Raw genomic sequence first — 119,642 nt, forward strand, 5'->3', positions numbered from 1 at the left:
AACTACCCTAAAGTTAATACTGAACAATTTGGAACTGAGAACTATTTCGCTAGGTTTTATTTATTTCTCTCTCTTTAGTCTTCCCATGATTCCTGTTTCTCTGGGCCTATCTCTTCCTATATTCTTTCACCTTAGTAACCAAGTTTCCTCTTGTTGTTCTCTATTCTTCTATTCTCAGGGGCCTATTCTTCCAATTTCTATACTACAATTGGAAAAGTTGGTTTTACTCCCTACTTGTCCTACATCAATCAGTTAATGAGGCACTTACTTCATGCCACCCAAGAGAAACATGCTCTCCACCAGAGAGTCCAGAGCCTGCAAAATCGAGGGTGAAAACTGTAATGTTTGAAGGTAATAAGATGATAGCAGCTTCACTGGCATCAGCCCTGCATCCACTGCGAAAGATCAAGATATACTACTGCCATCAGTAAAGAAAAACTTGGGTTATAAAAGCCTTAAATTTAAGAGCCAACCAAGACAAAAAGAGAAACGCCATGTAGTTTGACATCATCCAATGGTTAGAATTAGATAGTAACTCTGTAGTTGATATTCCACTAGTCCTGAGCGATTAGCAAGAAGAGCTACAGTGAACTGCTAAAGGTTTAGATCAAATCGTCAATTGAAATTAAGACTACGATAATGTTACTGGTGTAGGTGATGACAATTAATTATTTAAATAGTAGGCCTGTAACCAAAGGAAATATAAGACATAGCCAACAAATTCCACCATTTTGTGAGAGCTAATGAAATTTTATAACTAGTACACCAGTACAAACCCCATATCTCACATCCGTACAGCAGTATTTAGATTTTTAGTATATGTTTATGCCACTAACTTAACACAACGTAGCTAACACTTTGATTATAGGCTATGGTTTCCAGTACAACCAATCAAATGTGTCAATTCACCTGTTTCCATGGCAGTATATTACACAAGGCAAAGCCTTTTCTTCAGGACTTACAAGGGGCAGATAGTGGCTACACTGAAGAATATCTCCTCGACCATTTTTAACCTGCAGAATATTTAAAGCATGTATATGTAAGGCAGGAAAATCAATTAGAACTCTAAATTTCCATACAAGTATGAAGTAGTTAACATGTGCTAGATGATGTACATGATGGAACGGTCAAACTGAAGAGGAGGGCAGTTTTTATGAACTAGGGTTTCCAACTGAGAAGTTATGTGTCAAGACACCAGTAATTGATAGTACAAACAAATTCAGTACAATTGTTTATGCAACAAGAAGATCACTAGATTATCCAATGCTCCATGGAAGAAAATGTGAATCTCTACCAAGTCACAACAACACTTGCCTCGTCATACCAACTCACCTTCATTTCTTAATATTATTGTTTGTCCCCTATGCCTAATTAGTACCAGTTGAAACATGTTCCTTCATGCCTCTTTAGCACTAAATGAGACGTATAAGTTCATGCTTGAAATGGGGTATATAGCTGACAAGTAGATTATTGAGGTTGTCTTTCCCCACACTAGGAATCATGTCTGCAATCCAAGCAGGATCCTGATCTTGCAGCAGTTCGATTCAGTGCTACAAAAATGCACAAGCGTGTATTACAGTTTCTCCACCAATATATAGGCACACACCTACTTAGGATTTCTGATAAGCAAATCTTTGAAGGAAATGTGAGTTCCTCAATATGCTAAATGATTGAGTATAACTTAGATGAACTGACCTGCACCTTTCTGGTAAGGAGGACTAAGATACTAAAGGTTCTAATTTCCAAAGTAAACATTATAGAGGCACTAGTTAATTTGTTACGGCTTCATGCCTCACCAAATCACAAACTGCTATAAGAAAACAGGGTTCTAGGATTTCGATCAAACATAGAAATAGCAAAATTCATTGCACAATTAACTGAAAGAAGTACATTGTCATCAATTTTTCTATTTTCTGTAGTTATAGACAAGAAAATAGCAATAAGTGCTATTGCTAGAGAGCATAATATTTACTAAGTTTTTTCTATTCATTTTTTTATATATATACATCTCAATCCATTATACTTAGCTGTTTATAACCACAAAAGCAGTGATCATTAAATTTTCTAGAGCAAGTTTATCAACCAAGTCTAGTAAATACAAATAACTAAAAAATGAGAAGGCAAATAAATCCAGAAACATTCTTCCATCCATATATAATTGTAAAGCTCACCTCTATATCCTTCCTTTGATACCATTTCCCTTTCAGCATGAACTCCTGATCTAAAAGATCATTGTTAGGACTGTATTCAGCTCTGCATTCCAAAAGAGAATTACTCATGATCTTGTGGCGAGTGAAGTATGAATTTTATTGAATAATAGGACCCCATATACACAAGTTTTATGAAAGATAAAAAGAAAACATTATTAATTACTCGAGAGAGGTATATTACTAATATATCATTTACCCTACTTACTACACAAATACACTTCCCAACAGATCTCTTAATTCATGAACACATACTTCAAATACTAAAATTGAATGCCTATCCAATAGATAAATGAAATAATGGAAGCCTGGTCAATTCAGAATCATAACTTCCTTAGATACCCATCATGCTGTCTAAGAAGTTAGAGTGTCATGACAGGTGCAAATCTAAAATATTGCAATCCGTGATGCATAATGGATTAGCTATAGATACCTAAATAGATTAGAGTATGGTTTTATTAAATATAAAGCTACTGCATTATTTAGAAGTCTATTATTTTAGTTTTAGTAAGTTAAGATTTTAAATTTATTAGTCTTTATTTTTTTGAAATAAAAAGTGGTTAGTATGTATTAACACAGTACCAAGAGAGTATCATTCATATACAAAAGATTTACAATTGTGTTAAAGTATCAATGACATTTCCAAAATCCTCATCCCCCCTAATGGGACGACCCAACAAAATGGATCCAAAATAATAAAATTATCTATCTCTAATCCTATGTGTCTCATTGTCATTGCCCTCAAGAGCCCTACGATTCCTTCTATAGTATTCAAAAAATTGTTAATAGAATCAACTTTACAAACTTTCTTTTACTACAAACCCCGTCACAAGCCCAAATCTCATCTTTTATAGTACCTGCCATCACCCAATTAATCTCTATGAGACCATAGATCATTGTACATAATTCATATGCCATAGGGCACCAAAGAAGGATATGGTTATAGGATTTCATTGCTTTCTTGCATAAATAACACCCATTAACCATGATTTTGCCTCTTGTCATCAACTTGTCGATCATCAAAATGCATTGTCGGCTTGTTTCCCAGGCAAAGAAAGCAATTCTTGGAGGCACCTTCACTTTCAAATCTGATAAGCCGGGAAATTGGGCACTCTATCAATCTCACATTTCATCAAGTAATTACAGTAAGACTTAAACAGTGAATTCATCATTTTGTTTAAGCTTCCACACAACCTGATCCCTGTTAGTATTGACTTGTTTCATGGCTCGTAGCTGCAGCAATTCTTCATACTCACCCACTTCCCAATCGTTCAAATTTCTGGTCACATTTATAATCCATTCCCTAATACCAATATAATCTCTATAAGCATCTTCAATAACCATGTTTTTCGATTGTGCAATGGCAAATATCCTCAGGAACTGCCTTTTGAGACACCTCCCCCTCCACCCACTCATCAAGCCAAAATCGGATTCTATTGTCTCTGCCTAACCTCCAATTAATGCACCTGAGGAATCTAAGCCAGTCCATCTGAATCTTATTATTTCTAATAGTATTAGTAATATTATTTCTAATCTTATTAGAACTAGTGTTTCCTATCTTGTTAGGAATAGTATTTCTAATTTGATTAGTGTTAGCATTTGTTAGTTAATCGTACTAAGGAAAGACTAATTTGGCACTCTATAAATACCATCATAATCTCCTTAAGATTATTATTCACAAATTCAAGAACATACTGTAAAAGTTTCTCAATACTTACTTCTGTGATTCAATTAAATTGGATGAATGATACCTAAGAACCATAGGCATAATATCTAGGTTTTTTATCTCTAAATCCTTAAGCAGGCAAATTAAACCCAACTTGTCCTACATCAATGAGTATCAATCAAAGAAATGGACCAAATAAATATCCTGCTAAGTTTATTCACAAGATTATGAGTCAATATTCATCCAGTAGATAGATGGATAAATGAAATAATGAAAATTCTAGTCGATTCAGATCATAAATTCCTTTTATTTTTCGAGACAAAGAATCATAACTTTCTTAGATGCCCACCATACTATCTAAGAAGTTAGGGTGGCATGACAGGTGCAAATCTTGAACGCTGCAATGAGAATCAGTCAAAGAACGGGATCAAACAAGCATCCCTTACTTAAAATTTAAGTGTACACCTCAGAGCATTTTTTCTATCTTAAAAATCTAAAACATTGCAATGAGCATCAGTCAAAGAAGTGGATCAGATAAGCATCCCTTGCTTAACACTTACGTATATACCTCAGAGCATTTTTTCTATCTTAAGAATTCAAAATAAATGCTTCAAGCATTTTTAGTTGCATCTTATCACTCTTATGTTATCAATAATAGATTATCATTCCATCCAACCTCCTCTGTTGCTTCGGGATAGCCTAGGATGACTTTTCTGGTCTCTTTGGCTAAAAGACATTGGGTCATTGTCTATTATAGTTTTCTGTTATCTTTTTTCTTTTATATTGCAGGATTCTTATTTCTTTTCTTCTCTTCTCTTTCTAATAATATTTCCTTGTTAACAAGAAATATAAATAAATAACAGATCTACTAGAGCTAACAGCTTATCATAATTATTAAGTATTATCCACATATGTAACAAGAAGCAAGAGACTTTCCTGAATTACAAACTTACAGATTCCTAAAAGGAACAACAGAATATCTAAAGTACAGATATATGCTTAAATTTTGAAATGGGTTTCTAAAGTTAATGTTCATGAATATAATATTCCAATAATAATTACATCATATAGGTCAACTCTAGAAATTCCCATCCAAGTACTAAATGGAAGTTCATTTCTTTTTTTGTTTTCTGAAGAACTCAGAATATCCACTTCTGATGCTGTTAAATCAACAAAAATCTAATAAAAATAAAAAAGGAACTCAATTCGTGTACTTGGTTTATCACATCAGATGTACCAAGAGAACAATAAATTAGATCGAGGAAAAAGTAGAACAATTGGATTTGGACCTAATCCTGATAATGTTGTCAACCCCAAAAAAAATCGTACAGTAAGGTCAATCTGGAACCATCAAGAGAAACACAGGGAAAAAAAATTTAGAACCAATATAACCTTCATCAAATCGCAGTCAATCCTGAAATTTCACAGATGTAATCGAATTTTAACTTAATGAAGATTGCAGAGATCTAATAGTTACCATGACTTGATCCTAGAAACTCCCCACCCAAAACTAGAAAACAATCTCTTGTTTGTTTTATAAGGAAGCTGATCCAAGCAAACCCCAAATTCAAAATCTTAAATCTAATTCTCAATCTTTTACTTTTCCACATCAATAACTGTATATAAAAAAGAAAAAGCTTAGGCAGATTAATTGAAGTAAATGAGTAAGAGAAGGCTAGCTTCATTTTTTAAATAAAAAACTAGGATTCAAATTAATCAAATCACAGTTTCTTTTTTAAACTTTTCCTCAACCAAACATAACAAATTAAAAACCTAGTTTAGTTCAAGTGAAACTCGCAAGGAAAAAGAAGAGGAAACTAAAACCTGCAGAGCATGCAATATTTCTTCATTTGTTATAAATAAACTCAAAATTACGTTACCTGGGTGGCCGTATGATAAAGTTTACAAGCTGCTCCATTGATTCCTACAATAAAGATGGTCGCCCTTGTATTTCTGATTTCTCTGAGCTGTTTCTTGGGTTCTTTATCAAATATAGTACAATAACAGACTGTTTTTCGGGAATTTAAGAATAGAGGAAGAAAAATCAGCAGAGAAGAAAGGAAAGGAAAAGAAGAAGAAAGGAGAGTTACAACGGTAGACGAGAAGAAGAAAGTAATTTTCAGAGGAAGAGGGAGGAGGGGGAGAACGTGGAGGAAGAAGGAAAGAACCGGCCTTTTGTATCGTTGTCGCAGTTGTTTTATTTTTTTTGTTTTTCTCGTCGCTGTTTTTTTCGCATTTGTGTTTTTCTTTTCTGGCAAAAATATAAAATCATTTTTATATATTCTTAAAATTTTAATTACAATTTTACCCTTCTATTTAGCTTAATAATTTCAGGTTGATCTAACCTTTTTTTTTTAACTGTAATTCTTTAATAAATTATATAGGAAACTTTATTTTTAATTATAATCATAGTTTAATTAATGGAATATTATTATTTTCTTATTTATTATTATAAAAACTATTTTTCATCTTGCTTACCTGTTATAATTTTAATAAAATTTTAATTTCAAACCAAACTAGATTCATACTAATTATATAATTATCAGAATTAATGTTGATTTTAATAATATATATATACATATATATTTGTAGGATAACTCAAGTATTAATTTCAGAAAATCATTGACCGGTTATATTTAAATTTTGAAAAAAATTTATATACTTACTTTTTAAGTTTTATTATTATATGTAAAATCATTAACTTTTTAGGCTATTATCTTGTATTCTTAATTTTAATTTTTTATTAAAAAAATTAATTTAAAAGTTATGATAAATATAAATGTTAATTTTATGATAAAAAAATTAAATTAAAAAATAATGAACTATCATAGAAAGTTACATAAGTTAAATTAAAGTATGTCCAATTAAAAGAATAAAATTTCACTTTATTATTTATAATAATAAATTTTAATTATTTAATTTTTTATATTCTATTTAAAAATTATAAATTCTAATTTCATTAAAAATAATAAAGTTAATAGCCATCAATACATAATATTTAATTTAATTTATTAATTTGTTAAAAGAATTATGATTATTAAATTAAATTTTAATTTTAATAAAATTTTTATTTAAAATAATTATAATACATTAAAAATTTTAACTAATCTTTTATTTATTAAAAGAAATCTCCACTTTGTTGTTTTTTATTGTTACCTGTCATGCCCCCTTCACACGTGTGAGATAACCTCTGAGCACCTGCATCATGCTTGAGTAAAATACTTCGACAGGCCTTTTTCAATGATCATAAGCTGGGGCCCATCTTGGATAATTTTTGCTTTTTTAAAAAAAAAATTTTGTCCACGATGGAAATTAAAAAATCTGCAATTCAAACAGTATTTCCAGCGTAAATATTAAATTTAAATAATTAAAATAAAAAGTATAACATATTACCAACTATATTTATTAAAAGTAATTAATATATTAATAATTTTAATTTACTAACTTAATATTTTAATTTCAGTCCTGAATAATTCCTATAATTATCATTAAACGGTAAATTGAGCTATACTTTTTATATTTTAATGCATTATAATAAATAATTTATTTAAATAATAATTATAACTCGAAATAAATACTTCTTTTATAAAATTTTGTTTGTAATAATAGACATAATAATTATATTATAAATCAAATATTTCATGAATTTGGAGTTTTTCTTTTAAAGAAAATTTTTACTTGATTTATTTAAAAAAGTAAAGTGCAATTATGTTATTATTAACCAAAAGTTTTCCGTGATTGAGCCATTAATTTACAATGGTAAATTAGTAGGTTAATATTTTTAATAATTTTCAAATAATTGAAGTCATTAATTTACCATGGTAAATAGTGGTATTTAGCAAATTTTAAAGAAAAATAAAATTTATTAAATAGATATATTACTGTATTCTTTTTATAGGATCGTGAATCGTCACATAAAATATTATAAATTATAAAATAATTATTTTATATATAAAAATGAATATTATGATATTTTTATACTTCCTCTTATTTAAAAATAAAATAATAAACATTTAATTAAATAATATAAATTTACCATGATTTCAAATTATCTTCTTTTGTTTTTAATATTTAGCATTATAAATTTATAAAAAAATCTTTTAAATATTTTAAAAGGATGTGGTGGGTTATCAACTTTAAATGAATTAATGATGTGAAGTATTACCCAACTTTACCAAGAGATTCCTCATGTAAAAACATCTTCCAACACCATTGCTCATCATTATTCACTTTGTCTCTAGGATAATGGGCAAAATACTATATTCTTCATTTTTTAAAAATATATATGTATGAAATAAAACAAATCTAAAAATTCAATCTGAATAAAAATTAACATACTTAGATTAAATTAAAAAAAAAAAAATTATATCGAAAGCATACTCGAATTCATAATGAAAGAAAACTGTATGTTATGCGTAGATCTTTTAAATTAACAAGTAATTATTTAGAATTCTCTCACTCTCTCTATTTCTCGTAATATGATATTATAGTATAAAAATTTTACGTATAATTTAGGAAACATAACACATATTTATAAACAAACATGTTTGTCTTTTTTTTTTAATTTATAATTTGACGCATCAAAAAATTATGAATTATAGATATGATCTATACACATAAAAAACCTCACACTTTAATTTGATATATTAAAATTTAATATATTTTTAACCGTATCAAATTATTTTTAAATGAAACTCAATTAATTTGATAGTTTTTTATGCACAATAATTTTAAAAACCCACAATTAGCTAAATAATGATATTAAAATTTATTAATTTTGCGGAAGCAATTTAGAATTTTGGGTTATATTTTTTACGCAGTTTAATTGAAATGTCAAATAGGGTTACGAGAATATTCCTTTAAAAAAAATTAAAATAACAGAAATAGAAATATAACTAAATTCCTATAGGGTCAACCTCTGCAGGACAACTCTGATGGGATGCAGGCGGCAACCTTGAGTCACTAACTTTCTTATTGTTTAAGATCCAGATCTTGATATTCTTAATATGAAATTGTTAAATAAAGGGGATGAGTTACACTAACTCAGTAAGAATGTCAACATTTCGCAACCGATACGGAAAATCAAAGGTTAGTAAAAATAATAAAATAACTAATGGAGCCATTTTTTCTTTTAGGTAAATTCATTTGATAAAAAATATATAAGTTTCGTGCTCACCTTTTAAGTTCTCAAATTCGACTTATGAAGACAATAATCAAACTAACAATTCATGATACATTCTAAGGAAGAATAATAGACAACCTTACATTTTTATCTACCTACTTACTGATACCTCTAAGGGTCCATAGGGGTTATCTCTATACGTGGACCTAACATTCAATTTATTAATTAATGAGTCGTCCCCATATCCCATCCGGTAATGAGCGCCAAATATACCACTGCCTCAATAACCCATCCAATATGAGGGTGAACAAATATTACCCAACCCCTTCCGATATGGGACTTCTAAGTCTCGTTTAATTGAAGTAATGTCAACATACAAGGTCCGTACACTATTTTTCATGATATCTGATAAACCTTTTATACACATGTTTACATCATCAATCAGCCACCAATTACACACAATCATCTCATTCCATATTTATAGAACAATAGAGTAGTAATTACACAGACAATATAAATAAATAAATTAAAAACTGAAGGAGATATAATCAAGGCATTTATTCCAAACCAATCAACAGATAGAGATAAAAACAGTTGAGTAACCTAATGAACAAGATAACAATTAAAACTAATAAATTAAAGTACACAAAGTAATGATAAACAAATACAATAGTATAACAATAAATGAGTCACACAGATAAGCTAGGGCAATTATACACTGACCAGTTATCAGCTCCACTGATGACCTGTGTTTAATTAATCAGATATTTCTAATATTTAAAAATTACACTGTTATTATTTATTAAACTTTAATTAATCATAACGGGAGAAAAGAGTGAGAGATTCTTACCCCGAGTCGGTGTTCGAAACACCACCTTTTCCACTGTACTTCCCGGTGGTTCCCAGATTTATTGAGTTTTTTCTGTTAAAACTAAAAATACATGTCATGTATTTCAAAATACCCCAAAATTCCAAAAATAAGGGTTTTTAAATTTTTTCAGCCGGTTTAGGGTTCCAACACGATGACACCGCCGTGCTCCAGCACCAGCTCCGCTGCCTACAGCGACATCTCCTCTTAATCTGGCCGGTTTTGGCCAATTCCATGAAAAAATCTGTAAAAACAAGATTAGGCGGCCTCTGTTAGCCAAAAAAAGGAAAAAACCGAAACATCACCAACTGGGGAGTTTTTCGGTGCGGCAGCTCCGTCGTTCCTCTCTCACGGTTGGGAATTTTCTTCGATTGACCTACACCATAAAAGGATTAGGGACACAACAGTCAAAAGATTGAAGAGAACAGGAAACGAGATCAGGCTCATTGGAGCAATTTTTTAGTCGCGGCTGCAACGACTTGGCCGAGCTCTACTCTCGATTTTTACCTTTTTTATTTTATTTTTAGCGCCGATATGGGTGTGGAGAGGCTTGAAATTAAATTCCAAAATGAAAGGGGAAAAAACTTACCTCCTTAGTGTCGGTGACCGCTCCGGTACGGCGACAATAACAGTCGGCTTTCCTTCCAGCTGCCCTTCTTCTTCTTCTCCGGTGAGGTCAAGTGCAGCTAGGGTTAGGGTTTTTGGGAAGAGATGTTTAAATACCCTCTCTACATCGATCTAGATCGTCCATGCAGAGACACGCGACTCACTCCCAGCCGTTGGATTATTTTTATTTGGGAAATTAATCTGAACCACACAATCATATTAAATCTAGTCGTTCAATCATGCCTGAAGAGAAAATGGATATGGGTCATCCGTGCACATGAGATGAGATCTGGGCCGTTGGATCTACTATCACGTAGATCATTCACGTGGCTTCCCATGTGGACGCGTGTTTGCCACCGGTGCACGGCGACCAGCTGTGTTGTTGACGTGGCAATCCACGTGGCCAAATTTTATTATTTTCATTTTTACCCTAGTTTTTCATATTTTTTTTCAAATAAATCATCTCTTATTTCCATTTTGGCCTTGATTTTTTAAAAATATTTTTAAATACATTCAAAATAAATTTTATTCAAAAATTCAATTAAAAATTAAAATTAAAATTTTCTAATTTATATTATTATTATGATTTAATTATCTCGGGCTTAAATTTCGGGTCAAAGTGTTATAAATCTCTTCCTCTTAAGAAAATTTGGTCTCTTAAATTTGTTATTCTCTCACTAGTCAAATAATTGAGGGGACTGGGTCTTAAAGTCTAATTCTAGCTCCCAAGTGGTCTCGTCCTTTAAGTGATTCTTCTATTAGACCTTAACGACGGGAATTTCTCTATTCCAAAGCACTCTGTTCTTCCGGTCCAAAATATCAACTGGTACCTCCTCGTAGTATAGATACTCATAAAGTGGAAATGACTCATAAGATAAGACATGTGAGGGGTCCGAGTTGTACTTGTGTAACATATACACATGAAATATATTATGAACTTTAGATAGTTTTGGAGATAGAGTTAGTCTATAGGTGAATGTTCCAATCATGTCCAAAATCTTAAACAGTCCGATGAACTGGGGATTTAACTTCCCCTCTTTTCAAACCTGCTGATACTCTTAAAGGGGATGATCTTAAGGAATACTCGATCGCCATTCTCAAATTCTAAATCTCTCTTTCAGATGTCTGCATAACTTTTCTGTCTACTCTGTGTTGTTTGGATATTCTTTCTGATTTTAACTGTAGCAGCTCCGGAAATTTAAAATGGAAATTATATTATGTGTTCAGCCTGACTAGATATCCTGGGAGATGGTGGACGGACCGGGTCCGTAGGGAACCCTGCCGGGATTGTGGTCTCCCATACCGGACGAGGTATGGAGATCTTATGTGTTTTGGCGCCCATACCGGACGGGGTATGGGGACGGCCCGTTTCACCCTCATACCGGACGGGGTATTGAGGTTTATGGTTTTGGCGCCCATATCGAACGGGGTATGGGGACGACTCGTTTCACCCTCATACCAGACGGGGTATTGAGGTTTATGATTTTGGCGCCCATACCGGACGGGGTATGGGGACGGCCCTGGAATCTGATGACGAATGTTAAAGGTTAACGGGTAGTGGGACCCCTATGGACCCCCACGGATACTAGTAGGCTGGTAAATGAGGAAAAGATATGTTGTATAATGATTGAATTACAAAAGGCATGATAAGTGTTATGTTTTACAGTTTATATGATTCCATGATTATGATAATGTTATTACTTTCGTATATTGTTTTATAAATTCCACCGAGGTAAGTGGATGGTAAAGGTTTTATTATTAATAAAAGGATTTGTCGTAAATCATGCTCCATTGGTCTTTTGTGTTTTCTACCCACCTTTACCTCCGTGACGGTGAGATATCGTGATGTCCTTACTGGGCTAGTGTAGCTTATTCCTTATTTAATCATTTCAGATCAGGAAGACATGGTTCCCGAACCCGTTCCGCAGGAGGACGACGAAGGGGATGCCTAGAGACTCCATAGTCATACTCATAGCTTTACTTTCGAGTTTCTTTTTTTTGTTAGTTTAATCTTTTATATTTTGAGCACGTTTTTGGTTTTCGTGTAAGGGATGTTATTCAAATTTTAACTTCGCTTCCGCATTTGATATTTATAATATAAATTCCATTTTAAATTCTGGGACTGCTACAGTTGGTATCAGAGCCGCATTTCCTCGGACCCATCCCTTACACAATAGTGCCTTAGAGAAATACTCACCGATATATCGTTACTCAATCATTCCTTGTGAATGCAGGTACACGGGAATGAGGAGAGGAAGGCCCCCACTAAACCGAGTGGCCCCAGATAATTCACTTCGGGAGGATTTAGATAGACTATTCGAGATGATGGAGGCTCTCGCAGCTGCCCAGCGAAGGCAAGAGGAGAGAAGGGAGTTACCGGGACCTCCTCCGCTGGCGCAGGTTGAGCCCCCGCTACAGCAGGCTGATCCCGAGCCACCCCGGCAAGAGCCTGTTCCTCCACGGTACCACCCGGCACCACAGCCGCGGTACGATCCGGTACCACAACCACAGTACCAACAGGTGCCGCCCCAGCACATTCCAGTGCCCCTACCACATCAGCAGGCGCCACCACAGGGTCCCCCAGTTCACCCTCAGCCGGCCCCAGTTCCTCTACCTCGGGACCCCGCTTCCTCCTTGATTGACCCCGACTTCATGGAGAGGTACAGGAGACTGAACCCTTCTACTTTTTCAGGGGGATCCTCTTTCGAAGAGGCCCAATACTGGCTGGCAGAGACTGAGAGAGCTTTTGAGACCTTGGGAGTAGTTCCTGAGCAGAGGGCTGCCATTGCCTCCTACATGCTGGTAGGGGAAGCAGTACGCTGGTGGGAGCTCAAGCGGGCCACCCTGCCTGTACCAGTTACTTGGGAGCAGTTCCTAGCGGCCTTCCATGCAGAGTATCTCCCTAAACACATCCAATATTTAAAGGAAATGGAATTTGCTCAATTGGTCCAGGGAAACATGACAGTGTCGGAGTATGCCCGCAAGTTCCTGGAGCTGGGCCGACATGCCCCGGAGACATTGTTGGATGAGGGCCGAAAGGCCAGGAAATTCCAGTGGGGTCTCCGCCCGGCGATCAGACATCACTTATTGGTGATGGAGCTCGAGACATATTCGGCAATCCTGGCAAAGGCGCAGATCATAGAAATGAGCTTCAACACCCGCCCTCAGCTAGCGGGAAGTTCCCGACCCTCAGCCCCGCTCCGCAGGCCAGCTCCTACCATGACTGTCCAACCCAGTAAGAGGCCCAGACCTGCCGTCCAGGCCCCTCCTCAGGCTATGGGGGCAGCACGTGGGAAGATCTGCCAGTACTGCGGCAGGGATCATGGGGACCGACCCTGCTACCGCCTCAACAACACCTGTCGCATATACGGCAGTGCCCAGCACTATGCGAGGGAGTGCCCTAGGAACCAGAATCAAGGGAGGCCTCCAATCCAGGGCAGAGTTTACAACCTTACCCAGAAGGATGCCGACGCAGACCCGGACGTGGTACACGGTATGTATACTATCTCTGGCCACATTGCTCATGTTTTGTTTGATACTGGTGCATCACATTCTTTTATTTCACATGTTCTTGCTTCCAAAATTTGTGTATCACCCAATAGACTTAATTCATTATTGCTTGTATCTACCGCTGGGGGGGAGACATTGCTAGGAGAGGTTGTCTATAGGGCATGTGCCGTGGAGATAGCAGATAGGAAATTGAGGGTAGACCTGATAGGGTTAGACACAGGGGATTTTGATGTAATCCTAGGAATGGATTGGCTAGCGGCGTATCACGCCACCATAGACTGCTTTAACAAAAAGATTGTATTTAATCCTCCCAACGAGGAGCCATTTACAAGTTAATAAAATTATTCGGTACTGATTTCCCCTAATGGCAAATTCTTTTCTTCTTAATTCCCAATGCCTTAATATTGTATTTTCTCTAACTAGGTAAACCCAAGAAAGAAGTTTGTATCCAAGAGATTCCAGTAGTCCGAGACTTTCCAGACGTATTTCCGGATGAACTGCCCGGTCTACCAGGGGACAGAGAGGTCGAGTTCACCATAGACTTACAGCCAGGAACCCAGTCCATCTCGGTAGCTCCTTACCGAATGAGCCGCATTGAGATGGAAGAGCTAAGGAAACAAATCACTGAGCTACAAAACAGTGGCTTCATTAGACACAGCATTTCCCCATGGGGTGTCGGGGTTACTTTTGCAAAGAAAGGGGATGGAACGTTGAGACTGTGCATTGATTATAGAATGATAAACAAGGTAACAATTAAGAACAAATACCCTCTTCCCCGGATTGATGACCTTTTCGAGTTGCAGGGTGCACAAGTCTTCTCCAAAATAGATCTACGATCAGGTTACCATCAGGTAAAAGTGAGAGCCGAAGACATCCCCAAGACGGCATTCCGAACCAGGTACGGACACTATGAGTTCCTGGTTATGCCGTTTGGGCTAACCAACGCCCCGGCCATCTTTATGGATCTAATGAACAGAATCTTCAGAGAATTCTTGGATCAATTTGTCATCGTGTTCATCGATGATATCTTAGTCTACTCAAAAAGTAGGGAAGAACATGCTCATCATCTTGCCCAAGTCCTGCAGGTACTCAGGGAAAAGAAGTTGTATGCGAAGTTGAGCAAGTGTGGATTTTGGCTCGAACAAACCGCCTTCCTAGGGCATGTTTTATCGAAGGAAGGGGTGTCGTGTAGCAGCTCCGAAAATTTATAATGGAATGTATATTAAAAATATCAAATGCGGAAGCGAAGTCAAAATTTGAATAACATCCCTTACACCAAAACTAAAAACGTGCTCACAAAATTTAAAGGATCAAACTACCTAAGGGAGAAAACTCAAAAGTAAAAACTACGAATGTGACTATGGAGTCTTTAGGCGTCCCCTTCGTCGTCCTCCTGCGGAACCGGCTCGGGAACGATGTCCTCTTGATATGAAATGATTAAATAAGGAATGAGCTACACTAGCGCAGTAAAGACATCACGATATCTCACCGTCACAGAGGTAAAGGTGGGTAGAAAACACAAAAAGACCAATGGAGCATAATTTACAACAAATCCTTTTATCGATAATAAAACCTTTACCATTCACTTACCTCGGTGGAATTTATAAAATAATATACGAAAGCAATAACATCATCATCATCATGAAAACATATATATGAACTGTATAACATAATACCTATCACACTTTTCGTAATTCAATCGTTACTCAACATATTTTCCTAATTCACCAGCCCACTAGTATCCATGGGGATCCATAGGGGTCCCGCTACCCGTTAATCCGTAACACTTGAAATCATATTCCAGGGCCGTCCCCATACCCCGTCCGGTATGGGCGCCAAAACACATAAGATCTCCATACCCCGTCCGGTATGGGAGACCACAATCCCGGTAGGGTTCCCTACGGACCCGGTCCGTCCACCATCTCCCAGGATATCTAGTCAGGCTGAACACATTATACAATTTCCATTCACATAATCTTTCATTCTCCTTTTCCCTCAGTCAGCATTATCAATCACATACAAACAAGCAAAACGATAATTTACGCCAAACAGACAACATATAGCATCAACATCCCGGTCATTCAATCCATAATCAATAAAACAGTAAAACATGCACACGAAACTATAAAATGAAAACATCGAACCTCATGCTGCATTTAAAACTGTAAAACAGGCCAAATAACAGTTAACCGACAAATACACTAGACTTGGGCTCCATTAGCGACCTTAAGCAATTTCACACATTCGTTGATTCATAAAATACCGTTTTATCATTTATTGAACTTTAAAACCGTGATAGGAAATAAGGTGAGGGGTCCTTACTCGTTTCGGGGTCCAAACACGGCTTCACAGTGAGCTTGCAGGCTGTCCCTAATTTTTCCTGAATTTTCCTCGGGGAACTGAAACGCACTACTGGTACCTGCACCTGTTCCAAAAAAATCCCAAATTAGGCCCAGGGCCCCTTTCGGCCCAAATCGCAACTCCGGACCGAGAAGAAAAAAAAAAGCCACGTCGGCAGCCACGTCAGCAGGCCCGGTCAGCAGTCCCGGCCAACCGGGACCTGCCACGTGGCAAAACCACGTCGTTCTAAAAAGGGCCACGTTGGCGATCCGCGTGGGCGCGATCGGACGGCCCAGATCAAGCGTGCGATCGGACGGTCCAGATTCAATCAAAAACGGACGGCCCAGATTAAAACAAAATGGACGGCTGAGATCAAAAGGCAAAGGGTTATAAATAGAACCCCCACACCAGACCACAAACCCTAGCCGCCTGCCGCTTGCCAGAGAAGACGAACCAGAAGCCGGCCGCCGCCACCCGCCGCCGCACCGGGGAAATTTTTGACCGTCGATCGAGGTAAATTTCATACCCCCGACTCGTTTTTCCACGCTAATTCCTCCTGTGGTCAAATTGGAGCCAAAATCCCGGCCAAACGGCCGGAATACACGGCCGAAGCCCAGCAGCGCTGCCGCGCCCCTTCTCGGTTTTTACCTCTGATGAGGCCCTTCCCGGCCTCCGTTTGATGCAATTTTTATATCACCGTGATCACCATTCTTTTCTCTACAGGTTGACTGGAGCCGAATCACCAAAACACGAACCTCGCCGGAGAGCCGCCGCACCCGAGAGCGCCGCTGCCGGTAAGCTCCGTTTTTCTGTGATTTTTTTGGCCCCCCGAGGGCCCTAGGGTTGTTTTCTCGTAGGGACCGATGCGAGTGTGGCCGAATTCGGCCGGAAACGGTTGAAAACAGCCAACCCGAGGCAAATCGTCGCCGCCAGCGGCGGTGCTGTCGCCGGAGCACGGCGGAGCCGCCGTGCCGGAGTTGCGATATTGGCCGAAAGGGGCCCTGGGCCTAATTTGGGATTTTTTGGAACACGTGCAGGTACCAGTAGTGCGTTTCAGTTCCCCGGAAAAAATTCAGGAAAATTAGGGACAGCCTGCAAGCGCACTGTAAAGCCGTGTTCGGACCCCGAAACGTGTAAGGACCCCTCACCCTATTTCCTATCACGGTTTTAAAGTTCAATAAATGATAAAACGGTATTTCATGAATCAACGAATATGTGAAATTGCTTAAGGTCGCTAATGGAGCCCGAGTCTAGTGTGTTTGTCGGTTAACTGTTATTTGGCCTGTTTTACAGTTTTAAATGCAGCATGAGGTTCGATGTTTTCATTTTATAGTTTCGTTTGCATATTTTACTGTTTTATTGATTATGGATTGAATGACCAGGATATTGATGCTGTATGTTGTCTGTTTGGTATAAATTATCGTTTTGCTTGTTTGTATGTGATTGATAATGCTGACTGAGGGAAAAGAAGAATGAAAGATTATGTAAATAGAAATTGTATAATGTGTTCAGCCTGACTAGATATCCTGGGAGATGGTGGATGGACCGGGTCCGTAGGGAACCCTACCGGGATTGTGGTCTCCCATACCGGACGGGGTATGGAGATCTTATGTGTTTTGGCGCCCATACCGGACGGGGTATGGGGACGGCCCGTTTCACCCTCATACCGGACGGGGTATTGAGGTTTATGGTTTTGGCTTCCATACCGGACGGGGTATGGGGATGGCCCGTTTCACCCTCATACCGGACGGGGTATTGAGGTTTATGATTTTGGCGCCCATACCGGACGGGGTATGGGGACGGCCCTGGAATCTGATGACGAATGTTAAAGGTTAACGGGTAGCGGGACCCCTATGGACCCCCACGGATACTAGTAGGCTGGTAAATGAGGAAAAGATATGTTGTATAATGATTGAATTACAAAAGGCGTGATAAGTGTTATGTTTTACAGTTTATATGATTCCATGATTATGATAATGTTATTGCTTTCGTATATTGTTTTATAAATTCCACCGAGGTAAGTGGATGGTAAAAGTTTTATTATTAATAAAAGGATTTGTCGTAAATCATGCTCCATTGGTCTTTTGTGTTTTCTACCCACCTTTACCTCCGTGACGGTGAGATATCGTGATGTCCTTACTGGGCTAGTGTAGCTTATTCCTTATTTAATCATTTTAGATCAGGAAGACATGGTTCCCGAGCCCGTTCCGCAGGAGGACGACGAAGGGGATGCCTAGAGACTCCATAGTCATACTCATAGCTTTACTTTCGAGTTTCTTTTTTTTGTTAGTTTAATCTTTTATATTTTGAGCACGTTTTTGGTTTTCGTGTAAGGGATGTTATTCAAATTTTAACTTCGCTTCGGCATTTGATATTTATAATATAAATTCCATTTTAAATTCCGGGGCTGCTACATTAACTATCTTAATTGTGGTCTCATCTATAAGGTCTGGGCCAATCAATTTCCTATACCCACATCTTTCCAACAGAATGACGATCTATAGGGTCAGTCATACAATGTCTCATATGAAGTTTTGTCGATACTTGCTTGATAATTATTATTATAGGTAAACTCTATCAAGGGTACGTGATCGTCCTAATACCCTTCAAAGTCTAGAACACAAACTCTGAGCATATCCTCAAGTGTACGAATAGTTCGTTCTGATAATCCATTTGTTTAAGGGTAAAATATTACGCTAAGAGATAGTTTTGTTCCCATTGCTCACTGAAAATTTGACCAAAATCGAGAGGTGAACCTAGGGTCCCTGCATGATATCACTGTCATCAAAACTCTATGTAACCTGACTATCTCCCGAATATAGATTCTGTCTAGCTTGTGTAAGGGGTCGATCATTCTGATGGCCAAGAAATAAGAGGATTTGGTGAGTCGGTCAATAATTACCCAAATTGCATTATGTCTCGAGTGCGCCCTAGACAACCTTGTCACAAAATTAATAGTGATATGTTCCTTTTTCAACTCCAAGACAGGTAATGGCTAAAGTAGCCCACTTGAGCGTTGATGTTCTACCTTGATCTAGTGATATACAAGGCACTTGGAAACGAAATCGATAATTTCTCTTTTCATCATATTCCACCAGAATTGGGGTCGCATGCTTTGATATATCTTAGTACTTTCGGGATGCATGGTAAACTTTAAACTGTGAGCCTCTGTCATGATATCTCTTTTCAGGTCACTGTCATTTCAAATACATATCCTATATTAGAATCTGAACAACTCATCGGCAGATATTTGGAATTTTGAATTTAAACCATGTTCTATATCATTTATGAGAGTTGCTAGAGTGGGATCAATCAGTTGAACTTCCTTTATTCTCTGAATCAATTAGGGTTAAACAACTAGAGACATGTGGCCTTTTTCAAATCCCATAGTTGTATCTGTTGTGCAGTCTTTATTACCCTACATTCAGAAACCATTATGTGAGCCAAAATACTTGTACTTTTCTTACTGAGAGCGTCAGCTACCACATTATCTTTACCTGGGTGATACAAAATTTTACAATCGTAGTCCTTGAAGAGCTTTATCCAACATCTCTAATGTATGTTGAGATCCTTTTGAGTGAATATATATTTTAAACTCTTATGGTTGGTATAAATCTCAAATATTTCCCCATACAGGTAGTGTTGTCAGATCTTCAAGATGTGGATAATGACGGCAAGTTCTAAGTCTTGGGTGAGATAATTCTTTTTATGAGTTTTCAACTATCTAGACCCATAGACTATGACATTTTCGTGCTACATCAGAACGTACCACAATCTTTGGTAGGACGCATTACTGTATACTGTATATCCATCTATCTCACTCAGCAAAGCTAAAACTAGTGCGGTAGTTAATCACTTCTTGAGTTTTGTAAATCTCCTTTCACGTTCATCATTTCACTTAAACTTAATATTTTTCTTCATAAGTCAGGTCAAGGGTGCAGCGAGGCTTTAAAACCTTTTTATACACCTGCAGTAATAACTTGTCAAGCCCAAAAAGCTTCGAATTTTCTTAACCGAAGTTAATTTCTTACAACCCATCACTGCCTCAACCTTTTCAGGATTCAGTAATACTTCATCTTTTGATATTATGTGCCCTAGGAAGGTAGTCTGCTCAAGCCAAAATCCACATTTACTCAGTTTTGCATATAGTTTCTTTTTCCTAATAACCTATAAAACCTGAGTTAGATACTAAGCGTGTTCATCTCTACTCTGTGAATAGAAAAGAATATCATCAATAAACATTATGACAAACTGATCTAAAAATTACTTTAAGACTCTATTCATCAAGTCCATAAAAATAGCAAGTGTATTGGTTAGTCTGAATAGCATAACCAGGAATTCATAGTGCTTATACCGAGTTCTGAAAGCCATCTGGGGGATGTCTTCTACTCTAATATTTACTTGATGGTAGCTCGAATGCAAGTCAATCTTGGAGAAAACCTGAGCACTGTGTAACTAATCGAAAAGATTATCAATCTTGGGGAGGGAGTACTTGTTCTTGATTGTGACTCTATTCAATCTCTTGTAGTCAACACACAACCTTAAGGACCCATTACATTTCTTTGCGAACATGACTCCAGCACCCCAAGAAAATATACTATGTCAGATGAACCCATCATCCTACAATTCCTTGATCTCTTTTCTCAATTCTTTCATCTCAACATGACTTATTCGGTAAGGGACAATTGAAATGGGTTGGATATCAGGTTAAAGATCTATGGTGATTGTGACTCTATTCATAAATTTAACTTCTTTATCCATCAATAGTTCCGGTAGTCCATCAGGGAATACCTCTAAAAAATCTCGAACCACGAGAATCTCTTGAATGCAAAACGTTCGAAAAATCTCGGATCACATGAATCTCTTGAATATAAATTTTTTTTAGACTTGTCTAACGTAGAAAAGAATAATTGAGTTAAAACATCAGATAAACAATGCAGTTACCATGAGGGAATAATATCTAAAACTTTTATTAATTTGTGAAGAACTTTTCGTTAGGAATGTTGAATACAAGTTTCTTATAAAAATAATTTACGGTGGCGTGACATACTGCTAACCAGTTCATTCGCAAAATTATAATCAAAATTCTCCGTGTCTAATGCTATCAGATTTAGACTCAATTTTTTACTTGCTATTTCTACGATACAAGCTTTGTATATAACATTCCCTAATAGTATTTAATTCTCAAGTATAGACACAAACAACACAAATCAAGATTTTCAGGTAACACATTTAATTTTTTCGTAAAAGCATGTGAAACAAAAGAATGTTAAGTACTAGTATCAATTAAAATATGTGCAAAACGATTACAAATAGTGTACATATTCTGTATCATATCTAAGTTGGCTTCAGCATCCTGCTGGGTGAGAGTATAGACTCTGTCCTGAACTGGAGGTTTAGCCTGATTCTAATTTCACGGATACTTTCTCGCATAGTACTGGGCACTTTTGCATATACAACATGTGTTGTTGAGGCGATAACATGGCTGGTCTCCATGGTCTTTGCCACAGTACTGCCAAGTCCTGTTGCATCCTGTTGTCGGGGCTTGAGGAGAGTTTGATTCGTGGGCCTAGGTCTCTTGTTCTGCTGATTCGGTGTAGTAGGTGTTGGTCTGCGATGTGGAACCAAGGGCTTGAAATTACCTACTACTGGAGAAAAGATGTAGAGATTCCTTTCTATTAGTTGTATCTTGGCCAAAACTGTCGAGTATGTGCTCAGCTCGAATACATACAGTTGCTGTCTAATCTCATGACGATGACCCCGCTCAAATTTTCTTATCTTTTTGCCTTTGTCCATCATGCTCTTAGGAGAGTATCGGCTTGACTCCATAAATTTTTGTGCATACTTGAATACTGTCATATCACCTTGGACTAGGTGTGCAAACTCCATCTCCTTCAAATGCCAAAAATGTTCTAACAGGTACTCTGCATTGAAAGCTGACAAAAACTGTTCCCAAGTAACTGAAATGGGTAAGGTGGTCTGCTTCAGTTGCCACCAATGCCCTGCCTCACCCACGAACATATAAGTGAGAAGTATGATCTTCTGTTCGGTAACCACCCCAAGAGTTACGAATATCTTCTTTGTTTTTGCTAACCAGTACTCAGCTTCTTCAAAAGTGGATGCCCTTGCAAAAGTGAATGTCCTTTTAAGAAAATAATCAAGAAACAATACCCAAACTACTTTTGCAGTAGTCTTTTTTACCTTTTGTACATTTTAATATAGTTTGGATCCATCCCTTGTGGAGTTGGGTCTTGTTGAAGAGGAACTAGATTATGTTGGGGAGGGATCAAGTGACTCTATGACGGCACCTAATTATATGGTGGGGGCACCATATTGTACTATGGCAGTGCCGAATAATGGTGAAGGAGCAGGGTTATACCGATGTGGCATTGGATATTTTCGTTGTAGGGGTGGCTCATACTGTGGCAATGGTGTAGGGTCAGGTAACTCCATCCTCTCTTCCCTACCTTACTGGACAGAGATGAGTCTTTCCAGTATCTCGAAGAACCGATCGACATCCTCTCGAAGTAACCCATCCTGGGCTACTCTGTTCAATGGGGGCATTCCTCTCCTCATGTCTTTGTACCTGCATTTCACAATGAAGAGTTGAGTATCAGGTTGTATTGAATGATTCTAACATTTATACAAGGAATAGTTCCAAGAAATATGGCTCTTATACCAATTGTAAAAACCCACAATTAGCTAAATAATGGTATTAAAATTTATTAATTTTGTGGAAGCAATTTAAAATTTGGAGTTACATTCTTTGCACAGTTTAATTAAAATATTAAATAGAGATAGGTGAATATCTTTTTAAGAAAATTAAAATAATAGAAATAGAAATGTAACTAAATTTTTATAGGGTTAACCTCCGCAGGACAACTCTAATGGGATGCAGGAGGCAACTTTAAGTCACTAACTTTCTTCCTGTTCAAGATCTAGATCTTGCTCTTTGTGATATGAAATGTTTAAATAAAGGGGATGAGCTACAATAGCTCAGTAAGAATGTCAACACTTAACAATCGATACGAAAAATCAAAGGTTGGTAAAAATCATAAAATAACCAATAAAGCTATTTTTCCTTTTATGTAAATTCATTTAATAAAAAAAACATAAGTTTTGTGCTCACCTTTTAAGTTTTTAAATTCAACTTGTGAAGACAATAATTAAGATTCATGATGCATTCCAAGGAATAATAATAATCAACCTTATCTTTTTACCTACGTACCAGTACTTTTGGGAGTCCATAGGGGCTCTCTCTATACGTGGACCCAACATCTAATTTATTTATTAATCGATCGTCTCTATACTTTATTCGGTAATGGGCGCTAAACGTATCACCGTCTCAATATTTTGTCTAATATAAAGGTGAACAAATACTTCCTAACCCCTTTCGGTATAGGACTTCCTAAACCTGTTCGACTAAGGTAATGTCTATGGTAGGGTTCGCCTTATATACCGGGTCCGTACACCCTTTTTCATGATACCCGGTAAGCTTTTTATATACATGTTCACATTATAAATCAGCCACCAATTACACACAACCATCTCATTCTATATTTACATAATAATAGAGCAGTAATTACACAGACAATATAAATAAATAGATTAACAACTAATGGAGACATAATCAATACATTTATTGTAAACCAATCACTAGATGAGGATAAAAACAGTTGAGTAGCCTAATGAACAAGGAAGCAATTAAAACTAATAAATTAAAGTCTACGAAGTAACGATAAACAAGTAAAATAGTATGGCAATAAATGGGCACATAAATAAGCTAAGGCAATTATACACTAACCAGTTACCAATATCACTGGTGACTTGTATTTAATTAATCAGAGATTTTTAATATTTATAAATTACATCGTTATTATTTATTAAACTTTAATTATTAGTAATGAGAGAAAAGGGTGAGGTATTCTTACTCCAAGTCGGTATTCGAAATACTATCTTTTTCACTGCACTTCTCAGTGGTTCTCGAATTTCTTGGACTTTTTATGCGAAAATCAAAAATATATGTCACGTATTCCGATATACCCCAAAAAGGCCAAAATAAAGGTTTTTAAATTTTTATGGCCAATTTAGGGTTCGGGCACGGCGCACCGCCGTGCTCCAGCGCCGACTCCACTGCCTACGACGATGTCTCCTCTCGGTCTAACTGGTTTCGATAGGTTTCATGCGAAAACATACAAAGAATGAGGTTAGGCGGCCTTTGTTGGCTGGAAAAGGAAAAATCGAAGCATTATCGACGAGGGGGTTTTCTGGTGCAGCGACTCCGCCGTTCATCTCTCGTGGCTAGGAATTTTCTTCAGTCGACCTGCACCAGAAAAAGATTAGGGACACAATGGTCGAAAGATTAAAGGGAATGGAAAATGGGATCAGGCTCATTAAAGTGATTTTTAGGTTGCGACCGCAGCAGCTCAACCAAGCTCCGCTATCAGTTTCAGGCTTCTATTTTGGCTTTTTGGCACCAATATGGATGTAGGGAGGCTTAAAATCAAATTTCGAAACGAAAGAAGGAAAAAACTTACCTCCCCAGTGTCAACGGCGACTTTGGTGCGACGGCGACAACTGTCGACTTTTCTTCTAGCCGCCCTTCTTTTTCTTCTCAGGCGAGGTCAAGTGCGGTTAAGGTTAGAGTTTTTGCGGAGAGATGCTTAAATACCCTCTTTGCGTCGATATGGGCCATCCGTGTAGGAACACGTGGCCCACTCCCAACCATTGGATCGTTCTTATTTGGAGAATTAATCTAGACTGCACGATCAGATTAAATCTAGTTGTTCGATTACACTTGAAGAAACGGATCTGAGCCGTTCGTGCTCGTGGGAGGAGATCTGGGTCGTTGGATCTGCTGGCATGCGGATCGCCCATCTAGCTTCCCGTATGGACACGTGTCTGCATTTTTACCACACGGCGCACGACGACTGGCCGCGCTACTGACGTGGTGGTCCTTGGGCCCAATTTTGTTATTTTCACATTTTCTTCAGTTTTTCAGATTTTTTTTCAAATAAGTTCTCTCTTATTTCTACTTTGACTCTAATTTTTAAAAATATTTTCAAATACATTCAAAACAAAATTTTCTTCAAAAATTCAATTAAAAATTAAAATTAAAATTTTCTAATTTATAATGATTTAATTATTCCGAACCTAAATTTCATATTCGAGTGTTACAATAATTTATACATATAAGTTTACATTGTAAATTAAAACCCGACAATATATATATAACTCTATAATTATTCTAAAATTTTAAAATATAATATTCTATTCATATCATAAGTACTTATGAAAATAACTCAGGACATGTAATATGGATAATATGTTAACAAAATTATATTTTCATTTTTTTTTTTTGAAAAATATAAAGTCTAATAATGTAATACTCGAGTTCGGAATTTGGTCTGGGATTAATTTTAACATAAAAAAATGTATAAAAAACTTATTTTTGAAATTAATAAATTTTAATTTAATGTGAAATTATAAAAAAAAAGTTGAAAATGAAATTGAAAACAATTTTTGGAAAAAAAAATGTGAAAATTTGGGTTCAGAGAGTGTTTTTAAAAGAAAAATCATAAATTGGGGGTCAGAAAGCAATTAAAGAAAATTTTGTCACATAGAACCACCCAGTCAGCAGTCTCGACGAATCGGAATGCGCCGCATGACAAGGCACGCTGACTCGGTGCCATGCGGGAGGCCACGCTGGCAATCCACGTGCCCACGATCGGACGACTCGGAAGCATTCTCGTACGTGTGGACGGTCCAGATCCATTTCCTCCTCAGGCGCGATCGGACAGTTGCGATTAAATGTGATAAATGGTCCAGATTCATTCTGTCTTTAAACACGATCGGACGGTCAAGATCAAATCCCAATGAATGGTCCAAATTTATTTTTTTAAACACAATTGGACGATCGAGATCAAACACGATGAACGGTCAAGATTAACGCGATACGGGTATAAATATTTCGCATCACACTGAACCCAAACCCTAGCCGCCAGCTTCCCGTCGGAGAAGAAGAACCAATAGCCAGAGAAAGGAGCCGATCGTTGCTCGCCGCCGTGCTAGAGCCACCTCTGACCGATAAAAAAGATAAAAATTATCCTATCCGCTCGAATTTGATTCTGAGCACCCCATGTAACACCCATTAATTTTATCATTTTTATTATTATTATTATTAATTTTTAATTTATTTTATTTAGTTTATTTTGTAATTATTGAATTTTAATTGATTTATTTAATTTAATTTAATTTAATTTAATAAAAATAAAAATAATAATAATGATAAAATTGGGTAAAAATATTAATTGGATTTAATTGAAATTGATTTTGAGAAAAAGGGGTGAAAATTTGGATTCTGGGGTATTTTTGAAAAGAAAATCGGAAATCGGGGGTCAAAACGTAATTTAAAAAAGTTGTGCCCCGTCAGCACCACGTCAGCAGCCACATCAGCGGCCCAGTCAGCAGCCCTGGCCAACCAGGACCTGCCGCGTGGCAAGGCCACGCCGACCCGAGAACGGACCACGTGGGCGATCTGCGTGCGCGCGATCGGACAGCCCAGATGCGTCCCTGCACGCACGGACGGTCCAGATGCACGCGCACGGACGGCCCAGATTCAATCAAGTACGGACGGCTCAGATTTAATCGCGATGGACGGTCCAGATTTAACCCAAATTAAATCGCGATCGAATGGGCTAGATTAAATCAAGATGGACGGTTGTGATTAAAAGGCAAAGGGTATAAATAAACCCCCCACACCTGACCACAAAAACCCTAGCCGCCAGCCCTCGCCGGAGAAGACAAACCAGACGACGAAGGAGCCGACCGCCGCCACCCGCCGCCGCATCGGGGAGTTTTTCGACCGCCGATCGAGGTAAATTTCATACCTCCTGCTCGTTTTTCAATGCTGAGTTCCCCTGTGGCCAAATCGGAGCCAAACTCCCGGTCAAACGGCTGAAAAATACGCCCGAAACCCAGCGGCGCCGCCGCGCCCCTCCTCGATTTTTGCCTCCAATGAGGCCCTTCCCGGCCTCCGTTTGATACAATTTTTATATCACCGTGGTCACCATTCTTTTCTCTACAGGTTGATCGGAGCCAAATCACCAAAACACGAACCTCGTTGATGAACCGCCGCACCCGAGAGCACCGCCGCTAGTAAACATCGGTTTTTCGTAATTTTTTTGGCCCCCCGAGGATCCTAGGGTTGTTTTATCGCAGGGACCGATACAAGTGTGGTCGAATTTGGCCGAAAACGGCCAACCTGATGCGAATTGCCGCCGTGCCAGAATTGCGATATTGGCCGAAAAGGGCCCTGTGTCTAATTTGGGATTTTTTGGTTCACGTTTAGGTACTAGTAGTGCATTTCAGTTCCCCGGGAAAAATTAAGGACAGCCTGTAGGCGCACTGTAGAGCCGTATTCAGACCCCGAAACAAGTAAGGACCCCTCACCCTATTTCCTATCACGGTATTAAAGTTCAATAAATGATAAAACGGTATTTCATGAATCAATAAATGTGTGAAATTGTTTAAGGTCGCTAATGGAGCCCGAGTCTGGTGTGTTTGTCGGTCAGCTGTTGTTTGGCCTATTTTATAGTTTTAAATGCAGTATGAGGTCTGATATTTTCATTTCATAGTTTCGTATGCATATATCATTGTTTTATTGATTATGGGTTGAATGACTGAGAACCCGATGTTGTATGTTGTCTTGTTTGGCATAAATTACTAGTTTGCTTGTTTGTGTGTGATTTGATGATGCTGACTGAGAAAAAAGGGGAATAAAAAGTTATGTAAATTGATAATTGTATAATGTGGTCAGCCTGACTAGATATCCTGGGAAATGGTGAACGGACCGGGTCCGTAAGGAACCCTACCGGGATTGTGGTCTCTCATACTGGACGGGGTATGGAGACCTTATGTGTTTTGGCGCCCATACCGGATGGGGTATGGGGACGGCCCGTTTCACCCTCATACTGGACGGGGTATTGAGGTTTATAGTTTTGGCGCCCATACCGGACGGGATATGGAGACAGCCCTGAAATCTGATTACAATGGTTAAGGGTTCACGGGTAGCGGGACCCCTATGGACCCCCATGGATACTAGTAGGCTGGTAAATAAGGAAAAATATGTTGTGTAATGATTGAAATGCAAAAAGCGTGATAAGTATTATGTTATACAGTTCATATGATTTCATGATGATGATAATGTTATTGCTTTCGTATGTTGTTTTATGAACTTCACCGAGGTAAGTGGATAGTAAAGGATTTTATTATTGATAAAAAAATTTGTTGTAAATTATGCTTCATTGGTCTTTTTATGTTTTCTACCCACCTTTACCTCTGTGACGGTGAGATAGTGTGATGTCTTTACTGGGCTGGTGTAGCTCATTCCTTATTTAATCATTTCAGATCAGGAAGACATTGTTCCCGAGCCCGTTCCGCAGGAAGACGGCGAAGGGGACGCCTGAAGACTCCGTAGTTATATTTATAGCTTTTATTTTCGAGTTTCTCTTTTAGTTAGTTTGTTCTTTTATACTTTGAGCACGTTTTTTTGGTTTTAGTGTAAGGGATGTTAATCAAATTTTTTATTACGCTTCCGCATTTGACATTTTTAATACACATATTTCATTTTAAAATTTCGGGGCCGTTACACCCCATGACTAAATCGGAGCAAAAGGAATGGCGGGTGAGCCAAAAACTGCAGGCAAAGTCCGGCGGTACCTCCGCAGGTAAAACCCGCAACCACCTCCGATGAGCTCATTCCTGTTTCCCATTTCGTGCGATTTTTCCACAGTTGTGTTTACCATTCTGTTTTCTATAGGTTGACTAAAGAAAAACGTCCAGCTGCAAAGGTGAGTCGGCGGAGCCGCCGCACCGAAAAATTTCACCAACAGTAGATTTTTATTTTTTGACTTTTTTTCGATCAACCGAAGCCCCCTAACGTGTTTTCTCGCAGGGATGAGTATAAAACCGACTAAAATCGGTCAAAAATTGCTAGGCTGAGGCAAATGACCGTCGCGAACGGCGGTGTTGTTGCCGAGTACGGTGGTGCTGCCGTACTAGAATCCCAAAATTGGCCAGAAAAAGATTTTTAACACCGATTTTGAATTTTTTTTGGTATTTTAGGAACGTGAAGCGTGTTTTAATCTCTGCAGAAAAATTCAGAAAATCCAGGGATCGCCAGTAGGCACAGTAGAAAGTTCAGTATTTCGGACACCAATTCGAGTAAGAATTACTCACCTTATTCTCTGTTATGGAATTGAAGCTTAATAATCGATAATATGATATTTTGTGTAATTTAAAAAACTTTGAGAATAATTACAGGTTACTAATGGAGACTGAACCGTTTAATTATTTATTTATTCTGTTTAACTCATTATTGAATTTATAATTTTAAATACATTATGATATACTGGAATGATTGAATGATTTAGTTGTGCTTCCTTGATATATATATTGCTAGTCTTGCGTGATTTATGGTTGATTTGTGAAATTAAAAATTAATATGCAAATAGAAAATTATTTGGTCATGTGAATTAATGAATGGTAGTCTTATTAGATATCCTGTAAGATGGTGGATAGACCAAGTACATAAGGAACCTTATCGTGAACGTTGCCTCATAGCAGACATGGTATCAAGGAATTGTATTTTTGGCGCTCATACCAAATGGGGTATGGGGATGACCCGATTCACCCTCATACCGGACGGGGTATTGAGGGATGATATTTTTGGCACTTATACCGGATGGAGTATGGGGACGGCCGGAGTTCACCGTAGTGGGACATCAGTATGGGTCCCAGAGATACCAGTAGGCAAATAAAAAGAAAAAATTGTTGTTTTTGGTCACTTGAATATAAGATTTGAATGTTAATTGAGTTATTATCTCTATAGGTTGATTTTGAAAATCTCGTAACGGTAAATATATACAATAAATAGTTTTTCTTATGATAAATGAATTTATTTAAATCAAGAGCTCCATTCTCGTAACTATATTAGTCATTCTAAATTATTATGTAAGGAATGTAAACTCGAAACTCTATTATTTCACTTCCATATTTAATTTATAATTTTATTCCCTTTTAAGTTCTGGGTCTTTACAAATAAAATTTGTTCAAGAAATATAATAGTTTAGAGATAGTTAATTAAAGTTCAATAAGCGAGCTAAAATAACTTAACATAAATCATATAAAGAATTAATTGGAAGACAATTTATATTTGGATCATTCCTAATTTTATCATAAATATTATAAATTTTAATATAATATTTATTTAAATTTTGACAAAGTAAATGTCTTCCCTTTTGTCTTCTCTTGATATCTTAATTATTCCAAATTTGCATGCTACGAAAGAGTTGGTAACAAAATTGATAATTGTTTTTGTTTTGGTCTTACTATGCACATTCAAGTATTGTAATAATTAATTTGATTAATATATATATATATACTGATAATTTATAATATTAGATGATAGATTAAATTATTTAATTATTTGTTTTTAAAATGAATAATATTTATTTATTTGATTTTTGACTCTTTATTGTTTTCTTTTTAGTCTATTTTCAAATTAAATTATTTGAAATGAATAATATTTAATTGTTTCATTTTGGTCAAACCGACGGTTCTTCTGTTTTAATTATAGACAATACATACAATATATATATACACATTAAAGATTGGTGCAGAGTGATAAAATTATGCTAATACATACAACATAGATGTGCGGATTTTAGCCCAATATTATGGAACCCAATACCCCAGTTTAGCTCACAATTGAGTACACAACAGTAATGTAATTGTTTTGTAATAAAAAAATTATATTTTATTAATAAAATAATAAATAAATATAAATTTTGCAAATTTGAATCCTTAGTTGTAAATAATAAATATAAATTCTGCATAAAATATTTAAATGTAAAAATAAAATAATACAAACTATATATTTAAAAAAATTGATATGAACTCATGTAATTTTTATTTAAGAAATCAACTATATTAAATAGAAAAAAAGGATATACAAACGTTATAAAAATTAAATAACTGTTAACCCACTAATAAAATTATTAACCTATTAACTCATAATTATTAAAATTAAATAAAAGAATTGATATAAACTCAACTGGTTTTTACTAATAAAATCATTAAAATTAAATTTAAAAAATAATAAACAAAAGTTATAAAAATTAAATAACTATCAACCCATTAAAAAAATTACTAACTCATTAACTAGTAATTATTAAAATTAAGAAACAAATACTCTATTGTTAATATACTACTATTTTATAATTAACTCATTATTATTTTATTACTGTTTAAATTAAATCACTATTAATTTAAGCAGTCACTAATTCATTCGTGACTAATAATTCTTAAAAATATATAATACTTAATTTGGTGAAATAGGTATGGAAGGGTGAGATCTTTCTCCTACTATGCCTCACCATATTTTTACCCAGTTGTACTTTACCGCCCATATTTTTTTACCCTTACCTCACAGACCAATATGGAATAATCAGATTTTACCATCCCTATGTTTACATTGCCATCTCCTTCAAAAATCCGTCAAAAAGAACCATTATCTAAAAGTTGATCAAATGGACAACTTGAATAACAAAGAGAGAATGAGTCCTTTCTCTGTCAGAGGTTCCTTCCCTTAGAAAAGTGAGGATAAATTTATACCGGCCAAACACTCTCCATTCTCATTAGTTACATTATATAACTCACAACCAAACAAGAGAGATCTACGCAGCTAACCAATATCATAACTATCATACAAGTCGTCTTTAAGTTGTACGTAGTAGCCAAACATTAATATATATTATTATCTTAATTATTTAAAGGTTGTGTAATGTGTAACACATATTAATTACTAGTTGATATATGAAAAAGTTAAATTAAAGTTTGAAAATAAATTTGAAGCTAGTTGGTATTATATCAAAAGCCAACAACTTTTACTTGATCAATGAAACATATGTTTATTTAGGATAAAATTATATTATGATATATGTATATATGTAACATAATTAATTAAAATTGTATATTTTTTATTCAAAATTTATATTTATTTTAATGGCTGTTAACATGAACAGAATCATGACTACTAAAGAAACCCATGCACAGCTGAAGTGTTTATATAGTCTTTTACACCTCCGTGATAAAAGAAAAATATAAATGAATGTATTTTGTTGAGAGTACAGGGATCATTCTGCAAAATTTCTCCAAACTTCATTTTCTTCTAATCTTCTTGATGAAATCATTATGTTCTTTTTTGTAACAGTTGACAATAAATTAATATACATTGTGAAATTCAAGGCATTTGATTAGCATGGGAATCTATGATTATTATTATCATAATTACTATTTTAATACAAATAAGTATATGCAGTAAGTTCCCACCACCTTTGAAAAGGTGAAAGAAAGAGTTTGAGGAAAGAGAAAAGACATGGAACCTTATCTGAAATTTTTAATACAATCCAAGCTTCTCTCTTTTTTGTGGCAGTCAAGAGACCAATCACTATTTTCCTCCACATAACATACCCCTATCTCCTTAGGAAAAGCCACTCGACTTCAACACTTTCTTCCTCTTCCCACACCCTCCATTGTTTTATATACCATTCGTAGAAAGTCACTCATTTGGGTCTCCTCCCACCTCTTCTTTCTTTTCCATTTTCCAGGGAGCTTCATCAAAACCCAGATTCTGGTTTGCTGCTCTCGGCCCATTTTCAGGTAGGTTATTTGGTTCAATCTTGGTTGTCAACACTCTTGTCAATGTCTGGCTGAAGAGTGTTGTAGGTTACAACTGGAATCTAACAGGTTGTTTGCTCATATATTAATTATGGAACTAGAGATCTTTCTTTTGTGTATTGTGTAATGACTACCCAGTTGGATGTGTTGGTAATTTGTCTCTGCAGACTGTGTAAGTTCAGTGTTTTAACATTTTACTTCACTGCGTTTGGACTCTAGGAGCTTTGGATCATTTAAGAATTTTATATACCGTTGTCGTGTTTATCTTAAAAAAAAAAACATTGTCCTGTGTACCATTTGCTTCAGAAACACTCACTTTGATATCTCCGTCCATCCTTCTCTTTCTTATCTGCCCTTCTTCTTCTTCTTCTTCTTCAAATTTCAGGGAGCTACCTCAAGACCCACATCTTGATTTTCTGCTCTCAAGCCATTTTTAGCTATGCTCTTTGGTTTAAATCTTACTGGTCAACCTTCTGGTTCTTGTCTTACTAGCTGTCTTATCTTAAATCCAGAGAAAACCCATTATACCAGTGTTGCAAGTGTCAGTCAGTGCATGAGATCATGGAACAGTTCAGTGTCAACGTCTGACTGAACAGTGTTGGGGATTACAACTGGAATCTCTTGTTGTGCGTGTAAATCACCCTTTATTACCATATATACGTATAATATATACATATATGCCATTTGCTCCACAACACTCACTTTGGTCTCTCCCTTCCTCCTTCTTCGTCAATTTTCATGCAGCTCTGTCAAGACCCAGATTCTAGTTTGCTGCTCTAAGCCATTTCGGGCAGGTTCTTTACTTCTCTGGTTCAAATCTTTAATGGTCAACCCTCTGGTTCTTGTCTTATTAGCAGGCTTGTATTAAGGTACAAATAAAATTAAACTCCAGTGTCAGCTTATGCATGAAATCAGGTAACGGTCAGTGCCAATTTCTGGCTGGACAGTGTTGTGGGTTACAACTGGAATCTAATGCATTGGTTGGCTCAAATATGACATATGATAGTAGAGATATTTTGTTGTGTTTTGTAAATGAAAATACCCAGTTGTCTTGGAACTTTGTCTCTGCTGAGCAATTATGAAAATTGAGTTCTTCTGAGATTTGTTTAGTGTATTAATTTGACCGGTGAGTAAACTAATATATTTGCAGTTTTACATATTACATACCTGTAATCTACCATAGAGTCTACTTTCAAGGATTCAGGTTTACCTTTGCTCCTCTATGAAATTTAATTATATCGAGATTTGGATTTGAGGGAGAAAATTATATTATAATCTTGGTAATTCTTTGCAGTGAATCCGAATACATCAGTTCAGTGAAGTATTCCTTGGCTGAAATATGTAAATTCTGCGTGTTTCTTTTCTTTTTGGCATCTTTATTTGCTTTGTTTCTTTCTCTATTTAAGTTTGAGGGCATTCGAGTCATTTCAAGAATCGCATTTCATGTGTCTTTTGTCTGATAGATTTCCCTCTTGCTTGCTTGTAGGAACAATAACTTTTCTTGTTTTATGTACATTTTAATTCTGTACAAGTTAATCTTAAGTTTATTGCTGTGTTTGCTGATTTTTCCAGTAAGGGTAAGTGAAAATGGCGCAGATTTTGGCACCCTCTGCCCAATGGCAGATGAGAATGCCAAAGAACACGGCGCTTGCAAGTCCCTTGACATCAAAGATGTGGGGTTCTCTTTTGTCGAAACCAAACAAGCAAGGAACAGTTAAAACTTCTGCCAAGTTTAAAGTGTTTGCCCTCAAGTCTGAAAACAGCACTGTCAATAGGATAGAGGATCTGCTCAACCTAGACATTGCTCCCTACACCGATAAAATCATTGCTGAATATATCTGGTATGTCAATCTTAGCTGAAGTATGTTTCTTTGCACATAAGACTACCATCTTTGATTGAGAGCTGCAACAATCAGGATTTGATCTTTCGTTTCTTGATTCAATTGACACAGGATCGGTGGTTCTGGAATTGATTTGCGTAGCAAGTCAAGGGTAACTAATCTTTATAAGATGCTATAAACAAATCATGCAACTTTCATTTCTAACCATATAAGTCTAAACTTCCTTTTTGCTGGAAATGCTGTGTGTGTAAATTTCAGACAATTGCAAAGCCTGTTGAGCATCCATCTGAGCTTCCCAAATGGAATTATGACGGATCAAGCACTGGACAAGCACCTGGTGAAGATAGTGAAGTCATTTTATAGTAAGAGAGTGAATACAATAATGCTTTTATGCATCTCTATTTGTTATGAAACTTATGCTCTTGATAATGATTCTTTAACCAGCCCTCAAGCAATATTTAAGGACCCTTTCCGTGGCGGTAACAATATCTTGGTGAGTTATTTAACAATTGACTGGGTGATGGAAATTGGTCATAATAGTTAATTATATACCTGATTGATGTTCTCTATGTTTAACAAAGGTAATTTGTGATGCATACACCCCACAAGGAGAACCCATCCCTACAAACAAACGTCATAGGGCTGCTGAGATATTCAGTTACCAGAAAGTGATAGATGAAGTGCCATGGTATGTTTTCACCATGTTATGTTTATTGATTGAGAAAAACCATTTGAACTTTAGCTCATCGTGAGTGTTACTGCCTACGGTAGGTATGGAATTGAGCAGGAATACACCTTACTTCAACAGAATGTAAAATGGCCTCTGGGTTGGCCGGTTGGAGGCTATCCTGGTCCACAGGTAATAATTTGGTTTGCAATCATCTAATGATCTTTATATTGAGTAGTGCGACTACGGAAAGATTTGTGTCATTATTAGGTACTATGGAAATACAAGTAAGTTGGAAACCCGCACAAACAACTACTGTGGAAACTCATATTTAGGAACAGAATGTGTGCCAATTACATTAATAGGATCTTTTAACTCACTTATGCCCTGGATTATCTAATAATTTCTTAGAAGATTTAATGTATAAGTAGTATTATCTGGAGGCATGTAAATGTATTAATTCTCTACATTTACTTAGGGTCCATACTATTGTGGAGCTGGAGCTGAGAAATCATTTGGTCGTGACATCTCAGATGCACATTACAAGGCTTGCTTATATGCTGGCGTTAACATTAGTGGCACCAATGGTGAAGTTATGCCAGGGCAGGTATGCCTCCTATCATTACCCTTTTTATCTTTTTTTCGAGAATACTTTAATGACTACATTCATAGTTTAGTCATTTTATTTATTTCTGCACATGGTTTGCAGTGGGAGTATCAAGTAGGTCCAAGTGTGGGCATTGAAGCTGGTGATCATATCTGGTGTTCACGATACATTCTTGAGGTAACTTTTAACTTTTCAGTGTGTTTGAGTACCCTTTGATTATTTCTTCTAGGAATAAGTCAAATGCCGACGACTGATCTTCATCTGTAAACATTTTATATCCACAAATGAAGCTTTTAGTTGATCCCTAAGAAAATGCTTTAATTTTCCAAATTAGCTTCCAGAAGGGTTTCTTTCACTCACTGCAGCTATATAACTTTTTGAGTGCACCACAGAACTTTTTCCATCCAAATCATAGACTTGATGTTGTGAAATACTTGATTGTGCTTGATTATCCTTAAAGCTTAGGTTCATAGTAAACGATTTAAATCTATTATTTATATATTATCTAGTCCTCTCACACACAAGCTTGGTGGCTAAAAGTGTTGCTTTCTGCTGAAATATAATTAACAAATATTATACAGCAGTCTCTATTCGAACTCTAGACTTCTGGTTTTGGTACCTATGAGATGATTAATTGCATCCAATTACTTCAGAAATGGTACAACACATTTATACATTAACAGACATTATTTAGAATTCTAGTGTTAAATCAAGGAGAATATTTTTTTCTTGGATTTGTAGCACGGTTGCATCCAACATTCGTAATTGTAGAAGCCCTAATCAAAGAATCAAATGTCAACTGAGAGCATGGTATATATTTCTGAAAATTTGAACAGATTAAATTTACTTGTTGATCCTTTTCCTTTTCTAGAGAATCACCGAACAGGCTGGCGTTGTTCTTTCCCTTGATCCTAAACCAATAGAGGTAAACTTAAATATTTTGACAATGAGTTCTTAGTCAAAAAGTTTGGTTAAATGATCCTCACGTTCCTCATACTTACAGGGTGACTGGAATGGTGCTGGCTGCCACACCAATTACAGGTAATCTTGTCATTGTTCAGTTCTCAGTAATATAAATTTATGTTTACATTGGGAGAACATGCTAATATTACAAAGATATGACCCAAATCTTTATAAATGATGATAACTAAATACTGTTTATATGCAGTACAAAGAGCATGAGGGAAGACGGAGGCTATGAAGTAATAAAGAAGGCAATCTTGAACCTTTCCCTTCGCCATAAAGACCATATTAGTGCTTATGGTGAAGGAAATGAAAGAAGGTTGACGGGAAAGCACGAGACAGCCAGCATCGACACATTTTCTTGGGTACACTACTGAATACTAGAATAACTTCAAGGAAAGAAAAGAAAATATTAGTGCTGTTGTAGTTCCTCATGCAATTTCTCAAATTTCAACTTGCAGGGAGTTGCCAATCGTGGGTGCTCAATTCGTGTGGGGCGTGACACCGAGGCGAAAGGAAAAGGTATACTACTTTTAATATCATTAGAAACATAATTTCTTTTTGCAGGGTGCCATAATCCAAAAGGAGGGAAGAAAAAAGAATGAAATTGTAGATGTGCCATAAATCTAGTTGTTGATTAAAAAAGGTTTTCCCTCGGTTACAGTTTAAGGCAACTTTTATAAATAAGGAGAGATATTTTCCTTCCAACTGATATACTTTTTATAAGACAAGACTATTGACGAGACAATATCTCACTTGGACTCGAAGAAACTTTGGCCATATCTCTAGTGGTTGGCTACATTACTGAAAGCAGATTGTATTGGGTTCCATTTTTCTGATGATCCTCATGGTTGCAAAGATAATTGTCTTACGAACTCCATATTGATCTTGGAATTAACGTATCCAGAACTTTTGATGAAGGGGTATTCTTGGAACAAAAGCTGTATTACACGAATACTTTCATGAATTACATAGTGGATAACTTAATGCACTGCATTCTCTCATTCCTAATCTTCCTGCCTTCCATTCCTTACCTTTTTGTTATTTGAACTCTGTATTTGCCCTATAACCTTGAATACTAACCTTGTTTTTGACATTATATCTTCTATTAGGTTATTTGGAAGACAGACGCCCTGCTTCGAATATGGACCCATATGTTGTGACCTCATTACTGGCAGAAACCACCATATTGTGGGAGCCTACTCTTGAGGCTGAAGCTCTAGCTGCTCAGAAGCTTGCATTGAAGGTTTAAGCACCGAAAGAGCAAAATAAATTAGATTTTTTTTCCAGTTTCTTTTGGCATTCCTGGGCGAGATCCCTGTAAATAAAGGGTCCTAAATTGAGTAGCCTATGCATGTGAAATGGTTTTTTAGCCGTTGGCATCCTCTGTTGGAACCAAACGATTCCCAAGTTAGTTTTGGGTTTCTGGGTGTTCGCTTCATTGATCTTCTGCAACTTTTTATGCCCTCCAAATCCATTTTGGCAATTTATGATAATCTTGTTTGGACACTTCTACATTTTCATTCTCATTTCGTCAAATTTGTTCTCATTGGCCAAAAATGAGATTCAGTGTCCACGAAATGTTATTGATGATTCTGAGGCTGATAGAAGAGAAATAAAACCTATTAAAGGCAATTCAGAAAAAGTAGAAGATAACTTTATTCTTTCTTTTGTTTGGTGAGGAGGAAAAGCTTCTCCAGCTGTAAAGTGGTCCAGAGGAAAATAAAAACAAATTACTGCCTGCATATATGAAATTTCTCTTATATTCCAAACCTGTGAGTGAAGCAAGTCATTTCTTTGAACTCAAGACAAGCCAACTCTAAAATTAAACATACAGAAAACCAGCCTTGTTAATAGCACCTTCTATAACGATGATTCTTTATATAAGAGTTTTGGCCTAAGCTTGACAAGCAGGGAAGAAGATTCAAACTGCAAAAAGCCATGGCATCTTCAGGATCCAAATCAGTAGCATTCTTCCTCTTGTTCCTCAATCTTGGCTTGTATTTCATCATAACAATAATTGCAGCATGGGCTATCAATCATGGGATCATGAAGGCTCGTGAATCAGGTATTTATCGATGTATACCATTTGATCATTATACAAAGGTTAGTGATTGCTGCTCTGTGAGGTTTAACTAAATAAGTCCATTGGTAGTTTATGAAATTTTGGTATATCGGATTAGGTTTAAACGAGGGAAAAACTTTTATAAATAAATTCGAATATGCATTTTTTATGAATATATAATTTTTTAAAATTTTGATATTTCAGAGTTATAAATTAAATGACAAAAAAATATATTAATCTATAATAATAAGAATCTCTTTATCTGGAACTATGTAAATTCTTTATGTTTTTAACATTTCAGCTTTGATGCTCTTGCTTTTCTATATGGCACAATAATATTGTTTCAAGTGTATTTATATATATGTGGAAATCCATTGCAGCATCTGTACTGTCGCCTCCAGCCCACCTATTCCCTATATATTTCCCAATGGGAAGCATGGCAACAGGCTTCTTTGTCGTATTTGCCCTGATTGCTGGTGTTGTGGGCATGGGCACCTCCGTCACTGGTCTTAAAAACATTCTTCAATGGACTGCTCCTAACTTGCATTCAGCAGCTGCCTCTTCTATGGGCACCTGGGCTCTCACTCTCCTAGCCATGGGGTACTACTCAACATACATAATACATACATGCATGCATGCATATATATGTATGACAGACTGTTAAACCAAAAGCTAATGAACATGGTGGTGGCTTTCATTAATTCAATTAGTTTCTTATTGCTTTTCCAATATTTTGTATTGCAGGTTGGCATGTAAAGAGATTAATCTTGGGTTAAGAGATGCCAACTTGGTAAGTTGTTTCCTTGTTAAATTAACTCTCACACTATTAATAGCTTATTAGAGATTTGAATTGATTAATATAATTTATAAAGTAAGATTTTTATTATATTATTTATGAAAATATAATTTTGTATTAATATATACTATTATATAATTTATTATTACATTTTTAATGAAATATTTTTTAAAAAAATAAAATACGAATAAATTAATATTTCGGTCAAACTTAACTAAAATATTTACATTATATCGGAATAACATTGTGATTGAAATAATAATGATGATATGCAGCGAACTTTGGAAGTGATAACAATAATAGCGAGCACAACACAATTAATTTGCACAGGTGCTATTCATGTTGGAGTTGAAGAGGTTATTTCAGGACAGAGAAATCTTGAGAGAACAAGAGTTTGAGATTTCGGAATTGCATAACTCACATTAAATTCGTTTACGAGAATCATGACGATTAAAATTTTCATCCTCGTAATCAATATTGTAAGTTTAGGTGTATAATTTAATTTCATTATTTAAATTTTAATTTAAATTTGTACGATGAAAAAGTTATTAATTTATTACATATATTGTACAAATGTGAAGCTTGTAATAGTGTAAAGTATATTCATGTTGATTGTAATTCTATAAATGCTTGGTGATGATTTATTTTAATTTTTTTTTGGGATGATTAGTGAGTTAATTATGTGATTTTTTAACCATAATTAACTTTTTTGGCCGTAATTAGTGAAATATATCATTTCATTTAGCATAATCAATTATAATTATGTTGGAATATCCATCTAAAAATATCTTCCTTAACATTGTTTAGAATAAATAAATTAAAATTTATTTATAAATTAAGAATTTTAATATTTAATATATAAGAGGTTACAATTAATTTTACACTTTTTTATAAATTTTTTTTGCTATTTTACAAAAAATTTCTGTTCATGGACTCTTTTAAAAATAATAATTATAATTAAAAGAGTAAGCTTTATAAGAACAATAAAAATAAAACTCAAATAATTAGGTTAGTATAGAAAAATGACCTTATTAAAATATTAATAATTTAAAAAGGAAAAATTAAAAATAAAATAAACAAAAATAAAAAAAGTCCCCCGTCGTTGTGTTCTTTCGTCAACTCAAAACATGAACTGCACGCACCGTACGGTCCCAACGGTCACATTTCCTTCGCTGTTCAGACCCGCCCTCAAAACCCTAATTTCCCCATTTTCAGCGCCAATTTTCGCCCCGAATGTCGCAAAACCTAAAACTTTTATTCTCAAGAGGATTTGTGATGTTAGAGCTTCTGTCGAAAAGAATGATGGAACCAGAAACTGGGCCTCCCAGTTGCCAACCAGGGGTATCGCTGCTGATAAAGTGTTTAGGTTGATTTCGAGTGCCACCGCTAGTCCCATTGGCCAGTTCATATCATCACCCACTACGTTTTTGCATTCCGTTGATCCCAGAATCAAATTGGTATAAGGAAAAAGAAAATTGCAGTTTGTAGTTTGCTTTTGCTTCTGCTTAATTATTTTGTTTTGATGGAATTTTGATGAATTACTGAGTTCAATTTCTGGTGAAATGGAACTGGGAGCAGCGGTAGCGAGATTTTCACTTTACAGGATTGCAGCTCTTTGAATTCTGGCGGTGATTGTGGAAAGATAAATAGATGTGGCTCATATTTAAATGCAATTCAATCTGCAAAATCAAATTAACTTAATTTGACCAAACAGTTTACAAAATGAATTCTGCTTCTTTCTCCCTTTTGAATTAGAAATTGAATTTTGAATATTTCTTTCACTTGGGTGAGTTCTGGTAAACACTGTGGTAGCTTGTATAACTGGAATGAGACTTAAATTAGCTATGACACATTAACCTTCAATTATAATGGTTAAAGTGTTGCACTTTCCTTTGTTTATATTTGCTAACTTTTCCCTATTCGTCTGCTTAAGCTGCAAAAGAGACAGCTAGAAACCGAAAGTAGTGAATGATTTCAATTTTAGTTCAAGGCACTTAGCCAGTTGGTTAGCTTAGGTTGTCTAGATGTTGTTGTAAACTTCTGTTGTTTTTTCCCATGAGCTAACTGTGAGTAATGATGTTTTATTATTGAACTCTTTTGCTCCAATTTTAGGTCAATTCTATTTTTTATGCAGGTATGGCTTTTGGCTTTAGTTGTTCTACCTGCAAGATCACACATAGTAATGCGTTTTGGATTGGTAATATGCACAGGTCTTCTGTCAATGTGGATTCTCCCAAAACACGTGTGGATGGTTAGTACTAATAAAAGTCCAATAACTGATAATATTATGGTCAATTTATAGGTATCCTCTTCCAATTATGTGGCAGATTTATCTGAACTTTTGCTTGTTAATTTGGATACAGAGAGTAACACGATAATGTAGCTTAAGAGGAAAAAAATTATAATAATAAAACACCATTTAGTTATTTGAATGCAAATTTCTTGAGAAGCTTAGAAATATAGCTACCTTGTATCATTCTGCTGTATGTTTCTGTTTCAGTAAATGTTTTTCACAACAATATATAAGTAGTATTTTCATTCTAAGTGGTGAAAAGTAGCTGTCTCTGTGTTATCCCTGTTAGAATATAAAACAAATATAAGGATAAAGCTGGGGCCCTTTTTATCATCTTGTGCTTTTAGGATAATTAGTCATCTAATTTAATTATTTCACATAAGCTTAAAACCAAAGATTATAGGTTTAAGCATTGGGAAACTCACCCTGATTTGTGATTACTCATTTGTTATCCACAATTGGCCCTTCATACAAAGTCCGATATCATATTGTGTTCAGCTTTCACCTGTTTGGATTTGTATTCATGTTCTTGTTTGAAGATGTGTATCTTGTTTCCACATGAAGGAGCATGTCATAATATGAATAAATAATAAAATTGGCCTTTCTATCATTTAATTGTTTAGGAGAATTAGTTAATCAACCTTCCAATTGGTTGTTTTATAAAGTGTCTATTTGGTAAGCTTCTAATTTATGTTATGGCAAACTTTTTTATTTTTTGACAATTAAAAAAGAAATACTGTCTAATGGTAATTGAGTTTGAGGGAGATTTTCACAACCACTTGTTGAATTCTGAATAAACATTTTAGGATCAATTGGGAAGAGTATCATTGCTTTCTGGAATTCTTTTCATAACACTGGGGCTAAGCTCGGATGGTGTATCCCCACTTACTCAGTTGCGAACTCCGCCACCTGCAATCACGAACTTGCCTGATCTCCCTATGTCTATGGAGGGCTATTCATATTTAATCATGAACCTGGGACCACTACAGTTTACAAGGAAGGGCTTGTCCGTTGCAAGCACAGCTGCATGCTTAACCTTCACTGTAAGTTGTGTCTCCTTACCTGGTATCCCCTTGTTCCTTTTTTCAAAGTGGATTCATTAAAGGAATGTATTAGGGCTTTATTTTTCAATGTGGAATCTTATGCCATAAATCTTACATGACAAACGTGCACAATCACATTTTTAGCCACAGGGACGTAGAACAAGGGCGTGTTATGTTTTGGGCTGTAACATCATATGTGTAAAACTAATATAACTGCAAAGTAGGCTAGCATTTTTGAGAACAAAAAAAAAACTTGATTAGTCTGACACTTGGGCTTCCATTTTTATGAAAGATCTTCCAAAGTGCTAGCCTCTGCCTGGCAACCACTACCCCAGAACAACTTGCGCTTGCTTTGCGGTGGTTTCTTCTTCCCCTGACGCATATCCGTGTACCAGTGGCTGAAATCATCCTCACCCTCATGCTTTCATTGAGATTTATCAATCTTGTCTTTGATGAGGTAACTAGTCCCAAGTTGATTGTGTAGATAATATATTCCATCAGAAAAGAAAATTATATTTCCAATGATGTTTGAGTTCTTACAATGGTTAGTTGTTTACTAAAGCCTTTGCTAGTAGCATTGGGAGTCTTGAATGCACATGTTATGTTGATAGGTTCGCAGTGTGGCATTGGGGATTGTATCTCGTAGGATAGATTGGAAGCAGTTGACGATATTGGAGACAATTGATAGTAAGAATATAGCCCTAGCCTATCGGATATGATTAAAATTTCCTATTTATCTAATAACTGTCTATTTAATATTAGTGACTTTTTTGGTACTTGACATTGTAGTTTTTGCTTCCTATATACGAAGGATCTTCAAAAATATTTTTGTCCATGCAGAACAAATATCCCAGGTTTATTCCTTTCCTTTTCTTTATGTTTCACTATGTGGGTATTTAATTTGCCATCAATTCTGTTGTTTTTGTCTCTATAGGTAAAATACTCTTTGCCTTATGTGCAAAGTCTCCCTGTTGTGCATTCATTACATCCATTGTTTAGGCCAGTGGCTGCTTTTTGTCTCTTTGTGCTGCAATTTATGAGGAATTTATGGTTATTTGGCAAGTTTAAGCACTATAATGACTAATAGGTAAATTACTCGAACATGTTTACTGAGAAAATTGGATACTGGTTGCATGGAAGAGACTTTAGGAAAACAAGGTACCCATAAGAACAATCTAAGAACAGTGTCCTTAGAAAAAAAAAACAGAATACAGTGAAAGAAGTATCTGCAACCATATCAGAAATTTTCTAAAATAATTACTTTTTTCTAATGGAATGAGTGAACATCTGTATTAGGTGAGCCATATAAGAATGAAGAAAAATATATTGGATCGCCAGATTATCATATTTAGTTAGTAATATTTTGTTCATATAATTGAATGGAAATCTAATGTCCACTTACTAAAAGGCCTGGCAATTTCAGAAACTGTGGCTTGGTGCAAAAAATAGATTGCCGAGTGTTGATATCAAAGTTGTAAACATATGCACAGAAGTAATTTAAATTCACAGACAGGCCATTTGGAACATAACTTTCATTTTTGTCATCCTAGTGTGATTATTAAAAATCTGCGATTATTTCTGTTTTTAATACATGGTTTTTGCAGGCAATGATTGTTAGAGGTTTTAGAGGGGACAGCAACACACATGAAATCTACTTCTTATCAGATTCATCAATTAAGATGGCAGATTTTTTCTCCCTATTGTGTCTGATCGGTCTTGTAGGTGCTGCCTTTTTGTCGGATTACCTCCTCATCTGATTTCTCTAGAGAGCTTCATCGTGGAACTCACTTTCTGAGAATGTGATTGGTATCGTGAAAATTCTAATGATTCATCAATACAGCTTATTCTGCACCAACATTCTGAAGAAAATGCAGTTAGTCATATTTTTCATTTAATTCTCATGGAGAAGCCGGTAAGAATCTAGGAAAAGTTGACTGAGTGGAATCTTGAGGTACTTTCAAGTTTTTTTCAGTTGGTAGTTAGGTTGAAGGTTGAGGACCGTGGAGGGCACCCATTCTTACTATCTCCATCTTAAGTAAGCACATCAGGCATGTTGTAGAAGACAAATTCTTCAAGGAAGACAGACAATGTGGAGTTATTATCAAAGAATTGATGAAAGAAAATCCTCAGACATGCTGGTTGATTGTGAAATATTATATTGTAATGTATTATAGCATGTATGTTTATCACATGTTTTGATCTAGTCTTTAAATCAACATCTGATATGTGAATTGGAAGTTTCATTTTTTAATTGACAATTGAATTGTACGGTTCAGAATACATTTCTTGAATCAAAGTTTAGAATTTACGTTTATAAATAAAGTAGTGTTATAATTTTCAATTAGTTTCTTCTAATTACAAATTATTCTGTCTGATTTTTTTTGACAGCTCAGTGCTATGATTTTTATTATTTCTTGTTCTGCACATAAAATTATTAGCTTTTCAGACTATTATTTCATATTTCTTTTCTATAATTTTAATTTTTTTAACTTCAAAATGTAAATATTTTCTTCAAAACTAATAGATTTGAGCAAAACGGTGAAAAATTAAATCATTGAGGTATGAAAAACTAAAAGTATTAAACTGTTATTACGTTGAAGCTCAAGAGTCGAGACTATAGCCACTGTGAGAATTTGGTTTAGTTTATTTTTCTGTCAAACCAGCTTATAAAATAAGCCAACAGATATTTGCTTAGTTACAAAATGATTTTGTTTGTGATTTATAAATTCAAAATAAATGTTAAAAGAATTTGGGACAAACTATCAAATTAATATTTAAAGTTCATCATTTGTTATAATTTTGTCATCTAATATATTTTTTTTTTTACTATAAATTGGTCTTCAATATTTTTTTGTTTATTTCAAATTCTTAGTTTTTTTTTCTTCTATTTTTATTAGTTAGATCATGTTTGAACAATCTAAAAAGGAACTCAAAATAACAACTTTAACTAACGAATTAAATCAATAAATTAATAATAATATTAGTTCTATTTTTATTGTTATTAATTTATTATTAGTTAAAATTATTTTTTGGGTTATTTTTGAAGCATATAAACATAATAGTTACTTCTAGTTACTTCTCCATTTGCTTAATCTCTGATGGTATCAAGCGGAGTTCAAGTCCTTTCAAATTTGAAGACAAATAGTTAAAAGTTGATGATTTTTGCATGGAGAGTGGTAAATTGGAATGAAGATAGATGTTAAAACTAGCTTCAAACTCAGCACAGAAGCTGAAAATATTAAAAGATGAAATCAAGAATTGGTGCAAAGAGGAAGAAAAAAAGTTTTGACTTATATACATTTTCTTTATTCCACAAGATTGAGACTATTGATAAGAGGGAGGGTGATGAGACTATGTCCAATGAAGATATGGTTCGTAAAGAGGTTTTAAAGCTTGAATTAGCTACCAGAATACAAATGGATGAGACTTCTTAGAGGCATAAATGAAGAGCCTATTAGATTAAGGAGGGGGATAAAAACTGATGTGATCCTAAATAGCTCAAAAATTAGTTCTAACGATATAATCCTGCATCAAAAAAGAACCCCATGAAAATTTGGACTTCCACAGAATAGTTACCACCAAGTCCACCACAACACATAGCCTTACCCATATAGCACATTAAGTGTGCACATGTCAGTGCGAACCCACGCGTGGGAAAAGGTAGCATCCTTTTCCCGTAAGGATTCTTGAAGGTCTTGTCTTAAATAGGCAATCAGTTCAAGAACCGTTTTGTTTTCTAAATAGGATCGACTCAAATGAGAAAGTAAGTTTTAGTGTAACGACCCTGAAAATTTAAAAAGGAAATGTATATAAAGAATATAAGTGCGGAAGCGAAATAAAACGTTCTGGTTAATATCCCTTACACAATAACTTAAACGTACGAACAATACTGAAAATAAGTCATCTTAAAGGAAAATACTGTAAATGAAAGACTATAAACGAAACTAATAAACATCAAGGTATCTACTCGCTATCTTCTTATAGATCGGGCTCGGGAACCAAGTCCTCCTGATCTGAAATGGTTAAGTAAGGAATGAGCTACACTATCCCAGTAAAAACGTCACACTATGTCACTGTCATAGAAGTAAAGGTTGTTAGAAAATTAAAAACAACCAATGGAACACAAGTTTGAAGTAAATTTATTTATCAATAATCAAACCATTTACCGTCCACTTACCTCAGTGGGATTTATAAAAAAAGATCCATGGAAATAATAACATCATAGATATCATAAGTTCATACATAATCTGTAACATGGTACATGTCATACTTTTATATTTCAATCATCAAACAACAGTTACCCCCTTTTTATCAGCCTACCAGTATCCATGGGATCAATAGGGGTCCCCGCTACACGTGAACCATTCCTTTAACAAATTTAATTTTCATGGCCGTTCCCATACCCCGTCCAGTATGGGCACCAAATAATAAAACCTCAATACCCCGTCTGGTATGAGGGTGAAGCGGGTCGTCCCCATACCCCGTCTAGTATGAGCGCCAAAACATTAAAAGTCTCCATACCCCGTCTGGTATGAGACAACGTTTCCGGTAGGGTTCCCTATGAACCCGGTTCGTCCACCATCTCCCAGTATATCTAGTGAGGCTGTCAACTTATCCATTTATCAATTCACATACCTTTTCTATTTTTTCCTTAATTTTTCATTTCTCACATAAACATGAATACTTAAACAAGTAACGAGCATCCAACAAGGCAAACATATCATCGAATTCACAAAATCAAGCCATAATGAAGTAGACAGTGATTCATGCATTCAAAACTATAAAATAAATAAATCAGATACCATATTGCATTTAAACTGTAAAATAATAAAATAGGAACTGACAGAGAAATATGTCCGCTTCAGGCTCCATTAGCAACTGTAATAATTATGTATATCTATTTAATTCATACAAATACATTTTTATCATTTATTAGACTTTAACCTCGTGATATGAAATAGGGTAAGGGAGTCCTTACCTGATTCGAAGTCGAAAACTGAATTTTTTTCACTGCGCCTACAAGTAGTTCCTGGGTTCCCTGAATTTTTTCTCGAAAACTGAAACGCGCTTACGGTACCTACACATATCCCAAATAACTCAAAAATCAGACCCGAGGCCTATTCGGCAAATTTTAGAATTCCGGCACGGCGGTCCGCAGTGCTCCGGTGAAGGTGCCGCCGCATGCGTCGGCGATCTGCCTCGGGTTGGCTGTTTTCTGCCGAATTCGGCCAAACTTGCATTGGTTCCTGTGAGAAAACACTCCTAGGGCCCTCGGTGAGCCCAAAAAATGCCGAAAATCGTAACTTACCGGCAGCAGGGCTCTCTGGTGCGGGGCTCCTCCAGCTCGAGTCGCGATTTAGTGTTTTGCTCCAGTCAACCTGTAGAGGAATGAATAGTGGTCACAATGGTGTAAAAATTACATCGAATGGGAATCGAGAATGGCCTCATCGGAGACAAAAATTGAGAAAACCCGCAGTGGCACCACTGGGTTTCGGCGGCGTTTTCTGACCAATTAGCCAGTTTTTTGGCTTTGATTTGGCCACAGGTGGGTTTAGAATCGAATTCTGAGCCAAAGGGAGAATTTTTACCTTGTTTGGCGGCCGAAAAGTACTCTGGTGCGGCGGCGGGTGGCGGCAATCGGCTCCCCGGCGGCTGGGCTGTCTTCTCCGGTGACGACTCTGGTGGCTAGGGTTAGGGTTTGGATGTGCATGAGATTATTTATAACCTTTCGCTTTTAATATGAGCTGTCTATCGTGATTTAATCTAAACCGTCCGATCGTGATTAAAAAAGAAATGAATCTGTACCGTTCACCGCGATGCAATCTGGGCCGTCCATGCGTGCTTTTGATCTGGGCCGTCCGTGCGCGCGGGAACGGATCTCAGCCGTTCGATCACGTGCACGCGGATCGCCCACGTGGCTCCCTTCCGCGTGGCTTCCCGCATCAGTGTCTCTGCCACGCAGTGCGTTCTGGTTGGTCAGAGCTGCTGATCGAGCAGCTGACGTGGTATAATTTTTTTAAATTATATTTTGACCCTCGGTTTTCAAATTTTCTTTCAAAAATACCCTTAGAACCCAAATTTTCACCCATTTTTCTCAAAATTGCTTTCAATTAAATCCCTAAAATAATTTTACCCCTTTTTATTATTATTATTATTATTATTTCTATTTAATTAAATTAAACTAAATTAAAACCATATAAAAATTCATATATTCATATAAAAATTACAAAAAATCAAAATAAAATAATACTAATAATAATACTAATAACTGGGGGTGTTACATTTAGTTTCTTAAACAAAAACACATAGAAAAGAAAAGTAACTTCATTCTTGACTACTTTCCTAAATGGAAGTATTCCATAAAATGGGTCAAGTTTGTTCAATCAAAAAAGTTTAAGGCCCAAGAGGTGACCCATGGACTTAGATATCCAAGACAAGTAGAAAAGCCCGTTTTTGCCCAACTCGAGAAGGCCTTAAGGCCTTATGGTGCAGAAGACATTCGGCCAAGGCAGGACACCCGCACGTGCAGCCCATGCGCATGTGCAAGATGCATAGCATGTGCACCAGTATGCACCCAAGAACGTGCACGCACGCATGCTGTACGCTTGCTTGCACAGCAGGTCGGGCATCCAGCTCGTGCCCAGCGAAAGGCCCATACACACGGACACCCAATCTGCTCACGGACAGGCCCAACAGGCCAGTATATGTAGACCACATACAGGCCCAATCCACGTTGGTAGCCCAACTGCGCAACTCATGCAACCCACACGCGTGACCCGTATGTCCACTTAGGGCCGACCAACTCGTGTGGCCCATGAGTGATCCACGTTGCCCAGCAGCACAACCCACGTGCCCCGTCTAAGACAACCCACACGTCTGTCCTAGCCGACCCGCATGCCCAATCCTTCTTGTCCACGAAGTAGAAGTTGAGTATCCATATTTTTGGACTCTTTTTTTTTACTAAAATACCATGTGTTTTTATCCTAAACTTCATGGGGTAAATTCTTACTTTTTTAACATTATTTTTATTGATATCTTAATACAAAATCTATCCCCTATGATTATTTAATTAATTGTTTGAATTTTAGATTGTGATATATTAATATTTTATTATTTTTTCTAGGATAGAATTTTTCAAAGTATTTGTATTTGTTTAGAACTATCTCAGGAAAAGTTTACGTAAAGGACTTTAACCATAGGTTGTAAACACATTTGAGAAAAATAAAATTTAACCTTTTTGCTTTCTTCAATAATTAACTTTGCTAATTTTTTTAATATCTTCAAATTCTTCAGAAGCCAAGGAGTTTTTAGAAATCTTGTTGAGTCAAGGAGCGAGAATTAACTTATCGGGTAAGTTCGTGGTATTTTTTCTTTTTTTATTTTAATTTTTTAGTTCTTGTTTATGCATGTCTTTGTTCTTAGTTCTCCTATTTAGTGGATATTAATTATTAGTTCTTCTGTTGTAAATATGAGCTCTATTCGGGTAATTGTTTGTTTGGCTGCTAGTTTAGATGTTGACCTTAAGTAGTTAGATGTGAAGACAACATTTGTTCATAGTAACTTGGAGGAAGAAATATAGATGGATCAACTAGAGGGATTTGAGGTCAAAGAGAAAGAACACATGGTTTGCATATTTCAAAAAGAGTTTATATGGGATGAAACAGTCTCTAAGACAGTGGTACAAGAAATTTGATTCTTTCATGGTCACCCATGGTTACATCAAAATAGATGCAGATCATTGTGTGTACTTCGGGATATTCTCAGATGGTAAGTTTGTCATTCTGTTGCTTTATGTAGATGATATGTTGATAGTACGACAAAATACTACAGAGATTAGTAATTTAAAAAATAAATTGTTTGGTTCTTTTGATATGAAAGATTTGGGACCAGCACGACAGATTTTGGGTATGCAGATTTCTCGCGACAGGAAAGCTAAAAAGTTATAGTTGTTATAAGAGACGTATGTTGAGTAAGTTCTACACATCAAATGAAGAATGTTAAGCTAGTTAGCACACCGCTTGCTAATTACTTCATACTTAGTAAGAAATTATGTCCTTCTACTCAAAAAAAAAAAGAAAAAATGGCAGTTGTTCCTTACTTCTTTACAATTAGGAGTCTGACATATGCTATGATTTGCACCCGACCATATTTTGCTCATTTTGTTGGTTTAGTAAGTGGATTTCTTTCTAATCATGGTAAGAGGCATTATGAAGCAATAAAATAGATTTTCATATATTTGAGAGATAATTCTAAGATGGGTTTATGTTTTGGAGGCACATAACTAATTTTAGAGGGATATATATATATATATATATATGCAAATATAGCATGGACTTTGATAACAGGAAGTCTACTTCAGGGTACGTGTTTACTTTTATAGAAGGAGCTATATTATGACAGTCTAAATTGCAAAAATGTGTTACTTTATTCACAACTGAGGTAGAATATATAACTTTGACTAAAATAGGTAAAGAAATGCTCTGTATGAAAAGATTTTTTGAAGAGTTATATTTGAAGCAAGGTGCATATATGATAAATTGTGATAGTCAAAGTACTCTAAATTTGAGTAAGAATATCACATATTATTATAAAACTAAACATACTGATATGAGAAACCATTGGATACGAGATGTGATAAATTACAAAGAGATGCTATTGAAAAAGATTCACACTAATAAAAAGCCAGCTAACATGTTGAGCAAGATAGTGACTCGTGACAAGCATCAATCTTGCACCAAGAATGTGGGACTGGTTGGAAATTGAGCAATGTATGGCGGACATCTCCTCACTGACTAGAGGGAGAGATTTTTTATTTTTGTGTCCAGCCCACAAGAGCAAATTAATTAAAAAGAACGAAAAAATAAAAGAAAAATTAAGAATGCAGTTTCCTCTTTTATATATATATACTGCACGAAAGTCGAAAAAGGAAATAAAGCATAAAAACAACCTGAAAATTAAGAAAAGAAAAGAAAAACTTCTTTGTTCTCTCTCACTCTCACATTGAGAAGGGGAGAAAGACTAGAAAAGCATGCAATTTTCATAATATTATTTTGTTTTTTTTTTTTCACATAGAAACCGAGGAAAAAGGAAAAAAAAATTATTTGTTGTATTTTTTGTGGATGGCTTTCGAAGCAAAACAAAAAAAGAAGAGTTAGTTTCTTTTCTGCAAAGATTAAGACAGACATGGAAAATTGTTGAAAGATTGATAAATTTCCTTTGGTATTTTTGAATCAATTTTTGGAGAATATCTCTAATTATCTTGGTGTGATCATTCAAGAGAATTAAGTTTGGTTAGAGAAGAATTTGTGTATTTTTCCATAATATTGTACACTTAATTTCTGTGATAGTGAATTTGATTTAGAATTTATCCCATGATTTTTTTTCTCTACTAGAGGGTTTTTCATATAAATCATGTATCCTTTTATTTTTGTCATTATTTATTTGTCTGTATTGGATTGATTTACTAATTGATTGGTTTGGAAGTATTAAATTAAGATTTTTTGAATTAATTCTAAGATTATCTTAATTTATATAAGTAAATTAAAATATTTGAAAGACCCAATAGAATCATGTGCACATCATCCCGCTTACCATCTTTTGGGTAATTTGGAAGGAGAAAAGTAGAAGAGCTTTTGAGGGGATTGTTGATGAAGGAGATTTTGAAAGAATTAAAAATAGATAGTTCCAGACTTTCGCCTTTTTAATTCTAACATCCTCTTTATTTTATGAAGAATTTTGGAAATCTTATAGATATTTTATTAGAGTTGTAAATAATTATATACAAGTTGACATTTTCTTGGTACCTATTAATACAATTATATTTTGTTGAATTTTTTCTAACGTGTGAACTTAACGTGGATCTTGGTATGCGTATTAGGCTATCAATTTAAAGAGTTCATTTAAAAGTGATCAAATATAGTTAAATAATATTGAGTTTTAATATATTGAGTTTAAGTATGAGCTTGTAATATGCAGATACTATTTTTGTAATATTCTTATTTTATAGTGAACGAAATGAGAATTGTAAAAGTTTGTCGATATAAAATACGGTTATAGTCCCCGAATTACAAGATTGTCATTTTATTTTTCTGAAATTATGTCACTAGAAAAAAAAAACTAATTTCAAGGCGTTGTGTTAATTCAGAAGATCTTATCGCCGGATGTGAACAAATTTTCTACGATGTATGCTTCTGCTTATATTTCTCGTTAATTCAATACGAGATTGTATGTTTAATTTTTATAGATCTACGAATCTAAAAAGAATTTTAAATTTCAACAATTGATATAAGAGTCATTTCTCGTATTGAATTTTTTAGAAAGTTTTTTTTTGTTATGTAATTTTGAATTTTAGATTTAGAATTTTAGATTTTGTATTTTATTTTTGTTTAGTTGAATTCAGATATATATATATATATGCAAATATATACATGTAAATATGTATATATATAAGGATTAGGAATATATATATATGAATATCATAAATATATATGCAGAAAATTGAGAAATATATATGTATATATATCCAGAAGTTTAGTATTATATATGTATATATTAAGGATATATATATGTATATATATATATGAAGCGAAAAAAACAAGAAGGAAGAGCAGCAGTCGACCACCACTACATGAGGAATAAAGTTTAGCGATTACGCAACCATTCGGCAGCCGAAACGGCTGGAAATTTCCAACCGTTACTATAGCAATTAGGAATGTAGCAATTATGTAACATTTGAAGATTAAAAAAAAGGGGTGAGGGGAGAAAAAAAGGAAACCCTAAGAGAGAGAGAGAGAGCTTACCGAAGGGTAAAGAGGAAGGCAGAGAAAGACGAGCACGCGAGGAAAACAGTAACTGGATCAACACCGCAGTTGTGAGTAAGAGAGAGATAAGAGAGTGCGTTAAGGAAAGAGAAGGGGGAAAGGTCGATCGTGAGACAGTAGAGAAGAGGAAATTCAAAATTTAAGGGATACAGAGGGGAGGTTGACATTCGTTTCCACGGCGGTAGAGCTAACGGGGAAATCTTGCGTGAAATGGGGAAGAAAAACACTGACTGACTCAACGACGTCACTGTAAACAAAAGTAAGGAAGATTCTGAACTTCAAACTCTGTATGGCACTGAACCTTAGTTCCTACATTTCTGGTTATAGAAGATTTAAAGAATTATTGAGTGATAGAAGATTTAAAGAATTATTGAGTAAGGAGTGGAGAGGAGATTTGAGATAGATATATGTTTGGAGAGAGATAACAAATAGAGAAAAGAAAAAATACATGTTAAATCATAGGGCTAAACAATTAACCAAGCAGACACACGTGCAAAGTTACATAGGAGAGAGTCTTAGCGGGAAGTAATGTTGCACATGTTGTATTAGAGTTAAAATATGCTAGGGAATGCATTTTATTAAGGATTAGTTGGAATGATGGATGAGCAAAAGGAAATCTGGTTGTAACTGAGAGGTGAAGTTAAAATGGATAAATAATTATAAAATAGGAAGAGTTGAGGGGAACAAATCGTGAGGGAGAAGGGGAAAAGATGACGGTGATGAGAATGTTAGTTTGTGTTCTGGTTTGTTAGTGTTAGTTAAATGGTGTGTGTGGCCGTTCATTGACTGGTACTTACATGTTCTAATGTGTGTGTAGCCATTCATTGGCTGGTGGTTACCTGTTTTGGTGTGCTGATATTAGTGAAGTGGCGTGTGTGTGTGTGTGTGGCCATTCAATGTCTGGCATTTGCATGGATTATTGTATGTTCTGGTGTATTGGTATTGGTAATATGGCATGTGTGTATGTGTGGCGATGGTGTGGGTGTGTGGCCGAGTGAGGGCCGGTGTGGCGATGGTGTGGGGTGTGTGGTCGAGTGAGGGTCGGTGTGGTAATGGTGTGTGTGTGCATGGCCAACTAAGGGCCAGTGTGGCGATGTTGTGGGTGTGTGGCCGAGTGAGGGCCGATTATGGCAATGGTATGTGTGCATGGCCGAGTGAGGGCTAGTGTTGCAATGGTGTAGGTGTGTGATGGAGTGAGGGCCGATGTGGCAATGGTGTGTGTGCGTGGTCGAGTGAGGGCTAGTGTGGCGATGGTGTGGGTGTGTGGTCGAGTGAGGGCCGATGAGGCAATGACATATGTGCATGGCCGAGTGAGGGCCGGTGTGGCGATGGTGCGGGTGTGTGGCCAAGTGAGGGCCGATGTGGCGATGGTGTGTGTGCATGGCTGAGTGAGGGCCGGTGTGGCAATGGCTTGGGTGTGTGGCCGAGTGAGGGCCGATGTGGCGATGGTGGGTGTGTGTGGTCGAGTGAGGGTCGGTGTGGCAATGTTGTGTGTGTGTGGTCGAGTGAGGGCCGGTGTGGCGATGGTGTGTGTGTGGGGCCGGGTGGGGGCCAGTGTGGCGATTGTGTGTGTGTGGGGCTGGGTGGGGGTCGGTGTGGTGTTGGTGTGTGTCTGGCCGAGTCATGGTCGGTATATGCATGTATAATGTGTTTAAATTTTTTAGGGGTTGTGGTATCATGATCTCCTGTTGTTATGTTGCTAGTATGTGTTGGTCAGAGTTTATAACTGCTAAGGATATGATTGATCTGCTGTGTTTGCGTGATTACTCACGTGTGTGGGAACAACACTGAAGAAGATCTAGTAATAATTTTGGATAGGAGGAGAATTAAATACACACTAAAGTGTGCTGGTCATCAGGTGATGTGCCTAAAGAAAGTGTGGGGTGTGGGAAAGGAATGGCTATATAGGTATAGGAAGTTGGATGGGTAATAGTGGGAGGTTAAATATGAGTGCAGGCTTAAAAAATAAAGTGGGGGTTGGGGACTTTTGTGGGAAACATTTGAGAATGAGTTGTAGGCGTACCCCCATTTGTTAAATAATACGGTGCGGGGGTACTGGTTAGAAATGCAAATGTTTTTCCATACTTTATTTTAAGTTCTGAATTCACTTCACTGAGCTAAATTATGCTCATTACCTGTCATTCTCATATGTAGTGGAACAAGAAATGGAGCTAGGATGGTCGGCGATTTTGCAACACTTAGAGGAAGCGAGTTAATCAAACTATATATACACATCTCGATTTATACTTGTAAAGTTACTAGATGGTCTCACTTATCATCCTTGTATTGATGGTTGTAAAGTGCGATGTCTTAAATTTTGATTTTGACGAATTGGATGAACTGAATATATAGTGGGCATATGAATTCATAAAATATTTGTTTAGAGTTCAAGTTTTCGTTAGGAAAGAGTGACAAGTTGATTTAACACCCTAAAAAGTTTAGGGGTGTTACACGTTACAGGCTGCATGGGGAAGAATGAGAGAAAAAAAAAGGGTTTTAGACTTTTTGGATTTTTTATTTTTGAGTTTTAAAATTAATTTATGTGGGCTTAGTCCACAAGAAGAGAAGAAAAGGAAGAAAAGAAATAAAAAGAAGAAAATTAAGAAAAAGGGAGAGGCCCATTCGATTGGGCCAAATCCTAGACCAGTTTAAGCTGGGCCAACCCAGCCTGGACCAAACCCAGACTGGACCCCATGGGTGTTGACCCGACTCGGTCAACTAGTTGATTGGTCAACAATCAATGGTTGACCAATCAACGATCAATGCTGACTTTGACCGGTCAACACTCAGCTTTTGACCACAAAAAAAAAATTAAGGGAATTTTTTGGTTGATTTTTTTTAATTCAGTTTTAATTTTGAATTTTAATATTAGTATGTGCATATACATATTGAAATAAATTAATTTACACAACATATCATCAAAATGATATCTTTTGTGGATAATTTATTTATTTCATAATGTAAACAATTATATGAATGTAATTTATGTGAATGTTAATCAGCCCAAATGAATGTTAATATTTAACATTATTGTATTCTATTTTTGTGGTAATGAATATATGACTGTTATTCAGTATAACATGTGAACTTTAAATCAACCTAGTTGAAGGTTTATTATTTGATGTGTTTCTACTATTTGTATTTAATTACTATTACAATGTATCACTTATAAGTTAATATTTCATCCAAAGATAGAGTGTTAATAGAGTGTTCGGTATCTTGAGATGAGAATATACTTTTATTTAAAATTCATTATTAAATTTTATGAGTTACAGTTTTATGTAAGTATTAATTAATTTATTTTTTTGTATGTTCTCTGTTCAGCTTCTTTTTCTACTGGAAGTATCACCGCAAATATTAATTCTATCCTAATATTGAACGACACAAATTTTAAGCAATAGAAGAAGAATGTTCGACTTGTGCTTGGAGTTATGAATCTGGATTGGGCCTTATAGGTTGATTAACCTGATCCAATTACTCCTGATAGTACCCTTGAGAAAAAGAAAGAGTTTGAAAGATGGGATTGTTCAAACCGTATGAATATGTTGGTTATGGAACAAGTCATTCTAGAAGTTTTTTAGGGCACTATGTCCGATGAGATCACAACAGCTAGAGATTTCCTTTACTCTCTAGAACAGCGTTTTGCCAAAAGTGATAAGCCCAAGATATGTACACTTTAGTCGACTCTTATTTCTTTGAGGTATAAGAGAAATAGAAACATCAAAGAGCACATAATGGAGATGTCACATGTGCATGCAAAACTCAAGGCACTAAGAGTAGAATTATCAAAAGAAGTACTTGTGTATTTTATTTTGATTTCTCTTTCACCAAAGTTCAATTATTTTAAGGTGACATACAACTGTCAGAAAGAATCCTATAATCTGAATGAACTCATTTCATATTGTGTTCAGGAGGAGGAAAGAGTCAAGTCTGATAAGACAGAGAGTGCTCATTTCGTAGTGATCTTAAAGGATAAAGAGAATAAGGAAAAAAAACAGGTAAATCTGTTGCAGCTCCAGTACAACAGAAGAAGCAACATAAGGTTCAAACTGAAAACGTTTGTTTCTTCTGTATAACTCCGAGATACCAGAAAAAGTAATGTGTTAACTATCATGCATGACACGTAAAGAAATGTATGCTTTTTAATTTTGTTTGTTCTTAGGTTAATTTAACTTTTATACCTACACACACCTTATGGATAGATTCTGGTGGCACAACTCACATCAATGTGTCTATGCATGGTTGCCTCCATTGCCGCAAACCAAGTGATAATGCCAGATTTATTTATATGGGCGATGGTAAACCAGTCGAGGTGGAAGTAATTGGTAAATTTAGATTGTTATCAAGTACTAAATTTTATTTAGATTTAGAAAATACTTTTATTATACCATCGTTTAGATGGAATGTAATTTTTGTTTCGTATTGAATAAATTTGGCTATTCATGGTTATTTAGAAATGAAAAATTTAGTCTTTTTTCTTAATTCAAATCTGGTTGGTTCTGGTTCTTTATCAGCGCATAATAATATTTATTTATTTGATACAATTACTTGTTATAATAAATCATTACATATTAGTACAAGAGGTATAAAGAGAAAATTAACTAAGGAGAATTTTGCTTCTTTATGGCACAAGAGATTAGGTCACATCTCTCAAATGAGAATTAAGAGACTTATGTCAGAAAGAATTTTAGATCCCCTTGATTCTTTAGATTTTAACATATGTGTCCATTGTATCAAGAAAAAACAGATAAACATTAAGAGATTAGGTGCCAACAGGGCTATAGACATATTAGAACTCATTATACAGATATTCGTGAACCGTTCTCTATAACTTCTTATAATTGTCAATAATATTTCATAACATTCATAGATGATTATTCAAGATATAGCTATCTACATCTTATTCATGAGAAGTCTCAGTCCCTAAATGTGTTAAAGAGTTTTAAAGTAGAAGTTGAGAATCAACTCAACAAAAAAAATTAAGACGGTTAGATCTAACCGCAGTGGTGAATATTATGATAGATCTAACTGATCAAATGAACAACATCTAAGGTCGTTTGCTCGATTCCTAGAGGAATACGGTATCGTCTCACAGTTCACCATGTCAGGTTCTCCTAGCATGAATGCTGTTGCTGAAAGGCAAAATAGAACACTTAAGGATATAGTGATGAGTATGATTAGTTATTCTACCTTACCTGAATCACTCTAGAAAGAAGCATTAAAGATCGCAACATATTTACTCAATAGAGTTCCAACTAAAGTAATTACAAGGACCTTTATTAGTTTTGGATGAGTAAGAAGTCTAATTTAAGACATTTGCATATTTGGGAATATCCAGCTGAGCCTAGGTCTTATAGGCCACAAGAAAAGAAACTGGACTTTAGGACTGTTAGTTACTATTTTGTTAGTTATTCTGAGTGATCCAAGGATTACAAGTTTTATGATCCCACTACTAAGATAATTTTTTAGACGAAAAATGACAAATTTTTTGAAGATGTTGAGTTTGTGGGGGGAGATTGAGTTCGTGACCTTATTTTTGAAGATGAATGGGTCGATATTCCTATTCCCTCAGTTGCTCTTGACAATGATCATGATCAAGTTCTTATATCTAACATTGTTCAAGAAGCAATTCCAAATCAAAACAATGTCATAGTATCTCCTGCTCTTGTTCAGGAAAGTGTTCCTGAAGTACAAATTTCACACCTTCAAGAACTTATATCATTAAGGAGAGATCCACTAGAGAAAAGAGAAGTGTAATTCCATATGATTATTTTGTATATCTCCAAGAATATGAGTTTGACATTGGCACGGTGGAAGATGACCATATCAACTTCCGTCAAGTCATGAAAAGTTCTAACTCTCAAAAGTGGATTGATGCCATGAATGAAGAGATAAAGTCTATAAAGGACAATGACGTTTGGGATCTTGTCTCATTGCCTAAAAATGCAAAACCTATTAATTGTAAATGAATATTTAAGACCAAGAGGGATTCGAAATGTAATGTGGATGGATACAAGGCTCGTTTTGTCATTAAGGGCTTTACACAAAAAGAAGGCATCGATTATAAAAAGATTTTATATCCAGTTTCATCGAAAGACTTTTTCAAGACTATAATGATTTAGTGGTACAGTTTGATCTTGATTTATATTATATGGATGTTAAGACAACGTTCTCAATAGTGACATTAATGAGACGATTTATATAGTACAACCAAAAAATTTTGTATCCGGAGATGCACAGCAAATGATTTGCATACTAAAAAAATTCATCTATGGACTTGAGCAAACTTCACGTTAATGGTATCATAAATTTTATCAAGTTGTTATCTCATTTGATTTTGAGATGATTTAGTGAAAAATTGTGTATACCACAAGTTCAATGGGAGTAAGTATATTTTTTGGATTTTATATGTCGATTACATACTATTTACCAGCAGTGATATAAGATTATTGCACGAAACCAAGAGATTTTTTATAAAGAAATTTGAGATAAAAGATCTTGGGGATGTCTCTTTTGTATTAGAAATCTAGATACACCGGGATCAGTCTCGGAATATTCTTGAATTATCACAAAAGAGATATATTAAAAAAATTCTTAAAATGTTTAACATGCAAGATTGTAAACCAGGTGACTTTCCTGTGTCTAAAGAAAATAAGTTTACTCTAAGTCAATGCCTCAAGAATGATTTATAGACTGCAGATATGCAAAAGATTTCTTGTGCTTCTACTATAGTGAGTCTTATGTATGCATAGATTTGTACACATTCAAATATTGTGTACATTATTGGGATATTAGGTAGATATTTAAGAAATTCAAATATGGATCATTGGAAAGCAGCCAAACGTCTTATGCAATATCTACAGAAAAAAAAAAGGTTATATGCTCACATACAAGAGGTTTGATCACTTGGAGATCATTAGTTATTCTAATTCTGATTTTGTCTGATGTCAAGACAGTAAAAAATCTATATCATTCTATATTTACTTGCTTGCTGGGAGAGCTATTTCCTGGAAGAGTGCTCAACAAATTCTTGTAGTCTCTTCTACTATGGCAGCAAAGTTTGTAACTTATTATGAGACATCCAATCATGAAATATGGCTATAGAATTTTATCACTGGGCTGTGTTTTGTTGATGACATAGAAAGATCGTTAAAATTATTTTATGATAATAAATCTACAGTTATGTGTTCCAGCAACAACAGGAGTTTGACAAAGTTAAAGCATATAGATATCAAGTTTTTTATTGTTAAATAAAGAGTTCAAAGTATGTAGATATCAATAGAGCACATTGAAACAAACTCCATGATTGTAGATTTGTTTACTAAGGGATTACCACCTAAGGTCTTTCATGAGCACACTACTCATATGAGTGTTGTATCTTTAGATGATGTGTAGTTTTAGTGGGAGTCTTGTACCATAATTGCATTTATTTTGTAAGACATATCATAAATTTTGTATTTTTAGTTTGACTTATGTATATATGGTTTCATTTTAGTTTTTTGTATTTATGTTTATATATATTATTATCTCTGAATTTTTTTATAGTTGATTTTACTAAGGTTAAGACATGACCAGTTAGAAATAGACATACTTAGATCACATAACATACAATTTTCATGTTGCACATCCATACTTGATCCATATTGTTCGGTTATACTGATATACGTGACTATTGATGAGTTTAGATATGTTAGCTGTAGTGAATGCCGCTTTGATCCTATGTCTTTATGATTGATTGACAGGATTATTTGGTAATGCATTCAAGTATTGATAGCACAGTTCTGAGTACTCCTACAGTTATTTAAAACATAGTTAAGGTGTCACGTAAATTCTAAGTGGAAGATTGTTAGATTTTTTCTAATGTGTGGGCTTAATATAGACCTCGGTATGCATATTAAGCTATTAATTTAATTAATTCATTTAGAAGTGATCAAATATGGTTAAACAATATTGGGTCTTAATAAATCAGGTTTAAGTATGAGTTTGTAATGTGCAGATACCATTTTTTTAATATTCTCATTTTATGATAAACAAAATAGAAATTATAAAAATTTGTTGATATAAAAGGCAGTTATGGTCCCTGAATCACAAGGTTGTTATTTTATTTTTCTAAAATCTCGTCACTAGAAAAAAAAAAAATTAGTTTCAAGGTACTGTGTTGATGCATAAGATCCTATTACCGGATGCAAACAAATTTTCTACAATGAATTTTTGTGCACTTCCGCTTATATTTCTCATTAATTCAGTATAAGATTGTTTGTTTAATTTTTACAGATCTAGGGATCTAAAAAGAATTTTTATTTCAATATATTTTTTCTTTAAAAAGGTATAGTTTAATAATTTGAACTTTTTTTAATCAGGAAATGAAAAAATAAATAAATGCTTAAAAGAAATAAATTACGGATCAAATTGTAAATAAAAATATTAAAAAATTAAATTGTTACAAATTTTAAAAATTAATATAATAATTTATCCAAAAATCTATTAATTCTTTCTTTTACTTATGAGGCTATAAAAAAAGTAAGTTTTTTTTTATGGGTACTAGTGATTTTAAGTTTCGAATTTACCAAGACCATTAAGCTAAATTTTATATTTTGTAATAAGGATATTTTGCTCAAAATAAAAAAAAAAAGTTTTTTCTTAAGTAATTTGCATAAGTAGAAAAAAATAAGCACTTTACTGATTGTTGAACCTCTAAAAATCGGTTTTTAATCTCTTTTTCATACTCCCATTATTTTTAATTAGTTTGTTCTTAGTTTCTTATTTTATTATTTAAGTTATTATAATTTAAGAAAATTACTAAAACTTCTTATCTGTCGTATAAAAATATTTAATATTTTATTTAAAATATTTCAAAATTTTTTATAAAATTAATTAAAATATCTAAAAAAATTAAATTTAACGAATAAAAATTTAATTAAAAAACTAAATAATTAAGAAGGCGATGCATGACTCTAGCGTGCCATGAGGTGTTACTAGGCCACATGTGTGTAACATACTTTCATTTTAATTTTCAAAATATCAACTTTGAGACATTATATCTTTGTGTAAAGATTTTTAATCGAGATAATTTTGGTGTCTACAAAAATATCTTTCATAGAGCTTTTAATAAATAATTAGTTTGTTAATTTTAATTACATATACATAGAGTTATTGGCCATGAAACTTACGGATTTAATTATGAAAGGAAAATTAGAAAAATAAAATCTAAAAAATAATTATGCAATTTCAATAAATATGAATTTTATAGAATATACTATATTTTAGAATTATTTAAAATATATTTCTATAAATTAAAAAATCGGGGAGTAAATATACACCGTCCGATGAATCGCTCCTATCGATGGTCAGTTTTTCGCAACTGAAAGCCGACAATTACTTCAAAGAGAAAAAACCAGAACGGCCGCAAGATATAAGAGAAGAAGAAGAAGAAAAAGCGTACGTCTTTTTCATCTGCTCACAGGAGAAACTTAAGAAAATGGAGGTTACGAGGAGAGAACGAAGAAGACGAGACCACCCACCTGGAGAAGAAGAAGAAGGAGCAGTTGAGTTGCCCGATCTTCCTCCTGAAATCATCGCCGATATACTCTCCAGATTACCCGTCAAATCCCTCTACAAATTCAGATGCGTTTCCAAGGAATGGCGCTCTCTAGTATCAGATCCCCAATTCGTGAAATCACACCTCGATCGAGCTCTTCAAGATTGTGAAATTTACTCCCAAAGACTCAAGCTGATCGTATCGTCTCGTAATCTCTTCTCGGTCGGAGGTGAATTATTGGAAGAATATTCAGATGGTGGTTCTGATGACTTAGTGGCTAAGGAGCTCGATTATCCTTTGAAAGATAAACCTAATTACTGGGTTGAGCTACTGAGGAGGTATGTTAAGGATGACAGCTGTGAAAATGCGAGAAATTGGGTTGAGATTTTGGGTTCTTGTAATGGATTGGTTTGTATTTCTCCGGATGAAGGTACTCTTTTCTTGTTTAATCCTTGTACAAGAGAATCTAAAAGAATCCCACACCCACCGTCCTGTCAAGGCCCTGGAGTAACTTCTTTCGGTGGTCTAGATAGTCTTAGTGTTTATGGGTTTGGTTTTGATTCTATGAATGATGATTATAAAGTAATACAACTTGCATGTCCTGCTGTTGCTTCTGTTTATTCACTAAAGACTGATTCTTGGAGGAGGACTATGGATTTTCCTCACGAGTATAATTTCTCTGAATCAGGAACTTTTCTCAATGGTGCAATCCATTGGGTGGTTAAACGAGAAAATGGGGAAAAGTGCCAGTGTTTAATTGCTACTTTTGATTTGGGGAAGGAGGTGTTTTGGGATATGCCAGGACCAGATCTTTTGGATTCTTGCAAACACTTGTTTATGGACTTTGTTGTGGGGGTTCTTGATGAATCTTTGTGCGTCCTCCATAGTTGCAGTCAGATGCATGATGACTTTTGGTTGATGCGAGAGTACGGCGTTGGTGAATCTTGGGCTAGGTTGAGAATCACCATATCGTATCTTTGCATAAAGCCTCTGTGTTTTTCAAAGAATGGAGAAGCGGTGATGGATATAGATGGAAGACTTGTTTTGTATAATTTTGGAGATCACACATGCAAGGATTTAGTAGTCCATGGACTTCCAGAAGGGGATGAAATCGAAGCAGATACTTATATTGAGAGCCTCGTTTCGCCTAACGGTTATGGTAGGAATGAGGCTCTGGTGCAACACCAAGCCTAATGAAATAAGGAATGAGGATGGTTAGGAGCATATAAACCTTATTGTGCGTGTTTGATCTTTCTTTAAGAGACTAGGAATGCATATCGAATTCTTGCTTTGACTTAACAAAGGAGATAATTTGTCTATGGTGGCTATAGATGTTCTTGAAACTATCTTCCGTGTTTGTGCTAATTTTTAGTGGAGATCTTTTGTTTATGATGATTATGAGATGATGCCTAAATGTGGGTGGTGAATCTTAGACCAATATAGAAACCCATCTTCCTTTTGACATGTTTCCAGAGCTGAGCTGCTATATTTGGTGATGAACAGGAAAAGGCTCTCTGGTTCTTAGCATATGAAATTCCTTTCGGCTTTGGATTCCAGGTTTGGAATTCCGTCATGGGTCTTGAGCGTAGAATGAATGAAAATCCAGTGTTGATGTGAGAATCACAAGACATACAGCTTCATGTTTGCCTAACAGTAAGTGAGGAGGTGGAACTCAAATTCTGCATCAGAGGATTGAAGATGAAATGAAGAAAAAGAAGGTAGGATGATGATGACTTTGATAACTTTATTTTACTTTCCTACTCCGAAAAAAAAAAAAAAAACTTTATTGCACTTTCTTCACTCTTTTGTTCACTCATAGGTCCAAGATTTTGTTTCTTGAAGTCTACCAAGGTCTCCATTACAGGTTTCGGTAACTAAAGAATTTGGCCGAGGAGAGTGTTTAACTCATTCAGCCATTGGTGAATTTCGGTTAGATGGTAGAGTTAGTTCTGCACAACACAAAAGAAATCCAGATCTAAGTCGAAGCTGGTAATACATTGGACTCAAATTACAGCAAATGTGTCGGATTGATTGCCTTCAATGTTCTTCATCAAGTTTCCAAGAATGTACAAGTTGTCAGCCTGTCACCAATTAGGTCTTTTCGTTTCTTAATCCATCCTTAGTCCTGCTGTGTGCCTGTTTGTGCAAGTTGTAAAACTGTAACTTTCTCTCTGGGTTCACTCTCTTCTTGCATGTATATGGTTTTCTCTTTCAATTTCAGCAGTTAAACAACTCATACCATCAAGCTTCTTGGAAGAAAGATTTGGGAATATATCTTTTATTCATTAATCTGAAGAACCAAAAGGAATTCAAACAAAGGACTAAATAAATAAATTCCAACTAGCAGAAAGTTAAACACTAACTAATTAAATCATTTATCTTGATGTAGTGTTGAGGAATAACTATATATGTATTTATACATATGGGTCTAGTCTAGGCAGAAAGTGGTCCAGGTCCTAACAGAAAATAACAGAAGACGGAGACGACGAGAGCGACCAAAGCGTCGCCGGCGGATATCGTAGCAGACGCGCCATTGTAATCCCAACCACCAACACCACCATAAACCGGCGGCGCGTTTTCATGATGCGCTCTGCAACCACTCACGTACACCGAGATCATCAGCTGGCTCATCATTATTATCACCATCGCTCCCGCAACTTTCATCACTCCCGAGATCCTAGACATGATGATGACCGAATACTGCAACAAAAATTACATATATATATATATATACACATACCCATTAGGATATATTCATATATTAAAGATAACTCGAATGCTCATACATGTATATATGCATATAGGGTACCTTTTTTGAAAATCAAAACAAAACGAGTGCAATTATAAGCTTCAATGGTGACGAAGGTCATATATTGCTAATATATAGACAGGTGGAGGAGAGTGTACTTAAGAAATAATCTCCATTAATGTTCATGCATGAGAACTATTATTTACTAGGAATTTTTTAATTGATTTAATTAATTAGAATAATTAATCTTATCATCATGATATACATATATATGTAAGCATGCATGACTTTTATGTAATTACTTGTAAATCCTTGATTAACTTTCTTTTATTTTCTCAACATACATGAAGAAAAGAGAATATAGTTCAGCTAAGTTCAAAGATCAATCAATATTGAAACACAAATCTTGAATACTGAAAATTAAGGGCTCGTGCAGAACTATGTAAATAAATATTTGTACACACACACACATATATGTATGTATGTATATAATAGTAAAGAGAAGAGGAGTAATTGATGTGACCTATTTCCCTGATCTTCTTCCTCTCTGTAAGTAGGAAGTATATATGTACAGCAAATTAAGTTAAAACGATATTGAAAGCCCTTGGATGTCATATATAGAGGAGAGAAAATAATCGAAAGGGGAAAATAATTTAAACAAAAAAGTAGGAGTCAAACTAGAAAGGAAAATGATCCTAACTTCTAATTAGTATTAGATTCGGGTAAAATAGGAAGGGCAGGAAAATATTTTGAGAGATTTTTGTTATAATTAATTTCACTAATCAATCCCGATTAAGGAAAATATAATATGACCAAACACAGATTTGGAAACCACGTGGGTCTTTGGAGGAGAATAATTGTTTGAACTTCAATTTTTGACTTAATTAAATATATGAAATATAAAATTGAAAGTTTGCACTTCAATTTCTAATGTTTGAACAAACATAATAATTTAATTTAAGATAACATGTAAGAACATATAAAATAAAATAAAATTAAAAAAAAATGCATTAGATCTTGAAAGAACAACATAAATAAATAAATAAATAAAGAATCTTGATCCAAACTAAAGAGTATGTGGTTCTTTAATTTTATTTAAAATACCACTCTTTATAATTGAATTTTCAATGAAGTTCATAAATTAAATTTATTTGTACTATAAACGTAGTCTAAAAATATATTTTAAAAATATAATTCATTAATTCTAAATAAAATTTTAAAATCCAACATTTATGTAATTTATTAGCAATTTGCGGGTGTAACACCTAGTAAAAACATTGTATTATTCCACTATTGATTTTTAACTCGCTAAAGACTTAAATTATACATCACTTTAGTTTAACACATGACTATTTCGGGCAATGACATTAATTTAGTATCACATTTTATGATAATATAGTACGAATTTCATTCCATAGTCAACTCAAATATTTGCCAACTTAATGATAAAAATGTTACCCTGAATGTTTGAATTGATGCGAGTTATAAAATGCAGCATTGAAAATAAGAAAGCTCAAATAGACCCAAGGATGAGGATATGTTTGGAAAGGGACGACAAGCATCTTGCGGCATTAATTACAGAGAAAGAGGATGACAATGGTGTTCATGTTTTTTTGAAAAAATTAATTTTCTATAATAAATATAACTCATGTGGTATTATGATTTTTAATAGTTTGATAACAAATCTCACAATAAATGTTATTAATGACCTTAAATTTTTATCATACTTTCAATAAAAATATAAAATCATACATGAATATTCACATCATATAAAATAATTTATCCATATTTCTCAGCAGACACACACCTAGCATAGCAGTACTCTCTCTATCACCTCCCTCCCTCAACCAATTGAGACACGACCAAACATTCTCTCCAGATTATAACCCTACCAATGGAGACAGAATCAAACACCCAGATTATAACCCTCATACCTGTCAAAGTCCACTTGGGCTTTTATCATAATGTCTGCTAATGGTTGTACTAAGCTGACTGAAGCTTTAACCCACGATGGTCATGCCCTAATCTCCTTTCAGAAAGACTCTCAGATCCTACTCCTGCCACTTTCTTGCTCTTCTATTTATTTAAACTTGAAGATACGCAGCATTAAATAGTGAATGAAGCTGTAGCTCAAGTGTCACGAAATATGTTGACTGACCTTACGAGTCCGATGTCCCATATTTGCTGCTCAAAAAGTCTCATGCTATTTCCGTTGAGCTTGAGTGAGAAAGTGAGACAAGTTCTCTACTCCTCCGCGGTAATCTAAAACAAACTACAAAATTTGCATGAGCCAGTTCCTCAGTCCATTATGACCACAATACAAGCAAAGCAAAATAATATTCAAACTTCACAACTTGAATGCAGGCAAAATATTATTAGCAAAGCAAGTCAATGGTCTTCAGTTACATAACTAAGACCCTTACAAAGCCTTAACTACACAGGAACTTTAAACTACAAAACTAACCCCTATTAAGATATCTGACCTTCCTTTCTGGCATTTATCTCTGCCAACAAAGTTTTTTCCCACCCTCCCGCATAATCTCATAGGCAAGCTTGTATTTTTCTAGAGATGATGCCCCAGACTCTATATATTTACAGGCTGCTTCTCTTAAACTCCAAACCATCAAAGCCTTGAGTTCTTGAGAACTTACCCCTGATTCAATATCGCGTACAAAACCAAATTCAGCATTTTTTGTCCATCGATGCAAGACATAACGTGATGGAAGTTCCCTTATATCCAACAGGTTGAACACTTTCAAGACATGTCTGCATAGTACGCCTTCAAATTCAAACATCTGACAGCTGCAACTGACATTGAGGTTGGATGCACTGAAGGTAACAGCATGTTTCTCATTCTCATTCCCACATTTCCGCACAGAGAATCTGCTGATTGTCCCTTCTTCATAAGTCTTTATTCCAAGATAATTATAAGACTGTACAAGTTCATTCTGGAATATCTTGAACACACTAAGTGTATATAGCCTTCTACATTGCTCTTCTACTGGTTCTTTTGTTTGCAGAAATGCCTGAAGGTTAAACGAGTTAAAATCCTCTTTTCTTTCATCCTCGCGACGCCGTTGAAGTCCTTGCTCATATCGAGGGATAAACTCCCTGAGGGGCGTCAGTGCAGTCAGAAAAGTACCAAAAAATGATTCAATAGTTTCATTCAGGGGGATGCCAGCAAAAAAGGTGCCCCGTAAGTACAATGGAACCCAACTTTCACGCTTTTCATACATCTCCTTCAGCCAGAGGTTTTCCCTCAATCCATATTTGTTGATGATGGCATTCCACATGGTATTAAATTCAACAGTTGTCTGACTCTGATAGATGCACTTCTCATAATCATATTTGAATTCATTGGGCAATGACCTGAAATGCTCTCGCTCCTTGGCCCTAATCTGCCACATTGAAAAACGATGGTGTGTCCCAGGAAACACTTGCGCAATTGCTTGTTGGATCGCCAAATCTTGATCAGCTATAATTGACTTTGGGCGCCGCCCTGACATGGCCCGCAGCCATGTCTGAAACAACCATAAGAAGGATTCCTTAGACTCGTCAGCAATCAGAGCAGATGCAAGAAGCACCGGCTGCTTGTGATGATTAACTCCAACAAATGTTGCAAATGGCACCAAATAATTACCCCTCCTATATGAAGTATCCAAAACAACAGCATCACCGAACTGACTGCATGAGAACCTAGAGATGCTGTCTGCCCAAAAGACACTCATGCAATTACCATTATCGACCTCCACTGAATAAAAGAATCCTGTATCTTCTGCTTGTCTAGTCTGAAAATATTCAAGTAGTAAACAATACCAATCACTCCCGATATTGTTCTCTCGACCAGTTTTTATAAGGCCACCATTGTTTAGTTCAATTAGATCCACAGAATCCAAACCGCCAATCACATCATCCATTAATTTCTTTGAAGTTGAAGAAGTCTTCTTAAGATTTCCCAGCTCAAGATCATGATTATGATCTTTCTGAAGCCGGTCTACAATCCAAGTTCCATTGTCCTGCCTCTTAATTCTCATAAATGCCCCACAACCTACTCTTGAAGGGTGCTGAAACCCTTCCTTTGAGCACACAAATCGCCGCGATGTGATTGATCCATCAACTTTTGACCGAAACAACTGACCAATCCGAATTCTGAACCCAGCACTTTCTGCATATATATGATAAAACTCGTACGCTTCATTAGCTGAATTGAACTCCAGACCTGCACATGGTTCAGCTTTTGGATGCCCTGCATCACCTGCCCTTTTAAGGCGTTTAACAGTAATGGCTCCAGATGCACTCGTATGTCCACCATCAACTTCATTAAGCAGTTTTACCTTCGGCCTAGGGGGAGCTGATGATTTTGCAACTGTTGGGGTCCTTTGCTGTGGAACAGGAACTGGGTTTTCCTCAGTGAGTCCAAGTTCATGATTGTGATCCTTTTGTATTTGGTCAAGAACCCACTTCCCAGAATCACGTCTTTGCACTCTTATGAAAGCAGGACAACCAGTCCTTGAATTTAGCTGAAAGCCCTCCTTTGAGCAAACAAATCTCCTCGATGAAACTGTCCCATCAGTACGTGAACGATATAGTTGACCGGTCCGGATTTTGAAACCCACACGCATAGCATATAAACTGTAGAACTCACGAGCCTCATCTGCTGAATCGAACTCTAATCCCACACGTGGCTCAAGTCTAGACTCTCCTTCATCCTCAGGAACAATATTATTATTTACCAAACGGACCATACCCAATGGGTATGCTTTCACAATCATGGTGTTCCCACAATCTTCAAGATTAGGATCAGTAACTGCACTGCGTTGAAATGAGGAAAAAGATCAGAGGAATGGTTACCTGAAACTCGATATATTGTTCAGTTAGCAAGTAAATATGTTCAGAAGTTTTGAGAAGAAAGTTAACCACAATTCCAGCTCAATATTGTAGAATGACTGCTTTCAATATTCTAAAGAACAAATTCATCAGAGCATTTGCAAAATATCAACCAATGATCTCAAAAAGCCTTGAAGAGTATATATTAAGCAATAGAGGAAAACAAATCAAATGTACATGATGGTAACAGATAGATAGAAACAAAAGGAGAAAGAGAAACATAAATGACCAAATAATTCTATTTTAGTGTGAGAATGGTAAGTGAAAGGCTTTGTCATATATGTTTGGAAAACATAAAGCAGACCAAGAAGGAAATAAGTATTTACACACTTGGATATGAAATTTGTTGATCTGTAAACCCAAAGAAACACAGCTGCTACAGCTGGAGTTACCTCCAAGAGAGAGTACCGAGTATAACCAAATAGTGAAATGAAAACTGCCAAAAAAAGCAAGAATAATTTCAGGTAAATCCAAGTTTGTTACCAAATTTCCACATAAATCCCTATCTTTAGTAGTGCTGGGGATGTAGTAATAATCAGCCCTTAAAGTCCGGCGAAAAGTTTTGAAGATTACATTGGCGTCACAGAAAAATCTAACGTCATGTTCTATTCTCTTCTTCTAAACACAATAGTTACAGGATCCTTGATCCAACTTCACAAGAACAACTTCAGAGGCAACATCAACACTTCTTACAACAGTTATATATTCTCCAAATCACGGTGCCCATACGCACGGATTGGATTTCCACCCTTTCAATGCTTTATGTGACATCACAAGTAAAGACAAAGCCATCTATGAATTCGAGAACAGACTTAAGGAAATAAAAACAATCTTCCCTCCATCACCCCTTTTAGCTTTCCAACTTATAGAGGAATTCTCTTAGACAACGAGCAGAGAACCCACCAGTTTACACCAATCAGCTTACGGAACTTCCTCAAAATCTAATTCCAAGTGTTCAACACAGGGTATATCCCCTTTCTTGAGTTGGCTTAGATGACCAAGTCATGTTTTCTCAGATAAATCACAGGACATGCATTCTCACCCTCAATGTCTTCAGCAAGGAGCCAAAGAGCAAAAGGCGACATTGAAGAGTACTCCCAGAATCGTAGACCATATTTCTGCCAAACACTTGCAAACGAGTGTCAGTTACCAAAGTAGCCGGAATATGCTCATATAAAACCTAACTTTATCGCGAACTCCCAACATCTCTCTCCAACTCCAGGTAAAATCTAGGAAGCCAAATAGGACAAACATGAAGAAACGGAGGAGAGGACGCGAGATGAAACCCTCCCAAAAAGAAAAACGAAGCGAAATGAAACCCTCTATACAACTGAATCATGCACAGATTTAGAAGGCTTAAATATAAAACCTAAAAGAACTTTTAACTTTCCTTTCGGTTTTTCAACCTTCCGTTTCTCACTGCACCAAATCAACACAAAACAAAACTAGCCAGAGATTCCATTAGATCACGGAGTAGAGAATCCGAATCAAGCGTTATCCGTCATTGAATCGCATTAAACAGGTTGTAAGAAAACGATTTCACAAACAAACCAAACATTTCTAAAAAAGGCGAAATTAGGGTTCGTCCGGAAGCATCTATTACCTTTTCATGAGAGTGAAGTGACCGGGAGCGGACTCCATGCCCATTTCTGAGGAGCGAGCGACACAGAGGATCAGATTGCGAGGGCCGATTTCATTAACGAAGCAAAGAGACAAACTACCCCCAAAAAAAAAAAAAAAAGAAAAGCAAACAAAGAAACAAAAAAGTTTATCTACAGATTCCGATGGTCATTTTTTGGCGGGAAAAATAGTAGAATAGAAAGAAGTAGAGAGTGAGAGAAGAAGAGAAGAGAAGGGAGTGGTGGTGGTGAGGGTGTTGAAGAAGGTGGTGGTGGAGGAAGTTTTTGTTTGGTGAGGCTTTTTCCTCTGTGCACCTTCTGGTTGTTCCCCTGTGTAATCTAGGGTTGACCTCCTCTAAAAACATTTTCGCTTTATATATCTCCTCCTCCTCAGATGCCATTGCCATGTCATCTCCCATTTTAATTATGCTTTTTTCTTTTCTTTTCTTTTCTTTTCTTTTTTCTTTTTTTTTTTTTTAATAAAGATGAAATACGACTACCACTTATGATTACAAATTACAATATTTACTTTTATTATTATTTACCCAAAATACAATCTTATTTTTTGGTTTTTAAATCTCTAAAATTAAATACAAATTTATTTCTGGTTTTTTAAGTGATGTTCTTCACTTTTTTCTAAATTAAAAAATTTTCAAAATAGTAATTTTTAGTAGTTTCATAAATTTTCTACAATAAATAAACTTGTTTAAATGTTTTTCTACCATTTTTAAAGTAAATAATTTTCCTTCTAAAAATATTTCCCTATCGGCATATATTATTTACTTTCCTTTTTTTCTCCTTCCATATTGGTATAATTAACATTATTTTGTATATATCAATTATGATGTTTCTTTTCTTCTTTATTTTATGGTGTATGGTTTCTAAATCATTAAATTTTCAATATGTTGTTCTTCCTGCCTAATTGGATAAAAAAAAAAATTTCATGTGAAATTTGTTTCCATCTTTTTTTTTTTATATATAAAAATTTATTATCCTTAATTAAAATTTAATTAATTCTATCTCATAAGAAGATAATTTTTGAATTATTATAAATTTAAAGTATCAATATTTTTTAATATTATTGTCTCGTAATATTTTTACATAAATTTTATTTTTCTTGTTATCCTCCCCCTAAAAACCATGATTTATATGTATTTTATAAGTGAAATCATACATTATTTTATTTTATTTGTTGTTTGAAGATATATAGCCTCCCTCCTCTATGCATGGAGATGGATGTTTTATTCTTGTTGTTATTAGAATATTTTCTTATATGATATTGCTAATGCATTATGTATTTCTTGTCACACTACATCAAATATAAATCTAATTAAAACTGTAATCCTAAACTATATATTAAAAAAATTACTAATAAATTTAAATTTTTCCATGTTCAAAGTAAATAGCAAACAAAAATAATAACAGCCTAAGTAGGACAATTATAATTATTTTATGTGTTCTAATTACTTTTAATTTATTTATAATGATGATATAATTTTTTTATTTTAAGTAATTTTATATATTAATTAATTAGAAAATATACATACATCAATTATAACATAATAAAAATATTTATAAATTATGATACTTATTATATTTTACTTGAATTTATAATTTTTTATATAAAAAGTGATATATTAACTATATGATAACAAAAATAACAAGATATTTATTTATTTTACATAATAACTACATTTATTATTAATATAATCATAAAAAAATAGTAATGTAAAATTAATATAATTGTCTAAAATTACACGTTTTATGATTATTTTAACAATTACACGACGAATTATTTTTAATAATATGATTTATATTAATTATCACTTCTTAATATTTAATTTATATTTTTCTTATCAAATTTTAAATATAAGATGATAGAATAAAAATATAATGAAACATATTAGATGATAATATAATGTAATTGCTATCAGAGTATGATTGTATATTTATATTTACAACAATGACATAATTAATGAGATTCTAATCATAACGCGTTTGTTATTAATCTAGAATAAAATTATGATATTTTTATTTTTAATGATTTACAAGTAGAAATAAACCACTATCGACTTTATTATTCTTATCTATTTTATATTTAAAACAAATAAAATTTATAAGAATAATAAATTCATGTTAAGCTTATTTTATGTGAAATTAAGTATATTTCCACATTTATTATTATTATAATTATTATTTTTTAAAAAATAGAGGAACAGAATTTAAGAGAAAAATTTGTAGGGAAAACTTGTTTTAAAAATTTTATTTCCTCGCCAGGATTTATGATGTATGTATGTACCGAGAGCTCTACCTCTTACTCCGTCTTCGTAGGGAAGAATATCAATACGCACGGAATCTTACTGTGATAATCGCTTATTCAAAGCTAGGGTTCTAATCCTGCAAATCCACATTAAGCTTCAATCGAATCTCAGTGCATTTGTAAGTTAAATTTTCTCATTTGTTTCCTCCATTTATTGAGTTATCAAGCTTGCATCCAAATAAAGGATATATGACCAAATAATCACAGGAAGAGTTATTCCATGGTTAGAGCTCCATCCAATTTTATCGCCTTCTGTAGGCAGAAACCCCGTAATAGACTAAACTCTTGTACGCGGACACGAAATCTAATTCTAGAATCCGGAGAAGGTGGTTCCAATGGCGAAGAACTGAAACTCAATAAGAAAGAAGAGGATAAACCGGAAAACGATCGCCAAACTTACGCGGGCATTGTTAGAGAGGTCTGCGATATCACGAGAACCAGACCTAGATGGGAGCAGACTCTCGCTTCCATTTTTCCTTCGTTTAATTTCTCGGATCCCAAATTCTTTCACGATCTTCTGAGTGAACAAAATAATGTGTTTCTCACACTTCGTTTCTTTCAATGGGTGCATTCCCGTTACGAGTTTTCACCTGACGCAGTTTCTTGTAGAGTGATTTTTGATGCGCTTGTGGAGGCTAAAGCCTTGCAGGCAGCACAATTTTTTCTCCATAGTACTGGTTTTAGTCCAGACCCGGCTTCATTAGAATGTTATATAAGGTGCCAATATGAGAATGGGTTGGTTGAGGATGGATGTGATGTGTTGTCTAAGTTGCAGAAGGCTGGATTTCGCCCCGCAATGAAAACTTGGAATTCCGCATTGTTGGGATGTCTCAAGGTTGGGAGGACAGATATTGTGTGGAAATTGTATCAAGAAATGATGGAATCTGGTGCTGTTGCAGATGTTGATGCTGAAACTGTTGGTTGTCTAATTCAAGCTTTTTGTGAAGATGGCAAGTCTTCTGAAGGTTATGAGCTTCTACAACAGGTTCTGGAAGATGGTTTGGAGCCTGGAAATGTCACTTTTAATAAGCTGATTGCTGCTTTCTGTAAGGAGAGGAAGTATACTAGAGTGTCTGAAATCCTTCATAGAATGATTGCAAGGAATCAAACTCCTGATATTTATACATATCAAGAAGTTATCAATGGACTTTGTAAGAAACGAAAGCGACTTGAGGGCTATCGGATATTCAATGATCTCAAGGATAGAGGGTATGCCCCTGATAGGGTCATGTATACAACTATGATTCATGGCCTATGTGAAATGGGATGGCTTGGTGATGCTAGGAAGCTGTGGTTTGAGATGATAAATAAGGGATTGCTTCCAAATGAGTTCACTTACAATGCACTGATTCATGGTTATTGTAAGATCGCGGACTTTGAAGAGGCCAAAAAGGTGTACAAAGAGATGTGTGCAAGAGGATATGGGGAAACAACAGTGACCTACAACACGATGATTGCTGGATTTTGCTTACATGGATGGACAGATGAGGCACATGGCTTGTTTGAAGAAATGTCTCAAAAGGGTATTGCTCGTGATATCATCACATACAACACCCTCATTCGGGGGTTTTGCAAGACAGGAAAGGTAGATGAGAGCAAACACCTATTGAAAGAACTCCTTACACAGGGTTTACAGCCATCTACTTCCTCATATACCTCTCTTATTGAAAAATTGTGTCAAGTGGGAGAATTGGACAATGCGAAAAGGATGTGGAATGATATGCAGAGTAGGGGTTTGAAGCCAAATGTCTGCTCTTATGACCATATTATTACCGGTTTGTGTGGTAAAGGAGATTACATGGAAGGTTTGGAATGGTTAGTAAGAATGCTGGAAAATAGATTTAAACCGCAGAAGGAAACTTTTGAGGGACTGGTTCAGTGTCTCATACAAAACGATAAGTTGGACGATTCTTTGTTTGTTTTGGACTCTATGTTTAGAATAGGTTATGCACTCAAAGAAGGTATTTGCCATTATTTGGTTACTAAATTTTGCAAACAGAATTTCCATTTTGTTGCGGCATGCCTAGGTCAGATCCTAGAAGAAAATTAATAATAGAGGTTTTTGAGTTTGTTGTTGTAACCTACATTTGATTTTGTTGTAGATGACAAATGAATAATAAGGTTAATTTATTCTAGAAAAAGGTTAATTAAGTCCTCCTGAAACTATAAATGTTTGGAGGACAGTATTTAACTGTAATTTATATGTTAAGATGGGTATATTAGACAGTTTAAATGTGTTAGGGCCATTCAAGGTTAATCTCATGTAGTCTAAGCACAAGTTGGGTCGAAATTTAGTTTGAATTTGTGAAGCTATTCTAAATGGGATGATTCTGATAAACTTATGATCAGTGGTCATGAACTTGGTTCTTGTCATTATCATCACGCGGTGAGAAACTCAATTGTATGAGAAATCTAGCATTTTATTCTCATATATAAATGAAGGAAAGTGCTGGAGATATGGCTTTATCTCATGTAAAATTGAAGTCTGTTCAGATTTCATTGAGAAGATTTTCCCTTTGTACTGATGCTCAATTGAGTAGATCTTGCCATTTTATTGATTAACTTAAGGTGAATCCAATCTTCTTGCTTACTTATTACAGGTTTTGGCTATATTGTTTTTGCCATGACAGCTTATGATGACAGCATTTCTCTTTAGATTGCTGGTATTTAGTTATTGATATTGTTTATAATTCTTTGTCTAGTAGGTTTTTGTTTATAGCGAGGTTCTTAACTTTTCATATTAAAAGTTCATAATATTGCTTATTAATCATCTGGTGTCAGCTTATATTTTGATTGTTTATTTGAGATAGTCCGGTAGATTGTATGAGACACCTAGTTTTCTAGATCTTCTTTTTTAAGCCTTTTTTATACCTTCGCTGGCTTGTATTTTGATTCTTTGTTTGTGATAATCCAATAGTATCGGAATGAAGTTTAATTTTTCTAGATCTTCCTTTTAAGCCTTCTTTAACATCTGAATTGGCATGTAACATCTCGGATGTGATTGCACATCTATGATTGACCAGGTAGGTTAACCTTGAAAGTTTTGCATAATCACTACAAGTTATCATTTTGTTCTTAAAAGTCTAAAGGAAAATTATTTTTGATTTTCTCTTTTAAATAATTATATTATGGGAATGGGTGTTCTTTGGTTTTACCTTTCTTTTGAAGAGAAAAAGGATGTTGTTTGATTATATGCTACCCACTTTTGAATTTTGTCCGTTTGCCTATCTGAATTCAATATTTTCCGCTCCATCATGATGTCACTGCGTTTGATGATGAATATAATTTGCCTAATTTAAAATAATATGTTGCATCTTTTCCGCCCTTCTCTCTGTCCATACATGCATGGTGCGTCAAAATTCTAGGAATTTTGTTATTTATTTTTTTTTTCTTCTTCTTCGTCTGGGATGGAACTTTTAAGTTGTGTTCTATTGAATTTATGCTTTGCTGAAGCTTTGAATTGCATTTCTGAAACTCTGCTGTAAATTAAACTGATAAGTGATCATGGGAACTGAGGAGCCAAAAGATCCTTTGAAAGGAGTTGACCGGAAAGCAATTTGTGGTTAATTGCAGAAAGACCTGAGTTTCAGTACTAAACAAGTTGTAAAGAAGTGGCTTCCAAAAGAAAAATTGGGCAAATTCCAGACTACTATTTTCTTCCTCGAAGATCTCTGCCTTCTGCCATTGCCTTCTATGGAGCATGTACTGCTCTCGGAGTTGGTGCTGGAATGCTGTTGGAAATATGGATAAACAAGAAAGTAAAGGTATTTCTTCAAAATCATTCACGATAGATTATTAGGTCTCTTGAATAGAACATAAGGTGTGCACAGGTCACACTTTGGTTGTGATCTTGTAGTGTGTGGCTTGTGAGGGGTATGCCATGCAAGACCGACCTTGTGGAAGCTGTCAAATGGCGACTGGGATATTCTTGTCGTGATTGTGTCAGGGCACATTCTATGGTGTCAATACCTTGTCTCTGATATATCTGCTCTGAGCTCTAACTTACTGCCAAGGAGTTGGAAGTAAATAAATAGATGAACAAAAATGAGTTGAAATAACAATCCATGGTGATTGTTGATTGATGAATACTACTGTTTCTGTCTTTGCAGTTACAAGCAATAACTTAATCAAGAAAACCATAACATTAGTGTTAGGAAATTGGTAGAATTAATGACAATTGCGCAGTTTGTTGGTAGAAAAGCACCTGAAAACTCCAGAGTCTCTTGGTCGGGAAATGGTGTAATTCATAAAAATTTGCTAGACTGAATTGTTTGGTTGATGAGCACCTAATTATAACTAATGTTCAATTCTTACTCTGTCACTTCACCTTATTATAACTAATGTTCTTCCTCAATATGTATTTTGAATGAAAGAAGCTGAAGTGTCCTTATAAAATTACAAGATAATTTTCATGTTTGAATCACCACTGCTCCTACATAATTCACCATTCGAGATTATCCCATAATCTTTCAGTATAATTTTAATTTATTGTCTTTTATTAAATACTTTATTTCACTTTGATAATGCTTATGGCTAACATATGATTGCTATGGTGTTTATTTCAAAGAAATGATTGATATGGTGTTTCAGAGGATGGAGGCATCATATGGGAGTTTGACAAGTAGAGCAGACATGACACAGCTCAAGTAATGAAATTTTATTTACTTGTACTTTCAACTCTTTTATTCGATTTGGTTGCTGTATGATATATATGAAGGAAGATAAAGCAAATGGCATCTTTATCCTAAAAGCTATGATGAAATTATTCCAAGTTCGCAAACCTAATATACAAGTAAAAATTCCCTGAAGGAGGAAATTATGAGTGGTAAACTGGAATAGATTCATGTTCTTGATGCAGATGAGTTGTTGATTAGTTTGGTAGAGGAGTGTAGTGCAGATGAAGTCTGGCAATCTCTTTTTGGGGAGAACTTATTAATACAATCAATACAGAGATTTTGCAGCTATGATTGTAAATCTTTTCTGTTGGTATAAAAGGACCCAGGTCCCAGGTATGAAGGCCCGGAAACATGGTAAAGATAAGCAGGTAGAAGTAACTTATGTGCAGCTTAAGTATATTTCTCTAATGACAGATTGAAATCTGACTATCCCAAATGATTTTTGTTGATCTCTAATGAAATCGTATCTTATTTTTTACTTGATTTGCATGGTCATGGAACCTCGCTGGGTTTTGTCAGTAAACCTTGAGGAAAGAGTTGGATTGATATTTTTGTGTGGTGGCCCTTACGCAAATGTGCGCGTGGGTGGGGTGTGATTAGAGGATAAAGAAAGCAAGGGGGTGGACCAAGTGTTTCTAAATGTTCAAGTTAGGTTGCAGTTTAACTCGACTTGTAAGCTCGTTTTTCAGCTAAAAATTCGTAGCTAAGTTTTTTTTGCTGAGATTAGCAAAAATTTAGTGAGTATTAGTGATACTTTTGATTTATTGTATGAGACATAAATATATGAAATCACTTCTCTCTGTAGAAAACACATTTAGGCATATTGTATTAAATTTGTGAAATCTAGAAATGCAATTATGTATTCCCACTCTTGTTTTTGATAATTGACTTGCAGATGTTGACTTTTCAGCTCTTTGATTAGTTCCAACTCGAACTTCTGATTTGTGGTAATATGTGAGGAAGGATCTCCGTATTTTCTAAATTCATGCCTGCAAATCATATCATTAGCCCAATTTTTAACCTATAATCTTAAATCTTAATAAATATATTAATACAAAAAAATCATAAAATTCTTTTCCCTTTGTGAATAATAAATCGGATATTTTGTTTATCCTACAGAATCAATTTTTTAAAACCTAATATAGGCAAGAGGCTGAAGTTTCAACAACAAAAAGAAATTCTTCAAAGAAACAAACAAAGAAGTCTAGAAAACAGCGCATTCTGGCCGTTGTTTTAGACGGCATTCGTGATCGAGGGATCCCAGCCGTCCACTTCGAAATCTTATGCCATTTATCATTGGGCTGTACTCCCTCAATATAACCGATCGGGTAACTCTATCATCCCCCTCTCCAATTACCGCCAACATCACAACTTCCCCGAACCACTGGCCAATAAATAAAATCCCTTCATTTTCCTGAGAACCCAAGAAAAAACACGCAGAGAAATCAAATTCCAATTTCGACGGACTGAGAAGATGGAGAAGGCGTACGGATACTCGAGCGTCAGCACAAGCTCAAGCGTTCCCTTAAAGGCGAGCAAACCGGAGGACGTGGACCTAGAGATCGGAGGTGGTGATACCCTCTATCCAGGGCTCGGCCATGGAGAGAATCTCCTTCGATGGGGCTTCATCCGCAAGGTCTACGGCATCCTCTCCGCCCAGATCCTTCTCACCACCTTCGTCTCGGCAATTGTTGTTCTCAACCCCTCCGTCAACAACCTCCTCCAGGGCAGTTCCGGTCTTCTGCTTTTGCTCTGCATCATCCCCTTTATTTGTAAGTTTCCTCTGACCATCTCTTTTATACTTCAAAAATGTGTTTCTGTTCTAGATCTTTATTATAAATATCCCTTTTTCCGTTCCGTGTGTATTTCCTTTTCTCGATTGGTCTGTTAGGGTTCTATAGGGTTTTTCTGCGTGCGTCTATATGTACGTGTATGATTGAATGTTAGCGGAAATAGTTCGCGTATTATTCATAAGCCTGTCTGACTATGAGTATTTGGATGATTTAGGGTTTAATTAGTTCTGATTTGTACATTTATGCTGATGATCTAATTTTATTTTATTTTGTTATATCGGTAATGAATTTGGGTTCAATTTCCGTCGAAGCTATTGTAAAATATGGGTTTTGACCTTCTCCTGGTACTGTTCGATTTTCAAATCTCTAGCAGATTGTGTCTTGCCCCTTGTACATTTGGTGGCTATAAAATTCCCTATCTGGTTTATATCTATTCACTTTTGCATGCAAAGCTGATCTCGAGAAAGGAAGTTATGATCTGTTCAAGTCAATTTTCTTTATATAATACAAAAGTTATAAAAGCATCACAGGTTTGAAACTCTAATTCCCAGAGAGGATCGTGCAAATGAATTTTGTGTAGTTTTATGGGGTTGTTACCTAAATGTGAACTCAAGCCTCTCCCGTTCTTTACCAGTTGTTTTTCTATCTTTTTTTATGCTTCTATATCTTGGAGGTGGAAGTTTAGGTGATGTAGGCTTGGGCTACATTTTTTTTAGTTTGAATTATATTGTATTTTTATCTTTGTCTTGAAAGTGGTTTTAGGTTGATACTAATCCAGTTGCCCTCTGAATCATTATGTTAGGTCATATAAATTTTGTTGTTACAGCATCAAAACTTATGCTGTCAACAAGTGTATTTTTCGTATAATCAATGGTTACACTCCTCTGCTTTGTGTAAATAATAAACCTTAAATCTATGCAGTGATATGGCCCTTGCATATGTATCACCAGAAGCACCCAGTCAATTTCATTATCCTGGGGCTCTTCACTGTCTCACTGAGTTTTACAGTTGGTGTAAGCTGTGCAAATACAGATGGTATTTTTCTCCTCTCAGACCCCATTTGCTTCTTGTTGCAATGTTGAATTTTCTTGTCTATTTTACTCAATGGCATGCTAATCCTTTTATCATCTCTTTGCATCATGTGCTTTCAGGAAGAATTGTGCTTGAAGCACTAATCCTGACATTGGCTGTGGTTTCATCTCTGACTGCATACACTTTCTGGGCTGCGAAGAAGGGCAAGGATTTCAGCTTCCTTGGACCAATTTTATTCACCAGTCTCATCATCCTCATCGTAACTGGGTTCCTACAGGTTTTGTGTCTTCCTAATCCAGCTACCACATATCAACCATCAACAGTTTAACATGTAAATTCCTGATTTTGTAAATTTTTTCGTTACTTTGCAGATGTTCTTTCCACTTGGCCCAACATCTGTTGCTGTTTATGGTGGAATCAGTGCTTTGATTTTCTGTGGCTACATAGTCTATGACACTGACAACCTGATCAAGCGCTTCACATACGACGATTACATATTGGCCTCTGCCTCTCTCTATTTGGATATCCTGAACCTCTTCCTTTCCATTCTGCGGGTGCTAAGGCAGACGGACAATTAAATGTATGAAAAAATCACAACATGTTGCACAGTTATGATATCATTTGAAAACTGAAACCTACTATGGAAAAGTATCATACGCAGATTATTGTCGGGGCATAGCAGCCTGCAGTTACTTGCATTTTACATTTGGATGAACTGAGTAACTTTTACAATTAAGTACCTCCCATTTTCTTCTCTCTTCTGCATGCGGCAAGATGTGCCAGTTTCATTTATGTAATCTTCAAAAAGCCACTACTGGATGTTTTTGTTCTTTGATATATGTAGTAGAAATGTCTTACAGTTTCTCATTAGCTAATGTGTAGTTGTTATTATATCTTATTCCCGTATGTGAAACTGTGTGTATCATTTGATACAGTTTGCAACTATATTTTATTACAATTTGCTCGGTATTTTTCTTGCTATCATATATTTAACAAACTGTAATCCATGTCGAAGAAACGAATATTGAGAAGCAAATATAATCAATTATAGTAAAAAGTTAATATCAAGATAGTAATAAAATATAGTTAAACATAGTAATTGTATTTATATAATTATGTGATTAAAAATGTTCGTATATTTAGTGCTATTTATAATATTTAATCATAAATCATAATTATAATTATAAATATATTTATAAGATAATAGCTAATACATTATACAATCAACTATGCATGTCGAAAATTTTATTAAAAGTATTATGATAATTCCATAATCTAAGTTATTTCTCCAAAAATATATATATATATATATATATCAGTAAATGATTTCAAAATCAACTTAAATTGAAATTATTTTTTTTCATTATTTCTTAAATTTATTGTAAAGAAAAAACATATAATTCTAAAAATTTAAAACCATTTTCCCTGTTACTCCCTCTTGCCGGGATTCCTAAGAAGTAGAAGAAATCAAGCATCCCTTTTTCCCGTTTGTGACTCGCAACTGCACCCGCAGGAACACGTTTTCTTCTTCTGCAAAACCCAGAAGTTCATGTTTCCATCGCTCATCCTTCAACCGTCGCTGGAACTTCCTGCAAGTTGCTGAACCGCTGCTTGGCTCAGCTGTGATTCGCTGTTTCCCTCTACTGTGATCGGGAATCACCACTTCGAGGATCCACGAGGCATTAGCCCTAGGCGCATGGTGAAGACCTCTGTCTTTACTCCTCTTCTCTTCCGACTCTTCTCTTCCAATTAATATTTTTTTTCTCGCTCAATTGTTCCGTTTCCTATTTGTTCTTAGTTTAGGAATTTTTAAGTGCAAATGGAAGTAATTCAAATTCCAATAGAAATTTCATAACAATCGAACTAAAAATTGCTGAAGATTTGCGCATTTTATAGATGCTTTCAGTTTGTTTTGTGCTTTAATATTCTTCCTGTATATTTTGTGGTTTTCGGCATTCTTATATTTCGATTATTTGTTTATGATAGTCTGATAGATTGTATAAGACTTCTACGTTTTATAGGTCTTCCTTTTTAACCTTCTTCAACACCTTATTGGCTTATATTTTGCTTGTTCATCCGCGATAATCCGATAGTATGGGAATGGGCACTTAAGTTTTCTATATCTTCCTTTTAGGTCTTCTGTAACATCTGAATTGGCATGCAACCCATCGGATGTGATTTCACTTGTATGATTGACTGGGTAGGTTAACCTTGAAAATTTCGCACTGGCACTTCAAATTAGCCTTTTTGTTCTTAAAAATAAAAGGTAGTATCTTTTTTTTTTCCTTTTTAAAATTATTATGAGAATGGGATGTTGTTTATTTATTTATTTATTTTTAGATAAGGGATGCTGTTTGATTTTTTTTTTTTTGAGATAAGGGATGTTGTTTGATTATATGCTGCACACTTTTGACTTATGCCTGTTTACCTCTATGAATTAAATGGTTTTCCTCTGATCACCATGGCACTGGGTTTGATGATGAATATGATTTGCCTGATCGAAAATATAATTTCTGCCATTCTGTCTGCCCATACATGCACGCTGTATTAAAATCTAGGAATTTTGTTTATTTATTTTATCTTTTCATCTTGTTTTGCGATTGGAATTTGTCAATTCTGTGCTATTGGACTAAAGTTTTACTGAAGTCTTTAAATTGTATTTTGAATTGCAGCGCTGAAATTCTGCTGTAAATTAAACTGACAAATAATCATGGGAACTGAAGAGCCAAAAGACCCGTTGAAAGGAGTTGACTGGAAAGCTATTGGTGGTGAATTGCAGAAGGACCCAAGTGCCAGTACTAAACAAGTTGTAAAGAAGCGGCTTCCGAAAAAGATTAGACAAATTCCAGACTATTATTTTCTTCCTCGAAGATCTCTGCCTTCTGCCATGGCCTTCTATGGAGCATGTATTGCTGGCGGAGTTGGTGCTGGAATGCTGTTGGAAATATGGATAAACAAGAAAGTTAAAGGTTTTTCTTCAAAATCGTTCACAATAGATGATTAGGTCTTTCGTATAGAACATAAAAAGGTGTGAACAGGGCACACATTTGATTATGATCTTGTAGCATGTCTTACCTTGTGAAGGGTATGTCATGCAAGACCTTCCTTGTGGAAGTTCTCAAATGATACTGTCTAGTACAGGCAACTGTGATTCTGTCAGTGCAGATTTTGTGGTGTCAATACCTTTTCTCTGCTATTTCTGCTCTCTGCAGTGACTTACTGCCAAAAACTTGAAGTAAATAATAGAAGAATAAAAATGAATTGAAATAACAATGCATAGGACTTGTTGGTTGATGAACACTACTGTTTCTGTCTTTGAGAAATATCAGTTACTAGCAATTATTTGTTTAGAAAAGCATAAGATTTGTGTCTGGGAATTGGTGTAATTTGTGAAAATTGTGCAGTTTGTTGGTTGACAAGCACCTGAAGACTGTGGAGTATGTTGGTCGGGAATTCATACTGTAAAATTTGCTAGAACAAATTGTTGGTTGATGAGAACTTAAAAGTTTGGGAACTTTTCAGAAGCATATCGCAGAACGGACAGTTTGTTTAGTTCAATATTTATTCTGTCTCTTCACTTAGTTATCAGAACAATCTTCTTCCTCGACATTATATATATGAGACTAACATTTACATAGTAATACTCATGTTTAAATTTCCTTTATTCCTACATAATTCATTTTTCGAGATTATCCCCTGATTTAGTTTAAATTTAATAATGCTTATGGCTAACACATGATTGCTATTGTGTCTCAGAGGATGGAGGCGTCATATGGGAGTTTGACAAGTAGAGCAGAGATGGCACAGCTCAAGTACTGAAATTTTATTTACTTGTACTTTCTACTCTTTTATTCGATTTGGTTGCATCTTTATCCTAAAAGTTATCAATGAAATTATTTTAAGGTCGCAACCTAAGATACTTCTGTAATGAAGAACTGTTAAAGAAGTGAAAATTCCCTGAAAGAGGAAATTTTAAAAGCTAAAGTGGAATGAATCCTGTTTCTGATGCAGATGAGGTCTGGATTAGTTTTATAGAGGAGTGTGTTGCAGATGAAGTTGGCAATCTCTTCTTGGGGCAGTTGGCAGGAAATAGTTTGGCGTTTGCATACCAGTTGCAGAGTTTTTGCAACAGTGGTAATAAATCTTTTCTGTTAGTATAAGAGGACCCAATTAACTGAGGCTACAAACATGGTAAAGTTAAGCAGGTAGAAGCAATTTATGTTCTGCTTAAGCATATTAATTTCATGACAGGTTGAAATGTGACTGTCTTTGATTGATCCCAAATGATTTTTGTTACTCTGTTATGAAATATTGCCTTATTTTTTACATAATTTGTACGCTCATGAGGGTAACCTCGTCCACTCATCTGGGTTTCTGAGTGAACTTGAGGAAAGAGATGACTTGCGTCAGTATTGGTTTTCCTATTCACTGCTGGCAACATAGCTGAGCAGGCTGCCAGTTGTAATTGAAATGATGTTACTTCCTTGGTCCATCTTAAGGCAGTAGCAAGCAACTGATTTTGCTTAAGATATTTGCCTTACGTTGGTGGTATTAAAGATGTTACATTAGTAAACATTAGAAATGTATTTAGAGTCATAAAATACTTCATGAACTCTATTGGTTACCCCCTAGTTCTTTATTCCAGTAATAATGAAAAGTGATATATCAGCGTCAGTCATATACTCTTTTAGCCATTAAGCATCACAATAATGAGATGGAGATGTGGGCGTGGAGGGTATTGCTCCTTCAGTTAGCAGAGAGGGAGGTTTTCTTTTGCTTTAAGAGGGTTTTGTCTTCGGTTCAAGTTGAGTGGTTTCCAAGACTTGTTTACTTTTTTATTTTCAACTTTTATGTGTGTGGGGGGGGGGGGGGGGGGGGGGGGGGTGAGATCGGATGAGAAAGAAAGCAGGGTTTAGAAATCTATATATACACACATAAAAGGAGATTGAAAATGGATAGGTGTTAATTTTTTAATTTCTTTTAAATAATTTTATTTTAATGATTATTGGAAATTTCACATAAAGGATTTGATGTACTAATACTCATTAAGCATTAGAGAGGACGGAGCATAAAAAATATATAGATGTGCGGTTACTAAACTTCTAATTAATGATAGAAACCTAAAGTTTATAACTCTTACTCAGTCCCGAGTTAACCCATACTATGTTGTAATTAAAAAAAATAAAAAAATGTGTAGGTGTGTGTTGTGGATGGTAGAAATCTGGTGAAAGATTTGACTGACTAAACAGCAATTGTAACGTAATATAAAAAATAATTGAGAGACTTCAATCATGCCCGTACAGCTTTAATTATAATAAAAACAATCAAACAATTAATTTAATTACAAAACTCTTACCTCTGGATGATTTATATAACGATTTATTAATGTCGGTAATTATGTGCAACATTTATTATTCTTTAAATTTAATTACAAAACATTTCAATTAAAATACACAACAAAATAAATCATCATACGAAACATATTCTAATCTTCACTCTTATAACTTAATTCTTGTTCTCTTTTCAAATCACATTCACATTCGAAATATCACGATACACTTGAAATATCACATCTAAAGTTTCATCGTGCGATACCGTTTATATCGTCATCGAGGAGAAGCGAAATGGATTCATAGCACACATACATAAATTTCATAATAGTCACAGCATGTACGTTTGTTAGGTGACTCACTCACAAACACCTATTCATGTCTGAACTACATTTCAAACTCTATGCATGTGCTGGTTCACCATACTTGCTGAACTTCAACCGCACAAACAACTTTCCCTCCTTGATTCAAACTAAACGAGTACGTATCCAAACTACTTACACTCTACACTCTCTCCAAATGTCTCTCATTCCTAATTCATTCATTTCATACCTAAAATCTAAATTCTACGCATAATAAAACACAAACACACAGACAATACACGATATCATCAAACACATAAGAATTATACATTTTTCAAACCACTTTCTGAGTCTTCTTGTACTATATCACACAGCAAGCACAAGATACTCAGATTTCTCACGCAACTGTACTAGATCACACAGCAAATACAATGCGTCGTATATCTGTACCAGATCACACAACAAGTGCAATGTACCCAAATTTCACATGTACACACTGGTTATACATTTCACATGTATAACATATGTATACACATATTAATACACACACATATATATTACAATGAAGACATGTATCTTCACTACATGTCTTAAACAGAATATATATTTATATTTACACAAAAAAAAAATTTCTATATATATATACATAGGCGTTCGTACTTAAACATATACACACAATCACACACAACATATCATATACATATTTATTCACGTATTTATTCTTATAAGTTCCGTTCTTATTAATTCATATTACATTTATCGTATACTTTTATATATATACACACACATGCGTAACAACATATATATATCTACACACACATGAACACAAATAAATACAAATTAAACATACTAATTATATTCCTATTATACTACACATACATTTAAACATTCACACACAATGCACTATACATATACACATTTATATAAATATATAATTTACATCTCCGTATGGAATACACATAATTCTTACCTATGGTGTGATTAGAAAAGCTTTGTGAATCCTTTCTATCTCGATCTATGATCTTCTTAGAAATCCAAATACCGTTTGGATAGTTTTTCTCGTTTATAATAGAAAACACAGATTAAATTATAAATAATTTTGAAAACTATATTACGTGAAATTAGGAACGGATTTTACCTTCGAACACGCAGTCTCAGTCGCTAACGCCACAACACGTCATCACAAACGTGTCACCAAAAATGTCAGGCGCTGATGATCGAATCAGCGCACATTGTCGCATACGACGCACCGACATCATATTTGGTCGCCACCCTCTCATTTTTCTTCCTTAATTTCTTTTCCTTTTTTTTTTCTTTTCTTCTTCCTTTTTCCTTCCTTCTTCTTCTTCCTCCTTTCCCATAGCTTCCTTTTTTTTTTCTTCCTTTGTTTTTTTTCTTTTTTTTTCTTCTTCTTTTTCTTTCTTTTTTTTTCTTTTTCTTCTTCTTTCTCTCTCTCTCTCTCTTTCTCTCTCTCTCTCTCTCTCTCTCTCTCTCTCTCTCTCTCTCCCCTTCTCTATCTTCTTCTCCTTCTTCTTCTCTTTTTTTCCTTTTTTCTTATCTTCTTATTCTTCTTCTTTTTTTTTTCCTTTTCTTCTTCCTCTTCTTCCCGCAACGTCTCCCCTTCCGCTGCATCCCACCTTCGCGACTACTACTCACTCCTCCTCCTCACGCGGCTCCTCATCCCCTCACTCTGCTCTCTTGGCCCCAATGTCATTTGGCCCTCTCTCTTCTCTATCTATTTTTTTTCTTCTTTCTCCTTTTTTTTCTACTATTTTCTTACATATATATATTTGCCGCTTAAGTCTTCCACATCCTTCTTCTCTTTTTTTTTTCTTTATAATTAATTATGTATATTATTTCTTTTTATTTTTTTTGTTTTATCTTTTTTTATTATAATTAATTATTTATATTATTATTTTTTATTTCTTTTCTACCCAGTTGGTGCCCAGCTGGATATTACAATCTCTCCCCCTTAAAACAATTTGGTCCTCTAAATTGTTCGTAAAGGAATTGGAATCACTCATTCCCTTACTTGGGAAAATGTTCTATTAGGAGAGTTTTTCTCTTACTAGAGAAATGTCTATTTCTGTTGGGAATTTCTGTCACTTGGAGAAATTTTTCTCGTGTGGGAATTTTCTTTTCTCCTAAGAAATTTGATCTTTTAAATTTTCATTTGCGAGAACTTGAAATAACCATCCATGTATTCTATTAACATTTTCGTCAACAGATTGAAGTGATTATGACATATTCTTTAACGAAATCGTTTTAGGTTGTGATATCATTTATTTCATTTTTTTTCTAATTATTATATGTAAAAGTACGTTTGTTTAAAGGGGTGTCTTTGATACCTAATTGTTTTTATGTTTTCCTTAGTGTAATGGAGCTAATTTTCTAAAATTTGTCGTGGTAATGATTCTGTGATTAGAACACATATTTAAAGACTTTGTTTTCTCTCTCTTTAAAATTTAATTTCATAAGGAGTGTCATTTAGGAATGGTTCCAATCAAGTGGGGATGTTACAATATTTTCATTGGGTGAAAATATATTTGGTGAAATCGTACTCACATTTTTTTCAATTTAACTTCATTGGATTAGTTTCTTAGGCGTGTTTCTCTATTTGCAAGTTTAAACGAAATGGTGCTTTATTCAGATTATCTTAAAAATAGTTAGTATAGTTAAAAAATATTATTTTCTCTAAGCCATATCAATCCTTAAGTTTCAGGTGTCTAATTTAATTCATTGATTTTCTAACTTTTAACAATTAAAGTGTGATTGATTGAAATAGGCTTGGAGAGTTATAGAATTGATGATTTTTTTTTGGGGTGATTAGGAATTCTTTTAGTAGCAGATTTAATCATTAGTTTTGTTACAAGCAGTTACGTTTAGTTCTCATTCTCGCAAATATGCTACAAGTTCTCAAGAATTCTGTGACTCCTCTTAAGTATGATCTTAAGATACGAGTCACCGTTTTCTCACATCATCCATTTACTCTTTTTGGTTAAAAAAAAAATCACCTAGGTGTGGTGATTGTGGTTCATCATGCTTCCGCTGTGTTATTTTGATGAGTAACGTATTGAAAATTTGCTAGTAGTTGGGTGTGAGGACCACTCTTACGACCATACCCATCACCTATGAAATTTTTCTAAGAGTACTAGAACTTTTGGAAATAAGGATTCTAGTTAGGTGTTGTGTGAGTTTAAGTCCTAAAATGACGGTTTATTTCGTAAGGATCAAGTTATTTATTTCCATAAGATTCAGAACCACTATTAGAGTCTCTAAACAAAGTTGGAAAAGAATTTTAAAATAATGAGGGTATTTATTTCTCTAGAGGAATATAACGAGAATTCTTAGAAAAATTTAAATCGTCATTTGGCTTCTATCAGGCTTATAATTTGTTAGGTGGAGCATATCTATTTGAGAGTTTATCTCATTTTGATAATTCCTTTATATTGGAAAATTTTCTCACTCAAAGGATTTTCTTTCCGCCTAAGGTATTTCTCTTATTTAAGTAATATTGCTCTCATTCGGGAAACCTCCTCGCTAGGATTTTTTTTTTCTTTTTTATTGAATCCCAAATTTGTTTGGAGGTATTTTTGCGTAAAATGATCTCCAAGATCGAACGATCAATAGCCTAGAATAAGTAATTATTTGCTTTGAGGTCCTTCAGCTTAAAACCCTTAATTTCTATTTTTTGCATATCAGACACAGTTGTTCCAATTGCTGGTTATGGAATCCATTCTGAAATGACTTGCTAGTACTCTTTAGATATGAGGAAATTTTCTATCGACATGCTCCAATAATCATAGTGACCATTGAAGCAAGAAATTGTAGGTTGCACAAAATTATCAGATGCCATCGACAATAATAATTTCAGTAAAAGAAAAGCTACTGCTTTTCTTGTACGAACTAGAAACTTATGGTTTTAATACCACTATTGACTCAAATTTAATAGATTCCTAGAATAGAATTAATAGAATAAGAAGACAAAAACTAAACTTAAAAGTTTATCTAAAATGATAGTAAATTAGTCTGTAAGTAGACATTACAATCAACAAACAACTAACCCATAATTCCTATAAATATGAAGCAATAATCCTACTAACATAACTGAAATGCTAAAACATAAGTACCATCAAAGTATTAACCATAAAAATCTATAAAAATAAAATATTTTTAGCAAATAACTAAGTTACTGTTAACACGATAAACTAAAAAGGTAAGGATAAGGACGAAAGCCTCTGGTTTAGGAACGAATGACGATGAAGAGGCATAATATGCAAGTGATGAAAAAATGGATGAGGCGAAAGACATGGAGATTGTTGTTATCGAAGAAGAGGATTGTGTGTAAGCAGAAAGAGACGGAACGAAGGACAATGGTATCTAAAGTCTTGAAAGAGTCTCATTTTGAAACAAACTTACAAACACTATGCATTCCGAAAAGAAAATAAAAGATCTTGAGATTAAGGATGAGGACGTGGTTATTAATTTGGAAAATGGTCTTTCTACAATTTTATTCCCTGACAGAGTTCATAACTATATTTCTCAATTCATGAAGAACTGTGTGATTATATGATTCTTGAGCAGAGCCATTAGCTACTGCACCTTACTTGGCCGCCTCCAGAACCATTGGAGACCAATAAGAACCTTCCAACTCATTGGTATGAATAATGACTATGCAAAATTCACTGACCCCAATGATTTCATGCATACACTCACCGGGGTTCCATGAGTTATCTACAAACACTACCTAACAGTGCAATCATGGACATCGACTTTCTCCATCAACAACGATATGGTGACCTTTGTGGTAGCATGGGTGAGATTCCTTAGGCTTCCACTTAGATGGGAATTTGTCTCCCAATCGAAATATAGGCTCCCAATGGGAAAGTATTTCTCACTCTTGAAAAATTTTCTCTCAGTTGGGAGATTTCTCCACCCCTTAGGAACTATTTTCTTATCTTAAAGGAAATTAAATATTTTTTCTTAAGAGCTTGGCTGCTGTCATTTGACTCTATGGGGTTAATAGATCAATAAAAGGTTAAGGCTCTGATAGTTTTCCTTAACACTTGTGAAGTTTGACAACGGTGGTTGGTTAAATATCATTGTCTGTTAACTTCATGTGGACCCCTAATTGGTTGAGTTCTAAGTTTTCCAGAAAATAACCTATGTGGTTCCTATCGCTAGGTTTGTGGAATACTGTTTTCCTATTTTTCATTTGAAAAATGTTTCAGAGAAAGTCCAAAGCATTTCTTAAGAGTCATTTTCCTAAATTCTGTTGGACGTACGCCCGTCTAAGGTTTTTATGCCTCATGTCACAAAGGTTAGTTATGCGGGACGTGTGCTCTGATATCACCTGTAACATCCTAAACCCCAATGTCGGTGGGTATGGACGTTAACACAATATTTCCAACTAATGGAATAGATAAATATTAAATATGTAGCAGAACTACACTTTAATACACATTTCTTGTAGCTGGATAATTATTTGTTTACATATAATTGATACATTTAAATTAATTTACAATATTAAAATAAAAACTAAAAAAGTTTTATTCGACATCTTCTTTTAATCTTTGACTTCCTCTAACCTAGATGGAGGTTAATTAGGGTGAGTTTCACGAGCTCAGTAAGAAAAATAATTTTATAATAGAGACTTACGTACATACATTCACACAATAAGTAAAATATAATAATATTTATAATCAAGAAAATATCAAATAAAGTATCTCAATAAAAAATCACAACAAAATAAATCATCACACGAAACATATTCTGATCCTCACTCTTATAACCTAATTCTTATTCTCCTTTCAAATCACACTCATACTCAGAAAATCACAATATACTCGGAATATCATATCTAAGGTTTTATTGTGCGATGCCGTTTATATTGTCATCGAAGAAAAGTGAAATGGATCCTTCAATCGCATGGATAGCACACACACATAAATTTCACAATGGTCATAGTAGGTACGTTTACTAAATGACCCACTCACAAACACCTATCCACGTTTGGACTGAGTTTCAAACTCTCTCCATGTGCAGGTTCACCATACTTACTGAACTTCAGCCACACATGCAACCTCCCCTCCTCGATTCAGACTAAACGAGTAGGTATCCAATGTTCTTACACTCTACACTATTTTTAAATGTCTATCATTTCTAATTTATTATTTCATACTTAAAATCTCAATTTTACGCATAATAAAACACAAACACACAGACAATACACGATATCATCACGCATATCAGAACCATACATTTCTCAAACTACTTTCTGATTCATCCTGTATCATATCACACAGTAAGCACAAGATACTCAGATTCTTCGCGCAACTGTACTAGATCACACAGCAAGTACAGTGCGTCGTATATCTACACCAGATCATACAGCAAATGCAGTATACCCAAATTTCACACGTACTAGTTATACATTTCACATGTATAACATATGTACACACACATATATATTACAATGCTGACATGTATCTTCATTACATGTCTCAAACGGAATATATACTTATATTCACACACACACACACACACACAATTTCTACAGATATATACGTACACGTTCATACTTAAACATATACACATAATCACACACAACATATCATATACATATTTATTCACATATTTGTTCTTATCAGTTTTGTTATTATCAATTCTGTTCTTATCAATTCATATCACATTCATCGTATATTTTTATATACAGATACATACATGCGTAACAATACATATATATATATATACACACACATGAACACAAACAAATACAAATTAGACATACTAATTATATTTCTATTATACTACACATACATTTAAACGTTCACACACAATGAACTCTATATATACATATATATATAAACATATAATTAATGTCTCCGTACGGAATACACATAATTCTTACATATAGTGTGATCAAGAAAGTTTTGGAAATATTTATTATCTCGATCTACAGTCCTCTCGAAAATTCAAATACCATTTGGATAGTTTTTCTTGTTTATAATAGAAAATACATAAATTAAATTATGAATAATTTTAAAAATTATATTATGCGAAATTAAAAATAAATTTTACTTTCATACACGTGATCTTGGTCGCTAACGCCACCACACACCATCACACACGTGTCACCGAAAATGTCAGGAGCTGATGATCGAATTAGCACGCATTGTCGCATCAGCGCACCAACATCATATTTCGTCGTGACCCTTTCATTTTTCTTCCTTAATTAATTTTTTTTCTTCTTTTTTTTTCTTTTTTTTTTCCTTTTCTTTTTTTTCTCTTTTCCTTTTTTTTTATTTTTATCTTTTCTTCTTCTTCCTCCTTTCCCGTGGGTTCCTCTCTTTTTTTTCGTTTTTTTTTCTTCTCTTCTCTCTCTCTCTCTCTCTCTCTCTCCCTTTCTCTCTCTTCTTCTCCTTCTTCTTCTCTTCTTATTCTTCTTCTTTCTTTTCCTTTTCTTTTTCCTATTCTTCACGCGACATCTCCCCTTCCGCCACGTCCCACCTTCGCAATTACCGCTCACTCCTCCTCACGCAACCAAAACTCCTCCCCTCACTCTGCTCTCTCGGCCCCGATGTCGTTTGGCCCGCTCTCTTCTCTATCTATTTTTTTCTTCTTTCTCCCTTTTTTTTTCTGCTATTTTCTTACATATATATACATATACATATATATATATGCGGCTTAAGTCTTCCACCTCCTTTTCTTTTTTTTTTCTTTATAATTAATTTTGTATATTATTTCTTTTTATTTTTTATTTTTTGTTTTATCTTGTTTTTCTTTTCATTATAATTAATTATTTATATGTTTTTTTCTTTTCTACGTCGATATAATTAAATAAATTATATACACGTATATATAATTAAAAGTGTAAGTACATGAGAAGCCAGGGATGAAGATAGTTTGCGGAGTGTAAGACTCTTTGGTGTCAAGTTTAAAAGAAGAATAATAATAAACTCTAGAGAAGTAAAAGAAGAAAAATGATAAAACAAAAGCTAATTTAGTAAATAAAAAAGAATATTAAAAATATAATAAGAAAAAATAATCGAATCATTATAAAATCACTGAATCGTTAATTTAAAAAAAAAAAGTCATAGTATTAAGAATTATGACTCAATCAGTAAAAAATTGTACCATTCGCTTGAAAATGCAAACAAATAAAAAAAAATTGTGAAAAAATCATATCATCTTTTACTGAACCATCATACAAACAGACCCTAAGTGATTAAATAAAACCAGACATGATTTTGAAGTCCACGCATCAAGCATACTTGTAATTTAAAGTTAGATCTCAGTACTCCTGGAACTTTTAGATGCAATACAATTTCTTGACGGCTGGTAAATTCTAAAGCAGCAGCAGATACCTCCCGGTAAGGATTTACTCTCAGCTATCAGGACACTAAGGCAATCTAAAGCAACAAACTAATGAATACAAACGAAGACAGTACAATTTTCTCAAAAATACCATGTGTAACTATAAGAGTTAAACTTCAGTTAGCAAGGAGGTGCAAGTTCTACTCTACTAAGATTCGGTTTGTGGATAACTCTACCCGAGTAAAATCAGTCAGTGAACATATTTAGTCTCGATACAGAAAAACTAATCCTAGAATACCCTTACTACTAAATGATCTAATGCAAACAAGTTATTCAATCCCAACATCTTCTGTACAGAAGTTGAAAGAACGAGGAAACCATGGTCACAGCAGCAGAAGATATTCCAAAGAAAAAGAAATTTCTTTGAAGATACAGGGTGCTGTTACTGCTACACAAGCCTTCATTTTCTCTTGGAGCATATATTATTAATATTTTAACAGTTCACATCAGGGTGAAATCCAAAAGCATGAAAGTGGAGATAGAAGAAGAGATTTTAAGTTATGTTTGGAATAAATTTAAAATTTTCCTATAATTCATTTGTAAAATCTACACTAAGTTCAACTAGAATATAATGAAGATAATTTCTGAAGTGACAGTGAAATTAAAGAAGTTAGAATGCTTTGATTTAATTGAAAGTAAGATCAATTTTTATCATTTTGATTTAAACTTTAATTGAAGTATTGAATAAAATATGAATTTGCAAATAAATTTTATAAAGTTTCTAGAATATTAAAAAGTTCAGAAAAAATTTCTGTAAGGTATCTCTATGCATTAAAATTATAAAACCTGAAACTAACGTGATATTTACACAATAAATAGGATCTACCAACAAGCAAGCTTTAAGCTCAAGTTTATAAGTTGAGAATTCTTATCTCATCCATGGACTGACAACAACAAGATCATGATTTTATTGGCTCATCTTCATCTTCGTCTTCAATGTCCCAGCTCAAATCCTCTTCTTTCTCTGCCAGACTCAATCGCTTGCGCAAATCAACTCTATTTCCATTCTCATTCTCAACAGATTCTACCTTTTTATCCCCATCATTGCTTGCAGTATCTTCAATCTTATCCCACCCAAGTTCTTCTTCATCAGGAAATGAAGGCTGGCTTGATACTACAGACAGATCACTGTCCTTACATGAAGACTCACCATTATCGACCTTCTCCACCAAACCCACTTTCTCACTCTCTCTTTCTTCTAAGTTCTCGTTGCTTGCATTCATGGCATCCTTCAAATTCTCGTTTGCATTCCTACTTGAATTGGGTTTCGAGAAAGATCCATCATCCTCTTCACAATCATCCTCAAAATCCCAGCTCAAATCCTCCTCGTCCTCCCCGGAGATCACTCTATTCACAAGCTTAGCTCTTGCATCCTCTGCTTGCTTCAGCTTATGCATCTTGTAGAAATACCTGCTCCAGAAAGTCTCATTATCAACTTGACTTGGTACAACATGATTGTATATCTCCTTCACCACCAAATTTTCCTTAATCACCTCCTCGATCTCCCCGCTCTTCTCCTCCACTACAAAACCTAACCTCCACTTCGCATAATCCTCCAAATCCTCCGGTTCCGAACAGTACGTGCTTATATCGCACTGATACGCACGGATTTGCATCTGAAAACGATTATATGGTTTCCCATCTAAACCATGATTAACACTATTATTGATACCATAACCAAATCTTCTACTAGAGGAATTGGAATCGGAATCATAATTATCCGACGATGATGATAAGAGGGTGTCCCTACCGTTAGAGATGATCCGAGCCGTGGATTTCCATACGGAGGCACCGATATCGTCGATAACCTGGCCCACCGACTCTAAAGATTCTTGAGCAACAGTAGCCCCGACCTCAAGTGAATCAGGAAGGTCCTTAACAGCGCGGGAAGCCACTTCCCCAATAATAGCAGTCTCCTTCTTCAGCTCAGACCCGAATTCTTCGAAGTCGCGACGGTAGGATTCAATCACCGACTCGGATTTAGCCGCTAGGGTTTTGATTAAGTCACCGAAGCTCCATGGAGAAGGAGCGGAGGAGGAACTTGAGACCGTAGCGAGGCTCTGAGGTTGGGAATCAGGGGAAGCGGGGGAATCGGAGGACTGCGGAGCGTCGTCGGAGAAGACAGAGTTGAAGAAATTCATTGGGATGTTTTAGGAGAAACTGAAATTTGGACGGGAAGAGGTTATGCCTCTGGATGGATCACGCGTAAGAAACAGGGAATGAGGAAGAAGAGAATATAAAAAGAAGAGATGGAATGTTGCCTGGAGAAGCAGATGTCGATGTCAGCTGCCTAAACTGAATCTGAAAGTGAAAAGAAAAATGCGGCAACGACATACTTTAATTTACAAATATGCAAAACTGTTTTAAGGGGAATTATGGATTAAGCGGTGATAATTGAGTTTTTAATTAAATTAGTTTAAACAAGCTAATAGGTAATTACTGAAAATATATGGTAAATAGTTAAGTGTCAGATTTTTACTGTACCTGACGGTAAATCTCACATCCGCAACTGCGCATGGGGTAAAAACATTCTCAAGTTCTCTTGTTTCCTTGAACGGATTGAGAATCTTATTGTGTAAAAAGTCTTTTATATTATATCGTAAATTACTTGAATTTGAACTTTGGGCAATTTTCTATTACTGAAGCCGCCATGTTATCCGTATTGAAGAATTGACTTCTGGGGCATAAACTAAAACATTATTTTTTTTGAGAAAGTTGGTTCCTTGTGTTGTATAAAGAAAGCTTTGATGAAACCACGTTGAGGCACTTACAGAGGTGGTAAGAGACTTATACCCTACCAATTAGAATGGATCCTCTACTAACTTTACACCTAATACCTTCTCTACACTAACAATACAAACACTTTTTACCCAAAGGCATCACATCACATATACAAAACATACAGCTGAAAAAATATTTCCCACAACCCATAAACGAGTGCGATGAAAAGCATACATCCAGATGACCAAATATGAACCCTGTGATGAATGAGAGACAATGGGATGCAGCTGTATTATCTACCAAAACACAGGATAATACAAACAGTACTGGGTTTATATGTAGCCAACAAGAATGCTAGGATTTCGTAACTTGAGGTGCACGCTTGTATCAGACCGGCTGCTGCAACAGTAAAAGAACAAGGGAAATGTTTTAAAGATGAGAAAATGATTAACACTTTCTTTATTGAAAAGAGGCTTCAATCATGAGTTACAAGAGACACTTCAAACATGTTACTGCATCCCAAAAGGAAGTTTCGGTTATGTTACAGTGACTTTGGGTCATTCAGGAAATGCTTTCAACCCTCAGCATATCCAATACAAACCATATCAGAATGGGAATTACACCATCATAACATTAAAGACCACTCAATATAAAAAACCAGACACTTTTACAGACCCTATATCACATGCATGTAGTACCATAAGATTACAAGGCGAACTTTCTTCATACGTCAAACTCCAAGTAGTGCTTTTAGATCCTGCCATTAACAACTTCGTTCTTCCATCAGCAAAAGTATTATTTCCTTTGCCATCATATAGAAATAACATTTAAGTACAAAATGGAATATTGTTAGAGAGGAAAATACCCATGATAAGGTACCTACCGATCAAGGTGTGGCAGGCGAGCCACTCTTTGGATTTCCTTGATAATCAGTTCCTTTTCCTCATCAAATTGTTCATCGTCGGAACCTGAAATGATACATAAACACTTAATTGTCCATAAATCTTATAGAATCTGATTCCTGAAAAGTTTTCAAAATGGAAATCTAACATTAGCATGTGTTTTGGACTTAACCTTTCCCACCAGAGAGATTCTTAAGAAGATCCAGTAACTTTTCATGGTTTTTTGCCAGAATGACCTTAACTTCCCGTGGCTTATTAGGATTAGCAACAAAAACCTGCATGAGAGATACGGGAGACTTCTATCTGAACAAAGTCAACTGAGTGCAACTATTTAACATTCTTCTACTAGTGCTCAGCAAGCACTTTTACTTGATCAGTTTCTTTCTCATGGCAACCCATCACAAATAGCGTCTTCCTTAAGAGATGTGTTCTTTAGGTAGCAATCACAACAGAATCAATTTTAATGCTTAATTGCACAAGGAAAAATAGACATACTAGTTTTCAACAGAATCTGTTCAGAAAACCATGTACTGAAGTTCAAAACTTGCTGAATCCAAATTGCAAAGCTCCAGTTCAGATTCAACTGAAAGTTTAGCTTACCTTAAAATAATAAAAAATCTATTAAGCTGTTTTAACAAAGAACACACTCATATGTTATATTTAATTGCAAAAGTAAAAACTTTAAAAAGTTATATATTTTTAGAACTTAAAAGTATTCAAGTTCAAGAAAGGTAGAGTAATACTATCATTTACTTGATTATCACAAACTTATTTTGAAGAGCTTGTAAGCTCTTCAAGAAAAACCAACTCTTTTAACAGTTTTCAAAAAATACTATTGCAAAAGCTATTCATTAATCATCAAACATGTCACCAAACATTTCAAAATAAAGTAAGCAAAGCACCCTCTTACACAGGAAAGGTGAATAATACTGTTAGATGGGAGAAGGAATGAGAGATCCAAGTACCTTGAAAATGTGGAAAGCAGAGATTTGAATGTTTTTGCTCGAATCCTGCTCAAATAAAGAAAAATAACATATATAAAGTTGAAACAAAAAGAAGGAAAAACTGTAAACAAGTTGCTTTATGACAGAGTACTCCATGGAAGGCTAATAAAATGGTATTTTCATGACTGTTTGCAACTAATATCAGTATCAGATTTATAAAAACCCAAAAGGAAGTGCCTTCAACCTAATGTCATGCCCGCACCAAAACAGGTAAGTCTTCTATAACCAGAACTATTACCAGGCGCTGATAAAGAACTCTCACTGAAAGGGTGATAACACGTACAAGAAGGCAGCAGGAATCAGAATGATCCATATCAGTTGTTGTGAGAAGCCTCACTCATGGATTCTAATCTGAGAAAAGAAAGAGAGAAAGAACAGATGAAAAAGGAGAGATTTTGCAGTAAAATTCTTTGTTTTCTTTGATGATGTACATTCATAAAGCGAGTCTATTTATAGGCTAGAAGTATTGAAGACGAATGGAGTTGGAGGCGGACATCGCACGGCCGTTTTGGTTGCAGTGGTGGCCGTGGGATCTGGTGTAACAGTTATGGTTGATTCGGTGATTCAACGCTAACTCTAATCTGTTCGGGCGAATTTACCATTTTTCCCTCCGTGGATGAAATTACTTTTCTGCCCTTCTTTCTATAGTAGATAACCAAGGTTTCTTAGACAGTTGTCGAACAGTTTCTTGGATGTTATCTAGCTTAATTGATGCAAGTCACTTCTGCTGCATAAGGACCAAGATTGATTTCAACTCATATTTATAGCCCATTTGGGAGAAGGGAATGGGAGAGGAGAGTAAGAAAGAGAAGCGAATGGGAGAGAAAGAGGGTTTTTTGGTCCTCATACCATAATATTTGTCAGGGTCAAGGTATTGGATATAAATTGCTCCGCTATGGAAACTAATAAAATATTACAAGGAACAAATTACCCTTATCCCTTCTCTTACCTCCTTTCCTCTTGCTTCCTCATGAAACGGACCCTAGGTTGCAGAAAAAGAAAAGAAGAGAGCTTCCACCGTGTAACTCAGCTATATGCATTTTGGAAAAATGGCACCCCTATAAGTGATGTGTGAAAAATCCTTAACATAGGACAACTAGGAAAACCATCAGGCTTGCAACATGGGGCAACTTCAATCAAAGTAGAAGCATACTCATATTGGAAAATATTGAGAAGGTGACGTACAGATGAATTCTAATAGCATCCAAGATCAAGAGATTGGGATTTGGCACGTGAAAACAAAGTGGGAATAGTTTATTAGAATTTCCATTACTAAACACATGTTCAGAGTTTACAACCATAAATAGAAAACTGACGCAAAAGAAATTGAAATGCGTATCTTCAGTCATGCAAAACTACAAGATTTACTGTATCTCATGGCGGCATATGTAGTCTCTATGGAATGAGTTATGTGACAAAACAATGCCAAAATAACTCTGATGTGGAGATATACAGCGTGTACATTTTCAGTCATGCAAAACTACAAGATTTTACTGAACCTCATGGCTGCATATGTATTCTCTATGGTAATGAGTTACGTGACATAACAATGCCAAAATAACTCTGATGTGAAATATACGCACATCTATACATCATACAATACCTTCAGCAACGTCATCATGACCTTCAAGTACCGAACTTCTAGAATGTACCGCTTCATGATGTGGGAATTTGAACCCTCCAACAGGAATTCCGAGAGAAGCTAAATCATGAATATTTTATTGTTAAAACATTATATCAGAACTATATATGAAAGAAAAAAAAAAACAGAAAACTTTAGTCAAGAAATTACCTTCAGTGATTGACGTCTGGTCACATAATTAGAAGATGTGAGGAGCCTTTCATATACATCAAAGAACTGGATAACAATGCTATATTATGTAAAGTAAAAGTAAAAGAAAAATGAAAAATAGAAAAAAAAAAGGAAGTAGCTTTAGCATGATATTTGAGACTGAAGCTATTTTTACAGCTCACTTCACACCGCACATTTACATAAAACCAGGAGTTAGGTGCACTTGATTGTCACCAACAAAAAAAAAAGATATTAGGTGGCTTTAACTTATCCTCGAAGAAATTCTTGCCCAAGCAGATCTAGGTGGAAAGTATTCCAACCAACAGATACAGACAACATTTCTGATATATCCAGGACAGCAAGAATACCTCATCGTAATGAGTAGTCAAAAATTCGGAGACCACAGAATCATGTTTAGTAAGCAGATCCTGTGAAAAATCCATTAGGGATGTACATGCGAGAAAAATTAATTAAGGGTAAAAAGAATTTAGCAGGTAAATAGAATCAAACATAAGAACTAACATCCTACCGGATCTGACCTTAAATGTTGAAAATGCATCAGATGCGACGTCAAAGTTAGGTAACTCCACAAATTTGAAGAATAACTGAAAGCTTGCAGACTCTAATATGTATCTGAAAAATTGCTACATAAATTAACTGTGTGAAAAAATTGAAACTTGTTCATAACTTCAAACAATTTTGCATGAAAAAGAACAATATCCCAGGGAAGCAGAGACTTGGATGGCATTTTTTTTAATACTACATGATACTGTTATAGCCAGCTAAGAACTTCAGTTGCAACAAAAGATGTACAAAAATTTTAAATGGTCAACAACAGTTCAAATTCTCAAGCTACATCACCGTTCTCTATTACTAAAATCATGCTTGTCGTATTAAAATAAGGGGTATTTCCAATTTTCACCAAGCTAATTTTATTTTAGCTTATATAAAAGTGTTTTCTAGTGGGTAACTGCTTGGCAATAACATGCAGAATCAACCCAAGCCAATTTAAGACTACATACAGATTTCATTCAATCAACCTATTTTTCTGGTCATCACTACATACAGATTTCATTCAATCAACCTATTTTTCTGGTCATCACGAAGAAGAGGAATTTCCTAATTCTTCATATATGTTTAGGCTAGCATTGAGCAGAGTCTGTCGACAAACAATTTAAGCTTAGCTGAGTCAAAACTCAGTTCAAACCAACTTCAAGCTTGTTTATATGTTCTTTATCTTCTTTTAGCCATAATAAGTTTATAAGCTTGCTTATCATTTTCTCCATCACATGGATCAAGCTTGTTTATAAGTATTTGGCACAAAGAATGCCCCTAAATATCTTTTTATTAGGACGTCCTCTTCATCTTATTCATTAAGTAAATAGTTCTTCAAATCAGTAACTTAAGACAGCTAATAATCATTATTAAAAGATTATATTCTTGCTAATAAGCATACTCTTTTTGTTTATTTTCATATGCCAAGAGAATATTATTCTTTTTATTTTTTTGAACAAGGAGAACATTAGTCATTGTTATTGTAAACTTAACCAGCTATGATACTGTACATGAATATAAGTTCATGCATATATATTTACACTTTGAAAGAAGAACAACAGAAATATGTGTATATGTCAGAGAGGAAGATAGCAAGCATAGTAGAATATTCTTTAAATAAATCTATTGCATTGTTGAAGTTAACAACAAAGCTTCTATGTGATTAACTAAATTCATTGTCGAAGAAATGGTTAAAAAAGCTTGAATCTCTTACTTAGCAAGTGTAGAAAATTTGATGCACTCCCTCAGCATATTTCCACAATGCAACGCAATTTCCTTGTTATCGTAGCTGCTCATAAGTGATAACAAGATGTCACGTGCAATGCCATGATATTGAATTTAACAATAAAATAGTTCTAGAAAGCTAATAGAACAAATATATTGTGCATAATGCATCATAGTCCTTCCATCAAATTTGACCAATCTGCTAGGACATTAACATCCAAAATCTAGAAAGTCGATAACCATTAGCAGCTCACCTCAAAAACATACAACAAAATGAATCAAACAAGAGAACAGATTATCAAAAAGAAAAACAAGAGAACATGGATTACATAATTGCATTTCTACATTTCACAAATCAACACTACCTATGGCTTATTCCTAATGAGAGGATAAACTATCAAGTATCAAAAATTTAAAAAAAGAAAAAAAAAGAAGCTAAAGAAGCTCGTGAAACTACACACGTTTTCTATCTAGGAGGTAAAAATTTGAGCGCAGAGACTCATATATACTTGTCACTCAAAGTTGAACTTCAAAGGAATAAGAAGGAAAAACATTTCACAACCTTACCAGACAACAAGAAAGTCAAGCAACTCGAAATGATTCTCCATGTATTGCACACAGCAGTATGTGGAGTCAACTTTCTGCTTCAACAATATGGACCAACAGTGCACTAAATCTTTTCTTGTCTGCATCAAAGTATTAGTGATTTGACTATAAAATTGACTAAACTCAACCATTATGATCAATTAAGTCATAGAGAGACTTACTTCCCATCCAAGGACAGGTAATTTGTGAATAAGAAGAGCAATAACATCCTCTTTACAAATTTCAGTGGCTAACAGTACAACTTGTTCAACATTTGGTTCAACTTCCCCATCTCCCGAAAGCATGCATCTCAATGTAACAATGTTCTTTTCAACTTCTTCTTGAGCCTGTATTTTGATTGAGAAAGAATATTCAGGTCCTACACTATTGTTGAGAAATCATAGACTAGAAGAATATTTCTAAGAAGACTAAAAAGTTCAGTTCTGAATTTAGCTTCTAACTCCCAGATATAAGAAGACTGAGTATATCATAGACTTCAACAATAGCACAATTGGTAGAAAACCATGACGAAATCAAACATCACCAAGAAATTGAAACTCACCCCATAACGAAATTCGAACCCTGATTCCACATTTCATCTTAATAGAGTACAGAATCAAAATTTATATGAAAAAGAAAGATGACAGTGATAAAACACTGGAGAAAACAACCCCAAAACCCGTACTCGGAAATCCTGCATTTATGAAATCTGTCCTTCACTCCCTTCAAACCCAATCGAAAAATCTAACACTGACATTGAAATTCTCTCTAAAAATTCTACACAGAACAGACCTTTTCAAGGGCTTTAACTTCGACAATTGTTTTGGTGTCAAGAGCCAGGAGGCTGTCCTTGATTGCCTTCACCACCTCCGGCGGGGTTTTGGGACGAGACGGCTTGAAGAAGGAAAATGACATGATCGCACAATATTAAATGGCGCGATCAAAATGAAATTCCTCTCCCTCGCTCTTTCTCTATCTCTATCCCTCTCTCTCTCTCTGTATCTGCCTTCGGCGTCCTGGTCAATTAGGCGACGGTAAATTAATGCAAGGCTGCTGAAGAAGAAGACGACGAGAGAATCCGGAAAAGTGAAAGGAGGCCCACGGTCCACCCGCTTCACTTCTTTTGTTGTGTGAATCGTCTGATCATGTTTTCGGTTTGCATGTCACAATTTTTTCTTTTTACCAGACGGAGAAATTGACAAAAGAAAAAATATATATATACATATAATATATATATATATATATATGTATGAGAAAGAGACAGCGGAGAGGGTTTTTATTTGGAAATATTATATTTTTGTTTAAATATTTATTAAACAAAATGCAAAATTATGAGCAAAATGCAAGTTGTCCATTAAATGGATTAAATTGAATTTAAACCTAAAACTATGTAGATTAAAAATTTGTAAATATATTTATCTTTTTATTTATTAAATCAATATTAAATTCACTTTTATATTTTGGTAAGGTAAATCATTTATTTTATTTTTACATATTGAATTAAAATAATTGGTTGACGTAATTTATTTTATTATATAATTAATAAAATATATAAATTTTTATAACAAAATATTAACATTTTTCTAAAATATATGTAAGTGTCAATATATAAATAAATTCTACATAAATTTAAATTTGTTCTAACAATAACGTTATAATTTTTCATATCAAAGATTTTAAATTTAAAATGGGATAACCAACAAAATAGTAATTTAAAATTTAATTTAATAATATCATTTTATCTAATTTAAATTAAGATTCAAATTTAATTCTTTTAAAGAAGACGAATAATTACAATTGAGATTTGAAAACCTTGCATTAATTCAGGCCTATTGTAGTTTCATTTAATTTATATATCTTACGAGGTCTTTGATATATGAAAATTAATTAAAATTTATATATTTTATGCATAATTTAACAAACTTCGTTTATATATTTAATTTTATAATTATAAATTTATAATATTACTTATCAATAAGAAAATTGAAAAAGAAACATATAATTAAATTAATCATAAAATTATTTTGAACTATGTTTTTATTTTTATTTGATTTTTTTTTATCATATTTAATTAAACTCAATCTAAATGCTTTACCAACAAGCTATATTTTCACTCTTAAAAATGAATAGAGATTGAACTTGAACATACTTGGATAAATAAAATAATTAAATTAAAACATAAAGTTATTTAGATTCAAAGCTTGCAAATATATTTGTTTGTTGTTAAATTAAGTATTAAATATTCTTTATATTTAAAATGAATTCAGTCATTTATTTTGTAACAACCCGAGTTCGAAAAATTTGGTCAAGAATAGTGAATTTTAATCTTCTTAAATAATAATAACAGCTAAGTTTCTTTTTTTTATTATTATTTGAAAGACGTAAAAAAATAATTATTAAGATGAATATATACATTTTGGGCACCTTTGAAAACAAATTTCAAAAATTAGGGTCAAATTGTAAATAAAGATGGACACATTTGAAAGACAAATTTGAAAACATGAGTCAACTCGCAAAAAGGAAAAAATGGGCCACGTGGATGCCCAGTCAGCAACACAACGAATCGTTGCTCACCGCGTGGCGGCTACATCAACACAGGCTCCACACGGAAGCCTATGCTAGCAATTCGCGTGCCAGGAAGATGAGACGATTTATGTCTACTCCCACATGCATGAATGACCCAAATTTGTAACGACCCCGGAAAATATTAAAATGAAATGAGTATTTAAATATATCAAATGCGGAAGCGAGATCAAAATTTCAGTTAACATCCCTTACACGAAAAACCAAACAAACGTACTTAAAATATAAAAGGTTAAACTAACTAAGAAAGAAAACTCGAAAATAAACTATGCGTATGACTACAGAGTCTCTAGGCATCCCCTTCGTCGTCCTCCTGCGGAACGGGCTCGGGAACCATGTCTTCCTGATCTGAAATGGTTAATTAAGGAGTGAGCTACACTAGCCCAGTAAGAACATCACGATATCTCACCGTCACGGAGATAAAGGTGGGTAGAAAACCACAAAAAGACCAATGGAGCATAATTTACAATAAACTCGTTTATTAACAACAAAACCTTTTATCAATAATAAAACTTTTACCATCCACTTACCTTGGTGGAATTTATGAAAACAATATGAGAAAAACAATAACATTATCATAATCATTGAATAATCTAAGCTGTAAAACATAACACTTATCACGCCTCTTGTAATTCAATCATTGTACAACATATCTTTTTTTTCTCATTTACCAGCCTACTAGTATCCGTGGGGGTCCATAGGGGTTCCGCTACCCGTTAACCTTTAACATTCATAATCAGTTTCCAGGGCCGTCCCCATACCCCGTCCGGTATGGGCGCCAAAACCATGAACCTCAATACCCCGTCCGGTATGAGGGTGAAACGGGCCGTCCCCATACCCCGTCCGGTATGGGCGCCAAAACCATAAACCTCAATACCCCGTCCGGTATGAGGGTGAAACGGGCCGTCCCCATACCCCGTCCGGTATGGGCGCCAAAACCATAAGATCTCCATACCCCGTCCGGCATGTGAGACCACAATCCAGGTAGGGTTCCCTACGGACCCGGTCCGTCCACCATCTCCCAGGATATCTAGTCAGGCTGACCCCCATAATACAATTATCAGTCTACACAATCTTTCATTTTCCTTTTCCTCAATCAGCATCATCAATTCACATTTAAACAAGCAAATCGTAATTCATACCAAACAGACAACATACAGTATCAGTTTTTCAGTCATTCAACCCATAATTAATAAAACGTAGTACATGCACACAAATCTGTAAAATGAACACATCAACCCCATAATGCATTTAAAGCTGTGAACAGGCCAAATAACAGTAAATCATCAATCACACTAGACTCGGGCTCCATTAGCAACCTTAAGCAATTTCACACATGCGTTAATTCAAGAAATACCGTTTTATCATTTTGAACTTTAATACCGTGATAGGAAATAGGGTGAGGGGTCCTTACTTGTTTTCGGGATCCGAATACGATTCACAGTGCGCCTGCAGGCTGTCCCTAATTTTCCCCTGAATTTTTCCCGGGGAACTGAAACACGCTAACAGTACCTGCACGGGTTCCAAAAAAAATCCAAATTAGGCCCAGGGCCTCTTTCGGCCCAAATCGCAACTCCGGCACGGCGGCTCCGCCGTGCTCCGGCGACGGCGCCGCCGCTGGCGGCGGCGAGTCGCCTCGGGTTGACTGTTTACGGCCGTTTTTGGCCGAATTCGGCCACACTCGCATTGGTCCTTGTCAGAAAACAACCCTAGGGCCCTCGGGGGGCCAAAAAATCACGGAAAAACGGAGCTTACCGGCGGCGGCGCTCTCGGGTACGGCGACTCTCCGGCGAAGTTCGTGTTTTGGTGATTTGGCTTCGGTCAACCTGTAGAGAAAAGAATGGTGATCACGGTGATATAAAAATTGCATCGAACGGAGGCCGGGAAGGGCCTCGTCGGAGGCAAAAACCGAGAGGGGGCGCGGCGGCGCCGCTGGGCTTCGGCCGCGTATTCCGGCCGTTTGGCCGGGATTTCGGCTTCGATTTGGCCATAGGAGGAATCAGTGGGGAAAAACGAGTCGGGGGTATGAAATTTACCTCGATCGGCGGTCGGAAATTTCCCCGGTGCGGCGGCGAGTGGCGGCGGGTGGCGGCGGTCGGCCTCTGGTTCGTCTTCTCCGGCGAGCGGCTGGCGGCTAGGGTTTTTGGTCTGGTGTGGGGGTTCTATTTATAACCCCTTGCCTTTTGATCACAGCCGTTCGTTTCGTTTTAATCTGGGCCGTTCGTTTTTGATTGAATCTGGGCCGTCCGTGCGTTTGAATCTGGGCCGTCCGATCGCGTGATTGATCTGGGCCGTCGGATCGCACCCACGCGGATCGCCAACGTGGCTCCTTTCGGAGTGACGCGATCTTGCCACGTGGCAGGCCCCGGTTGGCCGGGACTGCTGACCGGGCCTGCTGACGTGGCTGCTGACGTGGCCCCCCCCTTTTTTTTTTTTTTTTTTTTTTTTTTTTTTTCCTCCTCCTTTCCGGGTGCTACAACTCTCCCCCCCATAAAGAAATTTGGTCCCCAAATTTGCCTCATTACTCTTGATCAAACAGATGAGGATATTGGGCCCTAAATTCTGATTCCAGCTCCCAAGTCGCCTCCCTAGGCGTGTGGTTCTGCCACAAGACTTTTACAAATGATATTTCCCGGTTACGGAGTATTCTGCTTTCTCGGTCCGTGATACTGACCGGTACTTCTTCATAAGACAAGTCCTCTCGGAGTGAGAGCGGTTCATGAGCCACGACATGAGAAGGGTCCGGATTGTACTTGCGCAGCATAGATACATGAAACACATTGTGAACCCGGGAGAGCTCAGGGGGCAGTGCAAGTCTGTAGGCAGTGGTACCAATCTTGTCTAAGATTTCAAAGGGTCCAATGTATCTGGGGTTTAATTTTCCCCTTCTGCCGAACCTACTAATTCCCTTGAAGGGGGTGACTTTAAGAAACACCCGGTCACCTTTCTCAAAGGTCAGGTCTCTCCTCCGGGTATCAGCATAGCTCTTTTGCCTACTCTGAGCTGTCTGGTTGTTCTTCTTGATCTTAACTATCTTGGACGTGGTTTCTTCCACTAAATCCGGGCCAAACAATCTTCTATCGCCCACTTCCTCCCAACAAATCGGTGACCTGCACGGACGCCCGTATAGCGCCTCGTATGGGGCCATGCCGATGCTTGCTTGGTAACTGTTGTTGTAGGCAAACTCTATCAGGGGTAGATGGTCGTCCCAATGGCCTCCGGAGTCAAGGACACAAGCTCGGAGCATATCCTCCAGCGTACGGATTGTCCTCTCTGATTGTCCATCGGTTTGGGGGTGGAAGGCAGTACTGAGGGACAGCTTTGTTCCCATAGCTTGCTGGAAACTATTCCAAAACCGAGAAGTGAATCTGGGATCCCTGTCGGATACCACTGTTACTGGGACCCCATGCAGTCTGACTATTTCCCGGACATACATTCTTGCCAACTTGTCCAACGAATCAGTCATTCTGATGGCCAGGAAGTGGGAAGACTTAGTGAGTCGGTCAACAATTACCCATATGGCATCGTGTCCCGATCGTGCCTTGGGTAGTCCCGATACGAAGTCCATGGTGATGTGTTCCCACTTCCATTCTGGAATCGGTAAAGGCTGAAGCAACCCCCCTGGGCGTTGATGTTCTGCTTTGACCTGCTGACATACCAAGCACTTAGATACAAAGTCGGCTATATCTCTCTTCATCCCATTCCACCAGAATCGGGGTCGCATAGTTTGGTACATTTTTGTACTTCCTGGATGCATGGCGAACCTTGAACTATGGGACTCTGTCATGATGTCTCTTTTTAATTCATTGTCGTCTGGGACACACATTCTGTCCTTGAAACGAATCAATCCGTCGGCAGAGATCTGAAATTCTGAGTTCACTCCCTGTTCTGCATCCTTCTTGCGGTTTACTAGGGCGGAGTCGATTGACTGGGCTTCCTTTATTCTTTGGATTAGCTCGGGTTGGACTGCTAGGTGGCTCAAACATGTGGCCCTCTTCAGATCTTGCAGTCGAACCTGCTGCGTAGCCCCAATGGACCTGCATTCCGAAACCATCAGATGGGCTAGGGTGCCTGCACTCTTCCTACTGAGGGCATCGGCTACTACGTTGCCCTTACCTGGATGGTATAGGATGTCACAATCATAGTCCTTGAGGAGTTCCATCCACCTTCTCTGACGCATGTTGAGATCCTTCTGAGTGAAGATGTGCTTCAAGCTCTTATGATCGGTGTAGATCTGAAAGGTCTCTCCATACAAATAATGGCGCCAGATTTTCAAGGCGTGTATGATTGCGGCAAGCTCCAAATCATGGGTAGGATAGTTCTTCTCATGATTCTTTAGCTGTCTAGACCCATATGCTATAACCTTTCCATGCTGCATCAGGACACAACCCAGGCCCAGATAGGAGGCATCACTATAAACTGTATACCCTCCTGATCCACTCGGTAGAGCCAGCACGGGTGCAGTAGTCAGTCGCTTCTTCAATTCTGAAAAACTCCTTTCGCAGTTCTCATTCCAATCAAACTTTGCATTCTTCTTTGTGAGTCGGGTTAGAGGGGCCGCTAGACTGGAGAACCCTTCGACAAACCGGCGGTAATAACCCGCCATCCCTAGGAAACTGCGAATTTCCTTAACTGTTGTCAGCCTTTTCCAACCAAGTACCGCTTTAACCTTTTCGGGGTTCACCGACACCCCTTCCTTCGATATAACATGTCCTAGGAAGGCGGTTTGCTCGAGCCAAAATCCACACTTGCTCAACTTTGCATACAACTTCTTTTCCCTGAGTACCTGGAGGACTTGGGCAAGATGATGAACATGTTCTTCTCTACTTTTTGAGTAGACTAAGATATCATCGATGAACACGATGACAAATTTATCCAAGAACTCTCTGAAGATTCTGTTCATTAGATCCATAAAGATGGCCGGGGCGTTGGTTAGCCCAAACGGCATAACCAGGAACTCATAGTGTCCGTACCTGGTTCGGAATGCCGTCTTGGGGATGTCTTCTGCTCTCACTTTTACCTGATGGTAACCTGATCGTAGATCTATTTTAGAAAAGACCTGTGCACCCTGCAACTGATCGAAAAGGTCATCAATCCGGGGGAGAGGGTACTTGTTTTTAATTGTTACCTTGTTTATCCTTCTATAATCAATACACAGTCTCAACGTTCCATCTCCTTTCTTTGCAAAAGTAACCCCGGCACCCCATGGGGAAATGCTGTGTCTAATGAAGCCACTGTTTTGTAGCTCAGTGATTTGTTTCCTTAGCTCTTCCATCTCGATGCGGCTCATTCGGTAAGGAGCTACCGAGATGGGTTGGGTTCCTGGCTGTAAGTCTATGGTAAACTCGACCTCTCTGTCCCCTGGTAGACCGGGCAGTTCATCCGGAAATACGTCTGGAAAGTCTCGGACTACTGGAATCTCTTGGATACAAACTTCCTTCTTGGGTTTACCTAGTTAGGGAAAATACAATATCAACGCACTGGGAATTAAGAAGAAAAGAATTTGTCATTAGGGAGAATCAGTACCGAATAATTTTATTAACTTGTAAATGGCTCCTCGTTGGGAGGATTAAATACAATCTTTTTATTAAAGCAGTCTATGGTGGCGTGATACGCCGCCAGCCAATCCATTCCTAGGATTACATCAAAATCCCCTGTGTCTAACCCTATCAGGTCTACCCTCAATTTCCTATCTGCTATCTCCACGGCACATGCCCTGTAGACAACCTCTCCTAGTAATGTCTCCCCCCCAGCGGTAGATACAAACAATAATGAATCAAGTCTATCAGGTGGTACACAAATTTTGGAAGCAAGAACATGTGAAATAAAAGAATGTGATGCACCAGTATCAAACAAAATATGAGCAATGTGGCCAGAGATAGTATACATACCATGTACCACGTCCGGGTCTGCATCGGCATCCTTCTGGGTAAGGTTGTAAACTCTGCCCTGGATTGGAGGCCTCCCTTGATTCTGGTTCCTAGGACACTCCCTCGCATAGTGCTGGGCACTGCCGCATATGCGACAGGTGTTGTTGAGGCGGTAGCAGGGTCGGTCCCCATGATCCCTGCCGCAGTACTGGCAGATCTTCCCACGAGCTGCCCCCATAGCCTGAGGAGGGCCCTGAGCGGCAGGCCTGAGTCTCTTGCTGGGTTGGACCGGCATGGTAGGCGCTGGCCTGCGGAGCGGGGCTGAAGGTCGGGAACTTCCCGCTAGCTGAGGGCGGGTGTCGAAGCTCCTTTCTATGATCTGCGCCTTTGCCAGGACTGCCGAATATGTCTCGAGCTCCATCACCAACAAGTGCTGTCTGATCGCCGGGCGGAGACCCCACTGGAATTTCCTGGCCTTTCGGCCCTCATCCAACAATGTCTCCGGGGCATGTCGGCCCAGCTCCAGGAACTTGCGGGCATACTCCGACACTGTCATATTACCCTGGACCAACTGAGCAAATTCAATTTCCTTTAAATGTTGGATGTGCTTAGGGAGATACTCCGCATGGAAAGCCGCTAGGAACTGCTCCCAAGTAACTGGTACAGGCAGGGTGGCCCGCTTGAGCTCCCACCAGCGTACTGCTTCCCCTACCAGCATGTAGGAGGCAATGGCAGCCCTCTGCTCAGGAATTACTCCCAAGGTCTCAAAGGCTCGCTCAGTCTCCGCCAGCCAGTATTGGGCCTCTTCAAAAGAGGATTCCCCCGAAAAAGTAGAAGGGTTCAGTCTCCTGTACCTCTCTATGAAGCCAGGGTCGATCAAGGAGGGAGCGGGGTCCCGAGGTAAAGGAACTGGGGCCGGCTGAGGGTGAACTGGGGGACCCTGTGGTGGCGCCTGCTGATGGGGTGGGGGCACTGGAATGTGCTGTGGCGGTACTTGTTGGTACCGTGGCTGTGGTACCGGGTCGTACCGCGGCTGTGGTGCCGGGTGGTACTGTGGAGGAACAGGCTCCTGCCGGGGTGGCTCGGGATCAGCCTGCTGTAACGGGGGCTCAACCTGCGCTAGCGGAGGAGGTCCGGGTAACTCCCTTCTCTCCTCTTGCCTTCGCTGAGCAGCTACGAGAGCTTCCACCATCTCATATAATCTGTCCAAATCCTCCCGAAGCGAATTATCTTGGGCCGCTCGGTTTAGTGGGGGCCTTCCTCTCCTCATTTCTGTGTACCTGCATTTACAAGGAATGGTTGAGTAACGACCAATCGGTGAGTATTTCTTTAAAGGACTATAGTGTGAGGGATGGGTCCGAGGAAATGCGGCTCTGATACCAACTGTAACGACCCCGGAAAATATTAAAATGAAATGAGTATTTAAATATATCAAATGCGGAAGCGAGATCAAAATTTCAGTTAACATCCCTTACACGAAAAACCAAACAAACGTACTTAAAATATAAAAGGTTAAACTAACTAAGAAAGAAAACTCGAAAATAAACTATGCGTATGACTACAGAGTCTCTAGGCATCCCCTTCGTCGTCCTCCTGCGGAACGGGCTCGGGAACCATGTCTTCCTGATCTGAAATGGTTAATTAAGGAGTGAGCTACACTAGCCCAGTAAGAACATCACGATATCTCACCGTCACGGAGATAAAGGTGGGTAGAAAACCACAAAAAGACCAATGGAGCATAATTTACAATAAACTCGTTTATTAACAACAAAACCTTTTATCAATAATAAAACTTTTACCATCCACTTACCTTGGTGGAATTTATGAAAACAATATGAGAAAAACAATAACATTATCATAATCATTGAATAATCTAAGCTGTAAAACATAACACTTATCACGCCTCTTGTAATTCAATCATTGTACAACATATCTTTTTTTTCTCATTTACCAGCCTACTAGTATCCGTGGGGGTCCATAGGGGTTCCGCTACCCGTTAACCTTTAACATTCATAATCAGTTTCCAGGGCCGTCCCCATACCCCGTCCGGTATGGGCGCCAAAACCATGAACCTCAATACCCCGTCCGGTATGAGGGTGAAACGGGCCGTCCCCATACCCCGTCCGGTATGGGCGCCAAAACCATAAACCTCAATACCCCGTCCGGTATGAGGGTGAAACGGGCCGTCCCCATACCCCGTCCGGTATGGGCGCCAAAACCATAAGATCTCCATACCCCGTCCGGCATGTGAGACCACAATCCAGGTAGGGTTCCCTACGGACCCGGTCCGTCCACCATCTCCCAGGATATCTAGTCAGGCTGACCCCCATAATACAATTATCAGTCTACACAATCTTTCATTTTCCTTTTCCTCAATCAGCATCATCAATTCACATTTAAACAAGCAAATCGTAATTCATACCAAACAGACAACATACAGTATCAGTTTTTCAGTCATTCAACCCATAATTAATAAAACGTAGTACATGCACACAAATCTGTAAAATGAACACATCAACCCCATAATGCATTTAAAGCTGTGAACAGGCCAAATAACAGTAAATCATCAATCACACTAGACTCGGGCTCCATTAGCAACCTTAAGCAATTTCACACATGCGTTAATTCAAGAAATACCGTTTTATCATTTTGAACTTTAATACCGTGATAGGAAATAGGGTGAGGGGTCCTTACTTGTTTTCGGGATCCGAATACGATTCACAGTGCGCCTGCAGGCTGTCCCTAATTTTCCCCTGAATTTTTCCCGGGGAACTGAAACACGCTAACAGTACCTGCACGGGTTCCAAAAAAAATCCAAATTAGGCCCAGGGCCTCTTTCGGCCCAAATCGCAACTCCGGCACGGCGGCTCCGCCGTGCTCCGGCGACGGCGCCGCCGCTGGCGGCGGCGAGTCGCCTCGGGTTGACTGTTTACGGCCGTTTTTGGCCGAATTCGGCCACACTCGCATTGGTCCTTGTCAGAAAACAACCCTAGGGCCCTCGGGGGGCCAAAAAATCACGGAAAAACGGAGCTTACCGGCGGCGGCGCTCTCGGGTACGGCGACTCTCCGGCGAAGTTCGTGTTTTGGTGATTTGGCTTCGGTCAACCTGTAGAGAAAAGAATGGTGATCACGGTGATATAAAAATTGCATCGAACGGAGGCCGGGAAGGGCCTCGTCGGAGGCAAAAACCGAGAGGGGGCGCGGCGGCGCCGCTGGGCTTCGGCCGCGTATTCCGGCCGTTTGGCCGGGATTTCGGCTTCGATTTGGCCATAGGAGGAATCAGTGGGGAAAAACGAGTCGGGGGTATGAAATTTACCTCGATCGGCGGTCGGAAATTTCCCCGGTGCGGCGGCGAGTGGCGGCGGGTGGCGGCGGTCGGCCTCTGGTTCGTCTTCTCCGGCGAGCGGCTGGCGGCTAGGGTTTTTGGTCTGGTGTGGGGGTTCTATTTATAACCCCTTGCCTTTTGATCACAGCCGTTCGTTTCGTTTTAATCTGGGCCGTTCGTTTTTGATTGAATCTGGGCCATCCGTGCGTTTGAATCTGGGCCGTCCGATCGCGTGATTGATCTGGGCCGTCGGATCGCACCCACGCGGATCGCCAACGTGGCTCCTTTCGGAGTGACGCGATCTTGCCACGTGGCAGGCCCCGGTTGGCCGGGACTGCTGACCGGGCCTGCTGACGTGGCTGCTGACGTGGCCCCCCCTTTTTTTTTTTTTTTTTTTTTTCCTCCTCCTTTCCGGGTGCTACAAAATTAATTCTCCAAATAAGCTCGATCAAACAGCTCTTGTTGTCCCATGCAAACCCGAATGGATAACCTAGATCGATTTTCCGAATAAGCCCAATCGAATGGCCCTCATTGCTCCACGTCAATCAAAATGAATGGCCAGGATCAGTGGAAGAGAGATATTTAAACCTCTCTTCAGTCAGCCCCAAAACCTAACTGACACAGAGTTACCAGAGAAGAAGAAGAATAGCGGTCGGAGGAGAGCTCAGCTGCTGGAGAGACGTCGGTACCACTGTGCTAGAACCCCAAAGTGCACTGGTAAGCTTAAATTTTTTTATGTTTTGTTCGTTTCTCTTTCCTTAGCTGTTTAAATCATTTTCGATGTAGAATAACAAAAAGAAGCTGCAAACTATGAGAAAGGGACGATGGAGCTTGGCTAAGCCGCCGCACCAAAAAATGAAAATTGCCGATAAGGCCAACCCTCCCCCCCAAGCCAAAATCAGTTTGGCTGAGAGGGAGAAGCACTGAAGAAGAAGGACTAGGCGGTAGAGCTCGGCGGCGTCGACACGCTAGAACCCAACCTGACCCTCGATGAGTTTTTTTCTGCCGTTTTCACCATTCTTTACGTATTTTCATGTTGTTTGATGTGTGTTTCCAAATTTCACCAGAAAAACCTAAGAAATCTAAGAACCAAAAATCTTCATGAGCTGTAGTGAAAAATGCAGTATCTTGTACACTGACCCAGAGTGAGAATCTCTCAATCTTTTCCATGTTCAGGTTAAATTAAAGTTTAATCAATAATAAATGAAAAATTCTAAACAGTTTGCGATTCCTTGATGATTAAAGACAAGTTGTTAATAGAGGCAGTAATCGATTTATTTATGTTCGTCACTAGTTAATTCATGTTGCCTATTCATTATTTTTATTTTAGTTTAATTATTCATTTTTATTTCATTTTATTTTGTTTTATTTTATTTTATCCTAGTCTATTTCTTTTCAGTTGACCTAACCTGTTTGCATTTTTTTTCGTTATGTCAATTTAGAACCAATATACTAATCACACACCTTAAATCATGGAAGTGTGCTTCATTACGCTTCATTTTCACATTATACTTTATTAAATTTTACATTGAGTTATTGTTTCATTTTATTATTCATGTTATTGCAATGTGTGGTGTTTTTATTCTATTATAATATTTTATTTCACTTGTATTTAACGGTTTTATCCCTTAACAAATTTTAAAGCACGAATTTCATTCTCTTGTGTTTTTGAAGTATAAGTCTTGCGTGTTACTGGGGGCTAGATATAGTAGAAAAATACATGCGTAAACTAATGTTATTGAATAAAAAGGGCTTACCAGGTATCATGGAAAAGTGTGTACGGACTTAATACATAGGGTGAACCCTACTGTGGATATTATCCTCAGCCATATAGGGTTTAAAAGTTCCATTATGGACGGGGCTGATAGTTTATCAATACACTGATACCAGATAGGATATTGAGATAGTCTTTAGTTGTAGCGCCCATTACCGGACGGAGTATGAGAACGATCGATTGACTAATAAGAAAGTGTATGTATCCATGCGTAGCGAGGATTCTTATGGGCCCCTAGCAATACTGGTAGGAAAAAATAAAATGGTAGAGTAGAGATGGGTATGGGAAGTAACCCTACTTTGGGTAACAGTGAAGAATTCAACGTTACATATCTATTGAAATATATGTTATTTGTGATTAAATTCTCATTCTGATCTTAACGTATGGCACTTGAGAAACTAATAGTTAGATAAGAAAATACTAATATTTTTAGTAAAACGGATAATAAATGCACTAGTATTCATGTTTTATTGAAAGTATGCTTCATTGATCGTTTTATATTTTCTACAATCCTTTAATTTCTATATCAGT

The 119,642-nt window shown here is 36.0% G+C and overlaps 11 protein-coding genes and 2 long non-coding RNA genes across 28 annotated transcripts in view; 9 read left to right on the forward strand and 4 right to left on the reverse strand.

Moving 5' to 3' along the window:
* The window catches only part of LOC110819845 (alpha/beta-Hydrolases superfamily protein), a 13,670-nt gene extending 7,564 nt beyond the window's left edge, over window positions 1-6,106 (reverse strand). The window contains exons 1-5 of one of the 6 annotated variants that reach the window (XM_088216449.1): window positions 5,754-6,105; window positions 2,172-2,253; window positions 1,333-1,550; window positions 963-1,013; window positions 269-395 (exon numbers count right to left, since the gene is read on the reverse strand). In XM_088216449.1, coding sequence (XP_088072575.1) covers window positions 269-395; window positions 963-1,006 — 171 coding nt within the window. In that variant the 5' untranslated portion in view covers window positions 1,007-1,013; window positions 1,333-1,550; window positions 2,172-2,253; window positions 5,754-6,105. Of the gene's footprint in view, window positions 1-268; window positions 396-909; window positions 1,014-1,314; window positions 1,551-2,171; window positions 2,254-5,753 lie in introns of all 6 variants that reach the window. The other 5 variants (XM_088216445.1, XM_088216447.1, XM_088216444.1 and 2 more) reach the window with 5 other exon arrangements.
* Window positions 6,107-32,829: 26,723 nt separating this feature from the next.
* Window positions 32,830-38,646, forward strand: GS2 (glutamine synthetase 2). 2 transcript variants are annotated; one of them, XM_088216450.1, is made up of 14 exons: window positions 32,830-33,041; window positions 34,632-34,900; window positions 35,012-35,051; window positions 35,159-35,262; window positions 35,345-35,393; window positions 35,482-35,588; window positions 35,672-35,759; window positions 36,046-36,174; window positions 36,277-36,351; window positions 37,046-37,099; window positions 37,178-37,215; window positions 37,343-37,502; window positions 37,599-37,659; window positions 38,250-38,646. In XM_088216450.1, exons 2-14 carry the CDS (start codon window positions 34,647-34,649, stop codon window positions 38,387-38,389), a joined length of 1,299 nt encoding a protein of 432 aa, XP_088072576.1. In that variant the 5' UTR covers window positions 32,830-33,041; window positions 34,632-34,646; the 3' UTR covers window positions 38,390-38,646. The 2 variants fall into 2 exon arrangements, with proteins under 2 accessions (XP_088072576.1, XP_088072577.1); XM_088216451.1 differs by lacking the exon at window positions 32,830-33,041 and adding an exon at window positions 33,804-33,853.
* A 153-nt stretch (window positions 38,647-38,799) lies between these two features.
* Window positions 38,800-40,648, forward strand: LOC110819912 (AWPM-19-like family protein). 2 transcript variants are annotated; one of them, XM_022049252.2, is made up of 4 exons: window positions 38,800-39,205; window positions 39,583-39,802; window positions 39,947-39,992; window positions 40,274-40,648. In XM_022049252.2, the coding sequence occupies exons 1-4, from the start codon at window positions 39,079-39,081 to the stop codon at window positions 40,394-40,396; spliced, it is 516 nt and encodes a 171-aa protein (XP_021904944.1). In that variant the 5' UTR covers window positions 38,800-39,078; the 3' UTR covers window positions 40,397-40,648. The 2 variants fall into 2 exon arrangements, with proteins under 2 accessions (XP_021904944.1, XP_088072578.1); XM_088216452.1 differs by having other exon boundaries at window positions 40,329-40,648.
* A 446-nt stretch (window positions 40,649-41,094) lies between these two features.
* On the forward strand, window positions 41,095-45,675 carry ABCI12 (cobalt ion transmembrane transporter). Its single transcript, XM_022049382.2, has 7 exons — window positions 41,095-41,455; window positions 42,133-42,249; window positions 43,098-43,334; window positions 43,627-43,791; window positions 43,946-44,021; window positions 44,124-44,188; window positions 44,939-45,675. Exons 1-7 carry the CDS (start codon window positions 41,126-41,128, stop codon window positions 45,089-45,091), a joined length of 1,143 nt encoding a protein of 380 aa, XP_021905074.1. The 5' UTR covers window positions 41,095-41,125; the 3' UTR covers window positions 45,092-45,675.
* An 8,263-nt stretch (window positions 45,676-53,938) lies between these two features.
* LOC148268559 (uncharacterized) lies at window positions 53,939-56,494 on the forward strand. Its single transcript, XR_015818002.1, has 2 exons — window positions 53,939-54,413; window positions 56,309-56,494. It is a non-coding gene; the product is annotated as an uncharacterized LOC148268559 (long non-coding RNA).
* A 7,044-nt stretch (window positions 56,495-63,538) lies between these two features.
* On the forward strand, window positions 63,539-65,981 carry LOC110819847 (F-box family protein). 2 transcript variants are annotated; one of them, XM_088216455.1, is made up of 2 exons: window positions 63,539-65,410; window positions 65,512-65,981. In XM_088216455.1, exon 1 carries the CDS (start codon window positions 63,633-63,635, stop codon window positions 64,884-64,886), a length of 1,254 nt encoding a protein of 417 aa, XP_088072581.1. In that variant the 5' UTR covers window positions 63,539-63,632; the 3' UTR covers window positions 64,887-65,410; window positions 65,512-65,981. The 2 variants fall into 2 exon arrangements, with proteins under 2 accessions (XP_088072581.1, XP_088072582.1); XM_088216456.1 differs by having other exon boundaries at window positions 65,535-65,981.
* A 2,156-nt stretch (window positions 65,982-68,137) lies between these two features.
* LOC110819902 (protein FAR1-RELATED SEQUENCE 7-like) lies at window positions 68,138-73,301 on the reverse strand. Of its 5 annotated transcripts, none has more exons than XM_088216454.1 (3): window positions 72,932-73,301; window positions 69,093-71,253; window positions 68,138-68,703 (listed from the first exon to the last, which is right to left on the reverse strand). In XM_088216454.1, exons 1-3 carry the CDS (start codon window positions 72,973-72,975, stop codon window positions 68,686-68,688), a joined length of 2,223 nt encoding a protein of 740 aa, XP_088072580.1. In that variant the 5' UTR covers window positions 72,976-73,301; the 3' UTR covers window positions 68,138-68,685. The 5 variants fall into 5 exon arrangements, with proteins under 5 accessions (XP_088072580.1, XP_088072579.1, XP_021904930.1 ...); XM_088216453.1 differs by having other exon boundaries at window positions 68,138-68,713; XM_022049238.2 differs by lacking the exon at window positions 68,138-68,703 and having other exon boundaries at window positions 68,788-71,248.
* Window positions 73,302-75,198: 1,897 nt separating this feature from the next.
* Window positions 75,199-80,805, forward strand: LOC110819877 (Tetratricopeptide repeat (TPR)-like superfamily protein). The gene is made up of 2 exons (XM_022049198.2): window positions 75,199-77,228; window positions 78,841-80,805. Exons 1-2 carry the CDS (start codon window positions 75,488-75,490, stop codon window positions 78,861-78,863), a joined length of 1,764 nt encoding a protein of 587 aa, XP_021904890.1. The 5' UTR covers window positions 75,199-75,487; the 3' UTR covers window positions 78,864-80,805.
* LOC148268560 (uncharacterized) lies at window positions 78,867-81,168 on the forward strand (the record flags this gene model as incomplete). The annotated part of the gene is made up of 3 exons (XR_015817848.1): window positions 78,867-79,031; window positions 79,858-79,913; window positions 80,839-81,168. It is a non-coding gene; the product is annotated as an uncharacterized LOC148268560 (long non-coding RNA).
* A 149-nt stretch (window positions 81,169-81,317) lies between these two features.
* On the forward strand, window positions 81,318-83,638 carry LOC110819878 (Bax inhibitor-1 family protein). Its single transcript, XM_022049199.2, has 4 exons — window positions 81,318-81,715; window positions 82,658-82,771; window positions 82,888-83,045; window positions 83,140-83,638. Exons 1-4 carry the CDS (start codon window positions 81,418-81,420, stop codon window positions 83,344-83,346), a joined length of 777 nt encoding a protein of 258 aa, XP_021904891.1. The 5' UTR covers window positions 81,318-81,417; the 3' UTR covers window positions 83,347-83,638.
* A 570-nt stretch (window positions 83,639-84,208) lies between these two features.
* LOC110825345 (uncharacterized) lies at window positions 84,209-87,052 on the forward strand. Of its 2 annotated transcripts, none has more exons than XM_088216457.1 (4): window positions 84,209-84,467; window positions 85,441-85,737; window positions 86,525-86,580; window positions 86,780-87,052. In XM_088216457.1, the coding sequence occupies exons 2-3, from the start codon at window positions 85,479-85,481 to the stop codon at window positions 86,557-86,559; spliced, it is 294 nt and encodes a 97-aa protein (XP_088072583.1). In that variant the 5' UTR covers window positions 84,209-84,467; window positions 85,441-85,478; the 3' UTR covers window positions 86,560-86,580; window positions 86,780-87,052. The 2 variants fall into 2 exon arrangements, with proteins under 2 accessions (XP_088072583.1, XP_088072584.1); XM_088216458.1 differs by having other exon boundaries at window positions 84,228-84,467; window positions 86,672-87,052.
* Window positions 87,053-97,456: 10,404 nt separating this feature from the next.
* On the reverse strand, window positions 97,457-99,142 carry LOC110820014 (BSD domain-containing protein). Its single transcript, XM_022049381.2, has one exon. The coding sequence runs from the start codon at window positions 98,915-98,917 to the stop codon at window positions 97,676-97,678; it is 1,242 nt and encodes a 413-aa protein (XP_021905073.2). The 5' UTR covers window positions 98,918-99,142; the 3' UTR covers window positions 97,457-97,675.
* Window positions 99,143-99,941: 799 nt separating this feature from the next.
* Window positions 99,942-106,748, reverse strand: LOC110819926 (Mo25 family protein). Of its 3 annotated transcripts, none has more exons than XM_022049274.2 (12): window positions 106,352-106,748; window positions 105,742-105,906; window positions 105,542-105,660; window positions 104,964-105,038; window positions 103,735-103,828; window positions 103,564-103,623; window positions 103,196-103,261; window positions 103,007-103,105; window positions 101,365-101,409; window positions 100,572-100,674; window positions 100,381-100,465; window positions 99,942-100,299 (listed from the first exon to the last, which is right to left on the reverse strand). In XM_022049274.2, the coding sequence occupies exons 1-12, from the start codon at window positions 106,472-106,474 to the stop codon at window positions 100,293-100,295; spliced, it is 1,041 nt and encodes a 346-aa protein (XP_021904966.2). In that variant the 5' UTR covers window positions 106,475-106,748; the 3' UTR covers window positions 99,942-100,292. The 3 variants fall into 3 exon arrangements, with proteins under 3 accessions (XP_021904966.2, XP_021904965.2, XP_088072585.1); XM_022049273.2 differs by having other exon boundaries at window positions 99,942-100,254; window positions 106,352-106,747; XM_088216459.1 differs by lacking the exon at window positions 99,942-100,299 and having other exon boundaries at window positions 100,377-100,465.
* Window positions 106,749-119,642: the final 12,894 nt, after the last annotated feature.

This window comes from Carica papaya, chromosome 3, assembly GCF_054855325.1.
Source record: "Carica papaya isolate Zhongbai chromosome 3, ASM5485532v1, whole genome shotgun sequence".
Classification (NCBI taxonomy): domain Eukaryota; kingdom Viridiplantae; phylum Streptophyta; class Magnoliopsida; order Brassicales; family Caricaceae; genus Carica; species Carica papaya.

Coding starts and splice junctions, on each gene's coding strand:
- LOC110819912 (XM_022049252.2), top strand. CDS start 39,079: ATGGCATCTTCAGGATCCAAATCAGTAGCATTCTTCCTCTTGTTCCTC. Junction 39,803..39,946: donor CTCACTCTCCTAGCCATGGG/GTACTACTCAAC, acceptor TTTGTATTGCAG/GTTGGCATGTAAAGAGATTA. Junction 39,993..40,273: donor GGTTAAGAGATGCCAACTTG/GTAAGTTGTTTC, acceptor GATGATATGCAG/CGAACTTTGGAAGTGATAAC.
- LOC110819847 (XM_088216455.1), top strand. CDS start 63,633: ATGGAGGTTACGAGGAGAGAACGAAGAAGACGAGACCACCCACCTGGA.
- LOC110819902 (XM_022049235.2), bottom strand. CDS start 72,975: ATGGGCATGGAGTCCGCTCCCGGTCACTTCACTCTCATGAAAAG. Junction 71,254..72,931: donor CACTTCACTCTCATGAAAAG/GTAATAGATGCT, acceptor ATTTCAACGCAG/TGCAGTTACTGATCCTAATC.
- LOC110820014 (XM_022049381.2), bottom strand. CDS start 98,917: ATGAATTTCTTCAACTCTGTCTTCTCCGACGACGCTCCGCAGTCCTCC.
- LOC110825345 (XM_088216457.1), top strand. CDS start 85,479: ATGGGAACTGAAGAGCCAAAAGACCCGTTGAAAGGAGTTGACTGGAAA. Junction 85,738..86,524: donor GATAAACAAGAAAGTTAAAG/GTTTTTCTTCAA, acceptor ATTGTGTCTCAG/AGGATGGAGGCGTCATATGG.
- ABCI12 (XM_022049382.2), top strand. CDS start 41,126: ATGAACTGCACGCACCGTACGGTCCCAACGGTCACATTTCCTTCGCTG. Junction 43,335..43,626: donor CTGCATGCTTAACCTTCACT/GTAAGTTGTGTC, acceptor TTTTTATGAAAG/ATCTTCCAAAGTGCTAGCCT. Junction 44,022..44,123: donor GATATTGGAGACAATTGATA/GTAAGAATATAG, acceptor TTGACATTGTAG/TTTTTGCTTCCTATATACGA.
- LOC110819877 (XM_022049198.2), top strand. CDS start 75,488: ATGGTTAGAGCTCCATCCAATTTTATCGCCTTCTGTAGGCAGAAACCC. Junction 77,229..78,840: donor AGGTTATGCACTCAAAGAAG/GTATTTGCCATT, acceptor GGTTAATTGCAG/AAAGACCTGAGTTTCAGTAC.
- LOC110819926 (XM_022049274.2), bottom strand. CDS start 106,474: ATGTCATTTTCCTTCTTCAAGCCGTCTCGTCCCAAAACCCCGCCGGAG. Junction 105,039..105,541: donor CTTGACTTTCTTGTTGTCTG/GTAAGGTTGTGA, acceptor ACTTATGAGCAG/CTACGATAACAAGGAAATTG. Junction 100,675..101,364: donor CTGCTTTCCACATTTTCAAG/GTACTTGGATCT, acceptor TCTCTCATGCAG/GTTTTTGTTGCTAATCCTAA.
- GS2 (XM_088216450.1), top strand. CDS start 34,647: ATGGCGCAGATTTTGGCACCCTCTGCCCAATGGCAGATGAGAATGCCA. Junction 35,394..35,481: donor GTGGCGGTAACAATATCTTG/GTGAGTTATTTA, acceptor TGTTTAACAAAG/GTAATTTGTGATGCATACAC. Junction 37,216..37,342: donor GGCTGCCACACCAATTACAG/GTAATCTTGTCA, acceptor GTTTATATGCAG/TACAAAGAGCATGAGGGAAG.
- LOC110819878 (XM_022049199.2), top strand. CDS start 81,418: ATGGAGAAGGCGTACGGATACTCGAGCGTCAGCACAAGCTCAAGCGTT. Junction 81,716..82,657: donor CTGCATCATCCCCTTTATTT/GTAAGTTTCCTC, acceptor AAATCTATGCAG/TGATATGGCCCTTGCATATG. Junction 83,046..83,139: donor TCGTAACTGGGTTCCTACAG/GTTTTGTGTCTT, acceptor GTTACTTTGCAG/ATGTTCTTTCCACTTGGCCC.